This window comes from Chiloscyllium punctatum, chromosome 16 (genome assembly GCF_047496795.1).
Source record: "Chiloscyllium punctatum isolate Juve2018m chromosome 16, sChiPun1.3, whole genome shotgun sequence".
NCBI lineage: Eukaryota > Metazoa > Chordata > Chondrichthyes > Orectolobiformes > Hemiscylliidae > Chiloscyllium > Chiloscyllium punctatum.
The window spans coordinates 42,432,667-42,576,845 of record NC_092754.1 but is presented as its reverse complement, the minus strand read 5'-3'; positions in this window follow the sequence as shown (position 1 = coordinate 42,576,845).

Sequence of the window (144,179 nt, the reverse complement as noted above, 5' to 3'; positions counted from 1 at the left end):
TGGTTTTAGGATGTATAGAATGTATCGAAACCTCCTCACCTATTCTCCTCACTAACTAGGGAACTAATACAAATTAGGCTAATGTCAAATACTTGCCATTTTGCAAGATAACTATGAGTTTTAGATTTTTCCAACCCTCCTGTGGGTTAATCTCATGGAGATTCAGATTTGATTTTAATGATGTATAAGATTACCGAATCAGAGATTCCAGGTTATTAATTGCTGTTGGCTTCAGATTTAGTCAATTTCTTCAAAGGATCTTTGTTATCTGTGAAGCTAGAACATCACACTTTCAGACCACATTATTAATTCAGACATTTACACGAATTTATTTAACAAAGGATGAACATGCAGCTGAATAACAGTCAGATAATTTAATCCTACATTTGAAGGGAAAAAAGGTCTCTATCTCCTCAACAGGACAAACAGAAATGATGGAAAATTACTTACAAAACATAATTCATTAGAGTTCAGCTTTCTGATAAAATTTATTTGCACAATGTAAAACATCCATGAACCGATGAACCAAGGCAACGAGACAGGATGGAATGCTTCTTACAGTACAGTGCTGACTAACGCATATAAGCGAGGTAACCTGATACAGATTTCAAAACACTTTCTAAAATGGGTTCATCACCAAACTTAAACGGTGTTTTTTCACAACAGTGTTCCATTCTCCACCCTGATTTGAAATGACTGAGTTTTTTTTAAAACTAATGATCTGAAGCCTTTACTTGTTTCATTGATGCACTCTAATCCATTTTCTGGTAAATTAAACGTTTGATACACTGGGTAAAATTTCCTTTTAAGGGCACGGACCAAAAGCAAGATAGAGCCAAAGATGTGCAGGTTAGGTGAATTGGCCATGCTAAACTGTTCAGTGTTCAGGAGTGCGCAGGTTAGGTGCACTAGTCAGGGGGAAGTGCAGAGTAACTGGGAATAATTGGGTGGGGTATTTTATGGAGCGTCGGTGTGGACTTGTTGAACCTAAGGGTTTGTTTCCACACTATAGGGATACTATGAATTCTATGGATTTCAGCTCAGCAATAGGTCCAGTTTCCTTGTATAGTTACATCCTTCTCTTCTCATTATAAATCCATACCTGGGTAAAATGATAGATTTTATGGAAGTTCTGCCCCTTCCTGGGACATACCTAACTACAATATATGTCCTTGTGACATTTTTAAAAGACATTGATTCAGTACTTCACCCTCTGCAACTCAGAGCATGTCCTCCTCACCTCTGTCCTAACCATTTAGTTAACAAACACCCAACACCAGCTTAGAGTCCAACATCCTTATTCGGAAGTCTCTGCTCCTGGTGTTGTATGATTTTTAACTTTGTACACTCCAGTCCAACACCAGCATCTCCAAATCATGACTAACGATTTAGGACAGATTTGAAGAGGAATTTGTTCACTTAGAGGATGGCGGATCATTGGAATTCATTATCCAAAGGATTTTGGAGGTTCAATCATTGAGTATGCTCAACACAGACTTTGATTGGTTGCTAGTTAGTAATGGCATCAAGCAATATGGGGCATTGCAGAAATATGGCATTGAGGGAGATGTTTAGCCATGATGTAAAATGGCGGAATATCCTGTGGAGGCAAAATGGCCTATTACAGCTCCGATGTTCCTTCAATCTATCAAGTTCTGGCTTTACATATGAATTGGGGAAGCAGTGGAATATGTGACAGGACCAACAATGCAGAATCCCAGGCCAGTTTGGATCATTGTACATTCTCCTACAAAAGTCGGTGAGATGTTGGTGAATGGGTATTGTAGCTATCCTTTCCTGCTTTATGTGTGAGCTTTGGTGAATGTGAAGGAGGGAGTACCACTGTAATGCTGCAGTGTGACACTGGAAACTGCAGTGATGTGACGGACACTGATTACACATGATATATCTGCTGGAGATGCCTGGTATTCAATCACGTGGGTTACAGTGGCAAACTTACCATTCCAATTCAAACTCATAAGAGCATAAACCATTATTGCCCTAAATGGCTTAACCTTATTCTGGAAGTATGTATGTTGTGTTAATTTTCATGGTCACTATGCCTTTAAGTGATATCCTTCTGATATCATATGACCTGAGGGTCAAACGGTAGAAAGTTTTCTTGTGTCATCATATCTTGGATCATTCGGAGCATAGCACTCTACTGAAATTTTCTCTATTTTAGCTTAATACTTTAATATTAGCCCAGACACTTAAGAGCTTCAGTATTATAAAGTTTGTACATGATAGATGGTTGTAATAAATATCTCTTCGGTTTTTTCAATACCGTCTTATCCATGCTCAGTTTCTTGTGTCACTGGAGATAATATAAGCAGTGCCTCATCAGGTAAAAACACCTTGTTGAATGCAAATTCACACCAATGGCTTCTCATTTTAAAAGCTCCCCTTAACCAGGAAAAGCATCCAGGCATGGCATGGCCAGCTCCTGGCTTGGCTCAGTAGCCTCCTCCCGTAGCAGCCTCCTGGCATGGTGTGGTGACCTTCCGGTCTCCCACTGTGACCTCCCAGCATGGCGCGGCAACCTATTGGTCTGGCGTAGCGGACTCCCGGCCAATTTCTGCAGCCTCCCAGTGTTGAAGTGATCTCACAGCCTGATGATGCTCAAGGAGAAGTCTGGCATGGTCTGGATCCAGGGCCCAGTGCTGACTGGAAGCTAAGTGCCAGTGCAGTCCATTGTTCTGAACGTTTATTTCTGCAATGCTGGACATTTTATTTCTCCATTGTCTAAGATCTTGCAACTGAAGAAGCTGTCCCCGAGGTACCTTTGTAATTAAGTCAACATTGTAAGTGGCAACTACAAACTTTTCACCATACTCATTGAATATATGTGAAAATAAAGGCTAATTCTAATTCTAATTTTGATATCCATATCCTGTTCAACCCTTTAAAAACCTTACACGTTCCAATCAGATCACATCTCATTCCTCGAAAGTGGAGTGAATACAGACCCAGTCTCCTCAATCTCTCTTCAGTCAGTACAGTCTTGCCATCCCAGAAATTAATACAAACATTCACCGCACCCCTTCTGTGACAAGAATATCTGTCCTTAGGAAAGGGGACTGAAACTGTGTACAGTATAGTAGGTAAGGTCTTCCTAAGGTTATGTGCAATTGAAGTAATTCACTTCTATTCAAAAATCAGCTTGTGATAAAGCTTAGTGTATTAGTTGCCCTCCTGATTGATTGGTGTACTCATATGAAAGCTTTTAATGATTCATAGACAAGGAAATCCAGGTTCCTTTGGACATCATCACTGCCCAGTCCATTGCATTGCTTCAATGAAGACCAGGAGAGTTATCCCTGGTGTCCTGGCAAATATTTATTCCTCATTCAACATCACAACAAAAAAATGGATTATCTGGTCATTATCAAATTGCTGTTTGAAAGAGCCTGTTGTAGCACAATTCCTAATCACAGCAGTGACTACACTTTAAAAGAATTTCATCAGCTGAATCTTACTTTGAGATGCTCTGGGATCATGAAAGGTGTTGCATCAATTCCTTCCTCTCAGATTCAAGAGAAGGATTGGTGCTCTGTTATATTGGTTGTTACAAGCCAGTGATGTTTCTTCACAGTAACAGATGCTGGATTGATTATCAACAACACAATATAGATCCACCCTACCATTGTGGACGGGGCTATGATCCAATGGGCTGCTATGTGCCACAGAAGCACCAGCGCATGCTCTGTTGACGTCACCGCATTCTGTGATGTCAGTAATGCACATGTGGATGATTCCCAGCTCATGCAGTTGAGCCCCACGTTGTCCATTGGAATTACACGTGCACTGCTGCTGACACACCACAGCAAGTAGGTAAAGGTTAGCAGCAGAAGTGGAGGACACCTTTCCTCAAGCAATTCCTTTACCCATAACATATGAGTTGTTTACTTATTTTACCTAGACTTTCTAACATGATGACCAGCTATAATCAGCCCAGTTGAGCCCTGGAGGTGTCCAACAAAGACATGGTAATTGCAGCATCAGGCACATCCAGAAGATATCATTCCTTCTCCCCCAGGCTGATGTCTGCTGAGCCACTGCATCTTTACCGTGCTTGCCATGTTAAATAGAACAGACTTGAACAAATCTAGCAACTTAACTTGGGCATCTGTGAGGTGCTGTGGGCTCTTTATAACCTTGTTCCAAACATAGACCTGAATTCCAGAGGTGAGGTGAACGTAACAGACCTTGACATGAAGGCCACATTCCACTGAGTGCAGCATCAAGTACCCCTAGCAAAACTGGAATCAATGGAACCAAGTGAACAATCATACCTGGCACATAGGAAGAAGGTCATGGTTATTGGAGATCAGTTATCTCAGCTCCAGTATATTTTTGAAGGAGTTCCTTTGGATAGTGTCCTAGGCCCAATCATCTTCAGCTGCTTCATCAACGATCTTCCCTCCATTGTAAGATCAGAAGTGGGGATGTTCTCTGATGTTTGCACAATGTTAAGCACCATTCACAACTCCTCAGATATTGAAGCAGTCCATGTTCAAATATAGCATTGAGGTATGGACTGACAAGTGACAATTAACATTCACACCACACAAATGCCAGACAATGGCCACCTCCACTAACCACCACCACCTTTTGACATTAAATGATAAAACCATCACTGAATTCCCCCACTACCCACATCCTGGGGGTGACCACCAAATCAACTGGACTTGCCACATAAACATGATCGACTCAAGAGTAGGTCAGAGTCTAGGAATACTGCACCAAGTAATTTACCTCCTGACTCCCCAGAGCCTGACCACCACCTGCAAGGCACAAGTTTGGAGTGTGCTGGTATACTCCCCTCTCAAGTGTACAACACTCAAGAAGTTTCACAGGATCCAGAACAAAACCGCCTCCTTGATTGGCACCACAGCCACAAATATCTTCTCCCTGCACAATCCACACTCAGTTGTAGTGCTGTGTATTATCTACAACGTGCCCTGCAGAAATTCACCAAAAATACTCAGACAGCACCTTCCAAACCCACGACCATCTCCATCTAGAAGCTCAACAGCAGCAGATACATGGGAACATCACCATCTGCTAGTTCCCCTCCAAGCCACTCACCATCCTGACATGGAAGTATATAGCTGTTCCTTCAACATCACTGGGTCAAAAACCTGCAACTCCCTCTTTAAGGGCATTGTGGGATCCCACTACAGTACATGGACTGCTCAACACTAACTTCTCAATGGCAATAAATACTGGTCTAGCCAGCAATGCCAACTGCCCTCATGTGAATGGGAAAAACGAATAGGGCTTTTGAAGTAATCAGAACCAGAGTATGAGGCACGATCACTCATCTCTGTTGTAATGAATGCAGAAAATATTCAAATAATTTCAAAAAAATTCAAGTGTGACAGCAACATGGAACCTGTTCCACCTCCTTGACAAATAATTAATGGTTACAATTATAGGTTGTGAACTGAGAGAAACAGAAGAATAAAACATTCTAATATCTGGCAAATTATTGTGATTTTATTAAAAAGATACATTAATAGCAGCTTGGATCCGCTATTTTGAGAAGTCAATTAGAATATTTCTCTGATTATAGTACAGAATGTTCTACCCACAGTTGGGTTGCAGTTTCAATGTGGTGAGAATGTGGCACATACACTTAACACCTCCTCCAACCAATTAATGTTCGCAGCAAGATACTGAAATGTCACTGGAGATAGAAATTTTGTTTTTCTATCACATTGACATATTTCAAATATTTATGCCAAAATTCTAGCGCTCGTTTACACTCATGAGAGAGTAACATCAAGCTATGTATCAATTGTACAGTTCAGGTACTGTCTGAGATAGGTGTCCAGGTACTGATTTTATTCAATCACAGGATGTTCATGTTACTGGTGGGGCTGGCAGTCTCACCCTTATTGAAGTTGATTGGGAGCTGCCTTGTTGTGTAGGGACACTCACAATGCCATTACGGAGGAGACTCCATGAGGTGAGAAATTGGGAATATTTTGCTCAGTCAGGATGATGTGCACCTTGATGAAAACTTGCATGTTGCAATGCTCTCATATATCTGCTGACTTGGTCTGTTTAGCTGGTAATAGTCTCAGTTCTGGAAGGTACTGCCCAAACACTGTGGTGCTTTCTGCAGTGCATCTTGTAGATGGGTCACACTGCTGCTACTGAGCGTCAGTAGTGGAGGAAGAGGATATGGAAGGTGGTGGATCAAGTGTCAATCACATGGACTGCTTGACATGGTGCTTTGTGAGTGTTTCGAGCTGCACCCATCAAGGCATGTGGAGCTTAGTCCTTCAGACTTTTGCCTTGTAGCTGGAGGGAGATAAAGATTAACACTTTGGGAGCACAGATGACAATGCTCTGTACTTTATACTATACTTTTTAAATAAATATCTCTGCTTTCGCCTTACATCTGTTTTTTTTAAAATCTCTCTGTGTAGCCCTGAATGCAATTTTAGAGCTTCAGGTATTGCTTCCTGGTCACAAACAGTGTTCCATGGATAGTGCTCGGAGCTCAGCAATCAGAGGAGTAAACCATGTGCTGACACTACTGGGACTCCTCATACAACATTCCTAAGCTTTCCCAGATTCTGAGCCCATAAACTGTAAGTGTGAAGGAGTTGGTTTGTGATGTCTGGGATGGAGAGGTTCACAGAAAACAGGGAGTCACGGCATGAAGTTGTCCTGGGCTCAGGGATCCTGCAGAGCTGTTTCCCCTGTACATGAGCAATGTTCTTTCCCTTAAGGGTGACCATTAGTGGGACCTACAGTCCCTTCCTTCACAGATCGAGTCACTTACCCTCCTCATTCTGCAGGTAGTTGCAGCCATTTTCTTCTCCAGAACAATAGGGGGCATCAATGAGCACCCTTCTGTCATGGCCTCCAGCCTCGCCCTCGACATGTTGGTGATGGTCCAAACATTCAAATCCCCTTCCTGGTAAACATACCCGTAACCAATGGGCTTCCCATCTCCCCAGATCCCTCCCCACCCCATTCAGCATATGAGGTGACCATGCCATGATAATTCATTGCCCACCCCTCGTAGTCAGGGTGCTCCCGATCATGAAGAAATTCCTCTTCCCTCATGGCCCCCTTACAATGTTCCCTGTAAAAGTGCCTGCTGCCACACAAACCTTGGGACTAAATATAGGGCAGCAGCTTCCACAAGCAAAGGCTAATCAGCATGTGCAGAGCTTCTCAGTAGTCTTGCAGCCATGCTGTTTAGTTGGAATGTTGCCATTTTCCTGTCCATGCTTTAACATGCAAAAAGAGTCGGTCCCCATCATAAATGCCGTTGTCCTTCCTGATCATCCTGCAGTCCCCAGTCATGAAGAATAAGCCAAATCACCCCAAACGACTCCATCCGAGGCAAATTCGCCAGATACCCGGTCCGCTTTCCTTGGCAAGTTTTCTCAACATCTCGCTTGTTTGCCATCCTTGGTATGACAGGAAGCTGATTATTAATGAGGTGAATTGGACTGTCAACAAGATGCTTAACTAACAATAATCCCCCTTTTCAAGTTATAGAGTTGTATAGCACAGAAACAGACCCTTCAGTCCAACTTGTCCATACCAACCAGATGTCCTAAATTCATCTTATCCCAATTGCCAGCATTTGGCCGATATTCCTCTTCATACACCCGTCCAGGTGGCTTTGAAATGTTGCAATTGTATCAGCCTCCATCACTTCCTCTAGCAGCTCATTCCATTACAAGCATCACCTTCTGCGTGAAAAAGTTACCCCTTTTATATCTTTCCCCTCTCACTCTAAATCAATGCCCTCTAATTTTGGACTCTCCCAAATTGGGAAAAAGAGCTTGAAAATTCACCCTATCCATACTCCTCATGAATTTCTAAATCTCAATAATGTCATCCGTCAACAGTCGATTCTTCAGGGTAAATAGCCTCAGCCTGTTCAGCATCCCCTTTAGTTCAAGGCCTCCAAGCCTGGCAACTTCCTTATAAGTCTCTTCTGCACCATTTCAAGTTAAATTGATGATTCACTACTGCCTAGTGAGTGAGATGCTCCAGAAGTTGAGGTAGGCCTCATTGAAACTCTTGCCACGTTCTGTAACAAACCTTGCCATGGCCCACATCACTCAGACCCCAATGAGATTCCACTTTGAGACAGTCCATTGATTGCTCTTTCGTTCCTACCCATATGCTGAGAGTTTACCTCATAAAGTAAATGATTTTTAGTTTGTAAGTTTGATTTTCTCAGAGGGGCACAGTCCAGTTACAGTGAGAGAACAGAGAGTGCTGCACGCACACAAGATGGAGTAAACAATCAGCAATTTCTGATTCTCAAAGAATGAGCAGAACAACTGAAGTCTACATTACGACCTTGTGTTCCCTAATTATATTCATATTTCCTGAAATATCCCCAGCCAATTATCTAGAAGATATTTCACTTGGCTCCATGTTCCAATTGTAGTTGCCAACACTGTCGTTGCAAGAACGTTATGGCAGTCTAGTTACCCAAATGTGGAGAGCAATGGATGTGGCATCAAAAGTAAGATCCTTCAAGAGAGGTAATTCAGGTGGTATTTTAATGCTCATTTCTTATGCCAGAAATAATTTGGACTGTTGCAGGACAGAAAATCCACCGATGATCTTCAGCAGAAAACACAGATCTGTGAGGCATCAAGAACAATGATGGAATTTTCCAATGAATCATTGTTCAAGCATGTATGTAGTGAATACTGGAGAACAGAGTGCAAAGGTATCAGCACAAGGATATGAGTCACTGTGTGTGTGTTCAACAATACCTTTGGGAGGTAAAGCTTCCCTTCCAACTGCTTACCATCTTCTCCTGGGAATATATTACTGTTCCTCGTGACACTAGATTAAAATCCTGGAACTCACTACCTGTACTTTTACCATCCAGATTGCAATGGGTTAGGAAGTTGCTCACCACCATCTTCTCAAATGGAGGCTAAGAGCAGGATTCTTTGATTCTATGAACATGCAATTAATGACAGCCTTGCCAGAGGTGTCCAAATCCAGCAAATGAATAAAAAACATAAACTTAAATTTAGTCTAGGTGTTGAATAAAGTTTCTGTGCTTAGCTGGTGTGCTTGGGAGTGAAGATTTTATGCTTCATTTGTAGCCACGGGACAAGGGTACACAATATCAATCTGACTGAAGTTTTGCACTCCAGGCTACAGGTGTTTGATGTTGATCTTACAAATCTGATATGGCAATGTCATGCCAAGCGACATTTGAAATGTCAGAGGTGAAGATAGAATTTCTGCCAGTCCACATGATCGAGATGATGGCAGGAGGGTGTTCGAGGGCAGAACCCAGCTGGTTCAGGGATCTGAGTCTTCAGCAACGTGATGGTCAATATAATTATTCTCCTCCTGGTCAGGTGGCATTGGTTGTATCACATCAGCAGCTCTGTCGGGATCCCCCACAGAGCAGACAGTCACCACCTCTTTAAGATATAAACCCTTGTGCACTAGGATCCATCCACATGCACTGGTAGTGTTGAACATATGAAGATTCAAGCATTCAAATTAGAAGAAGACCACTCAGCCCTTCTAGCCCGTTGCATCATTTAATAAGATCATGGCTGATCTAATGATAAGAGGAGAAAGTGAGGACTGCAGATGCTGGAGATCAGGGCTGAAAATGTGTTGCTGGAAAAGCGCAGCAGGTTAGGCAGCATCCAAGGAACAGGAGAATCGACGTTTCGGGCATAAGCCCTTCTTCAGGAAAGGCTGAAGAAGGGCTTATGCCCGAAACGTCGATTCTCCTGTTCCTTGGCTGCTGCCTGACCTGCTGCACTTTTCCAGCAACACGTTTTCAGCTCTGATTTGATGATAATCTCAGTTCTATGTTCCTGCCTACCCCCAATACCTCACTTGCTTAACAGTCATATATTTGCTTCATCCTTAAATTATTGAAAGACTCTGCTTCCCTGCCTCATGAGACAGAACATTCCAAAGACTCTCCATCCTCTGTGAGAGTCTGAGTTAACTTGGGTTGGTGGAAGATGAAGGAGCTGACTGGGAAGTGAGTGCACAAATGGAAGAAGCTCTTGCAGCCACAGACATGTTGGATGAAGCAGAAGTCCCTCTTGTTGTTCAATCTCATTGGCTGGTCACTGGGTGATTTAAGGGTCACATGTGTGCCGTGGCTGATGCCATGCGTCTAGAGGAAATCTAGTGATGAGGGAAAAGTTCAATGCACTTTGTCCCTGCAAGACCATGCCTGTCATTAATTAGCAGTGCTGGTTCCCTTAGTGATACGTTTCCTAGTATCTGTGACCCATGAGATAGATTAATGTGCAGCCTCTGAGCTAATTCGTAGAAGGTTTCGTAAACAAAAATGATCATGCTCATTGCCAGAGCGACCTCCAGGAGGGGAGAGATGAATAAACAATAAGTGAAGATAGACCCCAAAGGGAGAGAAAAATGATTTGACAGATCAAGGAGTGGGTAAAGGTCAGTATGGGGGGGAATGAATAACTGCTAATGGGGACTGTTGGTGGCTAACAATTGGTTGTGCATGGTAGCAGCTCATGTGATAACAAGGACTACTGTGCGTGGAGGTTGGGGTAAGGACATGGAAGAAGGTTCTCCAACCCCACCTTCTGCATAACCTACCAACATTTTCCTAGCTACCATCAGTTCTGAGGAAGTGTCACTGGACCCGAAACATTAACTCCGATTTCCTTCCACAGGTGCTGCCAAACTGCTGAGTTTTTCCACTAACTTATGTTTATTAGATTATTAAAATGATCTCCAGCATAGAAGGACTGTCTAATGAGCAAAGGTTAAAAGGGTTGGGTCACAGGAGTGGAGAAGCATGAGAGGTGATCTCATTGAGACCCATATAATATTCTTAAAGGGCTTGACAGAGTAAATGCTGAGAGGATATTTTCCTCCATGGGAGGTAGACATACAGGAGGTTGGAAGAACACACCAAGCCAGGCAGCATCAGATGGTGGAGAAGTCAATGTTTCACGTGTAATCCTTCTTTAGGACTGCAGAAGGGTTAAACCGGAAACATTGACGTCTCCACCTCCTGACGCTGCCTGGCTTGGTGTGTTCTCCCAGTGTCCTGCTTGTCTACCTTGGATTCCAGCATCTGCAGGTTTTTTGTCTCCCTCCATGAGAGAGCTGAAGAGCTCCCTCTCACAAAATACCAGGAGAAAACCTCAAATAAAAGCAAAACAGCATGGATGGTAGAAACCTGAAGCAAACCACAAAGAAAACTGGTGAAACTCAGCAGCTCTGGCAACACCTGTGATCAGAAAATCAGAATTAATGTTTTTCACTCTGATATTGCTGTGCTACCATCAGTCTTCCTCCAGCACTGTCTGTGTTTGTATTTGGAGAAAAATTCTGTTATTTTTGTGTGGTTTTGAGAGGTTCAGCACTCCAGAATTTAAAACACTTCTCATTTGAAACTCCATTATCCGCAGTCATTCAAGAGGTGTGAAATGAGGGAAACACCATCCCAACGCTCCCCGTTCTTAATAGTAGAGAGTTTAGCAAGCAGCGCGTGGGCTTGCAAAAGACCTCACCAGGACACAAGTCAGATTAATGGAATTGGCTCACAGATGGCAATAATTTCACGTGGATAAGGCAATGCATCCCAGGAGGAAATAGAAGGACTGGTTACCTTCTGTGCTGTAATCTTCTGGGGAGTTATTTGGGTGGAAGGGTGAAAATCGACATTAAGTGGATTCTCTAATAAGACACGTCTGTTTGCAAGTTCAGTTTTCTGCTGCAACTTTGGGAATAGCTGTTGATTATCATGATTTAAACATGCCTGGAGGTGCTAAAACAAACAGCTGTAAGCTTTAGCACTCCAGTGCTGATCAGCAGTACATTTCCTGCAGTGATCATGCAATGCGTGCAATTCCAGCTAAGGTGTGGAGGGTGTTGACTGATGTATCACGGCACATGTCAGATGGCTCAGAAACTGAGAGCGGAGAATGCTCTCAGTTCAAATGTGGTCCTGGTTGCAGAGGTGACAGAATCTGGGTAAAAGCCAACAGACCGGTGGTGACGTCTTGACAAATCTTCTGGGCAGCCTCTCACTGGGTCAAAAAGGTCCTCCTGGAACTAGAATGCAGTTTATTCCTTTCTGTAAGCAAGTGAACAATGAAAGTTGAGAGTTCACTGCTAGAAAAATTTGTTAACGGCAGCATTTGTCTGCAAAATGGTAGGCAACCTCTTTTATGAGGAGTTGTCACCTTAATTGATCATCCAAGCATTAACCATTCTTCAGACCGTCATTCCCAGAGCAACTTCAACCCCTTTGTCAAGACCGCAGCTTATGCTAACCACTAGATATAAATGCTGAAGAATAGCCCTGATTATTCAAAATTCAAAGGCCCTGCCCAATCTGGGATAAATTAAAATTCTCTCAAAAACATAACATTATTTCAATTTGTCAGATTACATTACATCTCAGGTGAAGTCTCCACACATAGATATTTCTCTGTATTGGTATAACTTCAAAGTTAAATCTGGCTAATGTCAGTGCGTGACTGTCAAAAGTGGATGAATGCACATTTCCGATCTGGCAGTTTTAAACCCTGTGATTCTATTTGACCCTTTGTAGACAAGTGAGTAAGGTTGGTTTGAGAAGATTATTGAGGTATACACTCAGTTCCTGGTGTCCAGTGTTAGATGTCTGTCAGTTTGGAACAGATCTAAGTCTAAACCTTTGAGATGAGTGAACATCCATTGGCAGTTCATTGTGGAAACCTATGGGAAGGTTCTTTGTTCTTTGTGGTTTCTTTCTCCTTTTATGACATGAGGATAATGTGCAGGCAACCTGGAATTTATTTCATTTTTTTTTCTAGAAACACAGAAAGTAGATTAGATTCGATTCCCAACTGAGTGGAAAGAGGCCATTTGGCCCAACAAATCCACACCGACCCTCCGAAGAGTAACCCACCCAAACCTATTTCCCTACATTTACCCCTGACTAATGCACCCAACATTATGGGCCAATAACCTGACCTGCCCATCTTTAGATGTGACTGAACTTCCAATGCAGTGGGCACCTTCTTGATCATTGATGCCAATCTCCGAGCAATATGGAGAGCATCTTCCCAATTTAATTCATACACTGAGCTTAAAGAGGGAAAGAGTGCTTCACTGTCCTCTCTACCTGTCCTGACATTATGATGAGAGTTGTAATATGCTTCCAGTTGTGCAAGCTGGTGTCCGATCTCCATGGTAACACTTCAAAGTGAACATAGAGGACAGTACAGGGAGCTTATATCCCATCTTATCTCAGCTCCAGGTATGTACACCACCCAAAGGCGTTACAACAGTGACCAGGATTTGTGCCCTGCCTGGGATTTTCTGTTCATTATTCCAGAGATAGTATGGGTAATTAAAGGAGCCTTGTTTTTACCCTAACTGCGATCAATGAGCAATTGAAACATACCCTGTCCTTGCGGTTGACTCATTCTTGCCCATGCCTTGATATATTAACAGCTGTACATTTCTCACTCATTTCTACCTTTCACAATATTTAAGAACAAAATCATTCATTCTTGATTTATCTCAGCGTCTCTACTTTGCCACTTTGGTGCTATCCTGCTCATTGGCAGTTGCCCCATTGCCTTGACTCACTAACAATTTGTTTTAGTCTTTTCTCTATGTTTCTAGAACAAACATGACAGGGGTTCCAGGTTCCCTTTTATTCTCATGTCATAACATGAGGAAAGCATATCATTAAAATCCAGAATGCACTGGGTCTGGGATTGTGAAGGAGGCAAGTTCAGTTGAGGCATTTAGAAAGGAATTATTTTCTGAAAAGGGGGAATGCGCAGGATTACAGAGAGAAGACAGAGGGACAGGACCGAGTGAGTTGCTCCCTCAGAAAGCCAAGACAAACAATGGACTGAATGGTCTTCATCTGTTGCATAGCAACGCTGTGATTCACCATGCTACATTTCACAGGAGTTCACTGTGGCTAAGCAATTCCTTTTGGAATTATTAAGAAATGAAATGCAAATATTGATCTCGGAAAATTCAGCAAGCACAATGAATGATGGAGCACGTGGCATTGTCCAACATTGTTTTAACCTTTACGGATTCCCAGCACAGTCTGGAAGGAAATACTCCTCTAAGTGCAGCAAATTGGTAATCCCAAGCATAAATTCTTGTGGCTGTATCTGTATTGTTTGCATATGTATCTGGAAGTTAATTAAGTATATGGAACAGATGATTCAAATCAACACCACGCACCGTAACTAAAAACACCAGTCTGAAATGAGCATTAACATTTTCAACATTGCCTGACAAATCTGGGGCCCACATGTTCGTGTGAAGTGTTACAATAACCCTTTGCACCTTCCAAACAGATTAATTGATTTGCAGTTGAACTGTTTTGTGTCTGTATCTAGATGTAGGCTGTACCAGCAGCTCCTGCTTCTTCAATACCTGCCTGTTCTCTCACGTTCTCAGGATCTCTTGCCCCCTGATTTGGGCCACACAAACACATTTGTGTTGTGACATTGGACTGGACCATAACAACCCACTCGAAATGAGCTCGGTAGCAGGAGGATGGGTTAAAATGACATGACGGGAAGTGAAGAAACCAACATTTTTCTTGCCACCTTGGCGTATGACTAGCAGTGGGCACTAGAACAATGTGCTGCCCACTATGTGATGGTGGCAAGGTGGCAGTGGCAGCAGGGTAAGAGGTGTTCAGGCTCCTGTGGCCATATGATCCTACTTATCTGGCCAGCCAGATTCTTCTTTCTTCTTTTTTATTGTTTCTTCATTTCTATTTTATATCAAAGTTCGCCTTCTTTCCTGCGGCTGCACTGGAGGAAGGCGGTTGCAATGGTCTGCTGCTGCAGTGGCAGCATGGTGGTGGATCTAGATGCCCGCTCCCCTGTGGACAGAGTGGCTGTGGCTTTATTGAAGACTTCATTGTTAGTGACTCAGTTGGTCTGGCCTGTTCCTTCTGGTAGCGGTTTCAGCAGTCGCTATCGCAGTGCAACACTGGGCGACAACTGAAGTGGTGATGGCTTCAGCATCGGTGACTTGGTCCCTCCTGGCAATGGTGACGATGCAGCAGTTTCTGTGTTCACTTCAGTGGTGGCAGCATGTTGGGTCCTAAATGGAAATCCTTGCTTTGGCAGCCTCAGGGGCAACTTCTGAGGACAGTCATTGAAAAGTGTGGCACTGGAAAAGCACAGCAGGTCAGGTCACTGCTGGGGGCAGCATCCTGTCACCACTCTATAAACCCAGGAGCCAAGGACAAAACAAAAGATGAACTTTGTCTCAATTTATTCTTATAATTTTGCAAATTAAAATGGCACCATATTATGGCAATAATATACATCTCATTTTATTTTCATAAATCTAATGGACACTAAATTGCAATATTATACTAGTTAATTGCCACTTTCTGCCTCACATTTTACTGGGAGCAGTTGGTGCTGTGTTGAGAATATATCACGTAAATCCTCGCAGCCTAGTTACCTGTGGTAGGGGAAAGGGTCCTCATTCTTTTGGGCTACTTCCCTGTCTTCAGAGAGGACTTGGAGAAAGTGAGGACTGCAGATGCTGGAGATCAGAGTGGCAATGGTAAAGCACAGCAGGTCAGGCAGCATCCGAAGAACAGAAGAGTTGACCTTTCAGGAATCTGGAATCATGACTCAGCACTGAGGTGCCCTATCCTCCTACCTGCAGTGTCCGTATTGATCGCATCTAATAGAAGGCCTGCCTACCCTCTGATTAGATTGGCAGGTCAGGGAGGTGGCCACTGTCTTTCATTGCTTGGTCTGGTATGGGGTCACACTCTTGTACCTAAGATGTCACCATAAGAAGGCAGATATTGTAAAAACTTTTCACTGCACTCCGACAATACACATGACAATAAAAGCATAAACAATTGAGGACTCTGGATCTATTCTCAATGGAGTTTAAAAGGATGAGGGGAAATCTAACTGAAACTTACAGAATACTGAATGACTTGGACAGAGTTGATGTTGGGAAGATGTTTCCATTGGTAGGAGAGATTAGGACCTGAGGGTGTAGCCTTGGAATAAAGGGAAGACCTTTTAAAACAGAGATAAGGAGAAACCTCTTCAGGAAAGTGTTGAATCTCTGGAATTCACTGTCACAGGAGGCTATGGAAGCCAGATGCTTGAGTATATTTAAGACGGAGATAGATAGCTTCTTGATTGTCAAGGGGATCAAGGGTTACGGGGAGAAAGCAGGAGAATGGGGTTGAGAAACCTGTCAGATAGGTAAAAACAAGGACTGCAGATACTGGAAACCAGAGTCTAGATGAGAGTGGTGCTGGAAAAGCACAGCAGGTCAGGCAGCATCCATGGAGCAGGAAAATCGACGTTTCGGGCAAAAGCCCTTCATCAGGAATAGAGGCAGGGTGTCTGCAGAGTGGAGAAATAAATGAGAGGGGGATGGGCTGGGGAGAAAGTAGCATAGAGTACAATAGGTGAATGGGGGTGGGGATGGAGATGATAGGTCAGAGAAGAGGGTGGAGTGGAGAGCTGGAAAGGAAGATAGGCAGGTAGGACAGGTCATGAGGGTGGTGCTGAGCTGGAAGGCTGGAGCTGGGGTGAGGTGGGGGAAGGGGAAATGAGGAAACTGGTGAAATCCACATTCATGCCATAGGATTGTTGTGTTCCAAGGCAGAAGATGAGGCGTTCTTCCTCAGGCATCGGTGGTGAGGGAGTGGCGGAGGAGGAGGCCCAGGACCTATATGTCCTCGGCAGAGTGGGAGGGGGAGTTGAAATGTTGAGCCACGGGCGGTGTGGTTGATTGGTGTGGGTGTCCCGGAGATGTTCCCTAAAGCACTCTGCATCGGGAGCAATGGATACACTAAATGACATTAGTGGATGTGCAGGTAAAACTTTGATGGATGTGGAAGGGTCCTTTGGAGCCTTGGATGGAGGTAAGTGAGGAGATGTGGGTGCAGGACCTAACCTGGTAGTCACCGAGGGAATGGTCTTTGCAGAAAGTGGAAAGGGGTGGGGAAGGAAATATATCCCTGGTGGTGGGGTCTTTTTGGAGGTGGCGGAAATGTCGGTGGATGATTTGGTTTATGCGAAGGTTGGTAGGGTGGAAGGCGAGGACCAAGGGGATTCTGTCCCTGTTATGGTTGGAGAGGTGGGGTTTGAGGGCAGAGGGGCGGGATGTGGATGAGATGAGTTAGAGGGCATCTTTAACCACGTGGGAAGGGAAATTGTGGTCTCTAAAGAAGGAGGCCATCTGGTGTGTTCTTTGGTAGAACTGATCCTCCTGGGAGCAGATGCAGCAGAGACAGAGGAATTGGGAATACAGGATGGCATTCTTGCAGGAGGGTAGGTTGGGATGTGTAATCCAGGTAGCTGTGGGAGTCGGTGGGCTTGTAAAAAATGTCAGTGTCAAGTCGGTCATCATTAATGGAGATGGAGAGGTCCAGGAAGAGGAGGGAAGTGTCAGAGATGGTCCAGGTAAATTTAAGGTCAGGGTGGAATGTGTTGGTGAAGTTGATGAATTGCTCAACCTCCTCATGGGAGCACAAGGTGGCACCAACACAGTGTAGCAGAGGAAGAGGTAGGGAGCGGTGCCGGTGTAACTACGGAAGATGGGCTGTTCTACGTAGCCAACAAAGAGACAGGCATCAGCCATGATTGAATGGTGGAGCAGACTCGATGGGCTGAATGGCCTAATGTCTACTTCTATGTCTTATGCTCTTATGATATTGCATTGTATTGTATTGACATTGGGGTGGTTGACCTTCTCGGCAAATTCAGTCTTTTGTGTTTCACATGTTCCTCCAGCATGCAACTTCAGGCAGGCTCCACATCTATCTCAGCTTTTAATTTTATATAAAACAACTCAATATTATTATTAATATTGATTTCAGTCAACTTAGCCACACAAAGCTCTACTAACAGATGAGAAACAGCAACGAGGGTGTTTCCAGCACAGTGTTTTTAAAATTCTCATTCAAGAAACTGAATTTTTTAAGACATTTGGACAGAGATTTTATCATCCAAATTTTTTTAAAGGGATATTAAACTTTAGCATGCTGAAAAAATGTTTCAATTAAATTCCTTCATCACATGCAGTGGTTTGGGAGAATGCCACACCATTTTTGTGCAGACTTTTTTTTGACAACATAACTAAAGAAAAGCCAAAAGACTTAATCAAGAATCATTTCTTTGAGCACAGCTGGAGGTGAATCTTCAGCCAGTCTAACCCATCTTGCCCTAGAATTCCACAACGTCACTTTTACCTTAATGAATTGTCAATAGATTGAAGAGGGCGGCACGGTGGCACAGTGGTTAGCACTGCTGCCTCACAGCGCCTGAGACCCGGGTTCAATTCCCGCCTCAGGCGACTAACTGTGTGGAGTTTGCACGTTCTCCCCGTGTCTGCGTGGGTTTCCTCCGGGTGCTCCGGTTTCCTCCCACAGTCACAAAGATGTGCAGGCCAGGTGAATTGGCCATGCTAAATTGCCCATAGTGTTAGGTAAGGGGTAAATGTAGATGTAGGGGTATGGGTGGGTTACGCTTCGGCGGGGCGGTGTGGACTTGTTGGGCCGAAGGGCCTGTTTCCACACTGTAAGTAATCTAAATCTAAATCTAGAATGTCTCCAAATGTTCTGCATTTATTTGCTACTTGGAGATTTAAAGTTTAATCAATTTATGAGGGAAGAGGACTTCCAAACTTCATTCCTCAACTTGTCTTTTCTGAGCACTCTGTTATAGGAAGGATACTATTAAACTGGAAAGGGCTCAGAAAAGATTGAGCAGGATATTGCAGTGAATGGAGGGTTTGAGATATAAAAATAGTCTGGAAAGACTGGGACATTTTTCACTGGAGCGTAGGAGGTTAGGTGTGACCGTGTTGAGGTTCATAAAATCATGAAGAGCACAGATAAGGGCCTTTTCCCTTGGGTAGGGCACTTCAAAACATATTTTTACGATGAGAGGAGAAAGATTTAAAAAGAACATATGGGGCAATGCTTTTATACAAAGAGTGGTTTTTGTGTGGAATGAACTGCCAGAGGAAGTGGCGTATGTTTAAAATGTTTAAAAGACACTTGGATATGTTCATGAATAGGAAAGGTTTGGAGGGCAATGGGCCAAGCACAGGGCAGGTGGGACTAGTTTAGATTGGGAACACAGTCGGCGTGGACTATTTGACTGAAGGGACTGTTTCTATGCTGTATCACTACTTGAACCTGTTAACTAGAATGTAGAGCACAGAAGTATCATTTCGTCTTTCAACCCCATATCGGTAGTTCAACTCCATTTGAGTCTCCTGTCATCTTTCCTCATTTAACAATATTAGCTCTATCCTTTCCTTCCTTCTCCTTCATACGCTTATAACTGTCTGCTCCTGAACTGCATCCGTAATATTCACCTCAAGCGTTCACCACTGTCAGGAGTTTCACACTCCTGTTACTCCATGGGTTAAAAATAAATCCTCAGAATTCTGTTATACATGGGTTTGAAATGGTTAAAGGTTGGAGTGCATTAAGCACCACCCACTATGATGGTGTCACGTGAATTTGTGATCAGAACAGTCTCGAAGGAGTGAGATCAAACATCTGGTCCCCCTCAAAGTCTCTGTAACAATTCTTATTACATTAATGCAACCTGTAATGAGTTGAACACATGCAATTAATAATATTTAGTTAGGAAGCTCTTTTAGTTAGACCAGAAGTTGGATTTTCTTTATCACACTAGCCCTGAAGTTTCCTAGGATTGAAGAGGATGATGCCAGCAGCTTTCAGTGTGAGAAACAGCTCAGGCAGTGCAAGAGCTGGCCCTCCAGAGAGACCAGTTCCTCACTGAATTATTAGTGGCTTCTTTTGTCACCTTTGATTGTCATCAACAGTCTCAGGAGTTCTGAGGGGGGGCTGCTGCATTCATAATTTTATCTAGTCATAATTCATCACAGATAGCAAAGCTGGAAATTGTCCAGCTTCTTTATGTATTAGCTGTAGATCATCCATGTTTCACAACCCTATACCAGGATACAGACAAAATACGCCTTAGAAACCACCTGCGTGGGGTGAGATGTGTCAACTTGGTGTTAACACATCCCTGTTTGGCAAATTGGACTGAGCTGTTGGCTGCTTTCCCATTCACGCATTGTGCTCTGCAAATGGGGCAGACCTGTGGAAGCAGAACTAACTGACCTCTTTTTCAGCCATTTCTGTTATTTAATGGGTTCAACAGAGGAAATGCTTGATCTTGCTTCATGACCATTGTTTTCTTGTGGAGTGGACAACCTGACCGAGACAATCCTTGCAATGTGATTGTGTGGTCACATGATGGAAGCTGATTACATACACAAGCACCATCTCTATGGTGAAGAAGATGGAGCTAATCTATTGGGGATCCTTAGGCCTCAGGATGCTCAAAAGTAGGACTTGAAGGCTATAAGTATTGACTATTGCTCTTGGGCATCACTAGGTGGCAAAAAAGGGAAATAGCAACATATCATGTGGCCTGGTAAGCATTAGTTTTAGAGTCAGGAGCTTGACAATTGACACTAATACCAAAAACAATGATCCATAGTAAGATCATAAGATATGGGAACAGATTTAGGCCTTTCAGCCTATCCAGTCTGCTCTACCAATTGTCATGGGTGATACATTTCTCAAACCCATCCTCCTGCCTTTCCCCATAACCCTTGATTCCCTTGTAAATCAAGAAGCTGTCTATCACTGCCTTAAATACATGCAATGACTTGGTCTCCACAGCCTTCTGCGGCAATGAGTTCCACAGATTCACCACCCACTGGCTGAAGATATTCTTCCTCATGTCATTTAGCAGCTTTGTGCGTAGGATCTGTAGCAGAACCTGCTTCTTAAGATTTGGCTTTCACAAGTGTCAACCATAGTGCACTGAACACTGAAATGGTTTGTTTGCTGTGTGTTCATCATCTGTCATGGACAGAAGGATTTTCATGCGCATATTATCTCTAGTTTTGTTCTTCAGCATAAGTAGAAATATTCTCTCAACACTATCAAATCCTTTCTTAATTTTAAAGACCTTTCCTCTCCTACGTGCCTGCTGGGTTAGACTAAATGGGCCTCTGTCTGCACTCTAACAATCCTGCGATGTTTTTGAAAAGACCCAGCCTCTTCACACTCTCCTAAAATCCTTTGTTCACCCTTATCAGTATCTCTTTCCCCTCATTATAACATGGAAACACAAACTGCAAGCAGTACATAACTTCCAATAAGGCGCCAGTGGAATAGGTTCTGGATTAGTGGTGCTGGAAGAGCACAGCAGTTCAGGCAGCATCCAAGTAGCTTCACTTAGCTAGTGGAATAGGGCCTTGTCCATTCCACTTGCTTTTCTTTTCATTTCTTTCCTCCCTTTTCTGTTTTATTTTCTTTATTTTTTTTCTCTTTTAATTTACTTGTTGTTGGAGAGCTGAGGATCACGGCGATGGTATCCGCAGTAGCAAGTAGGTCCAGCGCTGAGAGAGAGCATCAGAGTGAGTTTGGGTGCATTGACAAAGTGGTCCTAGCACCGACTCCAGGCTGCTGCAGCAAAGGTGACTTCGGGGTCCCACTGTTTACGTCCAGTCCAGATTCAGGGAAGCTGTGGAGGAGGCGTGTTGGGACCCAGTAGGTGACCCAGCGATACCTGCAGTGTCAGCTTCCAGTGGGGACTCATGGAGGCATCGGAGTCGAGTTTGGGCTGATCCAATACCCAGTGTTGGTAGCATCTGTATTGGCAAGGTCTAGCAAGGAATCATTGTGGTGAGGGTGTCGGTGAAGGTGAGATGGCACCAAAGAGTGGTAACTTTCATTCCAGCGATAGGGGTGTGGCAAAGGGACTCCTGCGTGGCCATCGGTTCCATGGCCCCATGGCGGGGCACTTAACAAGAAGGACGGTAAAGTTGAACACTTTTTTTATTTCTTTACTCTTCTGCCTTTATATTCTATGTTTTGGTTTATTTTTCTGTGTTTTAAGATGGTGCCAGAGAACAGCAACACTATACATCACTTTTAACTTTATTTTGTAACAAAACACATACGATAATAAATAAATCAAATCAAGTATAGTCTTTAAGATAGGGATAGATAAGGTCTTGCTTTGTAAGGGGATCAAAATTATAGGGAGATGGTAGGAAAAGGGGGTTGACAAACATATCCGCCATGATCAATTGGTGGAGCAGACTCATTAGCTAATTAGCCTAAATGTGCTCCCAAATGTCTTATGGTACTCCATTTATAGTCAAACAAAAGTTTGATACAAGTTCTGTATTTCTAACTTTTCTGTTCCATTCTTCTAGAAATAAACCTCCCGTGTTTTGTTTGTTTATTTTGTACAACTTTATTATCTTATGTCAATACTTTAGTCATTTGTATGTTTATACTCGCAGATCCCTTTGCTCCTTGACCTTATTTAGATTCTTGTTTTCAATATGTGACCTCCTTACTTTTCTTCCCAAAACAGAATTCCTCTCACTTCCCTGTGTTGAAATTCATTCGCCAAATTACATGAGCAATCTGTAAATTTACTTTGATGCAGTCTTCCACAATTTTACCTCTGCCCCAAATTGGTGTTACCTGCAAATTTAGAAATGATGAAAGAAATTGTGAGAAACAGTGGTCCCTGCTCTGATGTTTCTGGGACACTTTTTCTGTCACTTTGAACAATGAGTCAGTGACCCAGACTATCAAAACAGAGAACCTGATTCTCATGATTAAACTTATCTCATGAAGGAGTACACTAATGTGAAAGAAATCAATGTAAACTGCTAGGGAATGGGTCACAGATGCTTGCAACTCACTGCTCTCATTGAAGTGATGCATCCAGCCCAATTTCAGTTCTGCCTTCGCCTGAGCTTGGACACAGGACCTGGTCCAGTGCAGGACCTGGTCCAGGCCAAGGACTAGGAGGGTATATTCCAATGCAGTGATTACGCCAGTCCAGGAGCTGTGCCAGTGCAAGGGCAACGCCAGTGCTGGGCTTATGAGGATACCTTCCTGCAGCATGGTGTCTTAGTGGTTAGCACTACTGCCTCACATCAGCAGGGACCCAGGTTCGATTCCACCCTAAGATGACTGGGTGGAGTTTGCACATTCTCCCTGTGTCTGTGTGCGTTTCCACCAGGTGTTCTAGTTTCACATGTGCAGGTTGGGTAGATTGATCATGCTAAATTGCCCATAGTGTCCAGGGATGTGCGGGCGAGGTAGGTTGGCCATGGGATATGAGGGGTTACAGGGATATGGTAGGGGGCTAGTTCTGGGGTGGGATGCTCTAAGGAGGGTCCTTTTTCTGTACAGTAGGGATTCTTAATTCTGTGCACTCTTTATTCTGGCACTTGAAGTTACTGCCCCAGATGCCCTTCTGGTACATGGTGACCAAAACTGCCCACTAGGTCTGAGCTGAGAACTGGCCACAGTGTTGGACTCCTTCAGTACTTCACCTCAGGCTCACTTTCCAGTGACTCGATGAAGTAACTCGACATTCTGTTTGCTTCTCTGATGGGTTGTTAGATTCGATTCGATTAGATTAGATTAGATTAGATTACTTACAGTGTGGAAACAGGCCCTTCGGCCCAACAAGTCCACACCGTTGTGTACATTCACTTGTTCAATATAGCATCAATCATGGCCTGTTTGAGACAGTTCATTGGCTATGCTCTTTCTAAGAACAAGGAAACAAAGAAACAAAGAACATTACAGCACAGGACCAAGCCCTTCAACCCTTCAAACCTGCGCTGACACATTTTGCTCTTCCACACTAAAACTGTCTTCACTTACAAGATCCATACCTCTCTATTTTCTTCCTATTCACGCATTTGTTCAGGTATTTCTTGAATGCTGCTATTGTGTCTGCCTCCAACACCTCTGGCAGTGCGTTCCAGGCCCTCACCATCCTTTGTGTGAAAAACTAGCTTCACACATCTCTGTTTAAACATCCCTCCCCTGCACTTTGAACTTGTGTCCCCTCGTAATTGACCCCTCCACCCTGAAAAAAAACACATACTTTCCACTCTATCTATGTCACTCACAATCTTACAAACTTCTGTCAGTTTGCCCCTCAACCTTCTGAAATCAAACCCAGCCTATCCAACATTTCTTCATAGCTAAAATCCCTACATCCTGGTGAACAGTTTCTGTACCCTCGCCAAAGCATCTGCATCCTTCTGGTAGTGTGGTCTAATTAAAGTTCTTTAAAACTGCAGCTCAACTTGTCTATACTTATACACAATGCCTCTTCCAATGAAGGCAAGCTTGCCATAGGCCTTTCTTACTCCCTCATCTACCTGAGCTGCCACCTTCAGTGGTCTGTGGACCTGCACACCCTGATCCCTCTGCTTATCAATATTCCTAAGGGTTCTGCCATTCACCATTTAATTTCCACTTGTCCTTGACCTTCCAAAATGCATCATGTCACATTTGTCTGGATTAAATTCAATCTGCCATTTTTCTGACCATGCCTCCAACTGATTTATATCCTGCTGTATCCTCTGAAAATCCTCCTCACTATCTGCACTCCACCAATCTTTGTATTGTCCTCAAACTTACTGATTAGATGGGCCACATATTCATCCAAATCATTTATGTTGACCTTGAACAGCAGAGGTCCCAGCACTGATCCCTGTGGAACACCACTAGTCCCAACCCTTCCATTCTGGAAATCATCCATCCACCTCCACACTCCTATGACTAAGCCAGTTCTGTATCCATCTTATCAGCTTACCCTGATACCATGTGACCTCACCTTTTGTACCAGTCTGCCTTGTCAAAGGCTTTACAGAACTCCATGGAGACAACATCAATCACCTTTCCCTCAACAATCATCTTCATCACCTCCTCAAAAAACCCGATCATGTTAGTGAGGTACGACCTCCCCCACAAAAAACAATGCTGCCCATCACTAATATGTCCATTCATTTTTATATGCATATAGATCTTATCCCTGAGAGTCTTTTCCAATAATTTCCCCACCATCAACGTGAGGCTCATGGGCCTGTAATTTCCTGGATTCTCCCTCCCACCCTTCTTAAACTGTGTCACGTCATTGTCTGATTTTATGATTCTATCACTCCTAATCTTCTTTATTGTCTTATGATCCCAGCTGATGGTAAAACTGAAGAAGTCAGATGGACCTTATGTTTCATCTTTTTAAGATTTATTGTGATAGACACAGGACAAGTTTCTAAGAAGCTTCCAATAACTTTTAACAAAGGAACACAAAGTTTATTATTCAATGGAAAAGCACTGGTTATGGGGTGTAGGTTTGCTTGCTGAGCTGTAGGTTTGATATCCAGACGTTTCATTACCTGGCTAGGTAACATCATCAGTGGCGACCTCCAAGTGAAGCGAAGCTGTTGTCTCCTGCTTTCTATATATATGTTCCTGGGGCTTGTGGTGATGTCATTTCCTGTTCATTTTCTGAGGGGTTGATAGATGGTATCTAGATCTGTGTGTTTGTTTATGGCGTTGTGGTTGGAGTGCCAGGCCTCTAGGAATTCTCTGGCATGTCTTTGTTTAGCCTGTCCCAGGATAGATGTGTTGTCCCTGGTTATATTACACTCAGCAAGAACTACAGTATTTGAAATAAATTCATTACAGATATCAGAAAGAAAGATTTACCCCTTTCACCTCCAGCAGTAACCTTACATTTGCTCAGATCTCAGTAAACAAACGTTCCTGAACTCCACATGAATGATTCCTGTTACAGCTGCTACAACTGTAATCAGTTTCCTTTCTGGCAAATGGCTGAGAATTCATTAAATGCAATTTTCTTCTCTTAATATCTTCCCTCAAGTCCTTTGAACAAACTGCTACCTCATCTCATTAATGGTCCTTAAACTCATGTCGTCAGCTGCCTGCAGGATCTCTTCATCTCTGAGAACCTCCACAGCCTTTGCTGCTGATGTTTTTTCCTCTTAACTCAGGCTCCCCCTGCTCTTCACACCCAACTCCATATCCCTGATCAGCCCTTCCCTGACTATTCTGAAGATAATTAGTCACAGCACCTCTGGCGTGGTAAACTGTCTCTCTGAACGAATCTGTTTCTAGCATTTCCCACTCTGGGTTGTAAAACTCAAGTCAGCAAACAACTTAGCAATGATCTCCCCAGGCGGCTTGCTGGTTAGTTTTTAGCTTCACTCAGGACTTCTCCGGCCGGGTCAGCATTCATTGCCCATCTCTAGGTGCCCTGGGGAAGGTAATGATGAGCAGCCTTCTGGAACTGCTGCAGTCTATTTGGTGTAGGGACAGCTACAAAGTTGATGAGGAGAGATTTAGTGAAAATCACATTTTGTTAGCTCACTGTTCAAAACAACTTTCTGACCATTTATCAGAAGATCAGACCTTCATACAATGGAAAACTAAAATCCAATGTCCCCCAACATAAACTCTCAAATGATGAGGCCAGTTCATGGAGTTTCATCACAATTGTTTTTAACCCTGATTTTAGCAGGTTATCACTTTTTTTAAAGTTCCAGGTAATTTCAATCTTTCCATTTCTCATTAGAGCTCTTACCATTTGATTTATTTACGTTTTGGCTCAAAGAAGAAAAGATTCATTTTTATTTTGTCCATTTCACATTTAGAACCAGCTCTCGGTTGATCGATCCACTTATTTGACAGCTTTTTTGATTCAATTAATTTCATCCAGATCCATTATTCTTACACAGAACTGTCATCTCATTGTCCTTCATTATTCTTGCATTGAATATGAGGCTGCTTTTGTAAGCCTACCATTACATAAAGCGTAGAGTAGTACAGCACAGGAAGTGGCCCTTCGGCCCCACCATGTCTGTGCTGACCAATGGTGTAATTTTAAATGAATCCCATCTGCCTGTACATGATCCATACTAATCTATTCCCTGTCTGTATATGTCCTTGTCTAAATGTCATTTTGCTAACATTATAGAATCCTTACAGAGTGGAAACAGGCCCTGAGGCCCAGCAAGTCCACATCAACCCTCCAAAGAGCATCCCACCCAAACCATTTCCTCTACGCTTACCCTGAACTCTATGCACAATTTCCCATGGCCAGTTCACCTAATCTGCACATTTTTAGATTGTGAAGGTAAACAGGAACATCTGGAGGAAACCACGCAGACATGGGGAGGCTGTGCAAACTCCACACAGACAGTTGCCTGAGGCTGGAATCGAACCCAGGTCCCTGGCATTATGACGAAGCAGTGCTAACCACTGAGCCACCATGCCACCCTCTACCTACTTCTACTCCAATTCCACTTCAATTCACAAACAAGTTCAAATAATGACTTTTCTCTTTATTACACCATAGACCACAGAATATGTTAAGAAGGGCACAGAACTGGAACGAGAGGGTTTGGGGTGATGGAAAACCTCTTCACCCTAATGGCAGGACCTTACTTCTATAAATGTCTGCTGACTCCGACTAACATCCGGCCAGATTAACTGCCCAGGCGATGGTGGATAGTTATCTAGCAGCTGGTGATGCATAATGGGAACTGTTCCCAGAAGTCAATGGGCAGCAAAGTCACGGAGCAATGGTTGGCACGTGAATCAGTATTAAAAAGGGTGAGGAAGGATCTGGAAGGTTTGGATGGTTGATAAAGCTGGATATATGGAGAGCCAAGTTTCCAATTCACCTTTGAAGCCTGTCCTTGTTCCTGTTGTCACTTCTGGTAAGTTTAACCCCACAATCTGACCCCGGATTCATGATCCAGCGGTTCCCTAAAGGATCTAGTTACAGCTTTTGTCTCAGGATCCAGTTCCAGTTATTGTCTCAGGATCCAATCCCAACTTTTTCTCAAGGATCCAGATTCAAGTTTTGCTGGAAGAACCCAGTTCCAGATCTTTATTTCCCTGAGAATTATTTCAAGGTCTTGTTTCAACTGAGGGGGTAACTGTACGGTGCCCATTCCTGCTCAGAGCTTGAAAGGAAATGGCAAATGAGACCCTGATTACACCAGCAAACCTGACCCGCATATTAACATTGGATCCCTGGCTTCCTTTCTGTGCGTGCCCTGTGTAAGCCAAGATACACGCACAAAGCAATCTCTGTAAGCCAATATATATTTTACTCTTGTATTATATTAATCATTTTGAACTGTGCTTTCATTTCTTTCCAATGAATGAATGTAAGCTGTCTATTGGGTCCGTTGCATGGCACCATAGAAGAACTTGGGAACCTGGCCAAAGAACTGCATTATGGGAGTGAGGAACTAGGCAGGATGAGAAGATGTTGGTCAAGTCTGAAACTGTGCCATGTAATTCTGTGACTAGAAAGATAAAGGAGTGGAGGTCAGACCATAAGCATGTGCCCAAAGAGAAGGCAGAGAGAATACATCTGGGAATGTCTTTGAACAGGAGAGTGCTGTAACTGAAGACAGTTACACGGGCCAATACAGGTATTACCTTACGCGGCATAGTCACTGCATAAAGGAGTGGAAAGAAAAGACATCATAAAAAACTCACCAACTCAGCTGGGGTAGAGCAGCTCTGTCACTGGCTCTAGAGGACCTGCCAGAAGAACTGCTGATGAACTGACCACCAGATACACATCCTGGTCTGTGGGAAGCAATCAGTCTCATTGTGAGTGTGTACTTTCCATGATAGTGGCAGAGTAGCAGCACTGCGTTCAGTCTCCTGGCCCAGGATTCTTCTGCTTTGTTCATTCTTTTAATTTTTACTGTTGCTCATTTCTATTGCTCTTTCTCTTTTTCATTTTTTTTCAAATTTTTCGGTGTCTTCAGCAGGGTGAGAGTGGGCCTGGCCTCCCGAGCATGTGCGACGGGGGCAACAACAGAGTTGGTTCATCCTGGGAGCTGGAGGCAGCAAAGGCCAACATTGGAACATGTCCAAGAAAGAGGCTGACCAAAACACCAGGCCAGGGCTAGGCCCGTGACTTCAAATGTGCAATTTTTTCTTTTTCATTTAGATATTGACATTATGACCTGGATATTTTTTGTTCTTTCTTTTGGCACTGTTTATTGCATCTTTTGTTCCTTTTTTAAATTCTGGATTTGTATTATAAGATGGTACCACAGAATAGAAACATTGTGCATGTTTCGCTGTACGCCTGCACTTGTGTATACATGACAATAAACTCTAATTTCATTTCCAAATTTAACTCTAATTCTAGTATTCCTTAGTTGTTTAATAAATGTTTAAGACATTAAGTGAAATAGTATCCATGTTGTGTCCCAGAAGTCTTGACCCAATAATGGATCTTGTATCTGCTCAATGCAACAATAACTATTGGCACATGATGTGGAAATGCAGTGTGGACAGCTGGATAACTGAGTGAGGAACGTCAGCGGGATAACTGTGTGAGGGCGGTCAGCAGGATAATTGATTGAGGGAGGTCAGCAGGATAACTGACTGAGGGAGGTCAGCAGGATAACTGAGTGAGGGGGATCAGCAGGATAACTGAGTGAGGGAGGTCAACAGGATAACTGAGTGAGGGAGGTCAGCAGGATAACTGACTGAGGGAGGTCAGCAGGATAACTGAGTGAGGGAGGTCAGCAAGATAACTGAGTGAGGGTGGTCAGCAGGATAACTGAGTGAGGGAGGTCAACAACATAACTGGGTGAGGGGGATCAGCAGGATAACTGAGTGAGGGAGGTCAGGAGGATACCTGAGTGAGGGAGGTCAGCAGGATAACTGAGTGAGGGAGGTCAGCAAGATAACTGACTGAGGGAGGTCAGCAGGATAACTGAGTGAGGGTGGTCAACAGGATAACTGGGTGAGGGGGATCAGCAGGATACCTGGGTGAGGGAGGTCAGTAGGATAACTGAGTGAGGGAGGTCAGCAGGATAACTGGGTGAGGGGGATCAGCAGGATACCTGGGTGAGGGAGGTCAGTAGGATAACTGAGTGAGGGAGGTCAGCAGGATAACTGAGTGAGGGTGGTCAGCAGGATAACTGAGTGAGGGTGGTCAACAACATAACTGGGTGAGGGGGATCAGCAGGATACCTGGGTGAGGGAGGTCAGTAGGATAACTGAGTGAGGGAGGTCAGGAGGATAACTGAGTGAGGGAGATCAGCAAGATAACTGAGTGATAGTGGTCAGCTGTATAACCGAGTGAGGGAGATCAGCAGGGTAACTGAGTGAGGGAGATCAGCAGGATAACTGAGTGATAGTGGTCAGCTGTATAACCGAGTGAGGGAGATCAGCAGGGTAACTGAGTGCAGGGGATCAGCAGGATAACTGAGTGATAGTGGTCAGCTGTATAACCGAGTGAGGGAGATCAGCAGGATAACTGAGTGAGGGAGATCAGCAGGATAACTGAGTGAGGGAGATCAGCAGGATAACTGGGTGCAGGGGATCAGCCGGCTAACTGACCGGCTTGGTGGCACAGTGGTTAGCACTGCTGCCTCACAGCACCCAAGACCTGGGTTCAATTCCATCCTCCGATGAATGACTGTGTGGAGTTTGCATATTCGCCATGTGTCTGTGTGGGTTTGCTCTGGTTTCCTCCCACAATCCAAAAATGTGCAGGTTAGGTGAATTGGCCATGCAAAATTGCCCGTAGTGTTAGGTGAAAGGGTAAATGTAGGGGAATGGGTGTGGGTGGGTTGCTGGTCAGTGTGGACTTGTTGGGTCGAAGGGCCTGTTTCCGCACTGTAAGTAATAACTGAGTGAGGGAGGTCAGCAGGATAACTGAGTGAGGGGGATCAGCAGGGTAACTGAGTGAGGGAGGTCAACAGGATAACTGAGTGAGGATGATTGACAGGATAAGTGAATGATCTTACTTTCACTACCTTCCCCTGATATTGCCAGGCAAAATCAAGATCTGGTCATTTGGAAATTAGCTCCTGATGAAATACATTTTGAGCACAAATATGTTTTTCAACTTCCTTTTAGGATTGTTAAAAATCAGCTTATCGTGTGGCCCAGTCTTCTGTGTGCTCTCTGTCTTTCCTCACCTCCTTCTCATCTCATTGACTTTTGATCTATTACAATCTATAGTCTATGACAACTCATGGAGAATGTTATTGTTACCCTCTCTGTTAACTAATTCGATCTGCTGAACTCTGTCTTAATGAAACCACAGGATAGTGTTACATTTGATGCTTATGATTGAATTATTCATTAACATTCTTCTGCATTGCCTTTTCTCCCTCCATGTCTTTCCTGAAAAATCTTATAGTCAGGAATTTGAAATTTTGCGTCCTGCCCACACAGCTTCATTCTGGCTATTACATGATGGCCCTCAAAGTTATCAAGATTTCTTCTGACTCTCTGAGTTTGATTAGAATGCTTTGTGCATTCATGAACAGGCACTCAATTCCAATTCCAATTTTCTTGAACATTGATCCTTATTCTTATTACTAGTTTTTCCGATTTAATTTTTTGATTTCCATGTTTATCTCTAACTGCCTTGCAGCCTGTTTCTTTTCCTTTGTCCTCTGAGACTTTATCGCTATGTATTTAAGTTAAGTCTTCGATTTTAATTGCTTCTAGTCCAACAACTTTATTAATCTTCTTCATCCCCTGCTGCTTCATTTTGCTCTCCACTGATCCCATCTTAGTTTAGGTGAAGTCTTCAATTGTGACATATTCTGGGTCTCACCTCCATTCCCCAAGAACACAAATCCAACCTGAACCAATCCTACATAAATGAATGTCCTTCTAGATCTTTCTTAATTTATCTGGTCCATTGCATGACACTTTGGAGATTTCCATCTTGATGGTCTGATTTTTCAATCTAACAATTTAAATTTTCTCCACAAACTCTAAATTGTATTTTCATCATATTTGTTGGTCTTAATGTGAACTTGGATATTTGCATGCCCCAATTCCTTTTCTAGGAGTTACTCAAGACTGCCCTCCCCTGAGTAACTATCACTGTTCCCCTATTTGTTTATGATTGGAGAGTTTCATTAATTCAGACGCCTTGTCAATCTCCTTTCTATCTCCCACTGCTGTCATTGTGCACAGTTACCTGTTTGATCCTCTATCCATTCTCCAAGTGTCCTGAACTGCATTCAGAGCCACAATACTGTGTGCAGCCTCACTGGGAAGATGGCGTGGACTGGTAATTAATAATCTTGCGGTCTTGGCTAATATTTGAGGGGACTGTGCTCAACTCCTACCGCAGGATTAATTTATCAATCTAGAATTTGTTTACAGGGTTTTCCTTAACACAGAATTGCTACATTTAGTGTTGGTGAGTATAATTAATTAATACAATACAGAAAAGGCCTTCAGTTTATCCAGTCTGTATCACTGAAAACATAGGACACTAGTGCCACATTCCCACACTAGGACTATAGCCTTGAATGTTATGATACTCAAGTGCTCATCCACTTGAAGATTGTGAGGTTTCCCACCTCAATCACCCTTCTGGGCAGTGCATTCCAGACTTCTGCCACCCTCTCGGCAAAAAAATGACTTTCCTCAAATCCACTCTCCACCTTCTCCCTTTCATTTAATTATCTTAGTGACAATTTGACTGAGGGGAACAGCCGCTTTCCATTCACCCTGTCCATACCCTCCTAATCTCATATGTCTCTGTCAGATCCCCCTGTATTATAGGCTCTACTTACTTGAAAATCTCAGGCAAGTTTACCTCACTGACAAATTGATGAGTTGCAGTTCCAGAGTTGTTCATGGCCACATCCTTGGTCCAGCAAGCTGCTGCTTTCACTCCTTCTGGCTCCTGGTCATGTGGTGCCTTCTGGTTTCTTGTCTCTTCAGCGTACTCTGCTCTGAAAGCAGTAACACAACAGAATTGAAAGCTACTCTCAGGAATGTGGACTATGAAACCGTTATTTTAAAAATTATGCAGTTCACTAATCTCCTTTTTGGAAAGAAAATCTTCTACCCTTACCTGGTCTTGGCTACACGTCATTTCCAACCCACAGCAATGTGTTTGACTCCTGAAATGGCTTGTTGAGCCAATCAGTTCAAAGCTCAATTAGGTTCGGCCAACGAATGCTGGCTAAGCTAGTGACATCCACAGCCAATCCGCTCCCTGTCTCTGGTATTATGGTGTGTAGCCAAATCATAGAATCCCTACAGTACCATGCAGCCCATTTGGTCCATCAAGTGCACACTGACCCTCTGAAGACCATCGTATACAGACCCTACCATACCCCCATAATACTGCAATTCCCGTGGCTAGTCCACCTAAACTGCACATCCCTGGACACAATGGGCAATTTAACATGGCTGGTCCACCTAACCTGGACATCTTTTGATTGTGGGAGGAAACCAGAACACCTGGCGGAAACCCACGCAGACACAAGGAGAACATGCAAACTCCACACAGTCACCACACTGCTAGTCAGTCCCAGCAATACTCTGCTTTCGAGACTCTACTTTGTGACACTAAATAGCCCGCAGGATCCATAATGGCTGACCTATATAATCATCATTCACAACCCAAGCTACAAGCCCTTAATGTCTTATTACCCATGAGCCACTGGTATGCTGAGAGTTCCTAAGGGAAATAATGCATTCAGTGTGAGTCATATCAAGTACAATGGTAGTGGCTCAAACATGCTGAATGTCAGGAAAGAGCTGATCAATCAGGTTGTTCCCAACAGAGAGCTAAACAAGTGGGTTTAGAAAATTAGTCTATATTCTAACTCAGCTGGGCCAATATTTGACCACTGTCAGGTGCTAGTTTCCAATGCAGTTGGGCTATTTGAGAAAGGAAGACAAATTTCACAACAGACTTATGGCAGTTTGAGACAAACATTAACAGAGAGACCCTGGCATACATGAGGCCACATGCCATACAATACCAAAGATACCTCAAAGAAGCACTAAAGAGAGGGCATGACTGAGTGGATGTTACCCCAATGGGGTCTCCAATGCCATGACTATCTGATCAAATTTGCCATAGAAATCTGCCCTGACTATTGAACAATAAGAGATCCAGACAAAAGCCAAAGGATCAGCTTAAATCTCTGTACCACCCAAATATTTTGACATGAATTAGGCAGCCACCCCATTACTGGGTCCCTGTTACCCTAAGTTTTCTTTTAACCGTTGGAAATTTGCACAGATTGATGTACCTTCCAATGTTCCTTTTCTCACTCTATAAAAGAACTCGGCTCAGCGTCTCCTGATAAAGCTCAATCAAGACCCAGGTTTTCTGGGGAATAGTGCTCACTGTAGATCTTAGCACTGTGAGGCACTATTACAGAGCACTGGATACTTAACAACAAACTACATTGAGTTAGATAAACACGCTTAAAAGCTCTGATTACATATACATATTTGAAAATGTATTCCTATATTTAAGTTGACTTTTCAACCAGAAAGAATAAGATTCGCCATTCAATAAAGTCATATCTTAGCATTTTGAAGTGGCGTTAAGATTATATTTTGCTGTTTTACATTAGGAGCTGGTTGAAAATCCCACTGGTCTCAGAGAAATGAAAAGGCAAGACCTCATCGTAATAAAACACACATTTTCTAATTGACCTGAGACTGAAAACTGATCTGTACCATAAGGAGAAAATTCCAATATCATTTTGAACTGCATTCCTGTCAAATTCTACCAGTTCTGCATTATTAACTTTATAATAATAATCCCATGAAACAGAAGAATTTTTTTCCCATCGGGGCCACCAGTCACATTCGGTTCTCTGAAGCTGATGATCTGACCAATTTCTGTCGTAATATTCACTAAAGATGTGTGAACCTATTGGCATCAATTTCTTTGTCAGGCCCCCCAGCTCCTTTTCAAATGTGTTCAAAAAGCATGTGAAACATCTACGCATGTGCCCTTATTTCAAATTCTTTATTCCAGGCATCAATTAAGCGTCTGTCGGTCTCACAAAACTGCCACTAATTTTGGCAATAGATAGAAGTGGGTACAAGAGAATGCACAGTCAGAAGCTTCTATCAGTGTGGAAATAGTACTTTGTTTTATTTATTCATGGGATGTAGGCATCACTGACTGGGTCAACACTTATTGCCCGTCTTAAGTTATTCTTGGGATGATAGTGGTGAGCTGCTGTTGCAGTCTATGTGTTACAGGTAAACACAAGATTCTGTTAGGGAGAGAGTCCCAGGATTGGGACTATAGTGATTGTAATGATGTCAGCTAGATGGACCTCATAGAATACGAGATCCCTGGTTGGGGCTGTTAACCCAGTCCAAACAGGGAGCCCTGGCCGACAGATATAAGCAGGAGTGTTAGAGATTCTGTTCACTCTGAGGGCTGGCTCTGAGGAAGCCAGACCAGGGTCAAGTATCACACACGTGTAAATAAAGAGTGACTTGGTGACAAGACACTGGTCTCTGTGGAGTTATTTCAACAACCAAATGATGTTGAAGGGACATGTATTTCCAGGCTTGGAGGGCAACTTGCAATTTGAGATGTTCTCATTTATTTGAGATGCGAATTTGGCCTGGATTTGATTTTTTGTGTAGGACACTCCAGGGCAATTTTCCACGTTGCCAGGTCAATGTCAGTGTTGTAACTGGACTAGCACCGCTTGGCTAGAGGACCGGCAAGTTCTGGAGCACAAGTCTTCCAGATTATTGATGGTGTGGTGTCAGGTTCATGATCTTTGCAGCATCCAGTACCTCTAGTTTCTTGATATCACATGGAGTGAGTTGAATTGTCTGACGATTGGCTAATGCTGGGGACATATGGAGGAGGCCAGGATGGATCATCCATGTAGCACCCCTTGGTGAAGGCTATTCAAATGATTCAATCTTATCTTTTTCACTGATGTGTTGTGTTCACTTATCATTGAGGTTGGGGATATTTGTGAAACCTCCTTCTCCAGTGAATTGGTTAATTGTCCACTACCATACACATCTGGCAATCTGCAGATTTCCTTGCTCATGTATGATATGATGCCATGAGACTTAATGGAGTCTGGAGTCAACAACTCCAACTTGACTGCATACCACTGTGCCGCCACCTATGCCAGGACTGACCTGCCAGTAGGACAGGACATATCCAGAAAATGGTTAACGGTGGCATCTGGGACATTGTCATATTAATGGAATTATATCCAACAGACAAGGTCAGGTTGTTGTTTGACTTGTCTGTGAGGCAGCTCTCCCAATTTTGGCACTAGCCCAGGATATTAGTGAAGGGGACTTTGCACAGGACTGTGTTTGCTGGTGTCTTAGTCAATGTCAGATTGCCCATCTAGTTTCCTTCATTTTTGAAAATGTCCAAATGGCTAATCAAACTGAAGGAGTTACTGGGCCATTTCTGTTAACAGTCAAGCACATTGCTGTGGGTCTATAGTCACCTGAGCAAGACTTGGTAAACAATAGATTTATTCCCTTAAAGGACATTGATGAAGCACATGAGTTTTTTAACAACAAAATGCAGTAGTTTCATTAACATTTCTACACCTTTAATTCCTGATTTCTGTCAAATTCAAGTTGCACCGACTAGCTTGCTGGGATTGTGATAGAGTGCCCGGTCTCATGCACAGAATGGAGCAAAGGACAGAGGAGTCTGCTCAAGTTCTTTCTGACACTATGGCTCCAGCAAGACAAGGTATGGCTCCCTCTATGGACTGAGTCTTGACCATTTTGTGAAGCAAGTGCAGCAAAGCATTCTGTAGCTGTCAGATAGAAGAACCTTCACTCCTTCATCCTGTCCTGGATACATTCATTCACTGATTAGGCTGGTGAAGAAGAGGCTTTAGCTGAGGCACCAAGGCCTTCTTCCAGGTACCCAAACCCCTCAAGGACTGAGTGAGCTACCAATGTGCAACAACACGGGTAGTACAGTAGCTCAGTGGTGAGCACTGCTGTCTCAGAGTGCCAGGGACCCGGGTTCAACTCCAGCCTCAGTTGACCGTCTCTGTGAAGCTTGCACATTCACCCCATATCCGCATGGGTTTCCTCTGGGTGCTCTGGTTTCCTCCCACAGTCCAAAGATGTGCAGGCTAGGTGGTTTAGCCATGGGGAATGCGGGATAATGGGGTGGAATGCACTTCAGAAGGTTAGTGTGGAGTCAATGAGCTGAATGGCCTGCTTCCAAATTGGAGGGATGCTGTGAACAGGAAGGTGAAATGATAGCCCAGAGCCCAGGATACTCCTGAAGTGTTCTATCTCTACACCCTCTGCCAATAACCTCAGTGTCTCTATCAGTTCAGGCTGAAGAAGCTTCATCTGTGCAGGAGGCTGCCAGCAGCACAGAGATCAGAAGACTCCCAACGTCCAGAGGGCTAGAAATCTGAGGCAAGCTGACATAGCAGTCAGGAGCTTTGGCATCAGAAATGCACATTGAAATCCTTCTTCAATGGTTTGTAGGCAGTGAGTTTCAGATTCTCACCACCCTCTGGGTGAAAACGTTTCCCTCACATCTCCCATAAAACTGTCAGAAGCACTTCAAGTCTGTCCATCTCTGCTGCCCTCTCTATCGGACATGACCTCAGGGAAACACAACTTTAGCTACATGTGTGAGCTTGGGAGTCTCTCAGCACTTTGGCAGCCGTCCAATATTCCGCAATCAATGAGCTTGCTTTACACACGAATGTTTTTGGAATGAGTGTGTAGCCCCCATGTAATCTTGGAAGTTCCCTCTTAATATCGTGAACCAAAAATATAGTGGGAGATCTCTGGTACAAGGAAAAGCACTGCCACTGACACATTGGTTACTTTGTGAGAAGTGGCATCAACATCTCTCTCAACACCTCTGTCCATCTCCTGTACCGCTTCTTCTGAAGAGACACACCTCCCCCTCTGCTAAGCTGTCACCTTGTCATTCAGTTAGGTTTGGAGGGGTCAGCAACAGGCACTGCCCTGAAGATATAGTCAACCAAATACTGGAGGGTACTGCCTAAACAATCGAAGCAATGCAACCTTTTTCACTAGCCCATGACTCCATGATGGCCATTATTGATTCAGGGCCTGCATTGTGCTGTCCCTGTCACTCATTACATAGAAGCCAGGATTGAATCATCTTCTTGTTTAGGAACCTGGCAGGCAGCTCTGAGCACCACAGTCAATGGTCCCTGAAGGACCTAACGTTGCCTACCAACACCAGCACTCATGCAGCTTGGCTCCATGGTGAACTGCACAAGCAGATGTGCTCCCCTGATGAGGGCATTGATGAACTCACAAATGCCACTTTTGTGCAGACAGTTGGGAGATGCCACACATGCCCTCAGTCGCAGTTTGCAATTAATTGTTCACGAGGACGTTCAATGCCACTGTTATCTACACAGCCACAGTCAAGGCACTGCCTCCCACGCCACCCAGCTGTGATCTGCCCACAGGAGGTGCCAGGTGTGGCTGACTACTTCCATAGTTGCGTGAAGACATTTCCAAAGTTGCCTCTCCATCATCCGCAGGAAGCCATATCACCTTCAGGACCCCCTTTCCTAATATTCCGCTGAAATCCTGACTCCCGTCTGTGGACATTGCCTGTTCCTTCACAGCTACAGCTGCCTGAGGCTTGGTTCCTGCACTTCCTGCCCTCTAACACAGCCCTTACCCTTACCCCCCTCATGTGTCAATACAGCTGCAGCCTCAGCCCATCACCCAGTTTGATTGGACTCTGTGAAGAAGGACAGATATGATTGGTTTCTTCCTGATATCTCCCCCATGCCTCTCCCTTAGCCTCATTAGGCATCCCATACCTTGGGTAAAAGCTTACACTCAGCATGGTGAGACCTATCCTCCAAGTCTTCCCTTATACAGCAGGAATTTGTAATGTTGAGCATGACAGAGCCATCCATGCATATGCAGTCTGGCTCATTCTGATGCTTCATAGGACCCCAACAGTCTAGAAGCAGACCATTTGACCAATCGAATCGACACTAACTCTCTGAAAGCAACTCACCCAGACCTACCCATCCCCCAGCTCTCCCTGTGACCCTGCATTTACCATGCTGGGTCCGCCTAACCTGTACATCTTTGAACTGTGGGAGGAAACTGGAGCACCAGCCGGAAACCCACACAGAGACAGGGAGTATGTGCAAACATCACACTGACAGTTGCCCGAGGCTGGAATCAAACCCAGGTCCCTGACGCTGTGAGGCAGCAATGCTAACCACTGAACCACCACGCTGCCCTATTCAGCCTCCTGAGTTTGGAGTTGGAGGGTGACTCCTCCCTCCAGAAGGACCCAGAAGCTTCTGTCCAGGATTTCAGTAGCAGCACGCTCGCCTTGAGTCAGAATGTTGTGGGTACAATGTCTAATTCGGTGCCTTGCAAATTTAATCCAGGCTGCCTCCTTGTAGGTGTGCTGCACAGTTGGTGGTACAGTTTTTGGGTGAGACTTTAAAACAAGGAGAATGGATCTCATCATCAAACACTATCTCTCTGGAAAGGAGCAGTCTCAGGTTCCTGATTAATATTTACTTCGAAACCACCATCAGTAAATGAAACAATTCACCTTATTGCTGTTTGTGAAATGTTGCTGGACAAAAATCTGGTTGTCATGTTTCCTACATTTTCACAAAGTATACCATTCATGATCAAACATTTCAGCATGACCTGAAGCTGTGAAAGACATGACGAAAGTTCACATTCTGTGTTTTTCTTCTTTAAAAGAGGAGAAAAAGGAATTTCAAAATAATATTTTGCACATTTGTATGGCATTTCTTTATCTGCAATTTCAGTCTTTGCATGCAAAGTCATGATGCTTGGAATAACCTTCGGGCAAGGTTCATAAGGAATAATATAAGGGCTCTTGAAAGTAAATGCCAAATTGGAAAGTTAATATCCTTCAAAGAAGCAGGAGCATTTAAAGTTGTGAACAGTCCTTCTGTTCTCATCCCTGCATAAGCCCAAAAGAAGCAAAAACATCCCTCTCAGATTCATGTCATTTATCTGATGTGTATTTTACAGAATGGGAAATGTGTCCTGCTTTCCACTTTAAAGACATTATATTCACAGAATCGACATTGAATGGAGCAGCCTATCCTGACACCAATGGTTTCCATTCTCAATTCGCTGGGCAACTTGGGTACAAATTAACATCCACACCAATAAGATCGTATCCCACTGTCACACGTGGGCTTACAATATCACACCTCACTGCCATACATACATCTAAAGCAACACATCCCATTGAAGCCTATCCACACCATATTCCAAAGTGAAGTACCTACACATACACCATTGTAATTCCATTCAAAACCTAAGATTTGCTTTAAGGTGTCTCTGAAAAACAAACTTTGGTTGAATTGTTTCTGATTCAAGTTGAATGTGGTCACTTTACAGTTTATTTGTATCATTGTATTTCAAAATACCAAAACTGAACATTTGTTCAAGCCATGATACAATATTTTTTTACAATCACATTTTAGTAGCTTCAGCTGGTGATTGTAGCCTAGCATATTCATAATGTTACGAGAAGATGAATTCTTAGAGAGCTCATAGGCATTCTCTTGTCAATTGTTTGAATAGAGCTCTTAACCTGTTTTTTCCCTTTCACCTGTGAAGGAAAGGGAGAACCATGAGAAATCTTTGGTGCTTGGATTCCTGTCACTAATAGCAACTTCTAAGCTACTATAAAGTGGGAACGGTTCTAAGTTTAATAAGGGAAGCAGTTGAAGAGAGTTTCATAATAGAACAACAAATTCAATACACTTTAGGACTGAACCCCCAACATTTAAATAATTATCAGATAGAATTATTGAACCAAACAACACAATCATTGTGTTTGTCTTCTTGCAAGAATTCTCCAATTCATCCAACTCCTTTTCTTCTCCATGTACGCGTCTTCTTATCAAGCATTTATCAAATTCCCTAGTAAAAATTATTATTAAATCTGCTTTCACCATCTTTTCGGATTGAAAAACGAAAGGGTCTCACAGAAACCTACAAAATTCTAACAGGACCAGACAGGATAAATGCAAGAAAGATGTTACTGATGACCAGAGAATCTATAACCAGGGGTCACAGACCCAGGATATGGGGTAGGCCATTTCGGACAGAGATGAGGAAAGATTTCATCACCCAGACAGTGATGAGTCTATGGAATTCTCTGCTGCAAGACACTGTTGAGGCCTAAACTTTGAAAGTTTTCAAGAAAGATGTAGAGCTAAAGGGATCAAAGGATATGGGGAGAAAGCTGGAAGAGAGTACTGAGTTAAATTGATTTGATTTGATTTATTGTTGTAACATATACCGAAGTACAGTGAAAAGTTTTGTTTTACAAGCAATACAGGCAGATCATAACATACAAGGACATACAGATTGTAAGTGTTTAGACAGAGCAAGGGATACATGGTTTAGCTGCACAGCAGGCGCACAAAAGCAAGATCAACATTCGATTTGAAATTTGAGAGGTCCACTCAGCAGTTTAACAACAGCGGGGGAGAAGTTGCTCTTGAACATATCGGTATGTGTGTTTAAGCTTCTATATCTTCTGTCTGATGGAAGAGGTTGGAAGAGATTACAACTGGGGTGAGAGGGGTCTTTGATTATGTTGGCAGCCATTCCGCAGCAACAAGAAGTGTAGATGGAGTCTGTGGATGGGAGATTGGCTTGCATGATAATCTGTGAGGAGAAAGTGAGGACTGCAGATGCTGGAGATCAGAGCTGAAAATGTGTTGCTGGAAAAGCGCAGCAGGTCAGGCACATCCAAGGAGTAGGAGAATCGACGTTTCGGGCATGAGCCCTTCTTCAGGAATTCCTGAAGAAGGGCTCATGCCCGAAACGTCAATTTTCCTGCTCCTTGGATGCTGCCTGACCTGCTGCGCTTTTCCAGCAACACATTTTCAGCTCTTGCATGATAATCCGGCCTGTCTTCACAATTGTCTCTAGTTTCTGACAGTCCTTTTTAGATTAGATTAGATTACTTACAGTGTGGAAACAGGCCCTTCGGCCCAACAAGTCCACACCGCCCCACCAAAGCGCAACCCACCCATACCCCTACATCTACCCCTTACCTAACACTACGGGCAATTTAGCATGGCCAATTCACCTGACATGCACATCTTTGGACTGTGGGAGGAAACCGGAGCACACCCACACAGACACGGGGAGAATGTGCAAACTCCACACAGTCAGTCGCCTGAGGCGGGAAATGAACCCGGGTCTCTGGCGCTGTGAGGCAGCAGTGCTAACCACTGTGCCACCGTGCCGCCCATCCTGTGCACAGCAGTTGCTGTACCAAGTCATGATGCACCCAGATAGAATACTTCCTATGGCACTCCTTCTTATGGAGGATCCTTCTTATGGACATGCTGAACTTCCTCAGCCTCCTGAGGAAGGAGGTGTTATTGTGCCTTTTTTACTGTCACATATACACGGTTGGGTGATTAGTCATGAAGGGCTGAATTATCTGCTCTTGATCCTATATTCACGGTTCTATATTTCTGAGAGCACAAAAACAGATAGCAAGAGTTTCTACAGGCATTTGAAAAAGAAAGGAGAATGGTAAGTGAGTGTTGGATCTCTAGAGGTTGAGAACAGGAAGTGGATAATAAAGAAATGGCAGATGAAATGAACACATATTTGTTTTTTGTTTTCACAATGGAGAATATAAAATACATTCCACCAATACTATATATCAGGAAGTGGATAGGAGAGAGGAATTTAGTGAAATTACAATTACCTAGCAAGGCATTTGAAACAAGCGAGTGGAGATAAGGCTGACTAGTCTTCAGGTCAAAATAGTGTTCTCCCATGGGTCTTAAAAGAAGTTGCCAATGAGGTAGCAGATGAGTTACTGTTAGCTTTACAAAATTCCGATTTCAGGAATGATTCCTGTTGACTGGAAAGGAGCAGCAACAGCCCCTCTATTAAAGTAGGGAGAAAACAGGAAACCAAACATCAATATCTAGACACAAGAACAAAAATTGTTGGAAAAGCTCAGCAGGTCTGGCAGCATCTGTGGAGAGAAATTAACGTTAACATTTCAGGTCGAGAGACCCTTCCTCAGATCTTACCTCACTCAACCTGAAACATTAATCATGATTTCTCTACACAGATGCTGACAGACCTGCTGAGCTTTTCCAGCAATTTCTGTTTTTGTTTCTGATTTACAGCATCCACAGTTCTTTCAGTTTTTACTTGATGTCAGTCATAGGCAAGGCGCTAGAATTCATCATTAAAGAGACTTAGAAAAACTCAAGGAAATCGGTAAAGTCAGCTTGGTTTTATCAAAGCGAAGTCATGTTTAAATCAATTTATTGACCTTCTTTGAAGACATAACACATGCTGTGAATACAGGTTGACTGAATGTGATTTCCAGAAGACATTTGGTCAAGTGCCATGTTAAAGATTATTGCTCAAAATTAAAGCTCATGGCGTAACACCATGACTACACCGTGAATATTATGATTTGGAGGTGCCACCTAATGAAGAAGCAGTGCTTCAAAAGCGAGTGCTTCCAACTAAACTTGTTGGACTATAAGCTGCTGTTGTGAGATTGTTAACCATGAATATTATGACTGGCAAAAAAACAAACAAGGAGCATGCACAAATGGATCTTAGTCTGATTAAAAAGATGCAATGGGTGGAGTCTCACAGAGTTCTGTACAGCATCCTCAGCTTTTTCCAATTTATGTCAATTACTTAATCAAGGAGAGATGAAGACCTGGAAGCTCAATTTGCAAATGATCCCAAAAGAGGTAGGAAAGTGCAGTTTGAAAAAGATATAAGGAGGTTGCAGACAGATCTGGATAGGTTATTTGAGTGGGCAAAAAATGAGCCAAACAGGGAGATGTGGGAAGATGTTAAAGTTGTTCACTTTGGGAGGAATAATAAAAATGCGGAGTAGCATTTAAACAGATAATGACTGCAGAAATCTAAAGTGCAGGCGAATTTATGTGTTCTAGCGCATGAGTCACAAAATATGAATATGCAGGGGCAATATGTAATCAGGAAGTTTGGTGGAATGCTATCCTTTATTATGAAGGGATTTCAACATGAAATTAAGGCTGCTATGCTTCAGTTATACAGGGCATTGATGAGACCACATCTTAAACACTGCCTGATGTTTTGGTCTCCTTATTTAAGAGAGGATGTAAATGCAATGGAGGCAGGTGATGCTGGAATTGAACAAACTTATGAGCAAATGTTAGACAGGCTGGGCTTGCTTTCACTGGAATTTAGAAGAGCAAAGAGTGAAGTATATAAGTTCCTTGACAAGGTGAACATTGAAAGGATGTTTCCTCTTGTGGGTCAGTCTAGAACACATAGGCACTTTAGGACAGAGGTGAGGAGAAGTTTTCAGAGAGTTGTGCAATTTTGGGAACTGTCTTTCTCAGAGGTGTTACAGACAGCTCCGTTAAATATTTTTAGGACAGAGGTGAAGCTGTTCTTGTTAGGCAGGGTATCAAAAATAATCAGTGTTGGTGGGAGTGGGGACATAACACAAACTTGCCTTGGTTGACCAACTGGATTACTAATGCTCCTAGTTCATATGTTCCAATATACATTCATATAACTGGGAGAAAGTGAGGACTGCAGATGTTGGAGATCAGAGTTGAGAGTATGGTGCTGGAAAAATACAGCAGGCCAGGCATCATCCGAGGAGTAGGAGAATCAACGTTTCGGGCATAGGCCCTTCATCAGGAATAACGTATATTCACATATCTGTCCAGCTCTCAAAATAGGGATGTCAAATCAGTAGTTGGAATTTGGGAATAGAGTGCAATCACGTTTAATTCAAAAATAAATGTGAAACTCTTGGAAAAGGGAGACATGCATTTGGCAAGAAACAGATGAATGTATAAACACTGAAGAAATTTTCCACATTACAGTAGTCCATTCACCTCGCTCGACCTACCCTGAGCTAATTTCCCATGAGTCAGTCTCAAATGTGATCTCATGCCAGGGGTAGGGCTATTGACATGCTCCAGATATTTGTTTTCACTCCAACTCACTCAGAAGCCAGCAGCCAGATGCTTTCAGGATCTCTATTGCAAATTATCATACTCAGCAGTCGGCTGTAGTAGAAAATTGTAGAGATTGTAATGGGATCTTACTATGCATAATTTGGAGATGCTGATGTTGGACTGAGGTGGATAAAGTTAAAAATCACGCACCAGGTTATAGTCCAACAGGTTTATTTGGAAGGACTAACTTTCAGAGCGCTGCTCCTTCATCAGGTAGTTGTGGAGTATAGGATCATAAGACATAGAATTTAAAGCAAAAGTTTGATGTAACTGAAATTATATATTGAAAAAAACCTGGATTGTTTGTTAAGTCTCTCATCTTTTAGAATGAACATGTTGGTTTCAATTCTTTCATATGTAAATCGCAGAACTTTTTAAAGTGACAATCTCAAGTGAACTTTAACTATTCATGTATTGTCGGCCCAGAGAATGCATTGAAGGTGTGAGGTGCCCTGTGTGAAGCTGTCTGTGCCACAATGGTCAGATTGATTCTAATCTAAAAAATAGATTTACAGAATCTTACATGGAATCATGCAGCTTTTGAGCAAAATAAAATGTAATTCTGCACAACCATCTGATGAAGGAGCAACACTCGGAAGGTTAGTGCTTCCAAATAAACCTGTTGGACTATAACCTGGTGTTATGTGATATTTAACTTACTCTGCATAGCTATGGGCCAATATATATTAAACTAGACATTGCAGTCTGAAAACAGGAAGCATAGAATCACAGAGACTTAGAGTCATACAGCACAGAAACAGACCCTTCAGTTCAACTCATTCATGCTGACATTGTTCCCAAATAAACTGAAGGGTGGAATAAAATACTAATTAACACAAAAGTGACTGTCAGTGGAACTGGTGTTGAAAGTTTGTTGAATTTTTCTTTCCCATGTTTAGAGAATACAAGTGGGTGTTTAAAGCTGCCTGTTCTGGAATCCAACCCTATTCCTGTCTCAGTTTGCCAAAGTGGGTGACAGATTCATCTCTGTGTGACTAGTGACAATGTTGTGGCTTTATGAGGTGTGTTTTATCCTGGTTCATTTAACCAGAGATTGAGGGACAAGTGACAAGCAGTCTATGAAAAGATAAATAGTTTGTGAAGTCTTGTTTTTTTTTAAAAGTTGGAACAATAGATGCAGCCTGAATGGGCATGGTCAAGTTCCCATCTACAGTTTTTCAGAAGCATAAGCTGCTGGAGTTGTGAAAAGCAGCCACATTTCTGTTTGCTATAGTTTAAAGTTGGAGTTATTGCTCTCTCAGAATTGTGTTTTAATGTTATTTCCTCCTGGATTGGAGAACTGCATCTGAGACAATCTGTTTTCTGAATTTGCCTTCTGTCAAGGGTGTGTTTGTGGGATATTATTTCTCCAATAGAGTTAAGCTATTCCAAGTTCCTCATTCTTTTGTTGCATTCTATAGTGTTTGAATGCATTGTGATTTGCTTAACATCGGTCGTTTGACCAATCTCAACCACAACATTTGATATTTACCTATAAAATAAGAAAACATGAGGGTCTAGGTTACCTTCTTGATATATTTTGAGAGGGTCTGGTCTGGTCCTTAAAACATTTTTAGGCCCACAGTGTGTAAAATCGCAGTCTCTGGCCAAGTGGCGACAGAGACAAGGTCGTGCTATTGGGGCTCGTGTTACCTCCTGATTCCCAGCTCAGACAATAAATTTTGGACCCATTTCTGTTTTCTAATATATCTCTCATTGTTAAAAGACCATTTCATGTGTACATGAACATCAATATCAATGTTCGATATTGGTCCCTATAGTGATGCTTGAACCAGCCCCAGAAGCAATAATGTACTTTAACATCTTGCATGACACATACTGTTGGAGACATTTTTGGACACTCTTGGCACATAGCCCTGGAAGTTATGGCAATATCTATATATTGCTTAAAAATTATGAGAATGCATGACTCAACCAAAACTTCAGTGAGTTCCAGACTCACACTGCCCTCTGGGTAAAACATATTCGCCTCAGCACTCCTATTAAAACTTTAAATGTGTGCCTATTAATTATTGACCCCATTCTACCCCTTCTTATCCACCTTGTCTATGCCTCTCATGATCCTATACACCTATTATCAGGTGCCCTCACACCTTTACTGTCCCAGGGAAAACAACTCTTGACTATCCATTTTTTTTCTCGTATGTCAGACTTTCCAGCATAGTCAACATCCTGGTGAATCTCCTCTTCACCCTCACTGTGTGATCATGTCCTCCTAAGAACATGGGGCTAGAACTGCATACAATATTCTAGTTGTGGCCTTATGAGTATTTTAGATGTTGCAGCATAACCTCCCTGCTTTTGGAATCTATGATGTGGAGGTGCTGGTGTTGGACTGGGGTGGACAAAATTAAAAATCACACAACGCCAGGTTATAGTCCAACAGGTTTATTTGAAAGCACTAGCTTTCGAAGTGTTCCTCCTTCATTAGGTAGCTATGGAGTAAGAGCATAAGACACAGAATTTATAGCAAAAGGTTACAGGGTCATGCAACTGAAATGATATATTGACCAAATCTAGATTGCTGTTATCTAGGTTTTCTATTTGGACTATAACCTGGTGTTGTGTGATTTTTAACTTTGTAATCTATGCCTTGGCTATTAAAGGTGGGAATCCTATTTGCCTTCATAATCTCCTTATCCATCTGGCCTGAACCTACAGGGATCTGTGGAACTACACACCAAGGTCCCTCTGATGTAATCTCTTGCCTTCTTAGCCCTCCCCAAGAGCATTATCTCAAGGGTTTAAATTTAATTTCCCGTGCTTTGCTCACCTGTTGATCTCCTCCTTCAGTTTATTGTCATCCTCATGATTTGTCATCTTACCAGTTTTCATATCATCACCATATCTCTTCATTGTACCTCCTATATTTCAGTCCAAGTCATTAATGTACGCTGCAAACAGTAAAATTCTGAGCTCCAAGCCATACTAAACTCCAATGCAAACAGACTTCCAGCCACAGAAACATCCATTTACATTCTGACAGATTCCTACCTCTCAGCCAGTTTGGATCCAGTGTTGTCACCCTTTGTATTGAAACCAATGGCTCTGATCTTCTCCACCAGTCTGCCATGAGGGAATTTATCAATAGCCTTGCTGAAGGTGGTGATGTTCATACACATCTGCTGTTTTTGGTCTGCTAGATGTTGGATGTCATGGGTTTGGAAGATGCTGGTAAAGCACAACAGGGCACACAACACTTCACTGGTTTGACCTCTGATCCTGATACAAATACTGCAGAATGCCACCCATCATGCACCATCCCTGTTAACAATGTCCGCTTTTGCTCAACCTCATACAGCGAATAATAAGGGGGTCTGAAAGTCTAGTGGAGGAAGGTTTAATTGAGGCTTTGAAAGAGTAATGGATGGTTATTTAAACTAAAGCCATGCATCAGATTATGGCAAAAAAGCAGATTGGCACCAAGTTAAAACTCAGAGAAGCATGGTGGTGTAAGCACAATGGGCTGAATGGCCTCTTCTGTACTGTTTCACTTTTGAGATAACTTACTCAACTTTGCTGCAGATGGCAATTATGAGTCAGATAGTTGTCTGCAGGATGTTTGCTCTGTCTCTACATTACTACATGGGATTTTATATATATATATATATAGGCACATTCAGGCACAGCCAGTACCTTTGAAAATATCAATGAAATCCTTTCTCAAGGCTTTTCAGGGTAGTGCTGGCTACTCTGTGAAAACAGAACTGGGGCCTTGTTTATTTTTCTTTGCTCATGTCATTACAAGTAGAATTTTTATTTTAAAATATTAATTTAGGAATGAACGATGTGAGGTGATTCATAAAGGAATTGAAATTAGGAGAGAATGTAAAGCTCTGATCTGGATAGATTGGATTTGCCCTGATTTAAAGAATTAAAGTGTAAAATTTCATTTCAAAAAGATCAGCCCCAGAGGATAAGCGTGTGTCAGTAAACTTTTATGTTGGAGTAGTGAGATCCTAAGACCATAAGGCATGGGAGCAGAAGTACACCAGTCAGACTATTGAGTCTGCACCAGCATTCACTGAGAGCAAGGCTGATATGATAATCCTTAATTTGGCTTTCCTGCCTTTTCTCTATAACCATTGATTCCCTTACTGATTAAAAAGCTGTCTATCTTAGCCTTGAATAAACTTAGTGACTCAATCTCAACAACCTTCTGTGGTAAAGAATTCCACAGATTCACTATCCTCTGAGAAAAGAAATTTCTCCTCATCTTTGTCTTAAATGTGTGACGTCTTGCTCTGAGATTATGCCCTTTGGTCATTGAGTGTCCCACAGGAGTAAACTCAATGTCTCCCCTTAGACAGTCTCTCCCATACCTGTTATGAGCCTAGCCAACATGCTCTGGATTGTATTCAATGCCAGTATATCTTTCCTTTGAAAGTGGATCCAAAACTGTTCTTACTATCTCTGATGTGGTCTGATTATTGATTTGGATAGATTGAGCAAAACCTCCCTCGTTTTATCCACAACTCCCTTTTAAATAATTGGCCTGCTTCCCTCTCGAATACCTGTTGAACTTGAATGATAATATGGCCAAGCAACCATGGCCCACAAATTGGACATTCTAAATAGACCCACAGCTGGAGAAATCGGGTCTGATAGAAAATTACCAAACTAAAGTAACCAGTTCTGAGGAAGGGTCATCTGACCCAAAATGTTAACTCTGATTTCTCTTCACAGAAGCTGCCAGACTTGCTGACTTTTTCCAGTAACTTCCGTCTTTGTTTCTACATTGAGCAGCAATCAGCAGCTATTGGTTACAGAGAGCAGTGGAAACCAAGGGCAAATGCATCACAAAGGTTCAAGGGAACCAATTACAACCAACCTGCAGGTTGTATGTTGGACTTTCTGGCACCTTGACTTACAGCCAGTGCCTGAGGATGTTGGCATAACCCCATTGGATGCCTTGAAACCCACTCCTGACCCCATTGGCCAAAGACCACAGAATGTTCAGGAAGGTCCAAGGTGAAGGCAACAAAAACACACACCTGGAAGCCAGCCCCCTCAGCAAAGACTCGCAGTTGCAATACAGCATCCCAAGAAGATCCAGAGGGCATTGTGGAAGAGAGATAGCCCCACACCAGAAAGGAAGGAGAGTCCAATGGCCCAGCTCAAACATGTGGATCATTGCGGGTAATTTCATTTCTCAGACAGATAAAGCTAGATGGACAGTAAATATTGTGGGAATTTAGGAAATGCTAACATGGTGTTTTTAATAAGGAGTGTTTTGTTAATAAAACTGAATTGAACTACAAATCAAATTCTGTATCCCATTGTCCAACTCACCAACTTGGATAAAGTGGTTTTAATACAGAAACTGATCCGAGTATCCAAAGCACAGAGAATACTAGCTTTTTCATGATTCATGGTTAAGGACTCTCAAATCAGTCAGTTCTGTAGCTTTCTGCAATCTCCCTCAGTTTAAATGATATTCAGCTCCTCAATCCTTCCAGCCAAAGTACATAACCTCATATTTCCCATTATGCAACATCTGCCAAGTTTTTGCCCACTCACTTAACCTTATTATCTTCTTCTGCAGGCTCTGTGTCATCATCATCATCACCAGTCTTCTTCCCCATTTTTGTGTCATCTGCAGACCTGGTTACAATACATAGTTTCTTTATCCAACTCATATACTGTAAATAATTGTGGCGTCATCACTGATTCCTGAGTCACTCCACTAGTTATGAGCTGCCATCCTGAAATGACACTCTTGTCCCAATTCTTTGTCTTCTATTTTTTAACCAACTCAAAGTCCAGAGAACTCAGATTTACTCAGAGAGTAGTAAGGGCATGGAACGCTCTGCCTGCAACAGCAGTAGAGTCGCCAACTTTAAGGGCCTGTAAATGGTCATTGGGTAGACATATGGATGAAAATGGAATAGTGTAGGTTAGATAGGCTTCAGATTGGCTCCAGAGGTTGGCACAACATTGCGGACTGAAGGGCCGAAGTGCTAAACTATGCTGTAATGTTCAATGTTCTATGACTTTGGACCAATTAGATTTACTGAGATTGCTAACTGTGGTTGGATATATTTCTTCAAGGTTAATTACATGAACTCCAGCCATTGGTCATCCAACTTGTCTATCTCAAGATGCCCAGGCTTCTCCCAGTGGAAAGTAAACTGTATCTTGGAAAACTGATGGGAAGATTATTAAATGCTCAAAAGAACTCCTCTTCATTCACCTCCATTAGGTTCTGGTGCAAGGTAATATTGGCATACCAACCATAGTGATAAATAAGATGCACAACGCTTCTAACAACCATTGATTTTTCTCTAAGATCGTCCCCAACAGTGTTCCGGAGATTAATCTTCATTACCTGGACACTCCAGGGCAATCCCAGACATTTGGCAACTCCAAGCTTAACATTAGTTGTAGGACAGTGATATGTAGGTTAGGTGCATTAGTCAGGGGTAAACGGAGGAAAGAAGGGAAATGGGTCTGGGTGGGTTACTCTTCAGAGGGTCGATGTGGACATGTTGGGCCAAAGGGCCTGTTTTCACACTGTAGGAAACCTAAGCTTCCCTTCTAAGGTTACTGTGAAGGCCAAAAGTGTGAAAGGTATTGTTTAGTCCACTTGCAGGCTTAGCTTTACCTGAGATAGATATATTTTATTTAGGGATGGGGTGTTGTGGTGCAGTGTAGTGCCTCTACCTCTTGATCACAACACCTGGGTCCAATGGCCACCTGGATTAGAGGAATGTAATAGCATCTTCAAATGGATTAATTAAAACCATGCATATTAACCACAGTTTGATGATAAGAGTAGATTGGAGATCAGATATATTAATGAGGTTGATCTTTAAAACTGATTTTTTTAAGCTACTAGAGCTACTGGAGCTGTGTAAAATGTTAATTCAGCCACAGCTAACGCACTGTGTACAGTTCTGCTCACCACACTATAGTAAGGATGTGGTTGTACTGGAGTGGGTGCAGAGGAGATTCACCAGGATGTTGCCTGGGAGGGACATTTCAATGATTAAGAATGACTCAATAGGCTAGGATTGCTTTCCTTAGGGCAGTGAAGACCGAGGGGGGATTTGATTGAGGTGTACAAAGTTCTGGGATGCATAGACAGGGTATATAAGGAGGAACCTGCCTTTTTGTAGAGGGGAAAATCGCAAGAGAATAGTAACATAAAGAAAAAGGGGCAGGAAGTTTGGACTGGTTTAGAGGATGGAAGTCACTGTCTGAAAGGTTAGTGGAACCAGAAATCCTCAGAACATTTAGGAAGGATTCAGAACAACACTTGAAATGATCAAGTGCTGCAAAATAGGATTATAGTGGATATGTGCTTGATGACTGGCAAGGATCGATGTGTGATAAAATGCTATGACTATGATTCTAGAACAAATCCTGATTTTTTTTCAATAATTGGGAAATGAGATTCAAAGAGGCATTTGTCAGTTTCCGTAAAACATGCATTTAACAATCAAAGAAAGATGAGGTCTTTAACACAGAAATAATGTGTCTAATATATAATTTCAAAACTGTGCCTACTCAGCCTCTACCTTTAACTGTAACTATATAAACTATTGCCTGATATTTATCCAGTTAAAAATCACACGACACCAGGTTATAGTCCAACAGGTTTATTTGGAAGCAACCAGCTGATGAAGGATCAGCGCTCTGAAAGCTAGTGCTTCCAATTAAACCTGTTGGACTATAACCTGGTGTTGTGTGATTTTTAACTTTGTCCACTCCAGTCTAATATTGGCACCTCCAAATCATGACTGACATTTATCAACTTTCTTTGCCCAGGATTGTGTCCAATAATAAGGCTGTTTTTTTTCTGGGTATCTTATCCATGTATTTCATGTATTCTTAAATTAGTGCCTTAGAAGGAAAAACCAAATAATACTTCTGAGTGACTCCAACTTCCATGGTATAACTCAATCTGGAGGTCCAACTATGACCAGTACGTTCATTTCCAAGTCTCTTTTTTAAAACTGGCTTTTCCCTCCTGAGAATCTTGACAGTGTGGAAGCAGGCTATTCAGCCCATCGAGTTAACACTGACCCTCCAAAAAGCATCCCATCCTGTAACCCTGCATTTCCCATGGCTAATCCACCTAGCCTGCATATGCCTGGGCAATTTCCTATAGCCAATCCATCCAAGCTGCACACCTTTGGACTGTCGGAGGAAACTGGATCACCTGCAGGAAACGCGCATAGACACAGAGTGAATATGCAAACTCCACACACAGTCACCCAAGGCTGGGATCAAACCCGGGTTTTGGCACGGTGAGGCGGCAGCAGCAGCCACTGAGCCACCATCTCACCTAGCCCTTCTCTGATAATTATCATTCAAGTCAATTTTGCTGCTCACACCAGCTTCTGTGCCTTCTCGTCTTGAATAGTTTGATCATGTTGGTTTTGAAGCCTCTTTGTCTCAGGCTGGATGGGGGAGAAGGGAAATAGAGAGCCTTGTTCTTAATCTCACTGCATTGGGAAGCTAAACTTTCAAGCTACATCTCACTGCTCCCCTTCAGAGTCAATTATGCACTGGATTTATACAACACCTTTGCATTACAGTAGCACAAGCAGAATGGTAACATTACTCAAGTAGACTCTTATTTCTAATCATGTTAAGTATGGTTTCAAACTGTTAAGAACACCACTTAAGGTCCTCCACTGAAAATCAGCTAAATTCTGTGAGTTTCTCTCAAAAGGATTCTTTGGCAATGTATGTTATGGTACTTCTCATGTGACGTGAGAGGAATGTGAATGTGTGAAAAGGGAATGATAAGGAATGACTGACATTGGAACATAGAAAATAGGAACTGGAGTAGTCCATTCAGCCCGCAAGCCTGCTCAGCTATCCACTAGATCTTCTATCATAATGTCATCTTTTGCATTTTTTTCACATCTCTTGAGGCCTTTAATATCTAGAAATCTATTGTTCTCTGTCTTAAACTTGCACAACAACTAAGCTTCAACAGGCCCATGGGATAAAGAAATCCACCACCCTGCGTGTGAAGAATTGCCTCCTCCTCTCAGTGCTAAATGGTTTGCCCTATATTCTGAGACTATGTCCCCCTGGTTCTTGACTCATCAGCCCCAGGGACCATTCTTCCTTCATCTATCCCTGATTTCATTCACTGAACTGAAAGGTAAGCCAACTGTAGAAACAGATGTTTCGCAGCTCCAACCATGCGTGCAGGCATTGCAAATCCCTGCCAGGAAGATATGGTAGAATAAGCCAGAAACCAGTACCATTTAATCTTGGGCAGATGAATATTCGTCCAGGACAATCTGCACCTCCTGAAGAGATATCGCACTGCATGGAATTATTTACCATTGTCACTTCAGCACGTGGAGAAGTCGAAATTGAATTGGGTAAGTGATGTTAAGGAGGGCAGCTGGCGAGCTGAAAATCGTGACAAATGATCCCAGAGCATGAAGGTCAAATTGCACCTTGACAATTGGAATCAGTATGAAAGAAAATGGGTTGGGATCTTGAGCTGTCACAGTAGTGTCACTACCTCCCAGCGAGAAGATCGAGTTTCAAGTTTCATCTGTGTGCCATAATATTTCTGAACAAGTTGATTAAGGAGAAAAAGAGAAGATCTGGCATGGATCTAGACCAGTTCGACACATTGTAACTCTCCTCATGCTGTGGGGTAGGATCAACTTTCGTCCCACTGACGTTTGCCTTTGTGACTGCACAAATGGTATTACAGCAAGGACTGTGTTCATGCCTGTGGGTTGTTAGCTTTACTCCGTTTCACACTTGGAGACACACATGAAAAACAATCAGGAGTTTCACAATTTTGCAAAATAAACATCAGCATTTAAAAAGGACACAAAGGAATGAGCACATACTGATACTCAGCCTAGTCCATGTGAATATTTAATGTGTTTTTTCCCATCGTGGTTTGTAACCTGTGATGATCTCTCACCATTTAAAACTTCCATTGGGTCTGAACATCAACAGATTTTAAGCCTAAGGTGACATTGATTTTATAATAATGTTATAAAAACAAATCAAATCACTGACTTGGGATCTATTGATATTGAAAATCACCGGGGAACACACATTCACACACACATTCTTTCTGAACAGCTTGGTGATTTTTTTTATGTAGATGCTGTTGTAGTGGTAATTGTGCACAAACCTTACACCAATGTCTCTGTTTTAATGGTGCTTCAGAGCAGGATGATTTTCTGGGTCCTGCTGCAAGTAATGGCTCTTCACCAACCCCTATTCCCTGGCCAAATATCCCAAAGACACTGGTGTCTCTCTCTTCCACTTGAAGATGTGCAATGGCATCTGCAAATCATCTTGTGCTAAACCTACTGTGCAGGTTTATGCAGCTGCTGAGCTTCCTCCTGAGTGGTGCTGTTCAAGTCAGATAATGTTGCTATCCCCTGAAACAACACAGGCAATGATGGCAGCCAGGTACATCTGCAAGGCAAATGGAAAATCATCACCGTTCAGCCACACCGATCACTTCCATTTTAACATAACATCATTTCAAATCAATTTGTCTTTTATGCCTGCTGTCCATTGTTCACCTTTGACCTCCACGCGTGTCTTCAGGGCCCAGTTCCCGATCTGGGAGAGTAGAACCAGTTTCCTGAGATAATGGATCAGAGTGACTCACTGAAGTAAATGAATAATTAGCTGTGTTTTACTCACGAGGCTTTGCCTAGTTTAATAAGTTGACAGAATATAAATTGCCACAGCTTTAAAACTCATGTGTGACTTTGGACCACAACTGCAAACGATGGATGTCTTCTTTATAAATAAAAAATAACAAATCTTTTCCCACTTTATTGGCTTTTGTCAATTGTCTATTTCTGGATCATAGTGGCTGAAAGGAGCCACCTACAGCCCCAGCCGAAGCACTGCAGGAAGTGATCCAAAACTGGGATTGTAAGTGGCGTACTGTCTCACTAGATCTTTAATCTGTGATAATAGTCTCAGATGTCCACACCATGTTCACGAAATAACACAAATTATGCAAGAACACTTCTACAAAACACGGGTGATCGATTTTGTATTTAAGTTCAGGCTTTATTTTGTCACATCTTTGTGGAGGAGTCCATGTGGTTGTATTGTCCAGCTACATCCTCCTTCCTGGTATTGTTGAATGTATGCCAGTTGTAATGTTTGAGGTTTTGTGCAGAATTTGGTGTTAGATAGCATAATAGAAGTTAGGAGGAACTTCCAACTCAGGGGACTTGAAGATATTTATTATATACTTCTGATTGCACTAGTGTAAAGATGCAGTGTAGCAACTCATGCATCTCCTTCAACAGCACCTTTCAAACCTGCAAACTTTATCAGCTCGTAGGTAGTAGATACTTTGGAATACCACCACCTGCAAGTTTCCCTCCGATGCACATTACTAAATATAAATAACTGAATAATATGATTAACTATGAATTACAACACACAGAGGATAACAAGACCAACAATGTGTCAAACTGCTGCAGTTTTGGACACCCTTCGCTGAAGCACTGGGGGGTGACCTAATTGAGGTTTATAAAATCATGAGAGGTACAGAGAAGGTGAATGGCAGATGTCTTTTCCCTGGGGTGGCGGAGTTCAAAACAGTTTTAAGGTGAGAGCAGAAAGATTTAAAAAGGACATGAGGGGCAATGATTGTTACACAGAAAGTGGTTCGTGTGTGTGGAATGAATTTCCAGAGGAAGCGATGGATGCAGATACAGTTACAACATTTAAAAAGCATTTAGATAAATTCATGCATAAAAAAAGTGTTTGGAGGGATATGGACTAAGCCAGGCAAGTGGGAATAAAATGGTTTGGGATTATGGTCAGCATGGACTGGTTGGACCGAAGGGTCTGTTTCCATGCATGTGACTCACTGACTCTATAGGTGGGAGCACCTGGATACCAATGTGACCAGAGGCAAACATATCAGTGACAACTGCTTGACTTCGAATATCTTCACCTCCAAGTTTATGAACTGGAGGCTGGATGATGGACGTTGTGCCACTGTGATATCCGGGAAGGACAAGTTACCTCAGTTCTTTGTACCAAGAAACAATCACACTGCTTAGGATAGGATATTTGGATTTGGTCATTGGCTAGGAAGAGGAGGGGATGTGAAAGTGGTAAGGAGAGTCGGGGTCAAAACTGCAGGAGTGTTAGCCTCTGCAAATGTCACATATGTTTGAGGCCCTCTTAACTTGTTTGAATGTCAGCTGGGGCTGCAGGCTAAATGAGCAAACCTGCAATGGTGCGATGGTTAAGAAAGTCATTCAAGAGTGGACAGAAAGAAGGATTACAGTAGTGATAGTTGTAGGAGATAGTATAGTAAGGGGCATTGATACTACTGTCTGCAGCAGATAACGAGAGACCAAACAGGTTTCGGGGTATCTGCTCAGGACTACAAGGGAACTTGTAGTAGGAGAGGGAGCAACAGGAAGAGTGGGACCTTTGACCGGGGGCTGCCGGGAAGATAAGTGACTGAGTTAAAACTGACCCTGTGAATAGGCAGAGTGCACACTGAGCAGGAGCAGACCCAGGACTGCTGAGTAAGTGAAGTAATACATTTGTGTGGTTGTGTTACCCGACACACAGCTTGGGTAGTGTCTCCCGCCCATCCTCCTCCTCTAACCAAAAAAAAGGTTCTGTGTGCCAGATTGGTAAGGTAACTAGTTTTTGTTTTATTCTTTATTTTTCTACAGTCTTGTTAGGAATTGAGAACAGCGAGAATGACAGTTAAGGCAGGTGAGTGTTCCTCCTGCAGAATGTGGGAGGTAAGGGTCACCACTAGTGTCCCTGCTGACTGCATCTGCGGGAAGTGCATCCGACTCCAGCTCCTCGAAAACCGCGTTAAGGAGCTGGAGCTGGATGAACTTCAGAGAATTCAGGAGGCAGAGGGGGTCATTGAGAGGAATTACAGGGAAGTAGTCACCCTCAGGTACAAGAAAAAGGCAGATTGGATACAGTCAGGCAACAGAAAGGGAACTGGCAGGCAGTGCAGGGAGCCCTGTGGCCGTTCCCCTCAATAACAAGCATACCATTTTGGATAATGTTGAGGGGGGATGAATTACCAGGGGTTAGCCATGGGGTGCAGGACTCTGGTACAGAGTCGGTCCCTGTTGCTCAGAAGGGAAGGGGGGAGAGGAGCAGAGCATTCCATACTTAGGGGGACAGATAGGAAGTTATGTGGGAACGAGAAAGACTCACGGGTTGGTGTGTTGCCTCCCAGCTGCCAGGGTTCGTGATGTCTCAGGTAGTCTTTTCGGGATCCTTGAGTGGGAGGGGGAGCAGCCCTAAGTTATGGTCCACATTGCCACTAACGACATACGTAGGAAAAGGGATGGGGATGTAAGGCAGAAATCCAGGGAGCTAGGGTGGATGCTTAGAGCTAGAACAAACAAAGTTGTTATCTCTGGTTTGTTACCTGTGCCACATGCTAGCAAAGTGAGGAAGAGGGAGAGAGAGGAGCTGAATACATTGCCACAGGGGTGGTGCAAGAGAGAGGGTTTCAGAAACCTGGATAATTGGGGCTCACTCTGGGGTAGGTGGGACCTCTACACACAGGATGGTCTACACCTGAACCGGAGGGGTACCACTATACTGGGGGAGAGATTTGGTCTTCGCGAGGGTTTAAAGTAATTCAGCAGAGGGATGGGAACCTAAAGGGTAGTTCCAGTGACCAGGAGGTTGAGAGTAGTGAGGTCAGAAATAAGGTTTCAAGTTGCAAGAGTTCATCGGCAAGCAGGAAGGTGGTTTGTAGTGTCAGGAGCATCCAGAATAAGGTAGGTGAACTTGCAGCATGGTTTGGTACCTGGGATTTCAATGTTATAGCCATTTCGGACACATGGATAGAGCAGGGACAGGAATGGTTGTTCTGGGATTTTAGGTGTTTCAGTAAGAACAGAGAAGATGATGAAAGAGGGGGAGGTGTGGCATTGTTAGTCAATGACAGTATTACAGTGGCAGAAAGAAGGTTTGAGGACTCTTCTACTGAGGTAGTATGGGCTGAGGTTAGAAACAGGAAGAGAGTGGTCACCCTGTTGGGAGTTTTCTACAGGCTGCCAAATAGTTCCAGAGATGTCGAGGAAAGGATAGCAAAGCTGATTCTGGATAGGTGTGAGAGTAACAGGGTAGTTGTTATGGGGCACTTTAACTTTACAAATATTGACTGGAAATACTATAGTTCGCATACTTTAGCTGGGTCAGCTTTTGTCCAATGTGTGCAGGAGAGTTTCCTGATTCAGAATGATGACAGGCCAACAAGACGCGAGGCCACATTGGATTTGGTACTGGGGAATGAACCCAGCTAGGTGTTAGATTTGGAGGTAGGTGAGCAATTCGGTGATAGTGACCACAATTCGGTTATGTTTACTTTAGTAATTGAAAGCTATACATATATAACAGAGGGCAAGAGCTGAGGGAAAGGCAATTATGATGCAATTAGGCAAGATTTGGGATGCACAGAATGGCGAAGGAAACTGCAGGGGATGGGCACAATTGAAATGTGGAGCTTATTCAATGAACAGCTACTGCATGTACTTGATAAGTATGTACCTGTCGGGCAGGAAGGAAGTTGTCGAGCAAGGGAGCTGTAGTTTACTAAACTTGAATCTCTTGTCAAGAGGAAGAAGGAGGCTTATGTTAGGATACTCAGTTCGGGTACTTGAGAGTTACAAGTTAGCCAGGAAAGACCTAAAGGGAGAGATAGGAAGAGCCAGGAGGGGACATGAGAAGTTGATGGATCAAGAAAAACCTAAAGCTTTCTGTAGGTATATCAGGAATAAAAGAGTGACTGGAGAAAAATTAGGGCCAATCAAGGGCAGTAGTGGGAAGTTGTGCATGGAGTCTGGGGAGATCGAGGAAATGCTAAATGAATACTTTTCATCAGAATTCACACTGGAAAAAGACAATGTTGTCAAGGAGAATGCTGAAATACAGCCTACTCGACTAGACAGGATTGAGGTTCACAAGGAGGAGGTGTTAGCAAATCTGGAAAGTGGAAAACAGGTAAGTCCCCTAGGCAGGATGGGATTCCTAGGATTCTCTGGGAAGCCACGGACAAGAATGCACAGCCTTTGGCTTGATCTTTATGCCATCATTGTCTACAGGGATAGTGCCAGAAGATTGGAGGAGAGCAAATGTTGCCCCCTTGTCCCAGAAGGGGAGTAGAGACAACCCTGGTAATTACATACCAGTGAGCCTTACTTCAATTGTGGGTAAAGTGTTAGAAAAGGTTAGAAGAGATAGGATTTATAATCATCTAGAAAGGAAGAATTTGATTACGGATAGTCAATTTGGTTTTGTGAAGGGTAGGTCATGTCTCATAAGCTTTACTGTGTTCTTTGAGCAGGTGACCAGACAGGTGGATGAGGGTAAAGCAATTGATGTGGTATATATAGATTTCAATAAGGTGCTTGATAAGATTCCCCCTGATAGGTTATTACACGAAACATGGAGGCATGGGATTGAGGGTGATTTAGCGCTTTGAATCAGAAATTGGCTAGCTGAAAGAAGACAGAGGGTGGTGGTTGATGGGAGATGGTCACCTGGAGTTCAGTTACTAGTGGTATACCACAAGGATCTGTTTTGGGGCCACTGCTTTTTGTCACTTTTATAAATGACTTGGATGAGGGCATAGAATTGATGGGTAAGTAAATTTGCCAATGACACTAATGCCAGTTGAGTTGTGGATAGTGCTGAAGGATGTTGCAGGTTATAGAGCGACATAGATAAGCTGCACAGCTGGGCTGAGAGGTGGCAAATAGAGTTTAATACAGAAAAGTGTGAGGTGATTCACTTTGGAAGGAGCAACAGGAATAAAGAGTATTGGACTAATGGTAAGATTCCTGGTGGTGTAGATGAGCAGAGAGATCTCGGTGTCCATGTACGTTGGATAAACATATGGATGAAAATGGTACAGTGTAGGTTAGATAGGCTGCAGATTGGTTTTACAAGTCAGTGCAACATTAAGGGCTGAAGGGCCTATATTGCGCTGTTATGCTCTATGTTCTATGTTCTAAATCTTGCAGCATCTCTTGAGAGAGAAACACAATTAACATTTCCAGTCCAGTATCTCCCTTCTTCAGAACCGAAAAAATGAGAATCGTACTGGACTCAAAACGTTAACTCTGTTTTTCTTTCTTTCGACAGATGTTGCCAGCTGCCAGAGTCTCTCCAGTTCTTTTTTTCAGATCTAGAATCTGCAGTATTGTTTTTTTATTCCAGGAGATCCACATCTCCTATTCTTATGGACAATTAGTTAATAATCCCCGGTGATTTAATGGGTCCCGCAGTCTCATTCACCTAGCAGTTCGGTCTGTTTACCTAACGTCTGTGCTTCTGCAATAAAATTGGATGTTCTTTATTTCCCTGACAACCTATTCATTCCATATCTGAGCATCTTCTTGTACTCTGGCAAACACAAAGTGAAGCATTCCAGAATATTTGTGCTATATCTAACAGGAAAAATACAATGTTATCGAGGAGAATGCAGGCTACTAGATTAAATTGGGTTGGTGTGCACAAGGAGGAAGTGTTAGCAATTCTGGAAAGTGTGAAAACAGATAAGTCCCCTTGGCCAGATTGGAGTGCCTTTGGCTTTGATCTTTATGTGGTCATTGTCTGCAGAATAGTGCCAGAAGACTACAGGATAGCAAATGTTGTCTCATTGTTCAAGAAGGGGAGTAGAGACAACTCTGGCAATGATAGACCAGTGAGCCTTATTTCAATTGTGGGTAAAGTGTTGGAAAAGGCTATAAGAGATAGATTTATAGTCATCTAGAAAGAAGTAATTTGATTAGGGATAGTCAACAAGGTTTTATGAAGGTAGGTCGTGACTCACAAAACTTATTGAGTTCTTTGATAACGTGACCAAACAGGTCAATGAGGGTAAAGCAGTCGATGTATGTATATGGATTTCAGTAAAGCATTTGATAAGGTTCCCCACGGTAGGCTATTGCAGAAAATACAAAGGCATGGGATTATGGGTGATTTCGTGGTTTGGATCAGAAATTGGCTAGCTGAAAGAAGACAGAGGATGGTTATTGATGGGAAATGTTCATCCTTGAGTTCAGTTACTAGTGGTGTATCACAAGGATCTGTTTTAGGGCCACTGCTTTTTGTCACTTTTATAAATGACTTGGATGAGGGCGTAGAAGGATGGGATAGCAAATCTGCGGATGACACTAAAGTCAATCGAGTTGTGGATAGTGCTGAAGAATGTTGCAGGTTACAGAGGGACATAGATAAGCTGCACAGCTGGACTGAGAGGTGGCAAATGGAGCTTAATACAGAAAAGTGTGAGGTGATTCACTTTGGAAGGAGTAACAGGAATACAGAGTACTGGGCTCATGTTAAGATTCTTGGCAGTGTAGATGAGCAGAGAGAACTCAGTGTCCATGTGCATAGATCCATGAAAGTTGCCGCTCAGGTTGACAGGGTTGTTAAGAAGGTGTACAGTGTGTTAGCTTTTATTGGTAGAGGGATTGAGTTTCAGAACCATGGAGTCATATTGCAGCTGTACAAAACTTGGGTCCAGCTGCACTTGGAGTACTGAGCACAGTCCTGGTTGCTGCATTATAGGAAGGATTAGATTCCCTACAGTATGGAAGCAGGCCTTTTGGCCCAACAAGTCCACACCGACCATCCAAAGAGTACGCACCCAGACCCATTCCCCATATTCACTCCAGACTGGGGGCAATTTAACATGACCAATTCACCTGAACTGTACATCTTTGGATTGTGGGAGGAAACCGGAGCACCCAGAGGAAACCCACACAGACACGGGGAGAATGTGCAAACTCCAACACAGACAGTCACCTGAGGCTGGAATCAAACCTGGGTCCCTGGCACTGTGAGGCAGCAGTGCCACCATGCCACCCCTGGAAGCATTGGAAAGAGCGCAGAGGAGATTTACCAGGATGTTGTCTGGCATGGAGGGAAAGTCTTATGAAGAAAGGCTGAGGGACTTGAGATTGTTTTCGATAGAGAGAAGAAGGTTAAGAGGTAACTTAATGGAGATATACAAGATGATCAGAGGATTAGATAGGGTGGACAGGGAGAGCCTTTTTCCTTGAATAGTGATGGATAACATGAGGGGACATAGCATTAAACTGTGGGATGATAGATATAGGATGGATGTCAGAGGTAGTTTCTTTACTCAGAGAGTAGTAGGAGTGTGAAATACCCTGCCTGCAACAGTAGTAGACTCGCCAACTTTAAGGGCATTTAAATAGTCATATGGATGATAATGGCATAGTGGAAGTAAGATGGCCTTCAGATTGATTCCACAGGTCGGCGCAAAATTGAGGGATGAAAGGTCTGTACTGCGTTGTTATGTTCTATGTTCTATTTTAGTATGCGATATACCATTAAGAGATGTGCTTATCATCACCACATCATGACATGTGACCTGAGATCACAGACTCCATCTTAATGGGGCCACTCAAACCATGAAATGCAGATGCTAGTCTGCTATGTTTTATAACTAGACACTGATTCAGACTGGGGCTCTCTCTACCAGAAAAAAAGCAGAGAGAATCTCAGGATCTCCTATATTCCCCAGGATACCAGATAATTTTAAAGCTGGTGACATTCTGAAAAGATCTTGACACTTGAGACTGTTCAGAACGTTAGACAATTAATCTGTGTCAGGCCTCAAAAGTGCACTCAGAACTAATCAGACAAATCTTCTCATATTTCATTACACCAAAAACAGATGAAGGAGAATCCAGTTTCACTGAAGGCAAAGGGTCATCAGATATGTTTCTAGTGCAGTGCAACATTGAGAAAATCAAGATGGCTAGGAATTGGGGCTAGGTCCTTATAGACCACATTAAGTTATTTGATTCTGTTCACCATTTAGACCAATGGAAAGCCCTGAGAGGATTATAAGAACTGCAGCACTTAACCTGGCTCATTCAGCAAATTTATGAACAGCCAAAAGATGTGGCCAGCGCACCTGAAGACAACGCAGAGCCATCCAGTTCCAGCAAACAAGGTAGACAAGGACAGAGACAAAATACAGCAAATGCTGGAGATCTGAAGCAGACACAGACAGCATTGGAGAAACTCAGCAGATCTGCCAGCAAAGAGAAACAGAATCAACATTTCAAGTCTGGTGTGACTCTTCTTCAAAACAGAGTCAAGGGTGTCTGCTTTCTCAGCAGCATTTCAAAGTCATGGAGTGATGACAACTTTAGAGATGTAATTTCCACTGTCCCAGTCCAGACAGCACCCGAACTCAGTCGTGGCTATTGGCAGGATTGCATGGGGCCCCAAGGAGTCTTTGCTAGCGATGGAATCCAGTTAGGTCCCAAACTTTTAAAATGAAAATGGATTGATCGGATGGATGGGATAGTGGCTAAATCAATGTCAGAGTAATGGGAGGCATTCTTGAAAGAAATTGAAGGATAAATAAAATGAGAAAAAGTTGAATAGTCAAATCCACAGCTCCTCAAAGTGACAAACTGAATGGAGGCATAATAACATTTTTAAAAAGTGAAGCTTTTATGTCACATACAAAGAACTTAATACAGCAGAAAATATAGAAAATGTCAGAAAGAATCAAGATGAAATTAAGGAAGCAAAGAGAACACATGAAAAGTAATTAACAATAAAAATCAGGGAAATTCTAAAGATGTTTTAGAAGTACAAAAAGATCAATGAGATAACAAAAGAGCAGGGCCTATTGGGGAACGAGAAGAGAAACTATATATTGACATGGAATTTAAGTTAAAGGTATTCATGAACTTTGTAATTATCTTCATGAAAGAGGAAAGTAAAGATGACTGGTGTACATGTACCTTGCCTTTAAATGAGTTCACCATCAAGTCGTCTATGTGCAGTGTGCATACAATGTTCTGACTCAGTCTGCTGTGCGTTTGCCAGCTATACACATGAAAAGCAGCTGGTTGGTTTGCTGCTTTATAACTTATAATCGGTTTTATTGTTTTAAGTGAACTAATTCATGGAGTTAATCAATTTCTGCTGAGCAATTGATTATCAGACTATTATCATGAGCATGACATTGACAATGCTATTAAGGAAGATGAGTATGGAATATTGGATAAGAGAAACACTTCAACGAGTACTCAACAATTTCTTCAAAAATAGATAAATCACCAGAACTGGTTGAACTATACCTCAGATTGTTAAAAGAAGTAAGGGACAAATTGTGCAAACCAAAACCATCAAAGTTCAATCCACACTGGCTACTGGGATGGTGCCAGAGGATTGGAGGACAGCAAACATTATATTACTGTTTCAAAAGGATGAAGGGATGATCTGATCAGACACAGATCAGCTGGCTTAATTTTAGTGTGGGAAAATTCTTGGAATCAATTCTGAGGGACAATCTAAGCCTTCCTTTCGAAAGGTGTAGACCCGCCAGTGAAAGTCAGCATGGATTTGTTAAGGGTGGGCAATGCCTCATGGCTGGATTGAATATTTTGAGAGGGTAATATGTATTGTTGATGGGGGCAGTATAGTTGATGGAGATTATAAATATTTGGTTGTGATCCCAGCAGGAAGGCTGAGGTGGGTATTAGTCCTCTTGTCTTTTGAGAAATAAGAATGGCCTGGGCATAAATATTTGGAGATAATTACAAAGGTTGTCACAAAGCAGAGAAATGTATTAGGATCATAGAATCTCGACAGATTGTGAAGCAGGCCATTCGGCCCATTGAGTCCTCACCAACCCTCTGAACAGCACCCTACCCCCTACTGAATACTGCATTTTCCATTGTTAACCTACACATCCCAGATGCTATGGGCAATTTAGCATGGCCAATCCACTGACCTACATATCTTTAGACTGTGGAAGGAAACTGGAGCAAACCCATACAGACTTGGGGAGAATGTGCAAACTCCATACAGACAGAGGGTGGAATCAAACCTAGGTCTGCGGTGCTATGAGGCAGCAGTGCTAACCACTGAGCCACCTTGTCACCCAGTAGTAAACAGTGAAAAGGATGATAACAGACTTCAGGAGGAGAGAGACAGGCTGACGCAACAAAACACCAAAATTGGAGGTGTAGTGGACAGCGAAGAAAGTTACTTCAGAGTACAATGGGACCTTGATCATATGGGCAATGGGCCAAAGGGTGGCATATGGAGTTTAATTTAGATAAATTAGCGGTTCTACATTTTGGAAAAGCAAATCAGAACAAGACTCACGCACACAATGGTAAGGTCCTGGAAAGCATTGCTGAACAAAGAGATCTTGGCGTGTAGGTTCAAAGTTCCTTGAAAGTGGTAGATAGGATAGTGAAGAAGGCCTTTTGTACGCTTGCGTTTATCGGTCAGAGCATTGAACATAAGAGTTGGGAGGTCATGTGGCGACTGTACAGGGCATTGGTAAAGCCACTATTGGAATACTGCATGCAATTCTGGTCTCTCTGTTATAAGAAAGATGTTGCGAAACTGGAAAGGGTTCAAAAAAGATTTACAAGGATGTTGCCAGTGTTGGAGGGTTGGAGGTAGGGGGGAGGCTGAATAGGATGGGGCTGTTTTCTCTGGAGCGTCAGAGGCTAAGGGGTGACCTTAAAGAGGTTTATAAAATCATGGATAGGGTAAATAGGCAAGATCTTTTCCCTGGGGTGGGGGGCCCAAAACTAGAGGACATAGGTTTAAAGTGAGAAAGGAAAGATCTAAAAGGTACCGAAGGTGAAACTTTTTCACACAGAGGATGGTGCAAGTATGGAATGAGCTGCCAGAGGAAGTGGTGAGGCTGGTACAATTACATTTAAAAGGCATGTGGATGGGTATATGAATAGGAAGGGTTTTGAGAGACAAGGCCAAATGCTGGCAAAGGGGATTAGATTTATTTAGGATATCCAGTCATCATGGATGAGTTGGAATGAAGGGTCTGGTTTTGTGCTATATATCTCTAAGACATTAAGTAGACACGTGGCAGATGAAATGTAACTCTGAGAAGTATGAAGTAGACTTTGGTAGGATGATTGAGGAGAAGTAACAAAAACTAAGTTGTGCAATTACTAAAAATGTGCAAGAACAAGGGAATGGAGGGGTTTTCATGGAAATCTTTGAAGGTGGAATGACAGATTGAAAAGATTGTTAAAGAAAAATGAGATCCTTGACTCTATACATAAAGGAATGGCAAAAGGTACAGAAGACTAGAATAGCACTGGGAAAATAAATGATATCTGTATGGAGAGACTGGTGAAACGTGGGACTGCTCTTCCTGGAGCAGAAAAGGTTACGAGAAAATTTGATCGATGTGTTCAAAATCCTGAACAATTACTCGACAATAAATAACAGCAAACTGAAGGATGAGTCATCAGAGCACACAGATTTCAAGGGATTGGCAACAGAACCAGAGACCACATGATGAAACATTTATCTACACACGATTCAGATCTGAGATGAGCTTCCTGGATACAGATTCAGTAATAACTTTCAAAAGAAAATTGGATGAATACTTAAAGAGGAAAATTTTATAGAGCTTAGATCAATGCACAAGTCAAATGAGATAAATCGACTGTTGAGTTGGTAAAGGAGCAATAGGATGAATGGTCTCTTTCAGCTTTATACCTTCATGTATAGAGCATGATGCAAATGTGGAACTTGCCATCGCATAGAGTAATTGAGATTAATAGCTTGGTTGCATTCTAGGGGATAATAAGATACTGGAGGGGCTACTAGATAAATATGTTCGAGATAAAGGAACAGCAGAGAATTGTGTTAATGGTAGTGATGATCTGTCTAAGGGTAGATGCCCTGCTCACTACTCCATACCACATTGTTCTTCACTTCTGCAAAGCAGCCTCCCACTTTCAAATTCCATGGGCAAAATGGCCAGGGGCAAACACACATGCATTGATTTCTGTTTACCTTTCTCAAATGCTCCTACAGGAAACACAAGTCCTATCTTTGAAGGATCTTACACTTGCCTTGGGGACTTCAATGCTACCACTGCAGTTCAATGGTTCTGAACTGGCTAGCATATTTAGAACAAAGAACAAAGAAGATTTACAGCCCAGGGACAGGCCCTTCAGCCCTCCAAGCCTGAGCCAATCCAAATCTACTGTCTAAACCTGTCGCCCAATTCCTAAGCATCTGTATCCCTCTGCTCCCCACCTCCTCATGCATCTGTTCAAATGCATCTTAAATGATTCTACCATGCCTGCCTCTACTACCTCTGCTGGCAACGCATTCCAGATGCCCACCATCCTCTGTGTGAAGTACTTGCTGCGTGTATCACCCTTAAACTTTTCACATCTCAACTTGAACGTGTGACCTCTCGTTATTGAATCCTTCACCCTGGGAAAAAGCTTGTCTCTATCCACCCTGTCGATACCCTTCATGATTTTGTAAACCTTAATCAGGTCCCCCCTCAATCTCCTTTTTTCTAATTTAAACAATAGTAACCTACTCATCTTCTCTTCATAGCTAGCACCTTCCATACCAGGTAACGTCCTCGTAAACCTTCTCTGCACCCTCTCCAAAGTATCCACATGCTTTTGGTAATGTGGCGCCCAGAACTGTACAGTATTCTAAATGCGGCCGAACCAATATCTTGTACAATTTTAACATGACTTGCCAGCTCTTATACTCAATACCCCATCCAGTATGTCTTCTTGACCACTCTATCCACCTGTGCAGCAACCTTCAGGGTACAATGGACCTGCACTCCCAGATCTCTCTGCCCATCAAATTTTCCCATGGCTCTTCCATTCATTGTATTATTCGCTCTAGAATTAGTCTTGCCTAAATGCATCACTTCACATATGTCTGGATTGAAATCCATCTGCCACTTTTCCACCCAACTCTCCAGTCTATCTATATCCTCCTGTATTCTTTGACAGTCCCTTATACTTTCTGCTACTCCACCAATCATCGTGTCATTTGCAAGCTTGCTGATCATACCAGCAGTGCCCATTTATGTATATCACAAACAACAGTGGCCCCAACACTGACCCCTGTGGAACACCACTGGTCACCTTTCTCCATTTCGAGAAATTCCCTTCAACTACTACTCTCTGTCTCCTATTGCTCAACCAGTTCATTATCCACCTAGCTAGAACACCCTGCACACCATGTGACTTCACTTTCTCTATTAGATTTCCATGGGGAACCTTATCAAATGCCTTACTAAAGTCCATGTATATGACATCAACAGCCCTTCCTTCATCTATCAACTTGGTCACTTACTCAAAGAACTCTATTAGGTTGGTAAGGCACGATCTACCTTGCACAAAACCATGTTGCCTATCACTGATAAGCCCATTCTTTTCTAAATATAAATAGATCCTTTCCCTCAGTACCTTCTCCAGCAACTTTCCCATGACCGACGTCAGGCTCATTGGTCTGTAGTTATCCTTAATATCCCTACTACCCTTCTTGTACAGGGGGATAACATGAGCAACTTTCCAGACCTCTGGCACCTCACCTCTATTTAAGGATGCCACAAAGATATCTGTCAGGGCTCCAGCTACTTCCTCTCTCACCTCCCTCAGCAACCTGGGATAAATCCCATCCAGTCGTGGGGATTTGTCCACCTTAATAACCTTTAGCCTACCCAACACATCTTCCCTATTTATGTCAATGTGATCCAGACTAATCAAACTTTTATCTCTAATCTCAAGATTCATCATGTAACTCTCCTCAGTGAACACTGATACAAAGTAATCATTCAGAATCTCACCCATTTTCTCAGGTTCGGCACACAACCTGCCTTCCTTATCCTTTAGTGGACCAATCCTTTCCCTAGTTACTCGCTTGCTTCTTATATAAGAATAAAATGCTTTGGGATTCTCCTTAATTTTGCTCGCCAAAGCTATTTCATTACCCCTTTTAGCCCACTCGATTCCTCATTTAAGACCTATCCTACTCTTCTGATATTCCTCCAGGGCCCATTCTGTTCTTAGCTGCCTAGACCTTATGTACGCTTCCATCTTCCTCTTGGCTAATTGTACAATTTCTCCTGTCATCCACGGTTCATGAATGTTGCCCTTCCTATCCTTTGCCTTAATGAGACATGCCTGTCCTGCACTATCTTTGACCAATCTTTGAAAGCCTCCCACATATCAAATGTGGACTTCCCTTCAAATAGCTGTGTCCAATCCACATTTCCGAGCACCTTCTAATTTTGATATAATTGGCCTTGGCCCAGTTTAGTATTCTTCCCTGAGGACCACTTTCATCTTTGTCTATGAGTATTCTAAAACTTACAGAATTGTGGTCACTGTTCCCAAAGACATCCCCCACTGCTACTTCTACCACCTGGCCTGGCTCATTCCACAACACCAGGTCCAATATTGCCCCTTCTCTCATCGGACTATTGACATACTACTCCAGAAAACTCTCCTGGACACTCCTGACAAATTCTACCCCATTCAGACCTCTTATGCTAAGTGTATCCCAGTCAATGTTGGGAAAATTAAAATCTCCCATCACCACTACCCTATTACCTCTACATCTTTCCATAATCTGTTTACCTATTAGTTCTTCTACTTCATGCTCACTGTTGTGAGGCCTGTAATGCAGCCCCAACAATGTAACTGCACCCTTCTTACTTCCCAGTTCCACCCATAATGCCTCACTACCCAAGACCTCCATAATGTGGTCCTTTAGCACAGCCATGATATCGTCCCTGACCAGCAATGCAACTCCACCCACCTCCCCCCCCTCTCCCTTTTACTTCCCTCCCTGTCCTGTCTGAAGCGTCTATATCCTGGAGAATTTAGTTGCCAATCATGCCCTTCCTTCAACCAAGTCTCTGTGATTGCAATAACGTCATACTTCCAGGCACCAATCCAAGCCCTAAGTTCATCTGTTTTACACACTATACTCCTTGCATTAAAGTAGATGCATTTCAGGCCATCAGTTCTTTTGCACTCATCTGCTCTCTGCCTACTCTTCCCCTTATTAACACTATCTTCATGCTTCTTAAGTCTCCAGTCTCCACCTCGCTGCCTATTTGCTTTCTATTCTGGTTCCCTGCCCCCTGGCACATTAGTTTAAAACCTCCCCAACAGTAGTAGCAAAACTCCCCCAAGGACATTGGTTCAAGTCTGGTTCAGATGTAGACCGTCCATTTTGTAATAAGTCCCATCTTCCCCAGAACCAGTCCCAATGTGAAACAAATCTGAACCCCTCCCTCCTACACCATCCCTCAAGCCACGTGTTCATCCTGCCTACTTTTTTTATTTCTAAGCTGGCTAGTACATGGCACTGGTAGTAATCCCGAGATCACTACCTTTGAGGTCCTCCTCTTCTCTCTTAGCTCCCTGAATTCTTCTTTCAGGACCTCACCTCGTTTTTTACTTATATCATTGGTGCCTATATGCACCAAGACAACTAGCTGTTCACCCTCCCCTTTTAGAATGCTCTGTAGCTGATTGGTGACATCCCTGACCTGAGCACCTGGGACGCAACATACCATCCAGGAGTCCCATTTTCGACCACAGAACCGCCTATCTACTCCCCTCACAATAGAATCCCCTCTGACTATGGCCCTATGAGTCTTTCTCCCGTCCTTTTGAACAGCAGTGCCCGCCATGGTGACATGATCTTGACAAATGCTGCCGTCCCCTGGTGAGCCATCTCCCCCAACAGTATCCAAAATGGCATACCTGTCTTGGAGAGAGATGACTGCAGAGGTCACCTGCACTGCCTTCCTACTCTTTTTCTGTCTTTTAGTCACCCATTCACTCTCTCCCTCAGCAATTCTCATCTGCGGTGTGACCAGTTCACTAAATGTGCTATCCACGACCTCCTCAGTGTTGCGGATGCTCCACAGTGAGTCCATCCACAGCTCCAAAGCTGTCATGCGGTCAAACAAGAGCTGCAGATGGACACATTTCCTGCAAGTGTAAGAGTCAGGGACGTCAGTCACCTTCCTGAACTCCCACATCAAGCAAGAGGCACATGCCACAGGTCTGAGGTCCCCTGCCATTGTCAGCTTAGCTTTATATAGAACATAAAACATAGAACATAGAACAGTACAGCACAGAACAGGCCCTTCAGCCCACAATGTTGTGCCGACCACTGATCCTCATATATGCACCCTCAAATTTCTGTGACCATATGCATGTCCGGTAGTCTTTTAAATGTCCCCAATGACCTTGCTTCCACAACTGCTGCTGGCAATGCATTCCATGCTCTCACAACTCTCTGTGTAAAGAACCCACCTCTGACATCCCCTCTATAATATCCTCCAACCAGCTTAAAACCATGACCCCTCGTGTTAGTCATTTCTGCCCTGGGAAATAATCTCTGGCTATCGACTCTATCTATGCCTCTCATTATCTTATATACCTCAATTAGGTCTCCTCTCCTCCTCCTTTTCTCCAATGATAAAAACTAACTAAAACCAAACAATGCACTTAAATATAAGAAAAAAAAAGATAAAGAAAAAAATAAAAGCCTTACCTTACACCCTGACTCCTGAGGTAAGTCCCATTTTAAGTGGGAAAACTTACCCTTCCCGGCAGCCCTCACTTCACTCCACCTTCTCTCCTCGACACTCTGTAAATAAATATCGTGTACAGGGCAGATGGTGTTTGAAGAGTTGGTAGGTGATGAATTTGCAGGCTTGCGTTCTCACTCCACTACGTTAACCTTACCCTGCACATTCCTAATGAACTCTCTCCATGTGCCCAGTGTCTTCCAGAACCAACTTTCTCTATTTTTCTGAGTCACAAGTCACGGTCTCTTGAGCCAGTGCGGTGTTTGAACTCTACAGGGAGGTTTTGAGAACATCTCAAATGAATTCCCATTGTCTTCCTAGGAGCGTCCCACTGTGATTGAGTTCTGAGTAGAGCAGTTGCTTCAGGCAGTCAGACACCATGTTCCACCCAGCACACCTGATTTGCAAGGGATGAGCACCTTGACACTGGATGAGTTGGTCTAGGAAAGGACACTGCTATTGGAGAACTTTTCCAGCCTCCAGATTAAGAGGATCTTGGTTAGGCTACTTCTGGAATTCTGTATTCGGTTCTGGTCTCCCTGCTACGGGAAAGATGTTGTGAAACTTGAAAGTGTGCAGAAAAGATTGACAAGGATGTTGCCAGGATTATAAAGTTTGAGCTATAGGGGGAGGCCATATAGGCTGGGGCTGTTTTCCCTGCTGTGTCGGAGACTGTGGGGTGACCTTATAGAGGTTTATAAAATCATGAGGGGTACGGATAGGGTGAATAGCCAAGGTCTTTTTCCCAGGGTAGGGGAATCCAAAACTAGAGGGCATAGGTTTAAGGTGCTAGGGAAATGATATAAAAAGGGAGCTTAGTGGAAATCAACAAGGTAAAAACAATGACTGCAGATGCTGAAAACCAAATACTGGATTAGTGGTGCTGGAAGAGCACAGCAGTTCAGGCAGCATCCAACGAGCAGCGAAATCGATTTCGCTGCTCATTGGATGCTGCCTGAACTGCTGTGCTCTTCCAGCACCACTAATCCAGCTTAGTGGAAATGTTTTACTGCAGAGGGTGGTGTGTGTATGGAATGAGCTGCCAGAGGAAGTGGTGGAGGCTGGTACAACTACAGCATTTAAAAGGCACCTGGATATGAATAGGAAGAATTTAGAGAGATATGGGCTAAATGCTGGCAAATGGGACTAGATTAGGTTAGGATATCTGGTCAGCATGGATGAGTTGAACCAAAGTGTCTGTTTCTGTGCTGTACATCTCCATGACTCTGTGACTATTTTGCAAAGACATCATCAGAGGGATATCTTTGCTGTTTTGTCAGCCAAGTCTCAAAAGCATTAATGAGTTTGGAGGTCACTGGCACCTGCTAAGACCTTGGTCTCAGGTTTGCAATCCTAGTCCACAAACAAAAGTTTTTTTCCACTCCACTGACAGTTCTGTAAATTCACTTCTTCACCATTGGATCATGACTGACAAATCTGAGCATTAGACACTTCCCCGAATCTGGGGAAGGAAGTTACCTATTATGATTGAATGTGTTCTTGGAAGTTTCATCACATGATTTGCTCTCATGCTCCAACCATTTAGTTCACCAATATTCCATCATTTGGATGCACTGCCTTCTTCACCAATTAGAAGGCAGAAAAGGAGCCATTACTCAGTTGGATGACTGTCATTCAAACAGCTTTTCTTAACGATTTTTGAGAAGATTTGTATCTCAGCTTGACGATCAGTATGTAATTTAGCTCGCTGAGCTGGAAGGTCTGTTTTCAGACGTTTTGTCACCATACTAAGGAACATCATCAGTGAGAGTCTCCGCTGAAGTGCTGGTGGTATGTCCCACCTCTCTATTTATAGGTCTTGGTTTCTTAAGGTGGGTGATGTCATTTCGGTTCTTTTTTCTTAACCCCCAATTTCAATATTTCTACACTGACAAAATGTTCAAAGAAAATCACAAAAATAAACAGTTAGCTTTAATATTCCTGTACACTCTTTTTTTTCTCTGGGGTTGTACACAGTAGTATCCCGGAGGTTCATTTTCAATTCCTGGGGCCTTCAGGCTAATCCTGGAGAGTTGGCATCCCCTAGCTTGGACAGACTGGCACAAGAGCAGAGATGATACATGAGATCCCAAATCACTTTCCTTGTATGATGGTGTATGATGTACAATAAGGTGGTAGGGTGCTTAGACAGTGACCAATGTGTAAGGTTTGGCTGTACAATAAAACTCAGTGTTATTCTCTACAGTTCTTCAAATGTAGGATAAATACAAAGTGAGGGATGTAAGAAAGCCTGCAGGTTCTGACTGAGGGTTTAGCAGAATATGTTGCTCACCAGAATCCCTCAACAGTGAGTGAACTCATCTACACAAGAGATTGTGGTGAACATCGTACTCGGTCTTATTCCTCACCTTTCCCAATCCCAGTCTTCATTACCTGAAGATGGTCTCTACATCTTTGTGACATTCTTCATATCACTATTACACAAATACTAATTTGATAGTGCAGTTATAGTTATCAGGTTTTTGTTTAAAACAGAATTCTTCTGTGATCTACAACTGGCCTTTTCAACCCTTCAGCCACTAATAGGGCCACATGGACCCGGGTCCAATTCCACCCTAAGGTGACTGTTTGTATGGAGTTTGCACATTCTCCCTGAGTCTACGTGGGTTGCCTTTGGATTCACCACTTTCCTCCCTCAGTTTCCTCCCTCAGTGGATTAGCCATGGGAAATGCAGGGTCACAAGGTAGGGGATGGGTCTGGGCAGGATGATGTTCTGTTGTGCAGACTCAATGGGCTGAATGGCTTCTTTCTGCACCTCTAGGGATTCTGTGATTCTAAGGCAAGTAACCAGAATGGGAGGTGTGTTGAAGCCTATGTTTGGTTGTTAGTTGAACACTTCCAGGCCTTAACTGGTGGCAGATCTGGAAGTAAACTGGGGCTTCCTAAGCAGAATGTAATTGCTGAGGTGATGATAAGGGTTAGGTATTACTTCATGCCAACCTGAGGTTGACCTTATAGAGGTTTACAAAATCATGAAGGGCATGGATAGGGTAATTAGAGAAGGTCTTTTCCCTGGAGTAGGGGAATCCAGAACTCGAGGTCATAGGTTTAGGTGAGAGGGGACAGACTTAAAAGAGATCTAAGGGACAATGTTTTTGTGCAGAGGGTGGTATATGTATGGAATGCGCTGCCAGATAAAATGATAGAGGCTGGTACAATTACAACACTTAAGTGGCATCTGGATGGGTATATGCGTAGGAAGGGTTTAGAGGGATATGGACCAAGTGCCGGCCAATGGTACTAGATTAATTTAGGATATCTGGTCAGCATGGACGAGTTGGACCAAAAGGTCTATTTCCGTGCTGTACATCTCTATGAGTCTATAACTCTATTCGCCCTTCTCTTTAGCTGGCCCTCTCTTCCAGTTTGCTGCAGAGAATTCATCTGACCTCTCCAAGTTCTGAGGCTGCAATCCTATCATCACCTACAGTTACAAGGATGTCCCTCACAAGAAATTACAAGTAACCAACAAGTTGTTTTAATTAGTTGTTAATCTTATGTGAATAACATGTTGCAGTATTACCCTTCCACACAGTTGAATGCTGACACAGAACACCGAAATGATAGTCTAATAATTACCTGCTAATACTCTGTGTTTTTTTTAAAGAGTCTGCCACATAGCTAGCAAAAAAATTGATAGAATCCATACAGTATGTGGAAGCAGGCCATTCAGCTCATCATGTCCACACTGACCCTTTGAAGAGCATCCACCCAGACCACCCCTTCCCTGTATCCCTGCAATTCCCATGGGTTGTGTACGTAGCCTGATGTGATCTCCCTCAAAAACAGGTTCAACTTTGGTTAGGCAAAAGGAAGGACAGCAGATGCTGGAGATTAGAGTCGAGAGTGCGGTGCTGGAAAAGCACAGCAGGTCAGGCGGCCTCTGAGGAGCTGGAGAATCAATGTTTTGGGCAAAAGCCCTTCATGAGGAATGAGGCTGTGAGCCGAGGGAGTGGAGAGGTCAATGGGAGGGGTGGAGCTGGGGGGAAGGTAGATGAGAGTGTGATAGGTAGGTGGAGGTGGGGGTAAAGGTGAGAGGTCGGAGAGGAGGGTGGAGGGGATGGGTGGGAAGGAAGATGGACAGTCAGGACAGGTCATGAGAAAGTTGGATCTGGGATAAGGTGGGGGGGGGGAAGGGAAATGAGGAAATAGGTGAAGTCCACGTTGATGCCACGAGGTTGGAGGGTCCTCAGGCGGAAGATGAGGCTTCTTCCTCCAGGTGTCGGGTGGTTAGTCCCAGTTTTCAGTCAGGGACTAAACTTTGGTTGTTCCCAGTTTTCAGCCAGAATCACTGTTGTACACAGTGACTGCGAGCCTCCAAGTGCTCGCAACTTCAAGAACCCCATCAGTCATCACTTTGGTGTCTGATTGGTGCGACACGTTTACACAGCCAACAGCAATACCAGCTAATTCGGTTTAGTATGGTGCTATTAACCCCTTTTTTTGATACAAACAAAAACAGAATTGCCGGAGAAATTCAGAAGGTCTGGCTGCATCAGAGTTAACACTCCAAGTCCAGTAGTCCTTCTTCAGAACTCCTTTTAGATATTTTTCTAATCAACTTGTTCAGAGATGTTAATACACACCTCTGGAGCAGATGGAACTTGAAGGCAGGCCTCCAAGTGCAGAGGTAGGGGCCACTTGAATATTGTAGGAGGCAGCCCTTCTTGAGGTGCCACAGCCATTACGCAGATCAAACTTAACCTGCTGGTATCATTCTACACCACACTCTAGCCATCGAGCCCACTGAGTTAGCTGATCCATTTGATTTTTTTTTAAAACATCAACCTATTTTGACATGTTATGGAACATGCGTGGTACAGGTGAGACTTGGAAGCTGGACATTTTGTTTCTGAGGTATGGATATTAATACTGTATCACAATAGCTGTACGCACTTTAATAGATTTTTTTTTAAATCAACCTATTCCAATGAATTATGACTCATCTCTGGAGTGGGTGAGACTTGAACCTAAACCACATTGTCCAGAGAGAGGAATATTACCACTGTGCCAAAAGACACTTGACAATCCTATTTTTGACTCTTAGAATGAAAAGAAAACAGTTCAGAAAGCCCCTGATAGAGTACTTTAGATTAGATTAGATTATCTACAATATGGAAACTGGCCATTTGGCCCAACAAGTCTACACCAACCCTCCTTTCACCTATCGCATTTCCAACACCCCTCCCCCAAGTCCCTCCTCCCTACTTTTTATCTTAGCCTGCTTGGCACACTTTCCTCATTCCTGAAGAAGGGCTTATGCCCGAAACGTCGATTCTCCTGCTCCTTGGATGCTGCCTGACCTGCTGCGCTTTTTCAGCAACACATTTGTACAAGATAATACATGGCTTGGAAAGGGTGGATGCTAGGAAATTGTTTCCGTTAGGTGAGGAGACTAGGACCCGTGGACACAGCCTTAGAATTAGAGGAGGTAAATTCAGAACAGAAATGCGGAGACATTTCTTCAGCCAGAGAGTGGTGGGCCTGTGGAATTCATTGCCGCAGAGTGCAGTGGAGGCCGGGACGCTAAATGTCTTCAAGGCAGAGATTGATAGATTCTTGTTGTCTCGGGGAATTAAGGGCTACGGGGAGAATGCGGGTAAGTGGAGTTGAAGTGCCCAGCAGCCATGATTGAATGGCGGAGTGGACTCGATGGGCCGAATGGCCTTACTTCCACTCCTATGTCTTATGGTCTTATTTTCAGCTCTGATCTCCAGCATCTGCAGTCCTCACTTTCTCCTATACCAACCCTCCGAAGAGTAACCCACCCAGGCCCATTCCCTACCCTATACTTACCCCTGACAAATGCACTGGGCAATTTAACATGACCAATTCATCAACATAGCACATCTTTGGATTGTGGGAGGAAACCCACACAGACACAGGGAGACTGTGCAAACTCCACACAGATAGTTGCCCGAGGTGCGAATCAAACCTGAGTCCCTAGCACTATGAGGCAGCAGTGCTAACCACTGAGCCATGGTGCCACCCCAAATAGAAGTAAAATCAAACATTTAACACAAACTCATAGAAACAGAAGGAAAACTTACTATCCCAAAATAACATTGCCCACAGTGATAATACACCTAGCCCCGGCAATGCCCATAGTTCTCTAAAGGCCATTTCTGCTCTTTTAAACAAAACTAGGTTGGACAGCCCCAAAAACACAAACCAATGCTTAACCAAAATTTTAACAAGACTGATTTCTGCTCTGGGCCTGAGGACCTGTTTCACTAACAGTGGTGGATGATGAACCACTTGTGAGTCTTCGAAAAAGAGGCAATTTCTTATCAACAAGATGTAGCTTAATGCATCCCAGCAATAGGTACAAATTATATTGGCTAGTTAGACATAATTACTGAGACAATCAGAAACCATGGGTTTCAAGCCAGACTCCTCAATTCTCTACCCTAAACTGTGACTTCATCAGATTAGTGCATCCTAACGCAGTCTCAAACATAAGCACCATCGTCTTACACAACAATTGACACTTGATTATTTTGGTTAAAAGGTGGAAAACAGGGCCACCCATCACCTTAACAATGAAGTCCTACCCCCAGACAGTGTCATCATTTACAGTCAGCATATACTAGAGTTTCCCATTCAGTATGATTGAATAATGGAACATTGGACTAAGGAGCAGGAAAAGGCCATTCAGCCCTACCAACCCACTGTAACATTCAATCAGATCATGGCTGACTGGAATGTTGAGAGCTCTCATGTCTGCTTTGATCGTGTCCTGGATTCAGCACTTTGGTCACTCCGCTGGTCTCTTGTCATGGGTTACATCTGCATATCACTTATGTTTAATGATTTTCCATCCTGCATATAGGCCTAAGTCAGCAAATCCTTGTGTGATTAATTAGCACTGACAAGCTTACTCTAAAAGAGGACAGCTTCGATGGTGATATTTTCTTTCCATGTGATGCTGAGAATGTGAACCTTTTCGCTTGGTAGAGTGTTCAGGATTCACTGGCAGATAGCAATGTGCTGAAAATTGCTGGGCTGCTTCATTAATGATCTCCTGCTATCATAAGGTAGGAATTGGGGATGTTCACCAATAATTACACAATATTCAGCATCTTTCACAACTTCACAGATATGGGAACCGTCCATACCCAAGTGGATAATAATAAAAACTGAAAATGCTGGAGATATTCAGCACTATGGCAGCATCCATAGTGAGAGAAGAAGAATCATATTGAATACAATAGAGTCTGTGGCTTCTCATGCCACAGGAACTGCCAGACTTGCTGAGTTTCTCCATTCACACCACACAAGTGCCAGGCATCAATCATCTTCAGCAAGAAAGAATCTGACCATTGTCCCTTGACATCCAATGTTGTTACCATTAGTTAATCCCATGCCATTAACGTCCTGGGCTTTATCATTGATCAGAAAGTGAGTTGTATAAGTCTTATAAATGCATTGGCAACAATAATTGGCCAGAGGCTAAGAATCCTGTGGTAAGTACCTCATCTCCTGACTCCCCAAAGTCATCTTCCACCTCCAATACAAAGTCAGGAGTGTGTTGGAATAGTCCCCACTGGCCTGGATGAGTGCAGCTCCAACAAAACCAAAGATGTTGACACCTTCCAGGACAAAGCTGCTTGCTTGATTGGGACTACATCCACAAGCATCTGATCCCTCTACACCAATGCAATGTGATAGCAGCATGCACTATTGACAAGTTGCACTGCAACAATCCACCAGGGTTGCTCGGATAGCTGCTTCCGAATGTTTCCATGCTTCCAAAATGACCATTATGATCTAGAAGGACAAGGGCAGCAGATACATGGGAACACCATCACTTGCAAGTTGCTCTCCAAGCCACTCACTATCCTGATTTGGAAATATGTTGCCATTCCTTCAGTGTCTCTGGATTGAAGTCTTGGAACTCACTCCTTAATAACTCAGTGGACATGTTTACACTTCAAGAACTGCAGCAGTTCAAGAAGGCAGCTCAACACTACCTTCTCAAGGGCAATTAGGGATGGACAATAAATGCTAGCCCAACCAAATATACCCACGTTCCTTGAATGGATGAAGAAGAAGAGGATTATGGCTAGCTCTAACTGATGGTGGGCACCACAGCAAATTTTGGCATCATGTACACACAACCTCACTCAGAATTTGATACAGTAGTCTGTCAATGTGGAGATGATGGTGAAACTTCCAACTCCAAAAGATTTACAAAGAGTGTTGTGCACCAGCATCTGTGGAGAAAGAAAAAGAGTCAGCGTCTCGAATTTGACTCTTCTTTGAAATTGAGTTTGAAACATCACACGTGTGAGACATGAGCAACTGTTCAGACATGCCAAGGATGTAAGAAATTATAATCACCAAACATTGCTCAGCTATCACAAGCAATGAATCATTGATGACAGTTAAAAACACACCAGTGTTGTATCTTTGTTCTTGCATCTATCTGTAGGTTTTGTGAAGACATCTTGAGCCTTGTTTTAGCTAAGTAACTTTTGTCTTTGAAAAGCCAATCCTTTATGGCCCAAGGATCTAGAAAGGAGGCAGGAGCATGTGAGTTCTCTGGTATGTAAGAGTCATGGCAGCACCAATGATATCTGGCCCAGACCCCCTGCTTTTGGTATTGAAAATCACATATAATTGGAACATTGATGGAATAGACGTCTTTACTGTTGATGAACTCTGCAGGTTCGTGATCGGGTGCTCATAAGACAATGGTGGGTGCAGTCATTGTGCTCTGCACCCTGGGTGAAATCAGTAACATTGTAGAGTCCCAGTGCCTGAACTGCTGGATTCTATTTGACATGGGAAGAATATGAAGACCTGTGATCTGGAGAAAATGTCATCAGTTATACATCCCCATTTCATTTATGTGACTGGGTGATGTCATCCAGGTCCCCAGTTATATAGTTATAGGGGTGTACAGTATGGAAACAGACCTTTCAGACCAACTCATCTATGCCGACCAGGTATCCTAACCTAATCTAGTCCCATTTGCCAGCACTTGGCCCATATCCCTCTAAACCCTTCCTATTCATATACCCATCCAGATGCCTTTTAAAAGTTGCAATTGTACCAGCCTCCACCACTTCTTCTGGCAGTTCATTCCATATCCATACCACCCTCTGCGTGAAAACATTGCCCCTTAGGTCCTTTTTAAATTTCACCCCATTACCCTAAACCTATGCCCTCTAGTTCTGGACTCCCTTACCCCAGGGAACAGACCTTGTCTATTTATCCTATCCATGCCCCTCACAATTTTATAAACCCATATAAGGTCACCCTCAGCCTCTGACACTCCAGAGAAACAGCCCCAGCCTGTTCAGCCTCTCCCTATAACTCAAATCCTCCAACCCTGGCAACATCCTTGTAAATCTTTTCTGAACTCTTCCAAATTTCACAAAATCTTTCCAATAGGAGAGACACCAGAATTAAAAAAAGAGGGGTGGCACGGTGGCTCCGTGGTTAGCACTGCTGCCTCATTGCACCAGGGTCCCAGGTTCGATTCCAGCCTCGGGTGACTGTATGGAGTTTGCACATTCTCCCCGTGTCTGTGTGGGTTTCCTCCGGGTGCTCTGGTTTCCTCCCACAGTCCAAAGATGTGCAGGTCAAGTGAATTGGCCATGCTAAATTGCCCATAGTGTTAGGCGCAGTAGTCAGAGGGAAATGGGTCTGGGTGGGTTACTCTGCGGAGGGTTGGTGTGGACCTGTTGGGTCGAAGGGCTTGTTTCCACACTGTGGGGAATCTAATAAAAAAAAGTTTGCACATTCTCCCTATGTCTGCGTGGGTTTCCTCTGGGTGCTCCAGTTTCCTCCCACAGTCCAAAAATGTGCAGGTCAGGTGAATTGGCCGTGCTAAATTGCCCGTAGTGCTAGGTGAAGGGGTAAATGTAGGGGAATGGGTCTGGGTGGGTTGCTCTTTGGAGGGTCGGTGTGGACTTGTTGGGCCAACGGGCCTGTTTCTATACTGTAAGTAATCTAATCTAATCTCATAAAAAAGGAATTGCAAGCAATATTCCAAATGTGGCCTAACCAATGTCATGTACAGCTGCAACATGACCTCCCACCTCCTATACCCAATGCTTTTTGAAAGGAGCCATTGAAATTGAATGTCAAGATATCTATGACTCTGATAGTTATTGGGATGGAGTTGCTGCTCAATACGTCCTGTTCTAGGAGATAATCCAGTTCAGTGATGCTACGGCAGGACATTCTGAATCATTACCTGCCCTGACTATCAGGCTGCTGAAGAGAATGACAGCATGCCATGTAGGTGTGGGATCTTCTCATTGTCCTCTACCCCCTTGGTGGATCTTCACCTGCTGCTTCTCTGTCTGGAGGCTGTGAGCAGCCCCTGGGAGGATTCTGATCTTGCTTAGCCTGCTGACAAAGAAGCAATTTCTACCTTGTTCCATCTTTTTTTCAGAGTTGCATTTAAGACACTAAGACTCCAGCTACAGCATTCTCCAGAAAATGCCATTTTAGTGAAGGAACCCCTGTGCCCTCACCCACCACAATGAATTCTCATGCTATGCTCTCACATATTGTGGTATATAGACATCCCGAGAAGGTCGGTACCATGCCTCAATAAGGAGTTAGAAGGTGAACAGAGCCAAACATTTACATGTCTTACACCCATTCCCAGGTTCTTATAGAGCACGACAATATCAGGAAAACTCAGCAAGTCTGGCAGAACTGCTTCCAAATAAGTGTCACTGGACTTGAAAAGTTAACACTGCTTTTCTCCACATTTCTGCTGAGTTTCTCCAGCTATTTCTATTTGTTCTTGCAGATTTCCAGCATCCACAGTCCATTGTTTTCTTATTTTGACTGTATTGGGGTTTTGCTTGACTCATCCTGGAGCAAGTCTGTTAATTTTGTCATAATTTCCCAGTTATTACAGAGGCGGGTCACCAGGTTACTTGAGCTGCTTGTACTCTTGATTTGTCACAATTTGGTGCCTCCCGTTGACTCTAATTTCTATAGCTTTTAAAGTTGTCTAGTACAACTGAATGACCATATTAGAGAGCAGTCAACTGCGTTATTGTGGGTCTGAAGTCACCTGAAGGTTAGGATGGACAAGGGTGACAGATTTCCCCTCACTGTTTCCGATGCCAGCATTTCATTTTAGACTTAATAAAATTGGTTAATTTAAGTTCTTCAGTTGTCATGGTGGCTTTTGAATATGTCAGTGGATCATTTTGCGCAGGCCTCTGGATTATTCATCCAAGTGTTTATGACTAGGCTGTGCACCTATTACAACGGCATTTAGGAGCAAAGATCCCTTTGAATAAGTGACAGCCTGTTCTGTGCAAATCCCTCAATGTGCTGTTAGATTAGACTGGGAATATTAATTGGGCAATAAATAATTGAACACTCAGAAATGTAATTGAATAATTACTAACATAATAGAATACGTATTCACTCAGATTGTGGAGTTAATAGGACAGCTTTACAAATTGAAATCTTACCAACAGCAAATCAAATTGTCCAATAGTGAGAAGGAGCAGGAGGGAGAGAAGCTGATTGTTTTCCTTCATTGTTTTCCAGTCATATTGTCACTTGAGACATGACAAGTTAAGAAGTAGGATGTCTTTAAATAGAACACTACAACCCTCTTATTACTTGATTCTGATGTCACTGTTGCTCCTCAGAATATCTTATGTTTCGTTCATATTGCTCTTTGCAGTTAAGTCGATCAGCTACATGAAATAGCTACAACCTATTTCAGTTTTTTATTATACATTCTTCCAGCTACTTTGCGAAGTACATTTGTCTGAATGTGCAGTTAGTGAAATGAGTTGTTTCCTGTGTCTATCAGTTCCAGTAATCTTCATCTATTTATGAATATGTAGTGAGAGAGATGACCTAATGAGTTTGATATTCCTTGTCCTCACTGGGCTTTGTAACTGGAGGAAGGAATGAGCTGTTTCCAAATGGGCACACTCTATAATCAAGACTCATCATCTTTCAATGTTCCAGACTGGCTGAATACAGAGTTCACATTCGTGATCTTGTAATTGGGCATTTTTCCAGTTTTGCTTTCAAACCTATTTCACAGAACAAGCCATACAAACCATTTGTTGCATAAGACCATGATTCTGAACAAGTTAATGGTGACTTTGCATCAGTCCCTCCCAATCTGATGATATCACACACGGTCTTTGGGTGGTAGCAATTGAATTGTGTACTGGTCTTCAACGGATGCAAATGTACTCTGAACAGCTCCTGAGAGTCCTTTGTAATTATACCTGACTAGTAATGTAAGCTATACTATTTGCTATCACACTGTTAACTAACTTGTAAGGGGCTCTGATGGTACAAGGGTAATGTCCTTACCTCTGGGCCAGACGATCTTGGTTCAAGATCCACCTGTCCCAGAGGTGTATTATAAATGTCTGAACAGGCTGCTTAAAATAACTTCAATCTATCTTGTAAACCAAGCTAAGTGCTCCTTCTATTTAGGCTCACCAGTGATGTCTTTTCAACCACATAACTACATAAGCCCTAGGCCCTAGGCACAGTACAGGCAAAGAGGAATATGTGGCAGTGAACTATATCAATCATTTGGGCAGAGGCGACAGTCAGAGCAAATACCTCACAATGGCAGTCTGTTTTATTGTATGACTTAGATAACTGGTTTCATTGAATTATTCTCATTTCTGTTTGAAAACATTGATGAATTATTTGCATTGTTGCAGCCTTAACTCTCATCATTTCTGTCAAGATTGTGTCAAGTAAAAGGCCACTTGTGACAGAATGGAGGCAGAGGTAATTTAGTACAATGTTAAAACCACCTGTTATACTGCCACTAGCTCTGAATAAACATGCCAAAGATCTGACAATTATGTTTTCATAACTTATCTCCAACTTGCAAAGATTGGTTGTGGAAGAGATGTATCCAAAACAAAGTTGCTCTCCATCATTAACTCATCACATCTGAAGAAACATGTTGTTATATACTTTTCACACAAACACCTTATCTCATGAAGTAATAATGTCACTCCATTCAGCACAATGTAGAACAATTCTTCCTAAACCTTTCCCTAATGTAACCTCAATGTGAAAATTAAGGATTGAGAATTTGGAGGAGTGAGAGGGTTGCTAAGCAGTGAATTGGAGAATTGTTAACAGGGTGAGGATTATGGAATAATAGTTTAATCTTGTCGAATAAGGCAGTTATTACTTTAAAGGGATAATTAACGTCATTACATAAATTCTTCCTAACAGGATATAAAGGACTGTTGCTGGGTAGTGTTAACCAGTGTGTGTATATACACAAGAACTTTGAAAGATAATCTAAGTACCAAGTCTCTGCATTAATAGTAATGTGTACTTATTTTTCACAACAGCCTGAATTCTCACAAGGTACTACCCTGTAATTCAACTGGCTATTAAGTACTATGTAACAAACCTATTCTGTTTATCAAATTCAACCTCTCTTCTATGGAAGACTGTTTAGGCATCCTTCTTCATTTAGTACCAGGAACTTAGATCAATACCAATAAGAAGGATTGGTGGCAATGAATCTACCCAGATGGGTCTGATGGGCATGATCACAACATGTAACAAATGTAAATCAGAGATTTAACTGATGCTACGAGCATGAAATAGCAGAATAGAGGCTGAGACTATACTGGGAGAAAAATGGTTTTACAGTAATGTATACAGTAAATTGGGTTATTTCACCACACCTATGCCCAGTCTACTGGTAGAATTGAGCAGTCTGGGATTACCAATTCAACCACTGTTGAGGGGACTAGGACAAACTGATTGACCATGGAAGAAATGCCTTCTCTAATGGCCATAAAGGGTAGAACTGGCCATTAGAGAAGAAATTGCTTCCACGGTGAATCCAACTCTAAATGGAAGAGGGCAGGAGATTGATGAGTGCATCTTTAAAACTAGTTTAGCCTCAAAAAGCTTGAAAGGACTCCATTTTGTGAGCCGTGGTTGCAGCAGAAATTAGGTCTCAGACAATATATGATTCAAGTTATGCCGAAAATCCTTAAAAGAGCATGAACATTGAAAGAAGCCTCATAGCTGTCACAGCTTAGTCTAAAGTCCATGGCTTTCAACACCAAAATCCCATTCTGCCATCCCAATGAAGATTGGGGCCCACAGTTTGGGAACCTCCGACAGAGCAACAAATCTTATTAATAGAGGCAGCTCAGCAACTGGCAATTGTCATAAAGACACCCATCTGGTTTACTGATGTCCTTTAAGGAAAGTAATCTGATGTCCTTACTTTTTCTGGCCAACATGTGACTCGAGACATGCACCAGCATGGCTGACTCTTGACTGCCCTCTTAAAGTAGCTCCTCAGTTCAGGGCAATTAGGGATGGGCCTTCCCAGTGCCACCACATCCCATGAAAGAATAATGAAATAAAGATCTGGAAATACAAGCCATGAGAATTAATAAAATTATACTTGACAACATAATGTTAGCAGTGGGAACATGCTGGAGGCCCACAGTTTACAGTGATATATCTGACTTCATCCGCAATCTGTTGCACTAATTTGGGGGTTTGAATGAGTGAGTACAGTCTGTATTCAGATACTTCCAGTAATGAAGTGGATGGACAAAAGAGCGATGTATTGAAAGAGGTGACTTCACCAGAAAGGTCTGATGGTGCTTTAACAATGCCAAACTTTAATTAATTTTAATGTCCTGTTTATGGTAAAAACAGAAAAACCTGATTGAAATAATCATTTTTTTTTGGCATCTGGTATTTTTAATTTCCCACCAAACCTCAAGGGTTTGACAGTTTCAGTTTTATCCAGCTCCTAATTTATGAGCAGGGGACTGTTTTTAATATATTTCTATGTCCCAATGATGAGGTGCAAACCTTTGGTTTGGATGGCTTCGCTGTACTATGAACAGATGCCTGTTTGGTAATAACTGCATGGATTTTGTATTCAGCCTGACCTTTAGGGGTTAGCTAGCAAAAGAAGCTGTGTGCAGCTTCATTACTGCAGTTCCTGGCTGCTGGCTTGCTGAAATTCACATTATCGGTTGAGTTTTGATGAAATCTAAACTTCTAGTGCCTCTGTACGCAACATTTGAAAATAACAATTTCTAAAATCTTTTCCCAACATCCTGCTAAAAGCAAATCCACTTCCAGCAGGTCATTTTTATGATGAGCAGTTAGTGAGTAAGACATTCTATTATAACACAGACAAAACAAAGAATAGAGAATGATACATCATTGTTTAAAAATCTGGCAGAAGCAATAGCCTCCCACATGTATGTATACCATCTGATGGTTGATGCTCTTCATACAAACAGAAGTGTAAAGCAATGCATTTGGTAGGAACAATAAAGAGAGGTAATATAAACTAAACGGTATAATATTATAGTGAGTACAACAATAGATAAATGTCAGCATTTAGTGTACAGGAATTTCTGAAGGTGTCAAAGCAAGTTCAGAAGGCTGTTAAAAAAGGTACATAATTGTGTGTGCCTTTCAGCTAGGAACATGAAGTATAAAGGAACAATGCTATAAGAAACTTTTATATATATATTATATTTATATTATATTACGTAAGAATATTTGTAAAGATTCAGCATAAGGATTTTGCAAATTGTTATGTTAATGAAATTTTCTAATAATCAATCACTCGCAAACATTAATTAACCCCATTGTTTAAAACAGTATTGCTCTTTACATAGAACATAGGTTGCTACAGCACAGTGCAGGTCCTTCAGCCCTCGATGTTGCACCAACCTGTGAAACCAATTACAAGTCATGAAGAAAACATTACAGGAAACCAACTGATTTCTTGGTTTGCTCAGTGAATCTACATCAAACTAACTGCCAGACATAGTTAGAACATTATGTGCACACAGTTTAGGGAATCCTTAAAGGTGAACTCTCTTAAAGCTACCACTTAAGCTAAAGTGGACGGCACGGTGGCACAGTGGTTAGCACTGCAGCCTCACAATGTCAGAGACCTGGGTTCAATTCCTGCCTCAGACTGTGTGGAGTTTGCACATTCTCCCTGTTGTCTGCATGGGTTTCCTCCAGGTGCTCCACTTTCTTCCCACAGTCCAAAAATGTGAAGGTTAGGTGAATTGGTAATGGTGGGAGAATGGGTTGCGCTTCAGTGGGTCGGTGTGGACTTGTTGGGCCGAAGGGCCTGTTTCCATACTGTAAGCAATCTAGTCTAAATTATACGTGAAACACAGATGAAAGGCTTATGCCCAAAACACCAGTTCTCTTGCTCCTCGGATGCTGCCTGACCTACTGTGCTTTTCCAGCACCACAATCTCAACTCTGATCTCCAGCATCTGCACTCCTCACTTTCTCCTAATTAAACTCAGATGGCCCTGTGTGAGGTTAACGGTGATCTCAGTAAAAATACAAGAGCGACTCTGCTGGATGATTTGAATCAGAACTGTTTGGGATAGAAAAAGAAATAAAGAACTGAAGGTGCTGGAAATCTAAAATAAAAACAGAAAGACCTGGCAGTGTCTGGTGGAGAGAAAGCAGAGTGAACATATTGAGTTGAAATGTTAACTCTGTTTTCTCTCCAAAGATACTGCCAGACCTGTTGAGTTTCTCCAGTAATTTCTGTTTTCATTTAAGATAGAGATGTTTAATATAGAATCTTCAGATACTTTGCAAATATAAATATCATTGAAAAACTGCCTTGAAGCATGGCAGAAAGATAGCTGAACAGAAAAAGTAGCATTGTGCTCAATTCTGGGCATTACATTTTGAATAGGATACCAAGGTCGTAGAGAGGGTACAGAGGAGACCATTAGAATGATATGGAAGGTGAGGAAGTGAAGCAATGTGAAGAGATTGGCAAAGCTGGATTTGTTCTCCTTAGAATGAGAAAGGGGAGCCTGAAGTGATGGGGAAGCATATTGATTATAATGTTTGAAAGGAAACGGGACATATACATGAAGAAGAATAGATTGTAAGGCCATGAAATAAAAAAAGAGTGGGATTGACTGTTAACTCTTTCAAAGAGCTCCCACAGATCCATTGAGTCAAATAACTTCTTCCATGCTGTATGATCCTATGCCAGATTGAGTCAACAGTACACATTAGAAGATCATACACAGTTAACAATATATAGATTATCTCCATGCTGGTTATTGGAGTTCGGGTCAATTTCTAATGTTCAAAGTTTGGGAGAAGATTTGTAGCTCAGGTGCTCGTTGTTGTGGTTCTGTTCGCCGAGCTGGGAATTTGTGTTGCAGACGTTTCGTCCCCTGTCTAGGTGACATCCTCAGTGCTTGGGAGCCTCCTGTAAAGCGCATCACAGAATGCACTTCACAACCAATTGCAACACAAATTCCCAGCTCAGCGAACAGAACCACAACAATTTCTAATGTCTCTAGCACGAAAATTAGTAAGAGTGAGAACCTTCAGATGTCAGGGTCAGATGTTTGTTAAATCAGTGAGGGATAGCAGATGATATTGCTTGCTGCAGGAGGAATTAAAACCAAAGTAGGGAAGTTATGTTTCAATTGTACAAGACATAAGTGAGAACACATCTGAAGTACATTTTGGTCACTTTATTTAAGTCAGGATGTAAGTGCATTGGGAACAGTTCAGAAATGGTTTACTAGACTAATTCCTGGAATGGGCAGGTTGTCTTATGAGGAACGGTTACATAGGTTACACTTGTATCCACTGGAGTTTAGACGAGTGTGGTGCTGGAAAAGCACAGCAGGTCAGGCAGCATCCAAGGAGCAGGAAAATTGATGTTTCAGGCAAAAGCCCTTCATCATGAATCTTTTTTAGAAGCGTAAGAGGTAAATGGATTAAAACCTATCTGATCTTAAAGAGTCCTGACAGTAGATATACAGAGGGTGTTTTGTCTTTTGGCTAAACCTTACACTAAGGCTCACTGATTAAAAATAAGGCATCACCCACTGAAAACAGATAAGGAGAATCCTTCACCAACAGAGGGCCTTGTGTCCTTGGAATTCTCTTCCTCAAATGGCATTGACTTGTGAACATTATTAAGGCATAAGTAGATAAATTTTTGATACACAAAGGTATGAAAGGTTATCAGGAGTGAGAATGCAGATGTCAGGTTGTGATGTTATGGAGAATGGAGAAATAGGCTTGTGGGACTGAATGACCCACTCCTGCACCATGTTGATATGGTTGCATGGTTAGAATATGACCATTGAATCTATGAATATTGGAAAGGACTGAAGAAGCAGAGTAATGGCAAGGTTCTTCCAAATTACTGTCAAAAATGAAATTCATGTCATCTCTGTTTCAAGTGATAATGCACAAAGGCATTTATAACTGAAGCAAAAGTCAAATGGCAACAGCAAACTTGCTAATGCACCAGTTACAATTACATTTCTCCAAACAGTCTCCTTAATTATGATGGTCATAGAATATTTCCTGTTGGCTTTGCAAATTATTTGTTAATTTTTTTTTTAATTTCATGTAATCATATTGGTCATAGATGCCAAAAAGCTGTGCTCTTGGATCAGTAGTCCCAGTCAATGCTATCACTTAAGGGATCTGACAAAATTACACTAAATTGCCACTGAAACTCCCAGATGTTGCAACATGTACTTTATGATACAATAGTTCAATGGCATAACCAGTAATCTTTGCAATTAAAGAACAACCTCTCAAGTCTGAAACCAACAATAGACTAATAGGTTCTAAATGGAAACCATAATGGGTGAAAGTAAATATAGAAAGTAGGAACAGTTGTCCATTCGGCCCTTCAAGCTCCTCATTCATGATTATCATGGCTGATCATTGAACTTAATAGCTCTCCTCATTAGCTTCTACCCATATTCTTTGATCCTTTTAGCCCCAAGAGAGATAGTCTACTCCTTCATGAAATCATGCAATGATTGCTTTCTGTGCTAGTGAATTCCGTAAATCCACCACTCTCTGGATGAAGACATTTCCCCTCATCTCAGTCCTAAATGGATTATCCTGTATTCTAAGGCTGTTACCCCTGGATCTGGACTCCATCAGTAACATTGTACCTGCAACTACCCTAACTAGTCTTGTTAGACTTTTATTTATTTCTATGAGATGTCCCATCATTCCTTTGAACTCCAGCAAATACAATCCTAACCAATTCAACCTCTCCTCATTTATCAGTCCTGCTGTCCCAGGAATTACTCTGGTAAACTTTTGTTGCCCTGCCTTCATGTCAGGATATATTCCTCAAATAATGTTATGACACAGAGACAGAGAGCTAAATTTAATCAGCTTCCCTACCTCTGTATTTGTAATACAGTAAAATTAAAACCTTCAAAGAAACTAAAAAATGACTTAATACTTTCTAATCATACTTTATGAATAATCAGTACTAGACTCTGCATTTGTAGCTCAAATAAAAACTTAACAGTTTATTAACAACACAGTAACTTTAGAAAAGCAATGTTAAACAACAAGGTAACCTAATTAATGACTAAGATTTAAACCCAATCCTCTTTAATTCTAGCCCCCACTCACACAAAAACAAACAGGCAAACAATTAAGGGATAAGTCAAAAGATTAAAACAAATGAGGTGCAACTGGCTAATTCACTTCAGTAGATTCCATGATCCATAACTTCAAGTTCCCCTCCAAGCCACTCACCATCCTGGCTTGGAAATATATCACTGTTCCTTCACTGCGGCTGGATCAAATTCCGGGAATTCTCTCCCTCATGTCATTGTTGGTCAACTCACAGCAGGTGAACTCTTGGTGGTTCAAGAAGATAGCTCACCACCACTTTCTCAAGGGCAACTATGAACAGGCAATTAATACTGGCCAGCCAATGACAAAAAATGAGTAAATAAAACAAACTACACCAGCTTATAGGAAGTAATTATTTTATTTCATTTCTGACGACACTGATACACGCAGGCAGATTCCAGTAGGCACTGAGGAATATTTATCTAATTCTAATAATTGTATACCCTAAACTTTCAATAAGTTGATAATGAGAGGACAATCAGGGAGTACTCAAACTTCTGTCCTGTAGCTTTCATAGGCACAATTCTTCTGATCTAAGTGCCAGTTCAAACTCCGGCATCTCCCTGCCAGACTGACGGTCTCTCCATTAGGTCTCATTTAACATTCAATATCTGACATCTGCTTGAGCATAAAACCTCAAAACATTTATAAATCACTTTTTAACAAGAATCAACCCGCAATTAGCCGTTAGGTCTGGCCTCTCAACAAATATCAGCTTGTTTGTTTTTTTAACACAAACTGCTGTTCACGGTCCAAATATCAGCTTCAGCTCAGAGCTCACAGTTTACAGCTCCAAACTAAAATCAATGAAAAGAATAAATGCAATCACAATAAAAGTCAGTGAGGGTGCTAATAATAAGGGGACCAAACTGTATATAATATTCCAGGTGTGGTCTCCCTAAGGCCCGGTACAATTGCAGTAGAACATCTGTGCTCCTTTACTCAAATCTTGTCATTATGAAGGTTAACATACCATTTTCCCTATTTCTGGCCTGTTGCACCTTAATGCTTAGCTTCAGAGACTGGTGTATGAGGATCCCCTCTCAGTTTATAGACACTCAGATAATAATCTGCCTTCCTGTTTTTGCTGCCAAAGTGGATAACTTCTTTTTTTTTAACTTTAACATTATACTTCATCATTTGTCATGCATTTGTTCCTCTAGAGGCTAAGATGGTATCAGGTCTTAACCAAGGTCTTCTCAGTACAAGAGTGGGTGTCAAAATTGCCTCAGGATCATTAGAAGAGTAAATTCATCTAGGTCCTAATGATTGTATTACTCTAACAAGAATCTGAATTATTACCAAGGTAATGAATCAGCACTGAAGGTTGTTCTGGGTCCTAGTCACAATTTAGATACCTCAGTAGAAAATTGAAGCTGACCTGAATTATGCCTGTGGCCATTTTCATCTCCTGAAGGACATCAAGGTCTTACACATGCAGTACTGCTTTTTTTTACCTGTAGCCATTTCAACCCTATTAAGAAGACACGCTCATGTCAAATATTAATTTATTACCCATCAGCAGACAAGGACACTGACTACAATAGCTGCCAGAATTTGCATTACAATGTAGTCAACATTCTACCCTATCAGGATGGAGACACTGGATCTATGAAGTCCCAATTAGAGACAGCAAACCCTGGAAATGTCTAACAATTGACTTCCTGCCTTATCAAAGTGGAGATGTCCACAATATTCAGTGATGGCAGACAGAACCGTGCATTAGTTAATCCTTTGGATCGGTGACCTGGATGCTCCTAAGATAACTGTGCAGATGAGAGTTAATTAAAGCTACATATTGGAATATGCAGTTGGTGTTTGACCATCTCATGGCAGTTCGAGAGAAGAACAAAGACTAACCAAGTGTAGTGATTCTCACAAGGTCAGCCAGCTGGACCCATAGAACAATAGGCCTGAGGAAGGGTCACCAGACCCGAAATGGTTAACTCAGATTTCTCTTCACCGATGTTGCCAGACCTGCTGAGATTTTCCAGCAATTTCTGGTTTTGTAAACATCTACGGATGTTTACAGCATCCGTAGTTCTTTCGGTTTTTATTATCATAGAATATGAGTTCCCTGATTGGAGGTGTTAATCTGGTTGACAGATAAAAAGAGGAGTGTCAGAGATTCTGGCACTCGGAGACCTTACTCTGAAGAGACAGTATGAGAGTCAAGGAATGTTGATCTGCTAAGAAAAGGTGGTTTGGTGATGGGATACTGGCCTCTGTGGAGATATCCCAATGACAACAAGCACATTCCTGAAGAAACTCACTCACAACAGTCATCTTTGAATTGGGTAAACATTTCTTACGCCATGCCTTTTGTTTGGGAAGCTTGACTACCATCAATGATTGGACCCAGTACATGGAAATAATGTGTTATTTTTCTCCGTGGTAAGTGATATTGTGGCAGATAAAAAGCAACAAGTAATTCTCCTGATAACCTGTGCAGCCGCAGCTTTTTCTGTCATTAGAATCCTAAGTTTCCCTGAGGCACCAGACACTAAAATCTTTCAAGAATTGATGGACATAATTAAGGAATATTATGACCTTCATCCCTCTCTAATTCTGAGATGCTATCGTTTTTACTCAGCAATACAAGAGCCAGGGGAATCCATATCAGCACTTTTTGACAAGGTTAAGATGACTGGCAAAAGCATGTGACTTTGGTTTAATCCTGAATGAGACGCATAGAGACTGTTTGGTTCTAATGTGGGATTAATGGTGGAACAATGCAAAAGGGCCTACTAACTGCAGCACAACTGGACCTCAAATAGGTACAACATCTGACTTTACCACTGGAAAATGCAGCAAGTGGAGCATGTGAGTTGCAGGGGATTCTGATTGAAATGGACATCCTTACCAGTCTGACTGAGCTTGGGGAACACCACTTGAGTGAAAGCCATTGCATAGCATCAGTCAGGATGTATCCTGACCAGAAGGACTTTAGGTCAGCACATAGCAAAAGTCTAAATCAAAGCCAAGCCTCAGCCAAATGTTAACATTTTCTTCAGGATACTGGCCAGCAAGCCATTGTAGATGCTGCAGGTATGCAGACTGGGGGAAGCTGGAGAGTCCTACCAGACTCAAAATGAATAAGTAACTCATGGGCCAGTTTCCAGGACAGTGCACACCCTGGAAAGTCCACCTTCATCTGGTTTGGAACAGATTATAATATTGAGCAACATCCAAATCAGAGTTAATCAAATAACCATCTGGTTAAATGGTCACCTGGTTCCAGTGGAGGTTGATAGTAGAATGATTGCAGAACCAGTTTTTAACAAAGTTTTCCTCAGGACTCCTGCCCTTAAGTTTGCACTAGACCTCGGCCAGGCTAAGACCTTATACTGGGGAGCTTTTACAGATTGAGGGTACAACTTCAGTCTGAAAAGCAGCTGGTTCAGCTTCCTGGGATTGTAGCAAAACACTCAGGCCCAATCTTGATGGGGTGAAATTCATTGAGAAAGATTCACCGCGATTGGCTCAATATTTTTCAATTAGAAAATAGCTGTTGAGTTAAGTCCTAATTAATAACTCAGAAGATTTTCAGGAAGGTCTACCAAAGGAGCCGGGATCACCTTGCATGTTGACCAGGAAGCAATTCTGTGATTCTGTAAGGCCTGTCCAGTGCCGTTCCCCTTATGAGCAAAAGTAGAGGCAGAAATCAGAAGGCTGGAGAGCAAAGGAATCATCAAACCAGTCCACTTTGTGTAATGGGCAGTTCCGGTTGAACTGATTTTGAAGCCCAGCGGGTCAGTTCGCCTTTGTGGGGATTTTAAACAAATGATAAACCACTTTTCACAGCTGGATAAATACCTCATCTTTTCACATAGAGGATTTATGCATAATGCTGGCAGGGGATGCTGCCTTCCCAAAGCTGGACATGTTAGGTGCATACCTGCAATTGTGGTTCGATGAGGAGCCCCAGAAGTATGCTCCAATTAAAACACATAAGGGCTTGTACCAATATATGAGACTGACTTCTGGGATATCATCAGCCTGGTCAATTTTTCAGCAAATGATGGAAAACATTTACAAAGTCTACCTCAGGTTGCAATTTATAGAGGTGACATTCTAATAACAGGTAAAACTAGTAAAGAACACTTAGAGAACTTGGATATAGTCCTAAGGCATTTTTTCCAAAATGGGCATTTGCCTATGAAGGGAAACCTGAGTATTCCAGGCACCAAAAGTCACCTATTTGGGCTACAGAGTCAACAAAACCATGTCACACCCATTGGAAAATAAAGTGAGGGTGATAAATTATTGTGAAAAGTTCATACACAACCTGGCCTCAATCCTGACACCTTTGCATCAACTCCTAACAAAAGGTCAGCCTTATAAATGGTTGTATAGCCAAACCATAGCTTACAGGGAAGTGAAGAAACAGCTATCATCCTCCAAGGTGTTGGCACACTCTGATCCCAAGTGAGATCTGGTATTGACATGCGATGCCTTCCCATATGACATCAGGATTGTATTAACTCAGTGATGGCCAAATGGAGATGAACGCCCATTAGCACATGCATCCAAGACTTTGGTTAATGCATAATGTAAATGCACCCAGATAGACAAAGAATGTTTGGCGGTCATATTTGGAATCAGGAAATTCCACCAATATCTTTATGACAATTTGTGATGATTATGGACATTTTTGAACCAGAAGTAACCAGCTCACAGTAGAGATTGGCATGTTGCAATGAGGAGCAAGAGTGATTGCATTGAGTGAAGGACACTACCAGAAACTAGCTAAACTCCATTTGGGCTATCTCGAGGTGTCCAAAATGAAGATGTTGATGTGAAGTTATGTCTGGTGACCAGGATGAGATGCAGACATAGTCACATTGGTGAGGCAGTGCCCAGAGTGCCAACAAGAACAGAAATTACCACCAGTAGCCCTCCCCACATCAGTGGGAATGGCCAGGTAAACCATGGACTTGGTTACACATCAACTATGCAAGTCTTTTCATGGCCTCAATTTTCTTAGTCATTGTGGACACCCACTGAAAATGGCTGGATATCCGTGGAGTCCATTCATCCAACATGGGGGTGATGATATCATTTACTAGCACGGAATTTGGATACTTTTTAAAGTCAGATTGGATTTGAAATATAAGGACAGCTCCATGCCACCAATGATTTGGCAGAAAGAGCAGGCCAAATTTTGAAGGCAGGCTTAAAGAAACAGCCTTCAGCTTCACTAGATACTAAGCTGTCCCAGTTCCTATTGATTGTTGGACCACCCCTCATGCAACTATAGGGATAGCTCCAGCAGAGTTGCTGATGGGGAGAAGATTCCATTTCAGGTTAAATCTGATCTTCCTGGAGCTGGGGGGAGAGGTTGAAACAACATCAGGAATGTCAATGCCCAAAGCCCGACTCTGCCAAGCGAGAGAGACATTTTACTTCGGGGACCAAATTTGGTGTAAGAACGATGGAAATTACCCTGCATGGGTAATAGGCATGATTGATATGAGGTCAGAACCAGTGTCCTATAAAGTTTGGATAGGTGCAACGATCCTGAACAAGCATGTGGGCCATATCAAAGCTGCAAACTCCTCATCCGTGCAGAAGCGAAACGTGTCCTGTCCCTCGAACAGTTGGAAATGCTGCTGGAACCCATGGGTTCACCCTTCCCATCAAGCATTGACAAGTCCTCTGAATCCGAGAAGATCATTGTTAGATGTCACCGCCTTTGACACCAGAAGAAGAAAGTGAAGTTCTACCAAGACACTCCTGACGGAAGAGGTGAGCTCCCACACGTTACATGCCGTCCGTATCAGATGCTAAGTTAGAGGAACCTAACCCAATGCTAAAATGCCCCAGGAGGCTCTCCAAGATAAAGGACTGGCCTATTTTGTCACACTCAGAGGGCGAGGGATGTAGTTTTTGGAATGAGGTCAGCCAGCTGGATGGACCTCATAGAATAGAACAGCCCCTGATTGGGGCAGTTAGTCTGGACCAGTCAGAAAGCCCTGGCTGACAGATGGTTTGTGCACAGCCTCCGTAAGTACACACACGAGTCTCACCTGAGTACTGTAGCTGAATGACAGAGGTTGGTGTGGTTGTTTTTATGGATTGGAAGCTTGAATAGTTTCCCTTTCTCCAGTAGAGAAGTTGTCCTTCAGTGAGAAGCTTTGTGGATTTGGGATGGAGTGCTGCGGCAAGGCAGGTGGAGATGCATGTTCTTGTAATGACACAGCCTTGCTTGAACCTTAGTTTGCAGATGTAATAGATCTGTGGTGGATCCTTTCTTTCGGATTATGGCTAATATATCATCATTTAGGAGATTAATGAATATTTATAAGAATGTAAGGACTACGAGCAGGAGTAGGCCATCTGGCCCATCAAGCTTGCTCTACCATTCAATAAGGTCATGGGGCTCAAATGGCCCATGGGTGAGCAGACAGCTCAACTCATCCCCCTGCTTCTGGTAAAAGTTAAAAGAAGCTGAAGCTACAGCACTGGCATAAGCGTAAATTTGACAATGTGCCCTGTTCCTTCACCTGCTATTCTGCCCTATAATTCTGGCCAGCACTTCAGGACAACACTGATGGAGTGCTACAATGTTGAAGGAGCAGTCTTTCATGATGAAATACTTGACCAATGTTCTGTCCATCTTTTCAGGCAGCAGCTTTTAATGTTCTCCCTGGTCAATAATTATCCCACAACTAACATCTGAAAATAACAGATATGGTTTGTTGTCTTCTCACATTTGTGGGATTGTGGTGTGAAATTTCTCTTATTTATTTCTAAACTGTACCTTAAGTGACAGTTGGTTATTTAGAAAGTTGGGATGTTCTGATAATGAAAGGCTGGAGACCAATTAACTCTTTCTTCTCCCAGGTGAAGAGAATTGGTATATTTCTGACGAAGAGTCTCAGACCTGAAATATTAATTCTGTTTCTATTTACATATCTTCCTGTGACCACAGATGCTGTCAGACCTGCTGATCATTTCCAGCTTTTATTTCTACAAGTGGTTAGCACTGCTGCCTCACAGCGCCAGGGACCCGGGTTCGATTCCCGCCTCAGGCTGTGTGGGGTTTGCACATTCTCCCCGTGTCTGCGTGGGTTTCCTCTGGGCGCTCTGGTCTCCTCCCACAAATCAAAGATGTGTAGGCCAGGTGAATTCACCATGCTAAGTTGCCTATAGTGTTGGTGCATTAGTCATGGGTAAATATAGGGTAGGAGAATGGTTCTGGGTGGGTTACTCTTTGGAGGGTCAGTGTGGACTTGTTGGGACAAAAGGCCTGTTTCCAAACTGTAGGGAATCTAATCTAATATGACTAAACTGCTGCTATTGGAGCAGACTGTTTCTAAATAGCTGGATATAAACTCAGATAAATAGATCCTTAATAAATAAATTACATTTATATATGTATACATTTACTATCAATTTCCTAATTATTGTTGAGAAAAGTATTTTTGTCCAGCAATGTTTTCCGATGAATGATGAACTAACAACAGAGTTTTTTTTCTCTCTCCACATGTTAATGGAGTTTGTGAATGACATATATTTGGTGTCTTCATTCCATGTCAAGGTTAAATATTGATTTCTGTAATAGAGGGTAATATCAGCTCTGTAGCAGTGCAGGCTTGTGAAGGAAGGATTATGTTTCACAATCCTGCAGAATTCTGATACAATTAAAATGGAAGAGTGCTGTGCAAAGGTCTTGAAAAGATTCAAATAGAAGCAAAAACTGTGATAATTCAAAATACTAATTAATGCATTAATGTTGCAATATCTACTAATTGTTTTATTTCCCACAGGGCTGTGCTCATTAGTCAAGGGTAGCTCTTTTGTGAACAGGAGGGAGTTTGAGGTCAGTTGGAGACCTGCTGCTTGGGGCACTCTGAAGTTTGTGTTGGGCGTAGTGGCATGACGCATTAATGGATCCTGATGTGAATCTTGCGCTTTAAGCCACAACTTCCAACTAAATTTCCTTTATTTCCTTATTACCAAGGCCTCATCTATCCTTACAGAGTGGTTGAACCCCCCTTCCTCTGACACCATTTGAAGAAGAGGACAGAAATTTAGCTCATCCCCAATTTATCCACAAGCAACATTCACGAAGAGGCAGGCTATAGGATCATTATCAGGTCGCTGTTTGCAGGAGCGTGTGTGGAAATTGGCTGACCGACATTGCAACAACAACTATACTTCAAAACAGAGATCAAAATATTTTTGTTTGAAGATTTGTCTTCAGACTTTCTCAAGGGCTACTTGTTGATTTTTAAGAACAACATTTTGGTTTTCACGAGCTCCTCTACCATTGTTCTGAACTCCTTTATTTGGTGATACCTTCACATAGTAATATTACCTTCGACATTTTTGTTGACATATGGGACACTGAGACTCACATAGAAACAGAATTTTGAAAATTAGTCAATTTCCATTAATAATCACCACTTCCTTACACTTTAAGTAACAGCATAGGAGATCAACGTTCATTTCCCAGATACTACAATATTTAACAATATATGACAAGAGCAAATGTCTTTAAAAAGCTACACACAAAAAACTATCACACTAAAGACACTTCCTGTGGACTGGTGAACCCACCACTGAACAGTTTCATATTTGTCTCTAAAACAGTAACTGCACCTTTCATAATTCTAGTGATACACTTTAAGATATGATAAAACATAAAATGCAAACCTTCATGAAATAAAACTGTTCAGTATTGTATTATTTAGTTGACATAGTGTTCATTATTTTAGCATCGAATACACTTTCTCTCATATAGTAGTTCCTGAACTATTGTAGCCTTAAGCTAGAGACTCCACTTTCATTTGCAAGGAAGTAATTATCTCAGTGACTTTCAGTTTTGCTGGGTCCCAGCTCGCTGTTAAAAGATTTAAAACTGTTCACATCATTGCAGCTCCTCCCCCTCCCAATTGTGAAGTCTCTTTCTCCCCATGTCGATCACCTTTGCAGCCCGTTACTCACTTTTATCATCCTTCATTCCACTTTGCAGCACTACCCCCCCATACGCCCTCTTCAGTGACATGTCAGCTCTCAATGATGGGGGCGATGTTACTGCTGTAGCCTTCTTCCTCCTTCACAGCCAGTGAAATGTACATACGTCCTGTGTCATATAGGACCTTTTGGATTGCGTTTTGGTACCTCTGTGGACCAGGCTGGCATGGGTAATACTACCAGGAGCTGGGCACACAAGATATGATTGCTCAATAGTACATCAGAGCACTCAACCTCTTTATCACATCAAGGTGACCCAAAGGAGTTATTGATTGAGTAAAAGATTTGTGAACATTAAAATTTAGGCACAAGGGTAAGTGATTACCTCCTCGAACATGTACCACCATTTAATAATCAGGGCTAGCTTTAATCTAATCTCCATTCAACTGTTCAATTCCACATAAGACAGGGATAATTTTCAGGCAGCATCCAACGAGCAGCAAAATCAACGTTTCGGGCAAAAGCCCTTCATCGGCTTTTGCCCGAAACGTTGATTTCGCTGCTCGTTGGATGCTGCCTGAACTGCTGTGCTCTTCCAGCACCACTAATCCAGTATTTGGTTTTCAGCATCTGCAGTCATTGTTTTTACCTCCGGGATAATTTTCTGTCAGGTGGTTGTGGGATTATACCACCGTCTACCTCAGAGGGTAGTGGCAGCAGGCTCATAGAATATTATTAAGGTTGACATAGATAGGTTCTTTTGGTCAGGGAATCAGACCTTATCAGATAGATGGGAAGATGGAATTCAGAAATCAAACATAATCTTATCATAATCTTATCAAATAGCAATGGAGATATAAGGTTAGATGGCTAAATTCATGAACGTTTTTCTAACTGTTCACATATATCTCAAGACTGTGTAATAAAACTCATTAGATCTCAGAATTAAAAGGATTAATTATGTTAGGATCCAATGCTTTAATGTGAGAAAAGTGAGACACCACCTTTAATGTGAAGAAGAGTTTCCTAACTCTTGTTTCAATTGTCCGACCCTCACATTCAAACTTGTCCTAGATAGCCACCAACAGCTGAAAAGAAAACGTCCTCTCTAACTGTTAAATCAATTTCTTTCAAAATTCCCAAATACCCAAATCAGGTCACCCATAACCTGTTGTTCTCCAGGGAATTCAAGCCTAGTTTATATAATTGCTGTTCATAAGTGAATCCTTGGACATGCTTGCAGTGTCCATATAGCCACTCTCTTCTGTTCTGGGAACCTCTCCATCCATCTGCAAAACATTCTACTCTGTTTGTTCTCAAGTTAATTAATGTGCATTTACTCCATTTGTAAAGAATAAATTAATCAAATTGGCTCGAACTACTAACATTATTAATAGTTATATTGCACTATTTAGTGTTTGCTTTTTAGGTGGAAAGATTTGTCTTTTTTTTAAATTACAATATCTGAAATGTTAAATTTCATGAAGGAAAGGCAGAAAATCTCTTTTTGTTCATGCATTTAAAAGGGGAACCTTGAAGATAAGGGTTGGCCTGAGAATAATACAACCTGGATTTGTATAAGGTTAGGGAGTTAGAAGAGGGAGTTAGAAACAGATGTCTGTGGATCTACATAAAGACAGAACACTATCACAGCAGTGTGGAATGCCATACAATGTAAAACATGTGCATTCTTACAAAACTGGGTTGAGAAAATTAGACAAAGCATTGTTGAAACAGTTACTTTAGGGAATGATTAAGGTCAGATCAACCTCTATATTGAGCTCAGACTGCAATGCATTTTATCTGACTAAGACCTGTAATATTTTGTCACTGCTAATTACAAATTTAGTTATTGTGTGCTGAATAAATCTGTGAAACTTGATATTTAATACTGTAACCCCATTTGCTTTGAGAATTATATCAACAGTAATTAAGATCAGTTTTTTTTTGCAGGGAGCTCCTCATTATTATGACATGTTAGCCTGGTTGTCTGTCATACAAAAAACGGGAGTTCAAGCCACTGATGGGGAGAGGTTGGTCCTTTTAAGGTAAGCCACCTAAGATGGGGATTCGTTTTTAGGGAGTAAAGTGTAGTGATAACGTCACCAGGTTAATGTTCTGGGGACAGAAACAGAAAATGCTGGAAAAACCTTTTTCAATGTTTGTTTCAGCTTTCCAGCATCCATGGTATTTTGTTTTTATAAATGTTCTGGGGACATGGGTTCAAATCCAACCATTGTGACTGGTGAAATTTAAATTTCAAAATAATTCTGGAATTTAAAATTTTAGTCTCTGTGATGGTGACCATGGCCAATTGTCATTTTTTTTAAAATTCAGGTGGTTTCTTTAGAGAAGAATATCTGGCATCCTTATCTGGTCAGGCCTACATGCAACTCCAAAACTGTCTGTGTGTGTGTGTGTGTCTGTCTGTCTGTCTGTCTGGGTTGGGGACATACACACGGACGCACATACACACTAACGCGCACACAGACACCCACACACACCCTTACAGACACACACACACTCCCACACTCACACATGCACCCCCTTACAGACTTAAGACACTCCGCACTCACTACACACACACACACACACATATACTTTCTCGCACTCACTGGTTGACTCTGAAATGGTGCAGGAAGCCACACAGTTCAAGGGTAGTTAGGGTTGGGAAACAAATGCTAGTAATATCTTCATCCACTGAAAGAATAAAGAAGTAAAAACACACAATTAAACCCATTCCATTCTGTCATTGCTCACTTGCTGTATGGAATTAGTTCCCTCAGTTCCCCAAATAACCAATTTTATCCACACTGTCTCCTCCAGGAGGTTAAAAATCACACAACACCAGGTTATAGTCCAACAGGTTTAATTGGAAGCACACTAGCTTTCAGAGCGACGCTCCTTCATCAGGTGATAGTGGACGACTCAATCCTAACATACAGAATTTATAGCAAAAATTTACAGTGTAATGTAACTGAAATTATACATTGAAAAATTGATTGTCTGTTAAACCTTTCATCTGTTAGAATACAATGATAGTTTCACTTCTTTCATGTGTAAATCTCAAAAACTTGCCGGTGTTGTGTGATTTTTAACTTTGTACACCCCAGTCCAACACCGGCATCTCCAAATCAGTCCTCCAGGAGGAGCTGCAAGTTTTCTGGAACTGAGAGTAGATCTCAAAACTACTGCATCATCCTTCAAAGTAGCTGTCAATTCTCACCAGATAAAAGATTTGTGTCTAATGTTAAGTACCATAGCTTTTTAAGAGTTGTTGCATCTTAAACCAACTCACCCCTTCACGTGGAACTGTCCTCCTCATGATAAATGTAAGCAACAAACTTAAAAATATTTAAACTACTAGCTCCCTGGTAGTTTGCAAACAGTGCAAACTTGTGTCAAACTGTGGGGGCCACTAACATCTTTTGGGACAGGTTGGCTTTTGAAGATAACATTTAACACTGTCTTATGCTGAAGCTGCTTTTCAATGCTTCTCGCCTAGGTAAGATGGTCAAGTTGTGATGAATGAGCAATGTCATGCCATAATATTATACATGGTGGCATCAATTACCTTGGTTGGAAAACTCACCATAGCTCACAATACATTGAGCTACTAGAGAAAAAGATGTTTATATCACTGACCAGGACTGGTGAAAGAACAATGCTGTGATCTACTGTGTAACTCAGTCATCTGTTTGAGGCTAAACCTTTAGTTTGGATTTTGATCCTGAAATACTACAGTGAATTTAATGCTGTGCAGCACCACCAGCAGAGAACAGGAGGAGTACATGTCATTCAAAAGTTTAATATAAAACAAAACCGTGATGTTGAAACATTTAATCTTGTACTCATCAGGACAGTGTTGCAAGAATAGTAAATCTCAAAAGGAGCAATAATTTATATTTCTTGAGAAAAGGTAGCCATTTGGTTGTCATGCAGGCTCTGAGTGGTCAGGTATTGCCACGAAGATGGCAGCAGGTGGCAATTATTCCAAACTTTTGTTTAAACATATACCAGGCAAAGTCAATTCTGATTGGTTGAGATGTTGCCATGAGCAAGGCCCCAGGGAATAGTTGACCCCTCAGCTTTTGCTTAGTTGAAAAAAGCCTCAATAAATTATTTTATTTCATGCATGTGGCTATACATATGTTCCAACAAGGGTAAATGTGTACAGCTGTGGGTCCAGCAGGTCATTCTGAATTTGCCAATGGTGTAATTGTTGTCACACTTGCGATTCATAATTAAGTCTAGTCACAGACTCATACCTATTGCTTGGCATATATTCTGAGTTTTGTAGGCACTGCCTTGTTAAATATGATTTGTACTCTACCCATTATCAACAAACAGAGGAATATACTGTTTGATACAATCCTCCAGTCACTGGGGCAAATGGCCTATATATTATACAAGCATTTTGAACTGTTTCTTTAAATGTTTTCCATGGAATGTTTACAGCCAAACCTTTCAGTGTATTTGCCCAATCAGCCAGTTCTGCTCTTGTGTATGGTTTTGTTTAAGTGGAAGGTTCTAGCTTGTAATTTCAAATTTAATGTGTAAATCAATGGTATTTAAATCATTATTTCCAAATGGATCTTTTACTATGACATTACTGATAACTTTTCCTCATTGTACAATATAAGATCAAAGATAGTTTTCTCCTTTATCATTCCTACAATGTATTGCTGCAGGAAATCATCACAAAAGCATTCTAACAATTCAATTTCTAGATCACCCTTTATCTAGGAAAATTAATGTCCCCCATAATTACTGGATTGCCTGTATTATAAGCTACAATAAGTTTTTGTTTAATGCTCTTTACAGTGATGTGATTGCTGTTAGAAATCTATAATCAATTCCCACAAACTTTGTCTGATTCTTGCTATTCCTAATTTCCACCATCGTGATTCTACTTCACAATTTTCTGAACCAAGATCCTTCCTACTAATGTCTGCATGTTATCCATGTCTTACTTTTTCCACTCTGCCTATCTTTCTTCATTTTGTGTTACAGTAATTCCCCAACTTTAATCATCTTGTAACTATGTCACCATATTTGTGATTAAATCTAAATCATTATCTCTATTTAAACCACTCATTCATCCACATTAGTACTCATGCTTTTTGCATTCAGTTAAAAATAACTTCCAATTTCATTTTTTGCACCTATTCCCTGCAATGAAGGAATTTTCTGATGTTCAGTTAATATTAAACTCTCTGAATCTGTTTGTCATTATCCACATCACAGTGGTTAGCACTGCAGCCTCACAGTGCTGGAGACCTGGGTTCAATTCCCGCCTCAGGCGACTGACTGTGTGGAGTTTGCACGTTCTCCCCGTGTCTGCGTGGGTTTCCCCCGGGTGCTCTGGTTTCCTCCCACAGTCCAAAGATGTGTAGGTCAGGTGAATTGGCCATGCTAAATTGCCCATAGTGGGTAGATGTAGGGGCCTGGGTGGGTTACGCTTCTGCGGGGCGGTGTGGACTTGTAGGGCCGAAGGGCCTGTTTCCACCCTGTAAATAATCTAATCTACATAGCTCTGGTGCCTCAATCCTTTTCTTGGGATTTCTAAATCTCCCAAAATCTTTCACTTAACGACATTAAATTTCATCTGCCTCTTGTTCACCCATTTGACCAGCCTTCAATGACCTCTTGAAATCTATCACTAATCTTGTCACAGTTTACAAGACTTTCAATTTTCTGCCATCTTGTAATTATGCCCTGCAAACACAAGTCTATGCCTTCAATATAGATGAAGGAAAATAGCAATCCAAGTACTGACACTAGGGCAGCACTACTGATGTAATGACAATGTCACTGAACTACAAATTCAGAGCTCCAGGCTATGGGGATTTGGGTTTGAGTTCCACCATAACAAATGGTGAAATTTGAATACAATAATACAATAGAGTGGCACAGTGGCTAAATGGTTAGCACTGCTGCCTCTCAATGCCAGGGATGTGGGTTTGATTCCAGCCTCAAGTGATTGTTTGTGTGGAGTTTGATCATTGTCCCCATATTTGGTGGATTTCCTCTGGGTGCTTCAATTTCCTCCCACAGACCAAAAATGTGCAGGTTAGGTGGATTGGCTATGCTAAATTGCCCATGGTGTCCAGAGATGGGCAGGTTTGTTGGTTTAGCAATGGTAAAAACTCTATGCGGTATTACAAGGATGAGGTGGGGGGATGGATCTGTGTGGGATGCTCTTTGGAGAGTCAGTACAGACTCAATGAGCTAAATGGACTCTTTCTGCACTGCAGGGATTCTGTGATTTGATGAAAACTCTGGAATGAAAAGGCGGTGACCATGTAGCCACTGTTAATTGACATAAAAACCTATTAGCTCCACTAATATCCTTGAGGGAGTGAAACCTGCCAATCTTACCTGGTCTGGCTATTATTTGACTTCCAACCTATAGCAAAATGGTCGCCCCTTAACTGCCCTCTGGGTGATTAGAGATGGACAATAAATGTTGTCTCAACCAACAATGTTCACATCCCAGAACTAATACATTTTTGCTTGAAAAAGAAACAGAAATATCTGTCTGTTATCCTAACTATAGAATTCTTCTCTCACTCTTGATTTCCCAGGTTTTTACCTGCTTCCCTGTACAACTGAGCCCAATCCTGTAAACCTATCTCTAGTTGCATTTGGAACTGCACATTGTTCAAACACTGAGATATACCCAATGGACTACTGAACCACATGCATGGTCCTCCCTGACTGCCTGGCCATCACCTATTTCCTCTTAGTTATGAGGTGACCACATCCAGAAACCTGCTGCTAATGTGTGTCTAAGCCTCATGGGGGCACCACAGTGACACTTCTGAGATCCCAAAACACAGAGCTCAAGCTGCTGTAGGTGATGTTGTTTCCTATATATACGCCTGACAAGGTGAAGAAAAATATTCTGGAGTTTTCACATGGCACAACATGTGTGCTCCACAGGACTGAATTCTCTTGCTATGTATCTACTTACTAGATTATTATGAGAAGAAAAACTTGAAAATTAAAGGTTTATAAAAAGTATTCACCCAGCTGTTCCACATTCAGCAACTTTCTTTGTGGTGATGATTTATCTAGATTTGTTTTTACCTCACTCTGATCTGCTTTCTGTCCCCAAACACTTTCAGATTGTAAGACAAAATTTGCTGGAAAAACTCAGTAGGTCTGGCAGCATCTATGCAGAGAAAGCAGAGTTAATCCTTCTGGTCCAATGACTCTTGTTCAGTTTAAAATGCCTTGATTGCTTTCCAAGGTAAAAACAATGACTGCAGATGCTGGAAACCAGATTCTGGATTAGTGGCCAGCACCACTAATCCAGAATCTTCGTTCCAAGGTATTCTTGCAGACCAAGGCTTTCTAAATCTCATTGACTCTGCATTGTCACAGCCTCACTCACTCTGACTCTATCAGGATGACAGAAGCTAGAAGGCAGTAGTGATGTGGGTGAAGTAGTGAAGGCAGTAGTGAAGCTTTAACAAAGTTAAAAAAAATCACACAACACCAAGTTATAGTCCTACAGGTTTATTTGGAAGCACTAGCTTTCGGAGCGCCATTCCTTCAACCATCTGATGAAGGAGCAGCTAGTTCTTCCAAATAAACCTGTTGGACTATAACCTGGTGTTGTGTGATTTTTAATTTTGTCCATCCCTGTCAGACACTGGGCACCTCCAAGTCAAAGCTTTTGTTAGTTTGTTTTTGCATATAATAGAGGAAGTGTGTTTTAATGAGATGCTTCTATGAAGTCAATGCAGGTTCACAGGCGTTTCCTTTTAATAGTCATAAAGACTCTTTCAAATACTGTCATGATCTCAAGGGCTGCACCAAATTCCCTGCTTTACTGCTGTTTAACATTAGGATGAATATATGATTTTAATAAAGCTAGCCAAATTTATTTTGGCTGTGAACTTTGTGTTCCTTTACCTCCCAAGAAGGCACCCTGCTTTCCGAATGGACTATTTGTAATCTCTGTAGCCAAGAGCATTAAGTCATGTTGCTTTATCCTGTGGAGTTTTGTTTGGGGTGGGGGAGAGCTGGAGGGAGGGAATATGAGGTGAGTGTTGATTGTCTTCATGGGACTATAAACCAAAGATTTTCATTAAAAAAAAATACAGCTGCAGTTGATGGTCATTCTAGAACAAAAAAACATTTATGTTATCTTAAAATACAATTTTTATGGCAGCTGATTCTTCTTAAAAAGTAAGATTATCCATTATTATTCTACTCTTAAAACAGTGAAAGTATGTGAATACCGATCCATTTTTTACTTTTTTTCCACTAACAGAAATAGAATTCCTTTTGATTGCATCAGGATCAGATGAACTGGAATTAAGCTACAAGCAAAAAGGCAATCAGAACAGCCCTGTATTACACAGTGAAAAGGGCAGTTCTTCTCAATTACCGGAGCAGTTGTTTCTTCTTCGGCAGTTCCTTTGGATGGAGGGTAACTTGCTTCCACTCCAGTTTGATGTGTTCTTGTCATTTGATAAGTCCATTAAATCGTCAGACCATAAGAAATAGAAACAGGAATAGGCCGTTTGGCCCCTCGAGTCTGCTCCACTATTCAATAGAATCATGGCTGATCCAATATTATTCACATCCACTTTCCTGCCCTCTTCCTGTAATCCTTGAATTGCCCACTGATCAAGAATCTATCTCAGCCATTAGTTTGCACATGGATTCTGCCACCACTGGCCTCTTTGGGAAAGAGGTCCAAAGACTCACAACCTTCTGAGAGACAAAATCTCTCCTCATCTCAGTCTTAGATCAATGTTCCTTTATTTTGAGACTATGCGTCTGGTCAGAGACTCGCCATGAGGGGAAACATCCTCTCAGCATTTACCCTGCCAAGCCCCTTAAGAGTCCAACATGTTTCAATGAGATCACCTCTCATTCTCCTCAACTCCAGTGAGTGGACCTGCAATCTGTTTAAGCTTTGCTTATTAAACAATCCCTTCCTACCAGGGATCGTCCTTGTGGGTCTTCTCTGTCTCCACTGAAATGGTATCTTTCCTGAAATAGGGTTCCAAAACCACTCACTGTACTCCAGATGTAGTCTCCCCAGCACCTTGTACAGTTGCAGTAAGAGTTCCCTAGTCTTGTATACCAAATCCCTTGAAATAAAACCCAATACTTCATTAGCCTTCCTGAATACCTGTGTGCTAGCTTTCTGTGTTTTGGAGCTGGTCACCAGGTGCATCTTGTTAGATTTGGTCAGGTATCTGGAAGGACAACGTTCTCATATGAGGAGCAATTAATTATGAAGACTGACTTAATCCCAATGAGTTGTGATTTTAATGAAATGCAAATATACACGCGTTTATTATTGCCAGACCTAGCCATTCCAATAGTTTCAACCTCCATTAGCTTAAAATCATTCAAAGCTGTACTGACCATATTCTCATTCACACATTACACCTTTGCTTTACTCAATTGTTTTCCGGCTTTGGTACAGCTAGATTGAAATATTCTCTCTCTCTCTCTCTTCCCCCCTCTCTCTCTCTCTATCTCCCCCTCTGTCTCTGTCCCTCTCTCTCTCCCCTCTGTCTCTCTCTGTCTGTCTGTCTCTCTCTCTCTCTCCCTCTGTCTCTCTCTCTCTCTCTCTCTCTCTTCCCCTCTGTCTCTCTCTTCCCCCCCCATCTTCTGTCTCTCTCTCTCTCTCTTCCCCTCTCTCTCTCTCGCTCTCTGTCTCCCCTCTGTCTCTGTCCCTCTCTCTCTCCCCACCTCTGTCTCTCTCTGTCTGTCTGTCTCTCTCTCCCCCTCTGTCTCTCTCTCTCCCTGTCTCTCTGTCTCTCTGTCTCTCTCTCTCTCTCTCCCTCTGTCTCTCTCTTTCTCCCCCTCTGTCTCTCTCTCTTTCCCCCCCCGTCTCTCTGTCTCTCTGTCTCTGTCTCCCCCACCTCCACCATGTCTCTCTCTCTCTCTCTCTCTCTATTAGCTTCTGGACACAGGCAGTTGAGAAGAACAACCCACTTTGAGAGGTTGGAGAAAATCATCATAGTTCCCACAGGTGAGAGTCTGACCTTTTTCTCTCCCATAAATATGTACACCCACCAGCCTTCTCACCTCCTCTGAGACTGGAGGATTCTGCCAAGAACGGCAGAACAGAGAAGCACAGATATCTTGAAAGATTTTAGGGCAGTAGGCTATTTCTGTGATAGGGCAGTTAATATGATTGTGATTTTCTATATATTAGCTCCCATAATATATTATAGAAAGGTTTGTTTTGAATCAGATATCTAGAAGTTTATTAGACCTGAAGACATAAGATAGAGAAGCATAATTAGGCCGTTTAATTCATCAAGTCTGCCTTGCCATTCAATCATAGCTGAAATGTTTCTCAATCCCATTCCCTTGCCTTCTTCCTGTAACTTTTGATCCCCTTACTAATCAAGAACTTATCTATCTCTATCTTAAGTACACTCAATGGCTTGGCCCCCATAGCTTTCTGTGGTGATGAGTTCCACAGATACACCACCCTCTGGCTGAAGAAATTCCTCCTCATCCCATTCACTCTGAGGCTATGCCTCAGGTCCTTGTTTTCCCTGCTAATGGACACATCTGCTCCATGTCCACTCTATCCAGGCCTCTCACTATGTTTCAATGAGATCCCCCCCTTATCCTTCTAAACTTCATTGAGTACAGACCCGGAGTCCTAACCGCTCCTCATGACAAGCCCTTCATTCCCAAATTTATTTTTGTGAACCTCCTCTGGACTCCCTCCTAGGCCACCACATCCTTCCTTGGAGGACAAATCTGCTCACAATATTCCATTTGCAATCCGATCAAAACCTTATACAGCCTCAGCAGTATATCTTATATTCTAGTCCTCTATAAATATTGCATTTGGCTTCCAAACTGCTGATTGAACATGCATGTTAACCGTAAGAGAATTTTAAACTCGGACTCCTTAGTCCCTTTATGCTTCAGATTTCCAAAGCTTTTCCCCATTTAGAAAATAGTCTACATCTTTATTCTACCTACCAAAGTGCATAACCTCACACGTTCCCACATTGTATTGCATCTGCCACTTCTTTACCCACTCTCCTAGCCTCTCCAACTCCTCTGGAGCCTCCCACTTCCTCAACATTGCTTGTCCCTCCACTTATTTTTGTGTTTCATCTGAAAACTTAGCAACAATGCCCACAGTTCTTTCATCCAGATCATTAACATATAACATCTGTAGTTATGGTCCCAACACTGACATCTGTGGGACTCCACTAGTCACTGGCTGCCATCCTGATTAGTAAGTCATTACCTACATCAAAATGACATCTCAGACTTAGAGATGGAGTCTGGGTTATCTGCTAACTTGGTCACTAACTTGGTTATATCAGTTGACTGGGAGATTGAATGTTTGCTAACAAACCAACCAATTGATTAAACATTGTGCAAAATGGAGACCTCTTTCAGAGACTGTCATACATCCTAATGTCCAAAAGCTGCCTTAATGTCACAGTGTTTTTCTTGAGATCTATGCAATGATAGACCACAAGGAAGAGCTTAAACAATAACATGAGGATGTTCAACTCTAGCTACACCAAAGTCAGAAGATGTCTAGTATAGCAAAGGAGTAATGTGTGGATGAGGATATGGTCAGTTGCTTATGCAGGTTGAAAGATAGAGCAATGGCAATGAAAATATTGGAATGGCCCAGTCTGGAGATAACAAAAGTGTCAATCAGTCTTACAGCAGTGGAACTGCTGAGGTAGAGACTGAGAAAGGTAAGATAATCAAATATAATTTGGAAATCTTAATGCTGGCATGGATATGTGTCAAGAAACTCATTTCAGGATCAAATAAGATGTGGATGTTGTGACCTATCCCAAGGTCGCTACAATGCTATGATTATTTATGCATTGTATAAAGAAAGGAATGGAAATCCTCAGCTCTTTCACACACTGCTGGTGTTGATGCATTAATTATGATATCAAATTACATGCTATGATGGAGCCTAGGAAATCTGTGATAAGTCACTCACCTCCCATCTTCCTAATGCATGTCTGTACTTGCTGGTGTATGGAATTGGGAGTAATCTGAAAATTACTAACTTTGAGATGCTGCTCTCTAGTTTACTTCCAAGATTCCTAAACTTAGAAATGACTATCTGCTCTCTAACTATTCAACATCCTATGACGATGGCTTTTCCGGTCTTCCTCATGCCCCTCCTGCCCCCCCACCCCATACAACAGACCGATCATGGTTCATGGCATTGGTTGCTCTCCCTTGAAAATTTATCACTCCTCAACACTTATTGAAGAGTGAGACGCACTCAGCAGACTCCTGCAAAACCTGCCTGGTCCTTATTCACTGCCTGGTTGTCACCCACTCCCTTGTTTCAACATAATCTTCACCTGTGGGGAAATCTAAAAACCCCTTGAAATCTGGAATCTGACAATCATCAATCACCTGTTTCACATATCTCCCAATCTGTGACTCACAGCTCTTGGTTCAGCTTCACACAGCTCCTAGTCTGCTTCACTGTGCTCTGCTCCTGATCTGCTTCAAACTGCTCCCAATCTGTTTCACATTGCTCCCAATCAGTTTTGCACTCCTTCTGGTCTGCTTCACTCTGCGCACTGATTCTGTTCTGCTTCGATCTTCTCCTGGTTTTATTATCAGTGATACAAACTTGCTTCACTCTGCTCCAGGTCTGCATCACACTGGTCTTGACCTGCTTCAAAATGCTCCTGACCTACAAATCTCCAGTGCTCTTACTCCCTTACTCCCAATCCTTGATCATATGCCTTTAGTGGTAGCATTGTCAGTTCTGAGTCAGAATTTGTGCTTTCAAGTTCCACTCCAAATATCTGCACAAAAGCTAGGCTAATGCTGCAGTGCAGTACTGAGGGAGGGAGGGAGATGGCGCCTTAAACTCACATCTTCTCTGCTCCTTCAAATGAATATAAAACAGGCCAGGGCACTATTTGAAGAAGAATAATGGAGTTCTCCATGGAGTTCAGGTGGTGGCCAAGATCACTTAAACATTATTTGGTCACATTGTTGGTTGAAGATCTTGCTGTATACCGAATAGTTATTCCATTTCTCTAAATTATAACAGTCGCTGTTTATATTGAGAATACATCAGTAAGTTGTGTCTTGTACAAAAAGGGTTCAATTTATATAAATGTCCTTTCCAACTCTTCCATGAAAGTTGCAAAGCAGCAGAATGGTTCCATTGCGAATGAACACGATGTCCGATCGCACCACACCACAGATGTCAAACAATGAGTTAACAGAAGGGTTCGACTTGCTTATGGTTTAGCTCCCAGTGAGTGATGGTAGCAGCACATCTCTACTTGACAGCGGCATCATCCATGAGTGTCACTGGCAGTTGGTGCTCACCTGATAGATCACTCCCTGCTGAATACCAATGCCAGGCCAGGTTTAGTCTACAAGCGCCTTGCCAATGAGTGGTGTCAGTTTGTGCACCGCTGATTGAAGGGATGCCAGCGAGTGTCAGTGCGTGTTTGCATTCTTCTGATAGCTAATTCCCAAGTGAGTACTGTTGGTGGATTGTACTGAACAGTTAGGACACTGCCTGCCTTACTGAGGGGGCAAAGCTGGGGAGTGAAATAATTTAAAGACATTTATTTGTTGGCATTAATTACACTAAATCAGCAAGGTACAAAAGGGCTGACATTCCTCTCCCACACCATGACTTAAAATGATCTAACATTTTTATTTCTTCACTGCACAATGTTCTTACCTGTGACTGCCGACCATCAATTTATTGCAACTAAGACATCATTGCCATCTGTTTATACCCTGGGACTACAGTGTATCAGATAACATCCTGAATAATGAATGAACTATCCTCCACCAGTCGTTTGTTTTCAAAATTGAAAGGATTCTTTCCCTGCTGTGAAATACATTACTGGAACTTCAATTAACTGTGTTTCAGAGCAAGGGGCTACAGGCCTGTGCCTCTGATTGCCTGCATTGTGAGCTTTTCATGTTAGCCATCCCACTGTGGGTGGTTGCTGAGTTTGTTCAGGGAAAAAGCAAAATGGTAAAGGACCACTCAGGATAATTTTCTCAGCCTGTCAGAATGACCCCCTGCTCAGTGCGCTATATTGGATAGATAACCCTAGCTCACATGCTAGGAACAAAATAAAATCATTTATCAAGTAAATTTTATGGATCCAGCAAAGGGGATTCTTCTGGTAACCGCATTTTACGGAGACATGGGTAGAACAGGGACAGGATTGGCTGTTGCAGGTTCCAGGGTTTAAATGTTTTAGTAGGGTCAGAGGTGGGGGTAAAAGAGGGGGAGGTGTGGCATTGCTTGTCAAAGATAGTATTACAGCGGTGGAAAGGACGATGGATGAAGACTCGCCATCTGAGGTAGTTTGGGCTGAGATTAGGAATAGGAAAGGTGAGGTCACCCTGTTACGAGTTTTCTACAGGCCTACTAATAGTCCTAGAGACATAGAAGAAAGGATTGCGAGGATGATTCAGGAGAAGAGTGAAAGTAATAGGGTGGTTGTTATGGGGGACTTTAACTTTCCTGATATTGACTGGGAAAGCTATAGCTCAAGTTCGTTAGATGGGTCGGTGTTTGTCCAATGTGTGCAGGAGGGTTTCCTGACACAATATGTAGACAGGCCAACAAGAGGTGAGGCCATACTGGATTTGGTTCTGGGTAACGAACCAGGCCAGGTGTTAGAATTGGAGGTAGGTGAGCACTTTGGGACAGTGACCACAATTCGGTGACTTTTACTCTAGTGATGGAGAGGGATAAGTGTGCACTGCAGGGCAAGAATTATAGCTGGGGGCAGGGAAATTATGATGCGGTGAGGCACGACCTAGGATGCGTGCCTTGGAAAAGTAGGCTTCAAGGGAAGGGCGCAATTGATATGTGGAGCTTGTTCAAGGAGCAACTATTGAGTGTCCTTGATAAGTATGCACCTGTCAGGCAGGGAGGAAAGGGTCGTGTGAGGGAGCCGTGGTTTAATAAGGAATTGGAAACCCTTGTTAAAGGTAAGAGGGCGTGAGTTTTCCTTTACCATTTTGCTTTAGTGCTTCTGAAGAGAGAGCTAAGAGCAGCAAGGAGGGGACATGAAAAGTCCTTAGTTGGTAGGATTAGGGAAAACCCAAAGGCTTTCTATAGGTATGTCAGGAATAAAAGAATGACTAGGGTAGGAATAGGTCCTGGCAAGGATAGTAGTGGGAAGTTGCGTGTGGAGGCTGAAGAGATTGGGGAGACACTGAATGAATACTTTTCGTCAGTATTCACTCAGGAACAGGACATTGTTGCTGGTGTGAATACTGAGTCACAATTAATTAGAATGGACAGCTTTGAGGTATGTAGGGAAGAGGTGTTGGAAATTCTGGAAAGGGTGAAAATAGATGAGTCCCCTGGGCCTGATGGCATTTATCCTAGGATTCTCTGGGAAGCAAAGGAGGAGATTGCAGAGCCATTGGCCTTGATTTTTATGTCCTCGTTGACTACAGGAATAGTGCCAGAAAACTGGAGGATAGCAAATGTGGTTCCCTTGTTCAAGAAGGGGAGTCGGGATAACCCTAGTAACTATAGGCCGGTGAGCCTCACTTCTGTTGTGGGCAAAGTCTTAGAGAAAATTGTAAGGGATAGGATTTATGAACATCTGGATAGGAATAATGTGATCAAGGATAGTCAGCATGGTTTTGTGAAGGACAGATCGTGCCTCACAAACCTTATTGAATTCTTTGAGAAAGTGACTAAGGAGGTGGACGAGGGTAAAGCGGTAGATGTGGTGTATATGGATTTTAGTAAGGCGTTTGATAAGGTTCCCCATGGTAGGCTACTGCAAAAAATACGGAGGTATGGCATTGAGGGTGAGTTGGAGGTTTGGATTAGGAATTGGCTGGCTGGAAGAAGACAGAGGGAAGTAGTTGATGGTAAAGGTTCATCTTGGAGTGCAGTTACTAGCGGTGTTCCGCAAGGATCTGTTTTGGAACCATTGCTGTTTGTCATTTTTATAAATGACCTGGAGGAGGGGCTAGAAGGTTGGGTGAGCAAGTTTGTGGATGATACGAAAGTTGATGGAGTTGTTGACAGTGAGGAAGGATGTGTCAGGTTACAGCAGGATATAGATAAGCTGCAGAGCTGGGCAGAAACGTGGCAAATGGAGTTCAATGTGGGTAAGTGTGAGGTGATTCACTTTGGTATGAGTAACAAAAAGATGGGGTACTGGGCTAATGGTCAAATACTTGGTAGTGTGGATGAGCAGAGGGATCTTGGTGTTCATGTACACAGATCTCTGAAAGTTGCCACCCAGGTAAATAGTGTGGTGAAGAAGGCATATGGCGTACTGGCTTTTATTGGTAGAGGAATTGAGTTCCCGAGTCCTGAGGTCATGTTGCAGTTGTATAAGACTCTGGTGCTCTGGTGCGGCCGCATCTGGAGTATTGTGTGCAGTTTTGGTCGCTATACTATAGGAAGGATGTGGAGGCACTGGAACGGGTGCAGAAGATGTTTACCAAGATGTTGCCTGGTACGGTAGGAAGATCGTATGAGGAAAGGCTGAGGCATTTGGGGCTGTTTTCATTGGAGAAAAGAAGGTTTAGGGGTGACTTGATAGAGGTGTACAAGATGATTAGGGGTTTAGATAGGGTTGACAGTGAGAACCTTTTTCCACGTATGGAGTCAGCTATTACGAGGGGGCATAGCTTTAAATTAAGGTATAGGACAGATGTTAGGGGTAGATTCTTTACTCAGCGAGTCATGAGTTCATGGAATGCCCTGCCAGTTGCAGTGGTGGACTCTCCCTCTTTATGGTCATTTAAGCGGGCATTGGATAGGTATATGGAGGATAGTGGGCTAGTGTAGGTTAGGTGGCTTGGATCGGCGCAACATCGAGGGCCAAAGGGCCTGTACTGCGCTGTATTTTTCTATGGTCTATGTTCTATGTCAATGCATTCATGGATCACATTTGCAGTCCGAATGGAATATTGGAGTTGCTGTCATTTGATTGAGATATAAGCCAAGATTTACCAGTTTACTCAGTTAAAGATAAAATGTTCTATGAAATTGTTCAATGAACTGTAGGACTGATCTCACTAGTATGTTGAAGAACATCTATCTCTATCTATCTCTCACTAAATTTAATGGTAACTACATTTCTTAAAAAGCTTCATTGGTTGAGAAGCAATCTTGACAATATGAAAACCAATGTACATATTTTATTTTTCTTTTTAGAATAATTGTGAGTAGCTCTACACTTCCAGACAACTGTGGAATGTTAACAATTCACTCAGAGAGTTCATACTGTTGTGGTAACACACACTTTTCTTTGCATGTTGTAATGTGGAGCTATAGACAGGGATGGTAGAGGCTCCAATTTTTTTAATCTTACTCTTCCCTTTTGCCACTGGTGTGTATTCTAAGGATTTACAAGTCGACAGCCAACTCTTTTGGCCATGTAATGAATGTGGCCAGCAGGTCCTTAAGTGGAATTGAACCAATAGCCTCTGGGTTAAAGATAAAGTTCACCAGAGGACCTTCCTAGAATTGTTTTATATTTCCCAAATATATGCTTATGTTTAGAAATAAAATTAATTTATGTCAGTTTTTAATATGTATTGGAGGTACATGCCAATTATTCAGAATGTGTAGAATATAGTAATGGACAAGTAGATCACAAAGATCTATGCCTGCTCTCTCAAATATGTAGAGGTGCCGGTGTTGGACTGGGGTGGACAAGGTCAGAAATCATACAACATCAGGTTATAGTCCAACAGGTTTATTTGAAATCACAAACTTTCAGAGCGCTGCGTCTTCTTCACGTGAAGACTTCACCTGACAAAGGAACAGTGCTCTGAAAGTTTGTGATTTTAAATAAAGCTGTTGGTCTATAATCTGGTGTTGTGTGCCTTCTGACCTTGCTTTTTCCAAAGAATAATGCAGTCAGTCCTATTTGTCACTGTTTCCTCATATCCATACACATATTTGTCTTCCACGTATTTATCCAATTCACTTTTGAAGGCTTCGATTGAGCAGGATCCACCACTGAATCAAACGGCAAATTCTGAATCCTAACCAATCATTGCATGGAAAAGAATCCAAAACATATTATTAACTTTAATACTTATGCTAATCATCTGAAATCTGATTTCAGCCTTTTAACTATTGAAAACCATTTATATTTCCTCATGTTATCTAACTCTTACCTGACATTCTGTTCCTCTACACTGGAGTAGCATGTAGGAAATCAAGTTCTGCTACTCCCTGAGTCATCATCCTCAAGATTTTATGGAAGTATGTGAAATTCTTTCATTTATTGGTTTTTTTGGACTCAGGTTCACAGAAAGCACAGACTGAATTTCTGTAATTAACAAGAGTTAGTATTAATTACAAATTAATACATTGAACCTGCAAGTAATCAATTATAAGACATTGACATTTACCTAAAACTCTAACCTCCTTATAAAACTTCCCCTGCACACATATTCAGACAAATACAAAACATGGACAGCATGAACAGATGGAAAGACTAGGAAGAATAGTTCCTGTCTACATGGTTCACAAAGAAAGTTCTTTATGCTTATCAGGACCTGCTGCTCCTCACTCTTCCTTCCCCAAATGCTTTCATTTGTTTGCAGAAGGCACAGGGTGACTGATTCATGTTTATAGTGTAACTGACTTATTGGTTGAAAGCTTACAGCATCTGATGTGGGGAAATAAGATGGCTTTCTTCCGGCATGTTTTTTTTAACTACAGAGAAAAGGACAGCTCCTACCTTTATGGAGATCCAATGGCTTCTAACCCAAACATTCATACCCACAAGCTGTTCAGTTGCTCGGGGGCAATCACATCATTGTTGCCAAGCAAAAGGCTTTTCTCAGCAATAATATGTTACCACTCCATGGACCAATCAGCCAACTGCTGCAGGGTGAATTTCCTTTTGTACACACTCTCAAGATCCAGTTCACCTGTGGTAACCTTCTCCCCCTGCTTGAACAAACTGGGGTAAAAGCATTCATAATCAGAGACTTGTTTTTAAAAATTGCTGCAATTCTTTCCATAATCCTTTGTTTTAGAACAGTCCTTTTTCCATTATAGTTTACAATTTAAAATACCAAAACAAATAAAAAATATATGGTTTTTACACTTCCATCTATCATAAGGTCAGAAGGGGACATTATTGTTAATGATTGTACAATATTCAGCACCATTCAGGACTCCTCAGATGTTGAAACAGTTTATATTCACATACAGTAAGGCCTGGACAACATCCAGGCTTGGGCTGATAAGGAGAAAGTAGCATTTCTGCCAAGCAGTACCCATCAATGACCATCTCTAACAAGAGGGAATCTAACCATCTCCCCAACAATCAATATCATTACTATCACTGAATCCCCCATGATCAATATCCTGGATGTATTATTGACCAGAAACTTAACTGACAGCTATACAAATACTATAGTAACAAAAACAGGTCAGAGGCTAGACATATTGTGGTGAGTAACTCACATCCTGACTCCCCATTGTCTGTTCACTGTTCACAAGGTACAAGTCAAGAGTGTGATGAATATTCTCCACTTGCTTCAATAAGTGGAAGTCCAGCACCACTCAACACCAACCAGGAGAAAGCAGCCTACTTGACAGGCACATCACCTACAACCTATAACGTTCAGTCCTTCCACCTCCAAAGCACAGTGGCAGTGCTTTAAACCTACAATCTGCTCTGCATTAACTCACTAAGGCCCTTTTAATGCATCTTACAAAGCTGCAGTCTCAACTACCAAGAACAAGAGCAATAGATGCAAGGGAACACCACTTCCTGCAAGTTCACATCCAAGCCGCACACCATCCTGAGTCAAGATGTATTGCTGTTCCTTCATAGTCACTGGGTCAAAATTCAGAAACTCTAATAATATTGTGGGTGCCTGTCATAGAATCATCACAGAATCCCTACAGTGTGGAAACAGGCCATTTGGCCCAACAAATCCACACCAACCCTCTGAAGAGTATCCCACCCAGACCCATTCCCCTACCCAATTACTTTACACTTACCCCTGAATAATACACCTAACCTACACGCCCCTGAACACTATGGGCAATTTAGCATTGTCAATTCACCTAACCTACACATCTTTGGATTGTGGGAGGAAACCGGAGCACCCAGAGGAAACCCACGCAGACTTGTGGAGAACATGCAAACTCCACACAAAAAGTCCCTTAAGGCTGGAATCGAACCCAGGTCCCTGGCGCTGTGAGGCACCATGCCGCCTGTACCAAATGTACTACAGAGGTTCAAAAAATGTAGTTCATTGCCACCTTCATTTGGTCAATAAATGTTAGTCAGCAAGCACCATTCACAGTTGGGAAAGAATTTTTTTCAAAATCAATAAAATCTCCTCTTAGCTGTTTCTGCTGTAAGGAAGAAAATCTAACTTTTCCATTTCCCCCAACTGTTGGTGCTGCTGTGTCCCCAGAATTATGTCAATGAACCATGTCTGAACTATTACTCAAACTTTTCATGAAATTCTTAAAGTACAGAACCCAGAGTTGAACCCAATACTCTAGTTTTTGAGTCTTTGGTTTCCTTTATAGCTAATTTTCTGTAGAGCTTCTGACTGTGTTGGTGTTCTCTGGGTCAGCTGAGAGAGCTTACCATATTCTAATTTCTCTACACACATCCGCAGAAATCCCCTGGTCCCAATAAGCATTTCAGAATTCCATTTGCCTTCGCAAATAATTTCCAAAACAAGGTACGGAACCAATTTTGCAAGTGTTAATGCAGTATCTGTTTCATTAACAAGATCTTAATCATTTAAATTCTATCTTCAGAAACCATTAGACTTGGAGACAGCAATTATTGTTTCCAGACTTCATATTTAGCTTGCATGATTGTTGAGAGAAATTTTCCTCTTTAAAAATAAAATCTTGTTACTCACCAACCTTACTAATGGAACAGGTCTGAGAGGCTGAGTAGCCTGTTCTTGTTTATGTCTAATTTAGATAAATGTGAGGTGCTGCATTTTGGTAAGGCAAATCGGGACAGGACTAATAGTAAGTCCCTGGGAAGTGTTGCCAAACAAACAGGCCTTGGGGTGCAGGATCATAGTTTATTGAAAGGTAAGTTGCAGGTAGACAGGATAGTGAAGAAGGCATTTGTATGCTTGCCTTTATTTGTGGTGTCTTGAGTATGGGAGTTGGGAATGTTATGTTGCACTGGACAGGACATTGGTTAGGCCACTTTTGGAAAACTGTGTCCAGTTCAGGTCTCCCTACTATAGGAAGGATATTATTAAATTTGAAAGGATTCAAAGAGAATTTACAAGGATGTTGCCAGGGTTGGAGAGTTTGAGCAAGAGGGAGAGGTGGAACAGGCTGGGGCTATTTTCCCTGGAGCATCATAGGCTGAGGGGTGACCTCACGGAAGTTTATAAATTCATGAGGGGTATGGAATGGGGTTATTGGCATCATCTTTGCCCCAGGTTAGGGGAGTGCAAAGCCAGAGGGCATAGATTTAAGGTGAGAGGGGAAAGTTTTAAAAGGAACCTAAGGGGCAACATTTTCATACAGACGGCGGTGTGTGTGTGGAATGAACTGCCAAAGTGGTGGAGGCTGGTGCAATTACAACATTTAAAAGGCAGCTGGATGGGTATATGAATAGGAAGGGGTTAGAAGGATATGGGCCAAATGCTGGCAAATGGGACTCAATTAAAGTACAATATTTGGTTGGCAAGGATAAATTGGACCAAAGGATGTGTTTCCATGCTGTACATCTCTATGACTCTTTGATTCCATGTTTGTTCTGTGGTTAATACTGCTCACAGATATACAGCATGTCTACAGACAAGCAACAGGGTGAGGTGTGAAATCAAGGCCATACTGCCATAAACTAAATAACAGCAACAACAAAAGAGGGAAGCACGTGGCTAGTTATAAAGCACAAGGTTCAGTTGTCAATATGAGAAAAAGCAATTAGTGTGAAATAGTCATTAAAATGATGACCTTTCCTAGAATATTTTAACAAGCTTGTGTCCATTTCATCCAGGCATGAAGTTGAGGGAACCTGGGGAATCTAGAATGGGGACAATTTCCAGAATTCGCTTTTGAATGCTCTTTCAACTGTTGCTCTGTAAAATCCCAGTGGTTTAAAAAAAAGCAGCTTCTGCAGTCTCAGGGTACATCTTCAGTGTCAGCATCTTCAGTGCCATCCTATCAACAGTTTCCCAGCAGGTTTTGGCTCTGGATCAACCCCGCAGCAAAATAATTGCAGCTACAAAATGTCAGAACCAAATACATTTGTTCCAGTACATTAGTGCAATTTGAGTCTAAAAAGTCGAGAGATGTCAGGCAGTGTTGTACCGAATGGGCCTCCTTCTGATTACTGGTCTGAAGTGTGCAATTATTATAATTGCTTCTGTCCCCATGTTGTGTCCAACTGCATTAGTGTGTCCTGGATTTCAAATCATCATCACGACTTAATTTTATGCGTTGAATTAAATTTGGCATTAAAAAAAACATATCACTATTAAAATTAATAGGTGTCACCCCCAATGGAAACAATTATTATCAATTGCACACTTCAGTGCAGAAAGCCTCGAATATAAGTTATAGATCTAAAGGAATGCAGCAATAAAGTGGAGCAAAGAAATTGGCTCACGTCAAGCATTTGCATGCTGTTTTATGAAAATCCTGTGTTGAACAGGTGGCCTGTCCCTTTAGACCAATTTCTTTCCATCACAATAGTTCAACATTGCTTTGAAGCCGCAGAACTTGGCAGCAATTGTAACTAAATCTAAATCAGGCATTTACTTCCTCTATATTCTCATTGGAGCCCAAATTGTTTTTTTTTTCCCTGCAAGGATCTCAACGTTTTGAAACTTTCGCCTGGGATTATATTGCAGAATGCTACAAAACCAAAGACTGCAATGATTCACACGCAGTTAGGAACATTTTTCAAGTGAACTGGATAGGTCAGTGGATTATTAACACGGATATTACTGTCAGGAGCTAGGATTTGTGGTCATATGGAAACAGAAAAGGTTGAATTGAATAGCTCATTCATAGCACGAACGTAATGGGCCAAATGTCCTCCATCTATCCATCATGGTTCTGTGATCCAATCCTTTACAAATCATTGGATGTAAATCATAAAATATGAACAAAGTTTAAACTGTTTCAGTCCTGTTCCTGTTGATGTAAGGGAATAGCATAAAATTCTGTACACCTTACATCAATTAAATTATCATTCATTTTTAAAAGATAGTCAAGGATGAGTGGCAGGGGAGAAACTGGGGCCAGTGAACAATATATTGGTGAGAGTGTGTTTAGAATACACCAGTGAGGCAGCAAAGAGCTAACTACAACCTGAATACCACTAATGTTTGATTGTTTCTGATTATTTTAGAATGCAAAGGGCTCATTTTAAACCCCTCCCCCCAACCGCAGCACCCAATGGAAATAAGACAACGAAGGATGTTCAAATGGAAGAACTGCATCTTCTACAAGCTGTCACATCAATGCTCATAGCCAGATTAATTCATGGATTTCAGGCAGTGTGTAAGGTCACTAGTTGCAAATGTCAGTCTCTACCACCTTGCAGCCTCTATCACTTAGAAGGACAAGGATAGCAAATACATTGGGAACGCCCAGCACCTGTCAGTACTCCTCCAAACCATTCACCATCCTGATTTGGAAAGATATAGCTGTTCCTTCAGTGTCAAAATCTGAGATGTCCCTCCCTAACAGCAGTAGGAACTTGGGGCATGGACTGAGTCACAGAGCCATAGAGTCAGATACCTCAGAAACAGAGCTTTCAATCCAACCAGTTCATGCTGACCATAATCCCAAACAAAACTAGTCTCACTTGCCTGCGCTTGGCCCATATCCCTCCAAACATTTCTTATTCATAACCCTATCCAAAGGCCTTTTGAATATTGGAACTGTACCCACATCCACCACTTCCTCTGGAAGTTCATTCCACATACAAACCACTTTCTATGTAAAAACATTACCCCTCATATCTTTTTAAAATTATTCTCCTCTTACTATGCCCCCTAGTCTTGAAATTCCCAACCCTAGGGAAAAGACACCTGCCATTCACCTTATCAATGCCCTTTATGATTTTATAAACCTCTATAAGATCACCCCTCATTCTCCTGCACTCCATTGAAAAGGCTTCCAGCCTACCCAGCCTCTCCTTATATCTCAAACCCTCCATTCTGGGTAACATCCTGGTAAATCTTTTCTGAACCCTCTTTAGTTTAATAATATCTTTCCTATCACAGGGCGATCAGAACTGGACACAGTTCTCCAGAACAGGCCTCACCAATGTTCTGTACAACCTCAATACAATGTCCAAACTCCTATACTCAAAGTTATGATATTTGTGAAGACATGAAACTGGGCAGATGGGTTGAAGGGAAGGTATTGGTCATGATATGCATTGGTATATTCAACAGAGTGTCAACCAGATGTGTGAGAGATGCTCTTTGCCAGGCAGGAACCCAGTATTCTGCAGCAGTTCGGGGAGTTAGCTGATCACCACGTTATCAAGGGAAATTAAAGATGAGTAATAAACATTTGGTCTCACAATGATGCCTACATCCTGTGAAAACTATTACTGTGGACACAAGAAATGAAATCTCACCTATCCAGTTTTTTTTCTCTAATTAATCGATTCTTCTAAGCAACCAGTTCAGGCATGTTATAACACACCTATGGATCAGGTGGAACTTGAACCTGGATCTCTTGGCTCAGGAGTAGGGACACTACCTCTGCACCACTACAAAGCCATCTTACCTCAGCAGTAAACCCAATGAATTGATTAATTAAGATGTGGAGGAGCCAGCGTTGGACTGGGGTGGACAAAGTTAAAAATCACACAACACCAAGTTATAGTCCAACAAATTTATTTGGAAGCACTAACTTTCAGAGCGCTGTTCCTTTATCAGGTGATTACAATTTTACTCTCCACAATCACCTGATGAAGGAACAGTGCTCCGAAAGCTAGTGCTTCCAAATAAACCTGTTGGACAATAACCTGGTGTTTTGAGATTTTTAACTTTGATTAATTAAGATGAACTAGGATGATAATCTCATTAATAATGATCATGAAACTACTGAATGGTTGTGAAAAGCTCACTCTTACTGTTCAGTAGGATGAGATTACTCCTTGGGTCGATAAATGACTTCCAGCCTCACAGCAAAATGGTTGCCTCTGAAATGGCCTTAGTTGCAAATAATTTACCATGACTCATTCAGGGGAAATTAGGGATGGGTAGATATCAGCCTTAAGAATGATGTTCAAACCTCAGGAAGGCACAATTGGATTATTCCTCTAGTGAATTTTTAACTTGTTTTCAATAGGGCTATTAACAAAATATGAAGTATTAATATATATACATACATGAAGACTTTTTCCAACAGATAGGCCATTGACACAAAGCAGATGAGTTGCCCTGAAAGATTCCACAAAGTGATTGCCAGTAATGCTCGCATAACCCTTATCAGAAGATTAATATTTCAATCAAAACAGAATCATTATTTTGAAACACCAATGTACCTTCTATTCTCTAAGTTTATTCCCACTCATTGTGAATGAATAACCATTCAGTCTAATGTAATTGTAAAAACTACGATTCTCCGTGGTGACTGTTTCAGGATCACAGTGAGCAGGTCTGAAGCCATTCACATCACAGCCCCAGCCTGAGAAATTGATTTAATTGACAGCTGTATCAATGACCTTTGAGAAAGGAAAGGATGGCTAAAGTTCTCTTTCACAGGTAAATTGACGATCAGTCTTCTCATTAAAGAATAATTTCAATTCTAAAACCCAACAACTGCAGAGGTCTGTGCTTTAAGTTCTTGTGTCTTTAGACTAGATTACGGTCACAGTATTGTTTTACATTGATATTTAGAGGGAAAGTAAGTGTCATTTGTTAAGCTTATGTATCAAGGAGTGTAGAGGAAACATCTATTTCATTATATCACACTAATCACAGTCAATCCATCCGCTTAATGAAACCAAATCATTTTTTGGCTCAATGCCTAGCTATTTGGTTTGTCAAGAATACATTAGATTAGATGAGATTCCCTACAGTATGGAAACAGGCCATTTGGCCCAACATGTCCACACCAACCGTCCAAAGAGTAACCCACCCAGACCCATTCCCGTACCCTATATTTACCCCTGACTATTGACTATGGGCAATTTAGCATGGCCAATTCACCTGACCTGCACATCTTTGGAGTGTGTGAGGAAACCGGAGCATGTGCAACAAACCCACACAGACACAGGGAGAATGTGCAAACTCCACACAGACAATCGCCCAAGATGAGAATTGAACCCGGGTCCATGGCGCTGTGAGGTAGCTGAATACATATTCAACCTGCTTTAGAAAAATGAAAATCAAACGAAGGCACAGATACATTGCAGTGCCCAAATGCACAGTTTCTCTCAAAACTTTTGCATGTCACTGCTGATTTCCTAGATATAGAATCCCTATAGTGTGAAAGGCCAATCTAGTCCACACTGCTCCTCTGAAGAGCATTCTACCCAGACCCAGACCCAGACCTCTATGTTATCCCTGAAACCTTGCATTTCCCATGGCTACCCCATCCAGCCTGTACATTGCTGGATACTATGGGGCAATTTAGATTGGATTCCCTACAGAATGGAAACAGGCCCTTCAGCCCAACAAAACCACACCAAACCCCCAAAGAGTAACTCACCATTCTCTATATTTAAACCTGACTAATGAACCTAACACTATGGGCAATTTAGGCATGACCAGTTCACTTGACCAGTACACCTTTGGACTGTGGGAGGGAACCAGAGCATCCGGAAGGAACACACGCAGACACAGGGAGAATGAGCAAACTCCACACAGACAGTCACCCAAGGCATGAATTGAACGCAGGCCCCTAGCACTGTGAAATACTGGAAAGAAAATGTGCACACTAGGTCATAGATAATGTGAGGTCTGCTTTCTGAAATGGCAAGTCAGCCTGAATCCAAGAGAATACCTAATGTTCAAAGACATGAAATGTAGCCCTTATCACTCACTGCTGTCTGGTACAGGCTAGGTTTGGAGAGACCAGAGAGTGAATTATCATCACATGTTAGCCTTTTACTAGGACTTATGTTTGGAAATTTTATTGCTAAATTCACAGTGTAAATTCAGCGTTACATTCTAACATCAATAAGGAACAAAATGGACTGAGAGATCTTCAAAAGGACTAACTCATTCTGCTTAAATTGTGTAAAGTGCTTTGGATGGAGTTTAAAGAATTCAGACTGTAGGAATTCTCATTTAAAAATCTGATGTTTGTGGAACAATTCTGCTCCTGAGAGGATCTGAGAGGAAATACTCCCTTTCAAAAAAGAGATTATAGCCGTAGTCATTCCAAGTTAAAGCCTAAACTATTGCTTATGTGGTTTCAGGCTATTGAGTAATTTTGAAACACAGATGACAATTTTTAAATTCATACATTATTCAGTGAAGACCCTGTATAGGTGTGTGAGAGCAGAGTTGAGAACCAGAGGACACCAATTTGAGGTGATTGGTAAACATGAGGAAAAGGTTTCTTTTCCAAGCAGTACACTTTTTATTAATTATACTGACACACACAGAAAAAGATTACTAACAGTGACCTTGCTGACATCCCCCCACCCCCATCTACTGCAAGTGAGGTCTGACAGAATAGGAGTAACAACCTTGATCTAGCCGATTTTCATCCCAGGTGGAGCCAGGGTTCTTAAAGTTGACTGGGCACCAGGTCCTCGGTCCTACACGTCCACTGGCATGCAGTTTAATGTATAGGGTGGTGATGCCAAGCTCCTTGCATCTCTGGGACACGTCTTGAGCAGCCCACATGACAGTGTATCTTATCCAGTGAGCGATTAAGATCTGGAAATCACTGCCTCAAGTACATTGGAGACAGAGTCAATTAGGCCAATCAAAAAAGAATTGATTCACGACCTAAAGGGAGAACATTCAAAGGGCTACAGAGAAGTCATGGGAGCCATTGGCAGTTCTGTGCTGCTAAGCATTTAGACTCAGAGAAGCCAGGGCAGTAGTTTGCTGCTTAGATTGGTTAGACTACTGGGATGATAACAGCAATATATTGATAGGTCCATGAATCTAGTAGAAGAGCCTATAAGCAGCAACTGTCTGATAAGGAGCTGGAATTATGACAGTAATTAGATGCTGGATTGCAGTCTTCTGAATCCATTAGGACACAAACTCAGGAGAAAACGGAAAGATGAGCAATCATTAAAGCAATCTGAGATGGTATGGCTGCTGAGGAAATTCTAATTCTTGAAGGAGAAGAGTGGAAATCACTCACAAGAAAGTCAGAGTTTTGAAGTGTTTTGTGACTGAGAATGATGACTGAGATCGGGGAGAGTGTAGAAACAATCATGGGTTCTGTTTTGGTTATTTATGCCGTTTATGAGTATATGGAGAAATATATGAATCTTCATTTACTGCAACACTTTAGCTACACGATACAGACTCTTCAGTACAATTTTTTCGGAAAAATAATTTATAAAATAAAGAAATAAAAAGCCCATGAGAACAGGAACCAGTTGTGTTTCATCTGGTTCAACCACCATCTTAGATCATAGAATCATAGAGTTATATTCACAGAGTCACACAGCATGGAAATAGACACTTTGGTCCAACCAATCCATGACGAACATAATCCCAAACTAATCTAGTCCCACCTGCCTGCTCCTGGCCCATATCCCTCCAAACCTTTCCTATTCATGGAGGAAGTGAGTACTGCAGATGCTGGAGATTAGAGTCGAGAGTGTGGTGCTGGAAAAGAACAGCAGGTCAGACAGCATCTGAGGAGCAGGAAAATCGACGTTTCAGGCAAAAACCCTTCATCAGGAATAGCCCTTCCTATTCATGTACTTATCCAAATGTCTTTTAAGCGTTGTAATTACGCTCACATCCGTCACTTCCTCAGGACGTTCATCCCATACGCGAACCATGCTCTGTGTAAAAACTTTGTCCCTCATGCCTTTCTTTTTCAATCTCTCTCCTCCCAGCTTAAACATGTGCCCTGTTGACTTGAAATCCCCCATCATAGATCACTGCAGTACCTGGCGTTTAGGAATATTCACTGTGCCTCAGGTTTTCAGAACAGCGAACAAATGGCAATATATTTCCAAGTCAAGACTTTATGATGCTTTGAGGGGAATTTGTGTTGGTGTAGCCATGCTTCTGCTACCGCTGTCTTTTGAGGTGGTAGAGGTTAAGGATTTGTTGAAGGTGCCTTGGTGAGTGGCTGCAGTCAATCCTGGAAATCATACACACTGCTGCTACTGAGCGTCAATGGTAGAGGGAGTGAACACTCAAGGTGATTGGAGTGCCAATCAAGTGGGCTGATTTGTCCTGGATAGTGCTGAGTATCTTAAGTATTTTTGGAGATGCATCAATGCAAGCAAAGTGAGGAATGTTCCATCACATTCCTGACTTGTGCCCTATTAATCGTGGACAGGCTCTGGAGAGTCAGGAGGTGAGCAACTTACCTCCAACTGTGCAGGGTCTGAGCTGCTCATCTGGTTGTAGTATTTCAATGGGAGTTCCAATTCAGTTTCTGGTCAATCATAACCACAGGATATTGATAGTCGAGGAATTCAGCAATAGCAATAGATTTTACTGTCAAAGAAAAGTGGATCCTACCTTGTTGGAGATGGCAATTGCCTGGCACATGGTTGGTACAAATGTTTACTTGTCCCTTAACTGCCCAAGCCTGGATATTGTTCAGGTCTTGCTGTGCATAGACACAGTTTGATTTAATGACTGAGAAGTTACAGATAGTACTGGATTCAGAACATTTTAGTCTCTGAAGAGTTATGAATGGTGCCAAATTATCCTCCCTTCTGACGTTAAGATGGAAAGGAGGATAGTGATGAAAAAAACAAAGGTGATTGGGCCTTGGACTGTACTCTGAGGAACCCAAAGAGAGATGTCCTGGTGCTGAGATGTTGATCTCCAACAATCACAACCATCGACTTCTGTGCTATGTATGTCTCCAACCAATGGAGCATATTTCCCCCAATTCTCATCAATTCTAGATTTGTTAGGATACTTAATGCCATTTTTGGTCAAATACTACTTTGATAATAAGGACAATCATCCTCATTTCATCTCTGGGGTCAGTCTTGGTCCAAACATTGACAATCGAGTTGAACTGCATCTTTGCTTTTCTCATCACTATCAAGTGTGACTGAGCAGAGTGAGGAGCTGGCTATTCAGTGACTGAAATATTCTCAAGAATTAAATACTCTCTAACAAACTACTCTTGTTTGCAATTAGCATCTAACTAAAATATATTATTTATATCATGCTTACATTTCTTCCTGGCTTAAGTAGGGATAAACAATCTGGAACACAGCTGAAATTAGTTAATTATGTAACTAGATTGAATTGGCTTGTGTAGCTGGGAAGGAGCTGACTGAAATGAGTCCTCGGTAACATCAATAAAGAGGTCTCAGTACAGTTCGAAAATAGAGTGCGACTAAAGAGAGTGAGAAGCTGTGAAGATGAGTGGATGAGTGAGTGAGTAAATGAAGGGAAACTAAGCAGCTCCCTTCTTTCTTTACTATTTTCCAGCCTCCGGTATTTTGTTATTACTTTGAAGATCACTGGTGATTAACTAGTAAATTATTTCACTTTCTCCACTTGTAATAAGAAGATTTTAAAATTAAGGTATGGTTGGGCAGCTAGGCTGAGTGAAATATGCCACCTGTCATACATTGGAAGTTGCAGACCCAGAATGTGTCCTTGATAAACCCACCTGCAGGAAGTGTCACTGGCTGGGCTTCAGAACCTGAGCTGTGATTGGAGTCACCTTTACATCTGTGAGGGAGAGAACAATGTTAGCAGCAGCTTTAGGAAGGAAGAACACTTTATTCAACCTTATATTCTTCTGGATTCTGCACTGAACTCAACAATTGCACATCATAAACTCATCAGACAACAGGTGCTTAGCAGTGGCTGTTTTTATTTCCTCTGGACACATTTGTTTTTACTTATTTCACTACAATTGAACCTCTCCTCCATTGCACCCAATCACAAGCCTCCTCCCTGTCCCTTTCCTTGCCTCTGTATTTGCCTAAAACCTGCTCCAGTATTGATGAAAAGTCACTGATATGAAACTTTAATTTTGTTTGTTATTTTTATTCATTCATGGGACGTGGGCGTCACTGGCTGTGCCAGCATTTTATTGCCTGGCCCTAGATGCCCTTAAAAAGATGATGGTAAGCTGCCTTCTTGAACCACTGAAGTCCACCTGCTGTGGGTTGACCACAATGCCATTAGGGAGGGAATTCCAGGACTTTGACCCAGTGACAATGAAGGAAAAGCAATGTATCTCCAACTCAGGATGGGGTGAGTGGCTTGGAGGGGAATTTGCAAGTGGCAATGTTCCATGTATCTGCTGTCCTTGTCCTTCTGGATGGAAGTGGTCATGAGTTTGGAAGGTGCTGTCTCAGGATCTTTGAATTTCTGTCATGTATCTTGTAGACAGTACAAACCGCTGCTACTGAGCATATGTGGTGGAGGAAGTGGATGCTTGTGGTTGTGGTGCCATGGATGCTGTGGTGATTTTCTGGCATTTTCAATCTAGCTGTCATATTTCCAAAATCTTCAGGTGTGTGTGTGTGTGAGAGAGAGAGAGAGAGAGCTTGAACTACATGTTTATTTCTGATGTCATGTGATCGTTGATCAGTAGTTTCTTTGAAGTGTGAAATATGGAGATGGTCTGAACATTAGGTAATAATTCAAAGATTTCTATTTTGCGTCAATTTACAAAACACTGCACTATTTATGATGAACTACACTCTGAACTAACCTCTACCCAGCTGCTTTGCTATTCCCTGGCTCATGGTTCAAGTTGTTACAATGTGAATTCCCTCTGATATTTGCTTTATGGCTAACACCCACCCAGTAAAGTTATTTTAACCTCTGGCAATTTTAAAATGGTTCAGCTGAAAAGACCAAATCCTCTGTGGGAGTCTCAAGTTTCACTGTATCTTAAAACTAGCCCTCGGTAGCTACTTTGTTAAGTTTAAATCCAGTCAGTAGTGGGTACGCTGTGTGTGAATACAAATTGTGTTTTAACTCTTTCTCTTTTGTTGTGCTGATCATTCTCTGGGGGTAGACTTCATGAATAAGGTTTGAAAGAACAATCTGCAGTGGGATGAGCAAGTTCAGCTCCAAGCATCACAAACAGAGGTTGATTTACCCATCTAGCAGTAGACAGCGATAGATATTTACTTTTATCTTGGTTCTTACTTTTGCGTTATCAGACAGCTCGAGCATGTCAGGGCAGGTTATGTCTTACTAACCTGATTGAATTGTGGGTAGAGCAGTGGATGTTGTTTATGTGGATTTGTAAGGCTTTCGACAAGGTGCTTCATGGTAGGCTCATCCAGAAGGGATCCATGGTGAATTGGCCACTTGGGTTCAGAATGGGTTCAGAAAGCAGAGGGTAGTAGTGGAAAGGTGTTTTGCTGGACAGAGGTCCATGATTAGTGGTGTTCCACTGAGATCTGTACTGGGACTTCTGCTGTTTGTGAAATAAATAAATAACTTGGATGAAAATGTAGATGGGTGGGTTAAAATGTTTGCAGGCGATACAAAGATTGGTAGAATTCTGGTTAGTGTAGAAGGTTGTCAAAGGATACAGGGGAAATAGATCAGTTGTAGATATGAGCGGAGAAATGGCAGATGGAGCTTGAAGTGTGAGCTGCTGCACTTTGGGAGATCAAATTTTAAGGGAAAGTATACAGTTAATTCCTGAGCAGCTTTGACATCCAGATGCCTCTTGGGGTTCACGTCCATAGCTCCCTGGAAGTCGCCACACAAGTACATAGAACATAGAACATTACAGCGCAGTACAGGCCCTTCGGCCCTCGATGTTGCGCCGACCTGTCATACTAATCTGAAGCCCATCTAACCTACACTATTCCATGTACGTCCATACGCTTGTCCAATGACGACTTAAATGTACTTAAAGTTGGCGAATCTACTACCGTTGCAGGCAAAACATTCCATACCCTTACTACTCTCTGAGTAAAGAAACTACCTCTGACATCTGTCCTATATCTATCACCCCTCAATTTAAAGTTATGCCCCTTCGTGCTCGCCGTAACCATTCTTGGAAAAAGGCTCTCCCTGTCCACCCTATCTAACCCTCTGATTATCTTATATGTCTCTATTAAGTCACCTCACAAGCTTCTTCTCTCTAACGAAAACGGCCTCAAGTCCCTCAGCCTTTCCTCGTAAGAACTTCCCTCCATACCTGGCAACATCCTAGTAAATCTCCTCTGCACCCTTTCCAAAGCTTCCACATCCTTCTTATAATGCGGTGACCAGAACTGTACACAGTACTCCAAGTGTGGCTGCACTAGAGTTTTGTACAGCTGTAGCATAACCTCATGGTTCCAGAACTCGATCCCTCTATTAATAAAAGCTAAAACACTGTATGCCTTCTTAACAACCCTGTCAACCTGGGTGGCAACTTTCAAGGATCTGAGTATCTGGATACCGAGATCTCTCTGCTCATCTACATTACCAAGAATCTTACCATTAGCCCAGTACTTTTCATTCCAGTTACTGTGACCAAAGTGAATCACCTCACACTTGTCCGCATTAAACTCCATTTGCCACCTCTCAGCCCAGCTTTGCAACTTATCTATGTCTCTCTGTCACCTTCATCACTGTCCACAGCCTACTGTGGGGAACGTTATCGAATGCCTTGCTGAAATCCATATACACCACATCAACCAGTTTACTCTCATCTACCTGTTTGGTCACCTTCTCAAAGAACTCAATAAGGTTTGTGAGGCACAACCTACCTTCACAAAACTGTGCTGACTATCCCTAACCAAATTATTCTTTTCTAGATGATTATAAATCCTATCTCTTATAACCTTTTCCAACACTTTACCAACAACTGAAGTAAGGTTCACTGGTCTATAATTACCAGGGTTGTGTCTACTCCCCTTCTTGAACAGGGGAACCACATTTGCTATCCTTTAGTCTTCTGGCACTATTCCTGTAGACAATGAAAATTTAAAGATCAATGCCAAAGGCTCAGCAATCTCCTCCCTGGCTTCCCAGAGGATCCTAGGATAAATCCCATCCGGTCCAGGGGACTTATCTATTTTCACACTCTGCAGGATTTCTAATGCCTCTTCCTTGTGAACCTCAATCACACCTAGTCCTCAGTAGCCTGTACCTCAGTATTCTCAACAACATTGTCATTTTTTTTAGAATGAATACTGTTGAAAAATATTCATTTAGTGCTTCCCCTATCTCCTCTGACTCCACACACAACTTCCCACTACTATCCTTAATTGGCCCTAAGCTTATTCTTGTCATTCTTTTATTCCTTAAATACCTATAGAAAGCCTTAGGGTTTACCCTGATCCTATCCGCCAACAATTTCTCATGTCTCCTCCTGGCTCTTCTGAGCTCTCTCTTTAGGTTTTTCCTGGCTACCTTGTAACCCTCAAGTGTCCTAACTGAGCCTTCACATCTCATTCTAACATAAGCCTTCTTCTTCCTCTTGACCAGAGGTTCCACTTCCTTCGTAAACCACAGCTCCCGCACTCTACAGCTTCCTCCCTGCCTGACAGGTACATACTTATCTAGGACACACAGTAGCTTTTCCTTGAATAAGCTCCACATTTCTAATGTGCCTATCCCCTGCAGTTTCCTTCCCCATCCTATGCTTCCTAAATCTTGCCTAATTGCATCGTAATTACCTTTCCCCCAGCTGTAACTCTTGCCCAGTGGTATACACCTATCCCTTTCTATCACTAAGGTAAACATAACAGAATTGTGATCGCTATCACCAAAGTGCTCACCTACTTCCAAGTCTAACACCTGACCAGGCTCATTACCCAGTACCAAATCTAATGTGGCTTCGCCCCTTGTTGGCCTGTCTCCATACTGTGTCAGGAAGCCCTCCTGCACACACTGGACAAAAACTGACCCAGCTATAGTACTCGTACTATAGTGTTCCCAGTCAATATTTGGAAAGTTGAAGTACCCCATGACAACTACCATGTCTCTCTCACTCCTATTGAGAATCATCTTTGCTATCCTTTCCTCTACATCTCTGGAACTATTTGGAGGCCTATAGAAAACTCCCAACAGGGTGACCTCTCCTTTCCTGTTTCTAATCTCAGCCCATACTACCTCAGCTGGCGAGTCCCCAAACATCCTTTCTGCAACTGTAATACCGTTCTTGACCAACAATGCTACAACTCCCCCTCTTTAGCCATTTTCTCTGTTCTTATTGAAACATCTAAATCCTGGATCCTGCAACAACCATTCTTGTCCTTCTCTATCCGTGTCTCCGAAATGGCCACAACATCAAAGTCCCAGGTACCAACCCATGCTGCAAGTTCACCCATCTTATTCCGGATGCTCCTGGTGTTGAAGTAAACACACTTCAAACCAACTTCTTGCTTGCCGGTGCCATCGTGTATCCCTGAAACTTGATTTCGGACCTCCCTACTCACAACCTTTTCTATACTCGAACTACAATTTTGGTTCCCATCTCCCTGCTGGATTAGTTTAAACCCACCCCAATAGCCTTAGCGAATTTCCCCCCCAGGATATTGGTACCCCGCTGGTTCAGATGAAGACCATCCTGCGTGTAGAGGTCCCACCTACCCCAGAAAGAGCTCCAATTATCCAAGAATCCAAAACCCTCCCTCCTGCACCATCCCTGTAGCCACATGTTCAATTCCTTTCTCTCCCTATTCCTTGCCTCACTAGCACATGGCACAGGCAACAAGCCAGAGACAACAGCTCTGTTCGTCCTAGCTCTAAGCTTCCATCCTCACTCCCTGAATTTCTGCCTTAAATCCCCATCTCTCTTTCTACCTATGTCATTGGTGCCTATATGGACCACGACTTGGGGCTGCTCCCCCTCCCCCTTAAGGATCCCAAAAACGCGATGAGAGACATCACGAACCCTGGCAGCTGGGAGGCAACACACCAACCGTGAGTCTCTCTCGTCCCCACAGAACCTCCTATCTGTCCCCCTAACTATGGAGTCCCCAATGACTACAGCTCTGCTCCTCTTCCCCCTTCCCTTCTGAGCAGCAGGGACAGACTCTGTGGCAGAGCCCTGTGCCCCACTGCTTTCCCCTGGTAAGTCGTCCCCCCCAATAGTATCCAAAACGGTATACTTATTGTTGAAGAGAATGGCCACAGGGGAAACCTGCACTGCCTGCCGGTTCCCTTATTGTCCCCTGACTGTAACCCATCTGCCTTTTTCTTGTCCCTTAGGAGTGACTACCTCCCTGTAACTCCTCTCAATAACCCCCTCTGCCTCCCAAATGATCCGAAGTTCATCCAGCTCCCGCTCCAGTTCCCTAACGCGGTTTTCGAGGAGCTGGAGTTGGGTGCACTTCCCGCAAATGTAATCAGCAGGGACTGTAGTGGTGACCCTTACCACCCACATTCTGCAGGAGGAACATTCAACTGCCCTAACCTCCATTCCCATTATTCTAAATTCCCAAAGAGACTGTTGAAAAAATAAGGAATAAACTTGTTACCTTACCAATCTGGCGCTTGGTGAGAGGAGGAGGATGGGCAGGAGACACTACCTGAGTAGTGTTTCGGGTAACACAACCACACAAATATATGACTTCACAGAAGTCCTTCGGTCCTCCCTCGCACCTCTCGGCAAATGGAGGCCCAACTCACCCTTCCCAGCAGCCCTCACTTCACCACTCCTTCTCTCCTTGCTGCTCTAGCAAAATGGAGATAGGGTGGCAAAGAAAGCATATGGCATGTTTGCCTTTATTAGTCGGGGCACTGAGTACAAGAGTCAGGATGGCATATTGCAGCTTTATAACACTTTGTCTAGGCTGTACTTAGAGTATTGCATTCAACTCTGGTCGCCACAATATAGGAAGGATGTAGAGGCTTTGGAGAAGGTACACAAGAGGTATACCAGGATGCTGCCTGATTTAGAGCATTTGAGCTAGAAGGAGAGGCTAGAAAAATTCGGGCTGTTTTCTGTGGAGCAGCAGAGGCTGAGGGGAGACTTGATTTCAGTCATTAAAATATGAAATGCATAGATAGGGTCATGATTTGGAGATGCCGGTGTTGGACTGGGGTGTACAAAGTTAAAAATCACACAACACCAGGTTATAATCCAACAGGTTTAATTGGAAACACTAGCTTTTAGAGCACCGCTCCTTCATCAGATAGTTGTGAAGGAGCTGGAGGCTGGTAGAATTGCATTATTTAAGAGGCATTTGGATGGGTATATGAATAGGAAGGGTTTGGAGGGATATGGACCGGGTGCTGGCAGGTGGGACTAGGTTGGGTTGGGATATCTGGTCGGCATGGACGGGTTGGACCGAAGGGTCTGTTTCCATGCTGTACATCTCTATGACTATGACTCTATGAGCGGCGCTCTGAAAACGAGGGCTTCCAATTAAACCTGTTGGATTATAGCCTGGTGTTGTGTGAATTTTAACGTAGCTAGGGTTGACAGTCAGAATCTTTTTCCCAGAGTTGATACTAGGGGGTATGATTTTAAGGTGAGAAGGGGGCAAGTTCAATGGAGATGTCAGGAGCAAGTTTTTAATAGAGTGGTTGAAGTCTGAAACGCACTGCTTGACATGTTGGTGGAGACATATACGGTGGAGGGGGACGTTTAAAAGGGTTTTTGGATGAGCACATAAATATCCGAGGAATGTACCGAGGGCAGGCCGAAGGGATTAGTTTAATTTGGCACCATGTTTAGCACAACATCTTTCTTTCAGCCTTTTGCATGTCATTTAAAGGAACATTTATTCTTCGTGTTCTTGTCTGCACAATATCATTTAGAACACCTTAGAATGATCAGATTAATAAAACATTCATTTGGCAAATAATATGGGTGGAGCTTTTAGAAAGGTATGTGGTGAACTTAATTGGACGGGAGGCAAAAATTAAATTTCGTGACGATGGCTTAAACCTCTAGTGTTAGGTGCTTGGAACCTTTCAGATAGGTCGACTTGTTTGAGAACCTATTTTCATTCATTAGGCTGTCATATCCTCAATACCCCAGCCCCTTGGAACTGCTTTCATGTGCAGAATTTTATTAGCCAAAAATGGGAAATGCATCTGGTAACAAATCTGACGACACATACCAAAGTGTACCCTGTTCCAGTGAGTAAACTGTTAATCTATTACTTAGCTCTGTCAGTAATGAGCCATTACATTGTATAATAACTTCCAATACTTGGTCAAGTGAAGTCAGATGTATATATGATCAGGCTTCTTGCATTTAAACAATTGTTTTTTAATTCCTTTTTGGGTGTCGCTGGCTGAGCCATTTTTTGCCTGTCCCTAGTTGCCCTTCAGAAGGTGGTAGTGAGCTGCATTCTTGAACCGCTGCAATCCATGTACTGTAGGTTGACCCACAATGCCATTAAGGAGGAAATTCCAGGGTTTTGATCCAGTGATACTGAAGGAAAGGCACCATGTCAGGATGGTGAGCGGCTGGGAGGGAAACTTGCAGGTGGTGGTGTTCCCATGTATCTGTTACTCTTGTTGCTCTTGATGGAAGTTGGGGGTTAGGAAGGTGCTGTCTGAGGATTTTTGGTGAATTTCTGCAGTGCATCTTGCAGATGATACACACTGCTGCTGCTGAGCATTGATGGTGGAGGGAGTAGATGCTTTTGGATTAGGTGCCAGTGAAGCTGGGGCTGCTTTGTCCTGAATGGTGTCATGCTTCTTGAGTGTTGTTGGAGCTGCACCAATCCAGGCAAGTGGGGAGTATTCCATCACACTCCTGACATGTGCATTGTAGATGGTGGACAAGCTCTGGGGAGTCAGGAGATGAGTTACTTGCCGCAGTATTCCCAACCTCTGACCTGCTCTTGTAGTTACTGTGTTTAAGTGGGAGTCTAGTTGAATTTCTGGTCAATAATAAACCTCAGGGTGTTAATAGTGGGATATTCAGTGATGGTAACACCTTTGACTGGGTAGATTGTCTCTTATTGTGGGTGGTCATTACCTGGGTCTTAATGTGGCATGAATATTTATCGCCACTTGTCAGTGGAGGCCTGCATATTGTCCAGGTCTTATTGCATTTGTAAATGGACAGTTTCAGTATCTGAGGAGTCATGAATGATGCTGAATATTGTATAATCACCGGCAAACATCCCCACTTCTGACCTTTTGATAGAGGGAATGTCATTGATGAAGCAGCTGAAGATGGTTGGGTCTAGAAGGCTATCCTGACGAACTCCTGCAGAGATGTCCTGGAGCTAAGATGACTGACCTCCAACAACCACAACTATCTTCCTCTGTGCCAGGTATGATCCTAACCAGTAGAGAGTTTGCCCCCTCATTCCCATTGATTCCAGTTTTGTTCCAGGGCTCCTTGATGCCCCATTCAGTCAAATGTAACCTGATGTTAAGGGATGTCACTCTCACCTCACCTCTGGAGCTCAGCTATTTTGTGCATGTTTGAATCAAGACTGTAATAGGTCAGGAGCTGAGTATCCTTAATAGAAACCAAACTGAACGTCACTGAGCAGGTTATTGCTGAGCAGGTACTGCTTGATAGCACTGTTGATGACATTTTCCAACACTCTATTGATGATCGAAGGTAGACTGATAAGGCAGTATTTGGCTGGGTTCGATTTGTCCTGCTTTTTATGTCCAGGATATGCCTGGCAATTTTCCACATTGTCTGGTAAATATCAGTGTTGTAACTATACTGCAAGAGCTTGCCTAGGGGAGCAGCAAGTTCTGAAGCACAATTCTTCAGTCCTATTGCCAGAATATTCTCAAGACCCGTAGCCTTTGCAGTATCCAGTGCCTCCAACTGGTTCTTGAAAGTTGCAATAGTATTGCCTGATATTTGTGATGCTGGGGACCATTGCAGGAGGTTCACTTGGCATCTCTGGCTGAAGATTGCTGAAAATGCTTCTGTTTTGCATTGATGCACAAGGCTCTTTCATCATTGGAGATGGAGATACTTTTGGAGCCTCCTCCTCCGTGAGTTTTTTTTTGTCATGGACAGGGGTGAGGACTCTTCATGTTCAGCAGCACATGGCTATCGCATTTCTTACAGTGTTAGGTGTTAAAGCTGATCAGGACCACTGGCCGACAATAATCAAGACTTGGAGGTGCTAGTGTTGGACTGGGGTGAACAAAGTTCAAAATCACACAACACCAGGTTATAACCCAACAGGTTTATTTGGAAAAATTAGCTTTCAAAGTGCTGCTCCTTCCTCAGGTGGTTGTCAACCTGTTAGATGAGAACCTGGTGTTGTGGGATTTTTAACGACAACAAGGTCACCAATACTGGCTCAGTAACATCAACATTACAATTGGGCTGGTATGCAACCTAATCTTTCTGATGTGTAAGTTTGCATTGCAGTGGTAATGAAGGCCAAATAGATTTAATTGCTTTGTATGCATGTATCAAGTAGTATAAAGTAATGATAAGGATCAAATATCTTGCATGTGTCAGCATCAGGAAAAGGGAGAGTTCAGTTTTCAGCCAAGGCAGGAACTGATGATATGTTGTTGTTGACTATGACTGGAAGCCAAATGCAAAGCAAGCATCACATTCCTGCTCTTCCTTTACAGATCAGTCATTTCAAGGCAGATGTTGGAACAACCGAACCCAGCAGCAGTTTTAGCACTGATGAGACAAAGATGAAGAAAGGGACGGAGGAGGAGAAGGGAAGAGGAATGAGAGCTAAATCAGAGCTGTGAGGTTAAAGGAACTGCAGCTATGGTCGAACAAGTGGGAAACTAAAGTCTTTAATGACATAGAGCAATGTACTAGGAGACAATGGATTGAAAGTGTTGCAACTCCTTGCAAATGTGTGAAAGGCAGCAGTACTGGGGATATCATAGAGTCATAGAGTCATAGAGATGTACAGCATGGAAACAGACCCTTCGGTCCAACCCGCCCATTCCAGTCAGTTATCCCCACCCAATCTAGTCCCACCTGCCAGCACCTGGCCCGTATCCCTCCAAACCCTTCCTAATCATATACCCATCCAAATGCCTTTTAAATGTTGCAGTTGTACCAGCCTCCACCACTTCCTTTGGCAGCTTATTCCATACACGTACCACACTCTGCACAAAAAAGTTGCTCCTTAGGTCCCTTTTAAATTTTACCCCATCACCCTAAAGCTATGCCCTCTAGTTCTAGACTCCCCTACCCCAGGGAACAGACCTTGTCTATTTATCCTATTCATGCCCCTCATGATTTTATAAACCCCTATAAGGTCACCCCTCAGTCTCTGACACTCCAGAGATATTTTTCCCCTCTCACCCTAAACCTATACCTTCTAGTTCTGGACTCCCCCAACCCAGGGTAAAGACTTTGTCTATTTTCCTATCCATGCCCCTCATTATTTTATAATTCTCTATAAGGTCACCCCTCAGCCTCCGACGCTCCAGGGAAAACAACCCCAGCCTGTTCAGCCTCTCCCAATAGCTCAAATCCTCCAACCCTGGCAACATTCTGGTAAATGTTTTCTGAACCCTTTCAAGTTTCACAACATCTTTCTGATAGGAAGGAGACCAGAATTGCACGCAATATTCCAACAGTGGCTTAACCAATGTCCTGGACATGTCGCAACATGACCTCCCAACTCCTGTACTCAATACTCTGACCGATAAAGGAAAGCATACCAAACACCTTCTTCACTATCTTATCTACATGCGACTCCACTTTCAAGGAGCTATGAACCTGCACTCCAAGGTCTCTTTGTTCAGCAACACTCCTGAGGATTGCCATTAAGTGTATAAGTCCTGCTAAGATTTGCTTTCCCAAAATGCAGCACCTCACATTTATCTGAATTAAACTCCATCTGCCACTTCTCAGCCCACTGGCCCATCTGATCAAGATCCTGTTGTAATCTGAGGTAACCTTCTTTGCTGTCCACTAGATCTCCAATTTTGGTGTCATCTGCAAACTTACTAACTCTACCTCGTATGCTCACATCCAAATCATTTATATAAATGATGAAAAGTAGAGGACCCAGCACCGATCCTTGTGGCACTCCACTGGTCATAGGCCTCCAGTCTGAAAAACAACCCTCCACCACCACCCTCTATCTTCCACCTTTGAGCCAGTTCTGTATCCAATTGGCTAGTTCTCCCTGTATTCCATGAGATCTAACCTTGCTAATCAGTTTCCCATGGGGAACCCTGTCGAATGCCTTACTGAAGTCCATATAGATCACATCTACTGCTCTGCCCTCATCAATCCTCTTTGTTACTTCTTCAAAAAAATCAATCAAGTTTGTGAGACATGATTTCCCATTCACAAAGCCAATTATCTCCAATCAGTCCTTGCCTTTCCAAATACATATACATCCTGTCCCTCAGGATTCCCTCCAACAACTTGCCCAACACTATCTCAGCAAGAGGCCCAGCAATCACTTCTCTAGCTTCCCACAGAGTTCTCGGGTACACCTGATCAGGTCCTGGGGATTTATCCACTTTTATGCGTTTCAAGACATCCAGCACTTCCTCCTCTGTAACATGGACATTTTTCAAGATGTCATCATCTATTTCCCTACATTCTATATCATCCAAGTCTTTTTCCACAGTAAATATTGATGCAAGATACTCGTTTAGTATCTCCCCCATTTTCTGTCGCTCCACACAAAGGCTGTCTTGCTGATCTTTGAGGGGCCCTATTCTCTCCCTGGTTCCCCTTTTGTCCTTAATGTATTTGTAAAAACCCTTTGGATTCCCCTTCATTCTATTTACCAAAGCTATCTCATTACCCCTTTTTGCCGTCCTGATTTCCCTCTTAAGTATACTCCTACTTTCCTTATACTCTTCTAAGGATTCACTCGATCTATCCTGTCCAGACCTGAAGTATGTTTCACTCTTTTTCTTAATCAAACCCTCAATTTCTTTAGTCATCCAGCATTCCCTATACCTACCAGCCTTTCCTTTCACCCTGACAGGAATATACTTTCTCTGGATTCTTGTTATCTCATTTCTGAAGGCTTCCCATTTGCCAGCTGTCCCTTTTCCTGCGAACATCTGCTTCCAATCAGCTTTCGAAAGTTCTTGCCTAATACCATCAAAATTGGCCTTTCTCCAATTTAGGACTTCAACTTTTAGATCTGGTCTATACTTTTCCATCACTAATTTAAATCAAAGAGAACTTTGGTTACTAGCCCCAAAGTGCTACCCCACTGACACCTCAGTCACCTGCCCTGCCATATTTCCCAAGAGTAGGTCAAGTTTCGCACCTTCTCTAGTAGGTACATCCACATACTGAATCAGAAAATTGTCTTGTACACGCTTAAAAATTCCTCTCCATCTAAATGCTTAGCATTATGGCAGTCCCAGTTTATGTTTGGAAAGTTAAAATCCCCTACAATAACCACTCTATTATTCTTACTGAGATCTCCTTACAAATTTGTTTCTCATATTCCCCTCTGACTATTATGGGGTCTTTCATACAATCCCAATAAGGTGATCGTCCCTTTCTTATTTCTCAGTTCCACCCAAATAACTTCCCTGGATGTATTTCCAGGAATATCATCCCTCAGCACAGCTGTAATGCTATCCCTTATCAAAAATGCCACTCCCCCTCCTCTCTTGCCTCCCTTTCTATCCTTCCTGTAGCATTTGTCTCTTGGAACATTAAGCTGCCAGCCCTGCCCATCCCTGAGCCAT